Source organism: Loxodonta africana, chromosome 16, assembly GCF_030014295.1.
Source record: "Loxodonta africana isolate mLoxAfr1 chromosome 16, mLoxAfr1.hap2, whole genome shotgun sequence".
NCBI classification, from domain to species: domain Eukaryota; kingdom Metazoa; phylum Chordata; class Mammalia; order Proboscidea; family Elephantidae; genus Loxodonta; species Loxodonta africana.
The window spans coordinates 67,319,867-67,463,014 of NC_087357.1; the positions used below are offsets into that span (position 1 = coordinate 67,319,867).

Genomic DNA, 143,148 nt, shown 5'->3' on the forward strand with positions numbered 1-143,148 from the left:
TGCCCACAGAATCCTTCAGTATTGCAACTAGAGGTTTGAATTTTGTCTTCACTTCTTTCATCTTGAGAAACGCTGAGTGTTTTTCTCCCTTTTGGTTTTCCAACTCCAGATCTTTGCACATTTCATTGTAATACTTTATCTTCTCCAGCCACCCATTGAAATGTTCTGTTCAGCTCTTTTATTTCATCATTTCTTCCATTTGTTTTAGCTACTCTATGTTCAAGGGCAAGTTTCAGAGTCTCTTCTCACATGCGTTTTGGACTTTTCTTTCTTTCTTGTCTTTTGCTTTCTTTTTTTATTTACTGTGCTTTAACTGCCGACCTTTTGGTGCAGCCAGGCTCTTAACCAGTGCACCACCAGGGCTCCATAGCACTGATAAAACCATTGCCCAGGAGTCGATTCCGACTTATAGCAACCCTGGGGGAGTTCTGAAGGAGAAAGCCAGGCAGAAGTTTTCTATCTGAGGAGATGTATCTCCCTATTTTCTCCTGGAAACAGAACTCATCTTTCATACAGGTGAGGCTTCATACCTTACACATGGAGGGGCAGTAATTTTGGGAAAAAAAGGTAGGATCATATTAAACTCACCATTGGGTGTCCTGCTCTGTCCCCACACCTTCATCATATTATGAATTGGGACTCTGGTTCATATAGCACCCCCTTCTCCTGGAGCCAAGCACCCCCACAATGGCTGAACCTCTAGGCTGCCCCCCAACTTATGTTCCCATCCATCACCCCATGGTGTGCATTTGGAGTACAGCCTATCCACTCCAAAAAAGGCTTAAGGGGCACAGTAGGCAGAACCCTAATAGCTTCTGCCAGCCCCGACCCTATTCCCAGCCCTGGGATCCTAGCCTGGATTGACCATCCCCTGTTGGATCCCCCTACTTGCCAGATCTGGTGCTCTCCAGCTTCGTCCCCTGGGCTCTGTCTAAGGCCACTCTTCCCAGACTCCCCGTAGGCCCCTTTCTGGAGGTCAGAAACAGTTTCCCATAGGCTCCACCCACCTGTTGGCACCACCCCTTTGTTCCCCTCATTTCATCTCTAGGAATGGAGGCCCAGAACACCTTGCTGAGTCTCAGGATTAGGTGAACCTGGCCTATGCCCTGCCCTCACCTTCAAGAGACAGGCAGAGCTTCTGTGTATTAGAGCAGTTCCCATGTGAAGGGTGATGGATCTCTCTTGTGTGGCTTTTTCGTCATGGTCTTGTAACTCCTTCTCAAGCGATTATGTGGGACTGTACAAGTAAGGTAATTGTGGTCCACCAAGGAGATTGGTCAGTTTCGAATCCCAATAAACTTGAAAGAGCCAATTTCAGAGCAGAGAGATGATCTCACCACTGCCAAGGAAGAAGGGCCAAGAGCAAAGTGCTTCCTTTGGACCTGGACTCCGTGCATTGAGAAGTTCCTGGAACCAAGAGACCTGGGGCGGGTGGTGGTGGAGAGAGAAAGCTATAACACTGAAGACAATGAGAAGAGGTGGCAGAGAAATGGTGGCAGGAGATGGGCTTCCTGTCTCACGGAGCGACAAAGCTGAATACCTTCTGGCAGGAGACTTGCGGAGGAGTAGGGTGCTTTGGGCACTTGGTGGAGCTAGGTTCACTGATCCCTGGAGCTAGAGCTGAGCAGCTTCGGCCTGAGGCTTACTGGCAGAGTGAGATGCCTCGGGGCACTTATCAGCAGAGGTGAAAGAGCTTTGTAACACAGCAGAGGCAGAGGGGCCAGAGAGAGGCTTTCCTGCAGCACAGCTTGGAAGAAGCTGTCCTGATGAAAGAACTATTTCCTGAGCGGTCTTGAACCTCCATTGTAACCTGCTACTTCCCTAATAAACCCAATAATCGTGAGTATTGCTGGTGAGTTCTCTTTGGCCACTGCAATGACTTATCAAACCCAGCACAGAAGTAGAGATCGCTGTGGGAGGAACGGTTGGTGTCAAGATCGGTAATGATGGCGGAGACAGGAGGCATGTCTGACCTCTGCCTCATGGGAATCAGCCTTGGACTGTTGATCTTAGTTCTCCCTCCCTCTTGTGAAGTTAGAGGTCAGATGCCACCCCCATGCCATTTTTACACCATGACACTCAGTATTCCCCCATGCCACTTGCAATGGCTGCACGGGGTTCTATGGCGGCACTCTCCCAGGCTGTCCTGGAAGAGCTTTGCAGCTGGAACAGCAGGGGACAGGAGAAAGGAGGGCCTGGATTGACCCATGGGGGAGGAAGGCATTTGTACAACTGGCCCAGGATTGTGTCTCAAGAAGGAGGGGTGGGGAGGGGCAGAGCACAGTGGCTCTGCAGGACCAGTGAGAAAAGGAACTGGACAGCTGATGTGGTCCTGCCTGCTCAGAAGGAGGCAGGAAGTCCACTAATGCTTTGAAAGCCTCAGAAACAGTCCTGGGCTGGGGGATGCAAGGAGGGGAGTCGAACAGTGAAGTGCAGAAAGGAGGCCCTGGGATGTATGGAGAGGGGCCTGGGGTAGTCAGCCTTCCATGGGAGCAGAGAACTCAGGGCAGTGATGCAGAGTGAAGAGTTAGGAGCAAGAAGGAGGAAATCTTTTAGAGGCAGCTCTGCAGTGATTTACAAAATGGGGAACCCCTGGAGTGGCTCCAGCCCCCTCTGAGCACTGAGTAGTCTGTACTTCTTGGAGGCTCTTGTCTTGAATCCTCTTGTGTCCACAGTGACCAATGTGTGTCCCTCACCCCAGGCAAGGCCCTAGGAGGTGTGACCAGCTTTGTCTCAGAATCATAGCAAAGGAAGTTGTATTTGTGTAATTTTGCAAAGTAAACCACAAAACAGAAATAATCTCTGGGTCTTTAGTTTTCCTCTTGAATACAGGGCATATCGCTTTGAGGAGGTCCCATGTGACTCCAAAAGGATTAGGAACCAGTCCCACGGGGCAGCATTTCCCAAAATACATTCCCAGGGATGTAAGTTCCTTGAAACGTTCCTAGCTGATGTCTGAGGAAAACAATGGTTCTGTGGTTAATACAGTTGAGAAAGGCTGCATAGGGACACTTCTTTCCTCTTGCAGATAGATACACAATACCCATTCTCATGTTAAAGGTTATGAGAAGTCCTGCAGCCCTTCCCTGACTTAATTTGATGGATCCTTTTTGACAAAACACTTAAAATCTCATAGAACTACTGTTTTGCAGTAACTTACAATGAATGACTCCACGCAGTTTCCACTCTAACCAGTAGTGAACTCTCAATATTTGAGCTGAAGGTAGTGTTTCTATTTGTTTTTTTAAACCACAAAGTTAAGTAATTTCCTTCTAAAGTAGCTGGGGCCAGAGCTGCATTAGAGTAGAAAGCACATTGCTTGCTGGGTCAGAGAGCATGCAAACTTCCCAGTGGAGAAAAGGGATTTTACTTTTCTGAACTTTAGTTTCCTTGTTTATAAGGTGGGATTAATAAAATCAACTTCCATGAGTTGCTGTTATTAAGAATTAAGAAGTCATTATGTGAAAGTCCACAGCTCAGTGCCTAATAACTACATAAATAACTGTAGAGAATGAATGTCGACCCTTGAGAGTTGAAATGGTTTGAGAGGGAGAAGCGGCCTAGAATCTGAGCTGGGGAAGCTGCCAAAAGGAGTCAAGAAAATTTGAAAGACAACTGAAGTCCCTTCTCAAGAATAAATACATAGATTCAAAAAAATGTAGCACTCTGGGAAAAGTATTGGAGGATGATAAAAGAAGAAAGATATAGGTATTTGAGTTCATGTTTTTGAGACACTAAGACTGTATTAGAGCCCTGGTGGCACAGTGGTTAAGAGCTCAACTGGTAACCAGAAAGGTTGGCAGTTCAAATCTACCAGCTGTTCCATGGAAACCCTAGGGGCAGATCTACTCTGTCCTATAGGGTCACTATGAGTAATAATCTACTTGAAGGCAATGGTTTTGTTTTGTTTTGAAGAGCGTATTAATTAGTCTTTGCTGTATAACAAACCACCCCAAGACTTAGTGCCTTAAGAAAACAGTTACGTATTAGTTCATGATTCTGTGGGTTAGCAATTTGGGCTGAGCTCAGCTGGGTGATTCTGCTCGTCTTGTCTGGGCATGTTCATGAATCTGTAATCAGCTGGTGGGTTGACTGGGGCTAGATGGTCTAAGATGGCTTCACTTACATGCCTGGCAGTTGGTGGCTGTCAGCCAAGACACCTTGGGTCTACTTTATGTATTATCTCCAACAGACTAGCTCAGCCTTATTCTCATGACCAAGTATTCCAAGAGAGCCAAAACAGAAGCTGCAAGCCCTCATGAGACCTAGGTTTGGAACTCAAACATTACTTCCATCACATACTGTTGGTCAAAGGAAGTTACAAGGCCAGCATAAATTCAAGGGGGCGGGAAATAGATTTTACCTCCGGAGTATTGGTTCTGGGAGGCTGTTTGATGGATTGGAAAGAATTTCAATATGTAGTAGCATGTGAATGGTTTTGTACACATGCCTGTGAGTGTATTTCTCTGTTCCCTTCCCAGCAAAAGTCCTCAAAAGAGTTGTCTGTTCTTGCCTCCTCCATTTCTTCCCCTTCCTTTTTCTCCTTGATCCACTCTAATTACACTTTTGCCCTTTTGACTCTATTGAAATAGCTTTTATCAAGGCCACTAATGACCTACATCTTACAAAGCCAATGGTCAATTCTCTGTTCTGGCCCTACATGACCTCTCAGACAAGTTGAAGCCTCAGCATGTTAAGGAAAGTTCCCATCACACTAGGAGTCCCTGGGTGCTGAAAATAGTTAAGACCCTGGGCTGCTAAACAAAAAGTTGGAGGTTCAAGTCCACCCAGAGGTGGCTTGGAAGAAAGATCTGACAATCTGCTTCTAAAAATTATTGAAAATTCTATGGATCACAGTTCTACTTTGCACACATACGGTTGCCATGAATCAGAATCAACTCCACAGCAACTAGTTGGTTTCTCTCTCAGCAACCCTGTCACCACACTGGTCTCATGTTCCTCTTACTTCACTGCCAGCACCCTCTCTGTTTTCTTTGCCACCCTCTCTTCCTCTGTTGAAGGGCTCCAGGGTCAACCTTTTCCCCTTTTGCTACATTCTCTCCATAGGTGATCTCACATAGGGCCATGGTCTAAATGGATCTGATGACTTTCATATTTATACCATCCAACTGAGATCTTGCCTCAGAGCTCCCTAGACAACTCCATCTGGATTTCGTAAAGGCATTTCAAAAACTAAGATGACCAAAGTAATTGATTTCCTACCCATCCTTTCCCACCATTCTTCCTTATCTTCCTTACTTTTGTAAACGACAGCAATATCCACCCAGTTGCTTAAGGAAAAAACTTGGAATCTCCCTTGGTTTCTCTCTTTTCCTCATACTCACACCCAACCCAGTGCCGTCGAGTCGATTCCGACTCATAGCGACCCTATAGGACAGAGTAGAACTGCCCCGTAGAGTTTCCAAGGAGCCCCTGGCGGATTCAAACTGCTGACCTTTTGGTTAGCAGCTGTAGCACTTAACCACTACACCACCAGGGTTTCACTCACACCCAATCCATCCATAAACCCTGTTGGCTATAGATCCAATGTATATCCCAAATCCAACCACGAGTCACCATTTCCAATGCTGTACTCTTAGTCCAAGCCTACACCATCTTGCATTACCACAGTGGCCTCTTAGTTAGCTTTCCTCCCCACCAGTCTCAGCCCACTCCTGTCCATCCTCCACGCAGTGGCCAGAATGGGCTTTCTAAAGCATAAGTCAGATTCCCTACCACTTCCCTGCTTAAAACCTACCTGTGGCCCCCACTGACACCAGAAAGAAATCGCAACGATTTACCAAAGCTACAAAGCTTCTCCTCAAAGCTCCTACAGAAGCTCTGAACTCTCCTCCTTCCACTCCCCCCTGAGTCCCTTGTGGGAGCCACAGAGAACTTTCTGTTCCTGAAATTCTACAAGCTCTTTCCTTCTCAAAGCCTTTGCACTTGCTGTTTCTTCCATTTGGAAGCTCTCCTCTCAGAATTTTAGTATTTATCAGCACCTGAAATTACCCTTTTCATGTATTTGTTTTCATGCGTGTTGTATGTCCCCTCCTTCTCTACCTCTGACAGGACAGGTTAGAATAGACTAGATAGAATAGAATAGAATGGAGTGGAACGGAACAGAATAGAGTAGAAGCTCTTGTCTTTCTTGTTTATAGGTGTATCCCAGAGCCTGCGGTGGGACATGACTCAAAGTAGGAACTCAGTATACGTTTGTTGACTGATTTATTGACTGTAAAGGGTAGAGCTAAAAGTGATAGAGCTGGAAAGGATTTTAGAGAAACAGCCCAACCTCTTTGTTTCACAGATGGGAAAATAGAGGCTCAAGTAGAGTCACTTGCCCCGTGGCACTCTAATGCAAGCCAAGCTAGGCTCTTTTTCATAAGCAGTAGTAGCTGCTAAACTTGAGAGCTATTTCCCCTGCAATCTCCCTGACAGATTATCATGAAAGCAGATCTCAGACCAAATTCTGCTACCCATACAAATATCTACAAAACAAACAAAACAAAACCAGTTCATACAACCTGTTCTGTAAACTCAACAATGGCCCAGCTTTCTGTTCTTTTATGTGCTTTGCCCACAACCTTGCAAGAAGGGTCTGCTCAAGGCAGATTCAATATTCTAGAGGCAGATTCGGTTAGACCGATGGTCCCAGCAGGCAGTCGGAATACTTCAGGACAAAGGACCCCTCAAGGATTTGGCCTAGTAAATGGTACCTAAGAGTGCAGGCTCAGGCCTCCCTGGATTCCTTTACTCTGAATGAGGAATGGGTGGTGTAACTAACCTACTTTAGCCAATCTACATTTCTTGAATACTATTAATTTCACCAAGCTGATTTCTAATAACTGTTAAGCTAATGAAGGGGTGAATTCATTATAGCATCACTATGCTCATCAGTAAAGCCTCTGGGTAGGATTGAGGAGAGCTTCAGCACTGTGCTGGACCCAGCTTGCACTGCCTCACCAGAATCTATTGTGTGTGTCTCTTCTTAACTACATGGTCAGTGACTTTAAGTTGGTAAACTGAAATCAGACAAGATACAAGTATTTACACAATGGAAATTGGTAACAGGTCCACCCCCTCCTCAGATCCAGTTATTAAACATTTATAAGCCAAGTGACTTCTGGGGTGTGGCCAGTCATCTTAACCTCATCACTGCCTCTAGGCCAGCAATTCTCAATCCTGGCTGCACTTTAGAAATTTCCTGGGAAGCTTTAAAATAATATTTTTTAAAAATAATTTTTATCGTGCTTTAAGTGAAAGTTTACAAATCAAGTCAGCTTCTCACACAAAAACCCATATACACCTTGCTACACACTCCTAATTACTCTCCCCCTAATGAGACAGCCTGCTCTCTTCCTCCACTCTCTCTTTTCATGTCCTTTTCGCCAGCTTCTAACCCCCTCCACCCTCTCATCTCCCCTCCAGGCAGCAGATACCAACCTAGTCTCAAGTGTCCACATGATCCAAGAAGCTCACTCCTCACCAGCATCCCTCTCCAACCCATTGTCCAGTCCAACCCATGTCTGAAGAATTGGCTTCGGGAATGGTTCCTGTCCTGGGCCAACAGAAGGTCTGGGGGCCATGACCACCAAGGTCCTTCCAGTCTCAGTCAGGCCATTAAGTCTGGTCTTATGAGAATTTGGGGTCTGCATCCCACTGCTCTCCTGCTCCCTCAGGGGTTCTCTGTTGTGTTCCCTGTCAGGGCAGTCATCGGTTGTAGCCAGGGACCATCTAGTTCTTCTGGTCTCAGGATGATGTAGTCACTGGTTCATGTGGCCCTTTCTGTCTCTTGGGCTCGTAATCACCTTGTGTCCTTGGTGTTGTTCATTATCCTTCGATCCAGGTGGGTTGAGACCAATTGATGCATCTTAGATGGCTGCTTGTTAGCGTTTAAGACCCCAGATGCCACACTTCAAAGTGGGATGCAGAATGTTTTCTTAATAGATTTTATTATGCCAATTGACTTAGATGTCCCCTGAAACCATGGTCCCCAGACCCCTGCCCCTGCTACGCTGGCCTTCAAAGCATTCAGTTTATTCAGGAAACTTCTTTGCTTTTGGTTTAGTCCAATTGTGCTGACCTCCCCTGTATTGTGTGCTGTCTTTCCCTTCGCCTAAAGTAGTTCTTATCTACTATCTAATTAGTGAATACCCCTCTCCCACATTCCCTCCCTCCCCCCTCTCGTAACCACAAAAGAATGTGTTCTTCTCAGTTTAAACTATTTCTCAAGTTCTTATAGTAGTGATCTTATACAATATTTGTCCTTTTGCAACTGACTAATTTCACCCAGCATAATGCCTTCCAGGTTCCTCCATGTTATGAAATGTTTCACAGATTCCTCACTGTTCTTTATCGATGCGTAGTATTCCATTGTGTGAATATACCATAATTTATCCATTCGTCCATCGATGGGCACATTGGTTGCTTCCATGTTTTTGCTATTGTAAACAGTGCTGCAATAAACATGGGTGTGCATATATCTGTTCGTGTAAAGGCTCTTTTTTCTCTAGGATGTGTTCCAAGAAGTGGGATTCCTGGATCATATGGTAGTTCTATTTCTAACTTTTTAAGGAAGCGCAAAATCGATTTCCAAAGTGGTTGTACCATTTGACATTCCCACCAGCAGTGTAGAAGTGTTCCAATCTCTTCACAGCCTCTCCAACATTTATTATTTTGTGTTTTTTGGATTAATGCCAGCCTTGTTGGAGTGAGATGAAATCTCATTGTAGTTTTGATCTGCATTTCTCTAATGGCTAATGATCGTGAACATTTCCTCATATATCTGTTAGCTACCTGAATGTCTCCTTTAGTGAAGCGTCTATTCATATCTTTTGCCCATTTTTTAATTGGGTTATTTGTCTTTTTGCAGTTGAGTTCTTGGAGTATCATGTAGATTTTAGAGATCAGGCGCTGATCAGAAATGTCATAGCTAAAAACTTTTTCCCAGTCTCTAGGTAGTCTTTTCACTCTTTTGGTGAAGCCTTTGGATGAGCATAAGTGTTTGATTCTTAGGAGCTCCCAGTTACCTAGTTTTTCTTCTATGTTCTTTACAATATTTTCTATACTGTTTATGCCATGTATTAGGGCTCTTAACATTGTCCCTGTTTTTTCTTCCATGATCTTTATCGTTTTAGATTTTATATTTAGGTCTTTGATCCATTTTGAGTTAGTTTTTGTGCATGGAGTGAGGTATGGGTCTTGTTTCATTTTTTTGCCAATGGATATCCAGTTATGCCAGCACCATTTGTTAAAAAGACTGCTTTCCCCATTTAACTGTTTTGGGGCCTTTGTCAAATATCAACTGCGCATATGTGGATGGGTTTATGTCTGGATTCTCAATTCTGTACCATTGGTCTATGTATCTGTTGTTGTACCAGTACCAGGCAGTTTTGACTACTGTGGCAGTATAATAGGTTCTAAAATCAGGTAAAGTAAGGCCTCCCACTTTGTTCTTTTTCAGTAATGCCTTATTTATCTGGGGCCTCTTTCCCTTCCATATGAAATTGGTGATTTGTTTCTCCATCTCATTAAAGAATGTCCTTGGGATTTGGGTCGGAATTGCATTAAATGTATAGATCGCTTTTGGTAGAGTAGACATTTTTATAATGTTAAGCCTTCCTATCTTTAAAATAATATTAATTCCCAGGTGGCTGTTGGAAACCTGTTAACTGGACTGGGGTGGGGTTTGGATATCAGGATACCTTAAAAGCTCATCAGGTGATTCTAATCTGCAGCCAGGGTCACACTCACACCTGTATGTCACACTGTCTATGCCAGACATTCTAATGGTCCCACAAAAAATTAATGGCAAAACCAGAATTAGCACCAGACCAGCTGACCCCTCCACCCCCCAGGTCCAGAAGCCAAAAAACCCGTTGCAGTTGAGTTGATTCCGACTCACAGAGGCCCTCTAGGACAGAGTGGAACTGCCCCATTGGGTTTCCCAGGAGTGGCTGATGGATTCAAATTGCCAGCCTTTTGGTTATCAGGCAAGCTCTGAACCACTGAGCTACCAGGGCTCCCCACACCACCCCCTCCCTGGCCCAGAGCTCCTGGCAAAAAGAGAGAAAGCCGAAAACAGCTTGCCATTTCAGAGGTCTCAATGTTTGCAAATGTAGCTGAGGAGAGGCCCTTAGCTCCTCTGGTGGAAGCTGATCCCGTGAGGAAGGGGTGGGGTTGGGGAGAGGCAATGAAGTTGCTCAGGAGCCAAGCAAAGGCTGTTGCAGCCGCAAAGGGCAGCGAGCTTCCTTGGCAGGGGTGTGTCTCCTTCACCCTCAGGCATCTTATAGAGGAGGGGAGACTGAGGGGCTCAGGGAGACATGGGAGAAACTGTTCGGATGTGTGTGTGTCACTAGGCAATATTTGAAAGATGAGAGAATTTGCAGCTAGTTAGAGAGGCCAGAACTAAGGCCAGGGACACCTGGAAAGAAAATTTGAGTAGGGGAGGGGCTGTGAGTAGCTGGGGCTATATTTTAAATATAAGGAGTGGGGAAGGGGGCTAGTTCCACCCAGTGAGGAGAAGGAGGCTAATCCCTAGGGATAGTGTAAAATGCTAGCCCCTCAGAGAGCAAGATGCTAAGCTAGTCCTCCGGAGGATGGAGGGAGATGCTAGCTTCTCCAAGGTTGGAAACAGAGACTAATCCCTCAAAGAATGGGTTGTGTAAGGCCAGCTCTGCAGGGCTAGGTGAGGAGGCTAGTCCTCCGAGCAGGGCTAAGAAGGTATTCCTCCTCAAAGACAGAAAGGACAACTTTAACACAGTGGTAAGATGTTTTCTTAGCCCTCAGTTACTCATTTGAAGGTAACTTGCAGCAGTCCTGGTGGCGCAGTGGTTAAGCATTAGGCTGCTAACTAAAAGGAGGGCAGTTTGAATCTACCAGCTGCTCCTTGGAAACCCTATGGGGCAGTTCTGCTCTGTCCGATAGAGTCGCTATGAGTCAGAATCGACTGGATGGCAGTAGGTTTTGTTTTGGTTTGCAGCAGTCCCTGGTTCTATTCCTCTGCGACACCCACAAACACCCTTGCAATATGCACTCCTTTTGTACCAGGAAACTGACTTCCTTTTAACGTTCCAGTCAGGGCATGGCCTCCCTCCTCACCCCCAACCTTATTCTATTCCTCCTGGGGGCCAGTGTTAGAGGCTGGGGCTGCGTGGTCTCTCTGTCTGTCGTTGAGTGTGTGTAAACCGGAGCTTGTGAGCCCCGGGGCAGGAACTTGGACATGACTGCTATTCCTGGAGTCACCACCAGGGACCCCACCTAGCACTGGCTAACCGGTTTCCGTTGCCGAGAGCTCCTGAATTCCAGGCCACACATTTAATTACCAAATGCCACAACACGGGTTGTCTGGCTCCCAAGCCCCAGGCTGAGCTAAGTCGGGGAGGTGGGGAAATAGCGGCCACCTCTGAACTCAGTCATTGAAAAGGACAGGCCGGTAAAGGCCTGGTCTGACCCGGCTGAAATGTGCAAAGACTAGGGAGCCGCTGACCTGGCCTAGGGATGGGTGTGGGGGAGGGCTTCCCGGAGGAGGAGGCTTCTGGTGGCGGGGCTCGAAATCACCAGGCCCCAAAGAAGAGGATTCCACGAGACTGTTCAGGTGAAAGCCTGAAGCCAGGGATCTGTTACAAGAAAAAAATCCGGGCCCCAGCTGTGGGGACTCCTTACACCCACCTGATTTGCTGCTTCCAGGTGCGCACTTTGTGGCCGCTACTCCGCCTCATTCAGGCTGAGCAATTTATTTCATCCATGTCTTGCACGCTCATTTGCACACTTTGAACGCTTTGGCCGTTAATTCCTGCTCTTTGCCCCACATTCTTCCCCCTTGAAAAGAGTCCATAGGCCGCATTTAAGCAGCGCCTTCTATGTATCCCGAAATAAACGCATTGGCTCTCTCCCCAGCGCCTCCATCCACGCCACTAGCACTGGCGTTTCCAGAGTGGCACCCAAGGTCTTTTGCAGAGCCCTCTTCCCCTCCCCTCGGCTTGCCTCCTCCGGGGTCCCAAGGCGCAGCCCCGCCCCCGGCCCGCCCCCTCCCAGGGGCTGGGCCGTCGCCTCACTCCCATTGGCCGCTGGGGCTGGCGGCCTCACCGGTGGGGACAGTGATTGCGGGGCGCGAGTGTCAGTCAGAGAGCGCGTTGGTGGAGCCAGAGGCCGGACAGACGCAGGTGGGGACCCGCGCGGCGGAGGGACTGAGCCCGGACCCCGGGAGTCCCGGAGACCTGCGCCGGGAGCACCCAGGATGCCCCGTGGGGACTCGGAGAAAGTGCGCTATTGCGCTCGCGTCTCCTACCTCTGGCTCAAGTTCTCGCTCATCATCTACTCCACAGTGTTCTGGGTGAGTGACCCCAGCAGAGCCCGGGGACTCGGGGTGGGGGGTGGGGGGTGAGGCACACTCCCTCAACAACGTCCACGCCCTGCCTGGGCCCGAGGTTGGGTCAGAACTTGGCTCTTCAGGGTGGGCTCGGGGAACGCGCGCCTGGCCCTTCCTCACTCTTCTTTCGGAACCGAGAAATTCGGGGTCCCCGAGCCCAGCCAGACTTTCAGTCGCTCAGTAGGGAGCGTGAAAACCCATTGGCGACAGAGCGCCAGGTGGCTCACTTTTGTGCACCTGACCGGAGTTGTGGCCCGTCGCGCCCTCTGCTGGCGGGGCAGGCTGCAGTGCTCGCGTTGGGTTGGGCGGCGCCCATCACGCCTGACCGGTATCTCTTAAGTGTGCCTCCCGCATCAGCCTATGTGGAGCACGTGGTCGGGGTTAGTGGTACGGGTCGGGAGACCTGGATTCTGGCTCCTGTCCCCACTGTTTACTTGCCAGCTGCCCCTGAGCAAGACGTTTCTCCTGTTTGCGCCTTGGTTTCCTCATTGGTCAGAGGATGCGTGCGCCTTCTCCGCGGAGTGGTAGAGAGGATTCTACAAGGAGACGTCTAGGGAGGTAGGTCTCCAGCTGCTGCTAGGGTTCGGTAACTCTTCTCGCTGCCATCGGGCTCTACCTCCTCTTCCTGCATTGTTTGGGGCAGATGGTAGTAGTGGTTGGAGTATGAGTTGGGCCAGAGTTCGAATTCTGCCCCTGCCACTTCTAGCTTCGTGATCTTGGGAAAGTCACTTAATCTGTCTAAACCATAGTTTCCTCATCTGCAAAATGGAGGCAGTTAAGTATACTTAACTCGGGATGGTTGTGGGGGTTAATGAAATAATCCAGATACAGTGTTTAGGCGGACCAGTGAAGAGATTAAGAACTGTGAGCCATTATTATTATTGTGGGCCGAGAAGCTGAACCCTGAAGGTCTGTAAGTCCGAGGTGTAGGCTGCCCCGAGACACTGGTTTCTTTATAGGGATTTCAGACTCGGTTGAGTCCCTGCCTAGAAATGGGAACGTCTTTTCACAGACCAGCTCTAGCCCCGCCACTCTAGAATGGTTCCCTGCCTGCAGTCTGTCACAAGGCAGACTTGCCCAGTGACCCAGGCTGCCAGGGTCACTGACACCACTCCCCGTGCAGGCTGGTCTCCTCACACTCCCTCCTGCCCCCCTTATTCTGCCTATTCTGCTAGCAGGAGCTGCGGATCTCTCCTTAAGACTGGCTTTCCATGTGACTTCTCTGGTGGATGTGACCTCACCTGGTGGTCAGGAGGGCGGGGTTCTAGTCCTCTGCTACTGACTCACTGTGAGATCTTAGGCAAATCACATCCCTTCCTGTTCTGGGCCTCAGAGGACTTAATGGACTTGCCCAGGGCCACCCATCCAGAAGGCTGAGCCCAATTCTCTGACTCCAAGTAATGTGAAAGAGAGATGAGCAGTTATTTGGGGCACAAGGAGAGTTAGTGGAATTTCCAGGGAGGCAGAAGGTTGTATATGGGGTTGGGGTGGGGTGATTTGAGCTATAATTCGGTGATTCTCACCCCAAAGGTGGTCAGAATCAATTGGAAAGTCAACAAAACAAAACAAACAAGCCAACCCACAGATGCCTGGGCCCACGTCTAGAGGATCTGGTTTCAGCTGCCTTGTGGTTGGGGCCCTGGGATCTGTATTTATTTAAGCTCCCGGGTATAGCTAGGGCTGAGAACCACTGGGCTAGCTGGACACGGAGTTCTCTTGATTCTGATTCTGGGATTTTTTGCTTGTCCTTAGCATGTCTGGCCTCAGGAACTCGCCTTTCTGTAGATGAGTGTTGAAAGAGGCTAGACCAAGGTTGATGGGTGGGGAGGTGGGAAGATGAGGGGAGACCAGGAATCAGAAGGTGGAGGTTATGTTTCTGGCTTTACCCCCTCCCTCACTCTGTGATCACCATCCAGTCTCTTAACCTTCTAAACCTCTGTTTTCTCACCTGTAAAATTAATAACTTATACAGTGCCCCACCGACCTTATTGGATGTTTTAGGATTAGTGATATGGGGAGATAGTGATATGTGATCAAGCGGGAAAAAAAAAAAAAAAAAAAACCCAACCAAACCCGTTGCCATCAAATTGATTCAGACTCATGGACCCTATAGGACAGAGTAGAACTGCCCCATAGGGTTTCCAAGCAGCTGCTGGTGGATTCAAACTGCTGACCTTTTTGGTTAGCAGCTGAGCTCTAGAAAGTTCTGCAGTTAAAATAAAACTGGAGTTTTCAAAGCCTTGTTCTACCATTGTCCGCTTCAACCCCAGAAAAGCCCACTCTTTGGTCCTTGCTTTTCTTCTCTTGGGACTGACACGACTCAGAACTTGGACTTCTTCTCCACCCAACTGAATTGGTTTACCAAATCCCTGACTTCCCATCCCTGGAAGAATTTCTACTTAAAAGTCTCCCTACCCATGCCAAGAGCTCCGGCACCTGCTAACCCTGCCATGGCAGATCCAGGTGCCAGACAGAGTTTGACTGTGGGGTGGAGGCACAGTGTAAGTAAGTAATTTGTCCTGACCTGGGTTTGCTATCAATTGGAAACCATTTACAGGAAAGCCTATTATCTCTGGGGAGGAATGGAGCCAAGAGTTACGTGCTTTATAAGCCCAAAGTGTTATTTCTTCCCCCCAGCTTTTAAGTCCGGAGGGGTCCGTAAGTTTTTTCCGTAGCCATGATGAACCTTCTATAATATTTTTTTTTTAATAGTAATTTTATTGTGCTTTTGATGAAAGTTTATACAGCAGTTTAGGTGCCCACTCAAGAATTTCTACACAAATTGTTTGATGACATTGGTTATATTCTTTACAATGCTTGAACGTTCTCATTATTTGCATTGGTCTAGTTTTCCTGCTCCCTTTTGTTCTCATCTTTGTTTTAAATTAATTGACCATTTGGCCTCATATAGGTGATTTTTAAAGGAGCATAGTGCTTATGGGTGGTATCCATTATGTTTTGAGCCAATTTGTTATTTAGCTACAAGGTAACCTCAGAGGTTAGTTTTAGTTCAAGGTATAAAGAGTATCTCAGGGCACTAGTCTCAGGGAGTCCTCCACTCTCAACTAGCCCAGTAAGCCTGTTTTTTATTAAGAATTTGAGGTTCGTTCCACATTTTTCTTCCATTCTATCATGGCCTGTTTTGTGACTGTGATTAGAACTGTTGGTAGTGGTAGACGGGCACTGTCTAGTTCTTCTGGTCTCAGGGAAGATGAAGCCATGGTTTGGGTATTTGTCTCCCCTATTTTTTATAGACTAGTTTCTTCTTTGAGTCTTTTGTTTCCTTCCTTCTCTTTTGCTCCAGATGAGTAGCAACCAGTAGTTATATCTTAGATGACCCTCATACTCAGACACTCCTCCCCAAACTAGGATGTAGATCATAACTTTATAAACTATACTATGCCAATTGACTCAGATGTCTCAAGGGACTACGATGCTAATCCTTCAAACCCAGAAATCCAATCCTGCAAGGTGTTTGGTTATATCTAAGAATTATTTGTAACTGTGCCCCCTATGTGCTTGAGTATATATATGAATATATGTGCATACAGTCACATATATGCGTATACATATGCATACACCTATAGATACATACCTATACACATACATGGAAACACTGGTGGCACAGTGGCTAAGAGCTATGGCTACTAACCAAAAAGTTGGCAGTTCGAATCTACCATCTGCTCCTTGGAAACCCTATGGAGCAGTTCTACTCTGTCCTATAGAGTCCCTTATGAGTCAGAATTGACTCGACGGCAATGGGTTTGTTTTTTTGTTTTAATACAGATATATGCCTGTATACATACATATATATCCACAGACACCCCCGCCCCCATCTCTGGTAACCACTAATGAACATTAAAAAGTTTCTGTATATTTACTTGATCATGTCATTTCATAAAAGTGAGAACATATAGTATTTGCTTTTTTGTGATTGACTTGTTTCGCTCAACGTAATGTCCTCCAGGTTCGTCCATGTTCCACGATGTTTTGGAAACTCATTTTTCTTTATCGCTGAGTAGTATTCCATTGTGTGTATGTACCACAGTTTGTTTATCCATTCATCTGTTGATGGGCGCTTAGGTTGTTTTCATCTTTTTGCTATTGTGAATATTGCTGCAATGAATATGGGCATGCATATGTCTGTTCATGTCACTTCTGTTAGATCCCTATGGTGTATACCTAGGAGTGGAATTGCTGGGTCTTATGGCAGCCCTACCTCTAGTTTTTTGAGGACCCGCCAGACTGTTTTCTACAAGGCTGTATGTACCAATTTGCATGCCCACCAGCAATGGATGAGGGTTCCAATTTCTCCACAGTGGATGAAGGTTCTAATTTCTCCACATCTCCTCCAACACTTGTTATTTTCCATTTTATCTTGGCCATCCTAGTGGAAGTGCTTCCATAATACTTTTGTTTTAAAAATTATTATTGAATAGGAAATGCACGGACATGGTACAAAATCTAGAAGTACAAAAGGATAGTTTAGTCAACGGTCATCCCTCCCACCCCTCTCCCCTGGCCTCCCATGTCCAGAGGGAACCCTTTTTTAAAATCAATTTCTTGTGTCTCTTTTCTGAGGTCTCCTATGCATAGAATATCCTAGGCACAAACATGTGCAGATATTTTATCCACAAGGAGCCCTGGTGGTGCAATGGTTAAGCACTCGGCTGCTAACACAAAGGTCAGTGGTTCAGCCTCACGAGAGAAAAGACCTGGCAATCTGCTCCTGTAAAGAATACAGCCCAGGAAACCCGATGAGGCATTTCTCTGTCCTGTAGGCTTAGCATGAGTCACAATTGACTCAATGGCACGCAACAGTTTCCCGCACATAAGGTAGCACACTGTACGTAGTTCTGCGTGTTACCTTTTTACTTGCATTTAAATCTGTGTAAATTGTGGAGATCTGCTGAGGGCTGCCTCATTCTGTTAATAACCACATGGACTTCACTGTAGGCTATGCCACAATTTATTTAATCAGTCCCTAGCTGGTGAGCTCTTAGATCATTTCCACTCTTTTATTACTGCAAACAATACTGCAGTGAATATCTTTGAACGTGTCATTTGCACATATGTGTATGTTTACTGGGTAATTTCTAGAACTGGAGTTGCTTTAAAGGGTTAATTGGGTTAAAGGATATGTTAATGTATAACATACATACAGAAATGTGCATATCATGAGTGTACACAGCTTGATGACTCTTCACAAAGTGAACACACCAGTAAAATCACGCTCCAGATCAACCAACACAGTGGTTGGAAGAATCCAGAAGCCTCCCTCAGCCCCTCTAGCACCCCCTTCAGTCACTACCCCTTCCCTCCAGGAGTAATTGCTATTGTAACAAACACCTAACAATGCAGACTAACCTTGCCTGTTTTTATACACGCATTTGAAATTTTGATATGATGCTACATTGCTCTATATAGAGGTTGTACCAATTGTGATATTATTTTCTTAATACATTTCTTTAAACTGATTTTTAAACTTAATTTTATTTTTAAAAGGCAGCTTTATACTACTGCTGCCAATGTAGTGTTGACTAACCAATGTCCCTCCTCATCAATGGTGGGTAACAGTTAAAGTAAGTGTAAACACAGTAAAAGGACTAACACAAGAATGTTCTTAAATCCTAGCTAGCTCCTGGGCCTGCTGAAGGCTTTGAACCTGTGGTCCACCCGTCTTCATTAAAAAGGCAGGCTGGCAAGTGTCTGAGAGGCGTTAAGACAAACTGGCACCCAAACTACAATTCGCTCCTTGTTGTAATCAGAAGGCTTGAGAGGGCATTGAACAAGGAATACTTTTCTCGGTCTGTGAGTCCATATGACCTAGAACCACTTAAAATTATCTCCTGACCCACACTTGGGGACACTCCTCCCAGAGAGGATGTGTTTCAGGGTCAGTCAGCAGAGCTGGGCAGAGCTCCTGGGTCTCCTCATTCCCAGCCCAGTGCTCTTTCCACCATGTCAGTGAGGATGTCTGCATTATAAATGAGCTCACCCAGAGGCACTTGGTGCCTCCTTCCTCTTCCCACCACACAGCGTGAATCATTCTGACACATGTACCCTCAGCCCGCTGGGGACACACCTCTAATTTTAGCACTGACCACAGGGTATCCTAGAGATTTGGTTACATGTCTATGTTCCCTTGCTGGACTATGGGCTCCTGGAGATCAGGGGCATCTCCTCCGAGTGCTGGGCATGAGCTGGGCACACAGTAGATGCTTAGGGAAGGCTGGCTACATTTGGGTGGTTCGCCCCAGCGTGTGCCTTGTAGGTAGGGATTTGAGGTGGAAGCAACTGGGCAGAGACCGAAGTGGGTGTGTAGCCAGCAGTTGGTCAAGTTTGCCGAGGCCTTTACATTTGCAAACTGGTCTGGGGCTGAACATTGAGCCCTGCCTCTCTAGAAACCACCAAGCCTGTTGCCTTGACAATGGGTAGGGTTTCCTTTGCGGCCAAGGATATCAGGGCTGGGGGATGCTGACTAATCAGGAAGAAAAAATATTTGGGGGTGGGGGAAAGAAGTGGTGGAAGTCGTAAATGCCATAGGCAATAGTAGTTCCTCATTGCTTTACTTCTCCAGGGATGGACTGGTTTTCATATTTTGGCCTGTGATTCCTTATATTTCCGACCAGTGCCAATCCTAATGCTGGCACTTACAGGCTGTGTGACTTAAGCACTTAACTTCCATGTGCCTCAATTGCCTTATCTGTAACATGTGGCACATTTGTACCAAGATTTGCTGAGAAGGTGAAATGCGCATAGAATTTAGAAAGGGTTTAGAGCAGTAGCTGGCTCGTGGGGAGCACCGCCATCAGCACCTAAGGATTCGCCATTCTTTTTCTACTTTCCTTTCTATTCTTCTAGGTGTTGAAGAGCCATAGACTGAGGATTACAAGGGCCCTTAGGGGGACCTCTAGTGCAATCTTTTCGACAGGCCAAGACCAGAACCCAGATTGCCTGACTCCAGTCCCTCCATTGGGTTACTGTGACCTTCAGCCCCTTCAGCCCCGCCATGACGCTTCCCTGGTGTTGGTGGAAGGCAGCCTTTTCTGAAAGGAGCCAGGTATCCTGCCTCCCAGTTAAGCGTTAGATGAAGTCAGATGGAGAATCAAGTGAATTCAGCTTCCAGCAGGCCTTTTTTACTTTTGATAGAGCTTTATTGTTTTGTGAAAATAATATGTGTACATAGTTAAGAAAACGAAGTCAAGCAATTCAGGAAGGTACAGTGAGGACAATAAAAAACATCTTTGATTCCACCACTGGGAGAAAACCACTGGTACACGTAATGAACATTCATCTGGATATCTCCTTGTACCTATATATATATATATATATATATATATCTTTTTACTTCCTTAATTTTTTTTTTTAGTTTTGCCTGATTCATCGGGCAGGTCCCTTTTCTTCTTGTTCTAGAGAGTAGTGAAACCCAACTTGAAAGTGGAGCCGCGTTCATACTGGAAAACTGGCCAACCATGCCTAATGGGCTGTCAGAGCCGATCAGCACAGCAATTTGACATGCTGAGCCTAGGCACAGAGAGGTCCTCCCCTCTGCAGGCCCCTAGGGGCCTTTAAAATCCAGAGACTCAGGACATCAGCCCTCGAAGGGGACTGGAGAAACTTCCAACACCTTCATTTTCACAGATGAGCAAACTAAGGCCCCAAGAAAGTTTTTTGCCGGTAGTCTAGACTTCACTGCATCATCCCTTCCTGTAAGAGCAGGATTGTTTGAGTTGTAGGGCTGGATGGGACCTCATTGCCTTTGGCTGTTTTGTTCTGGAGAAGCAGGAATAACAACCTGCCCTCCTGCCACCTTCCCTGCCCCTTACCTCTTCTCTCTGTATGACTTACAGTGCCAACCTGGGGCGGGGCACAGAGTGAAGCAGATAAGGAAGGAGCTGGTTTCTGTACCAGCTGGCTCCAGACACAGGGGAAAGGTGTCTTCTAGAGACAGAGGGAGTTGAAAAGAAAAACCTTTCCCAGAGAGAACTTGACCTGCCATTCTCTCTGGGGAGAAGATGGTTCGTTCATTCAGCCAACAAGTAGTTATTTGATGACTACTGTATGCCAGGCACTATGATGGAAACAACTAAGAAGAAGGCGGACTTGGTATGGGCTTTGGGGAAGACAGACAAAGCAGGAAACAAATATAGCTTGTTGGTGCTAGGAGGAAATAAATTGTGTTGGGGAGTAGGTAGGGAGGGATAGAGAGCCTGTACTTTAGATAGTGTTGTCAAGGAAGCCCTTTCCAAGGAGCCCACTTTTCAATTGAAGCTCAAAGAGTGATAAGGATGCAGCTGTGGAAAAGACGTGTAGAGAGCTCATGGGGCAGAGGAACCAGTAAGTACAAAGGCCCTGAGGTGGGCAAGCATGACTGGAGCACAGTGAAGAAGCCTGAGAAGGCCAAGGAGGGGTGGTGGGGCCTGGTCACATGATGAGTTTGGGTCTGAGTGACTGAGAGGGGAAGTTTAATTGTCAGGACCTGGTGGCAGTGCCATCTGGAGACCCCCAATCCAGTGTTATGTGGCCCTCAGTAGATGGCCAGTTCTCTGAGCCCTCCAGCTCCCTGCCCTGTTTATGGATTACCCAAGGGCTGTGGAGAGGCTCCAGCAAGATGAAGATACACAGGCACCAGCATGTTTAGAGCCGTTGCTCATGGGAGGATGGAGAATGTTACCTGGGAGCTTCACATCGCGGAGGGCAAGCTGTCCAGGGGCTGGGGATAGGCTCTGTATCATAAGATGCAATTAGAACTCTGGACTGCATCTTGTCACAGGAGGTGACATTCTGCTGGGGAGTCTCCATCTGCCTAGAGCAGATGGCTGTGGCGGTACCCTTGGTCTGAGATGAGAGGCCTGTGCACATGGCCTCTTCTGGAGGGACTCAGCCCTTACCACCTTAGTCCCTGGGCTACAAGGGGCACCAGCAGAGGCTGTGGTTGGGTATGTGGGTCCAGGCAGGCTGTTCTGTGGGGCTGGAGAAGCACTTCTGGGACCCCGGGGAATGCTGGGAGTGTCAGTCAACATGGGAGCATTTGTTCAGCTCCAAGTTAGGGCCTTGGGCAAGGGGGAGGGGTAGACAGAGAGGCCTAAGTTGACAAGAGGGCTCAGCCCACAGGAGATGGAGGGTGAAACTGGGCTGCAGTGGCCTGTGGAGGAGCACTCAGGGGCCTGGCAGAGAGAGTGACCACAGGCAAGCCACATAACCTCTCTGTGCCTCAGTTTCCTTATCAAAGGGATAGATGTTGCACCTCCTACAGGGGTGAGGCTCAGATAGGGCAAAGCTCCAGGACTCACAGCCGAGTGTGTGGCACAAAGTAGATGCAGGAAAAATATTACCACAGACTCCAGGAGGAGTGGGGGTGACCAGGCAGGGCCTGGTGATCAGTGGTGGTGGCTGAGAGGAGGGATCCGAGGGTGTGGGGATCTTCCATGCCTCCCCATACTTTGCTTCTCCTTTTTAATCCTCAGAACACCCCTGTGAGAGGGGCAGGACAGAGGGTGGTGTCCCATTTTACAGATGAGAAGACTGAGGACCTGAGAGAGGAAGTGACTTGAGAACAGAAAGCAAGTAATAGCACAGCCCACTCTTTGCATCCATCCATAGATTAGAGTGAAAACAGTGCCTGTTTTGTGTGATTTAACTCTTTCCAAGGGACTTTCTCACCAAGAAAGGCATTTGTATGTCGGCCTGGGAGGAAGTAAATATTTGCTGGGAGGATAGAAGGAAAACAGGCCCATTGCTGCTTGTTTTTTCCGTGCTCAGAGCCCTCTCCCTTCCTGCCCAGAAATACAGGAACCACAGACTCCCAAGAGTGGCTGGAAGCCCCCCGCAGGATGCTGCGTGTGCCCTTGGACAAGTCACACAGCTTCCCTGGGCCTGTTTCCCATCGCCTGCTGGGGGTGGGCTGTGCTCGGCCTGCCCAGCTGTGCTGTGATGCAGTGTGGGGAGACCGAGGAGGTGGCTCAGGGTCAGGGTGGCCAGTTCCTGTGCACCCACTGTGGCCAGGTGCTGGGACAGGTGCTGGAGCCCAGAGATGAGCATGGTGTGGCTGGCAGTGAGCCGAGGACAAAGTCCCCTGGTTGGTGTGGGCTGTGTGCTGACTTCTGAGGCTGGCGCCAGGTCCTGGGAGACTGGGTCACTTCCTGGACTCAAAATGCAGGAACTTCTAGGCCAGTGGGCCTCGACTCTATAGCTTGAGGCCTCCCGCCCTGGGAGGTTTTTAAAACTACTCACATCCAGACCCCATCCTCAGATTAAGTTCCCCAGGTAATTCGGACGCTGAAACTGAAGCTCCTGGCTGTGTCTGTGAGGGAATTCCTATGGGACTGGCCCAGTTTCCAAGTAGACTTTCTCTGGAAAAAGTCTACTCTTTCTTTTCCCGACCTCCCTGACAATCCCAACCGTCTGCTTGGGCAGGGAGAAGTTAGCATACCGGTTTGGAAGAGGCTCACAGCCCGGAGGTCCCCAAAAGGGAGACAGCGCTCTAGCCAGGGCTGGGAGGGGTGCCGGACAGGAAGGGTGTCTTAAGGTCGGGGCTTAGACTGGGCGGGGAAGAGTGGGTGGAGGTCGGTGGGGACCACCAGCCTAGGCTGGGGTGACTGCGTGGAAGGCAGAGCTCCTTCTGGGAGGCATCCTTCACGTATTCTTAGGGGAGGGAGGGGAGTCCCTGAGTTCTGGGATTTTTTGCTTTGTGTTTGGTTATCTTTAAAACATTCTTTGGTCTACTCTAAAGGCAACACCTCTTCGCAGGTGACTTTGTAACTAGAAGATGTTACTATAGAATCAGACTCACCTTTCTTGAGTCAGGGATTCATAAACTTGGTGTGTGTGTTGGGGGGGAGGTGGTCTGTGGTAACCTCCACAAACCTTAAATTGTCTCAAGTTTGAGAAGTACTGATACGTGGGCACAGTGTTAGAAAGGTGGTTGTGATCTCACGAGTGTCAGCAACCTGCCGTTCTGATCATCCTGGGACATCTGTGGCAGGTGCTGGTCCATCCCTAGTTTTTGAATGGGGAAAGCAGAAGGCTGACTGGGTGAGATGAACTAGGTTGGGGTCATGCAATAGCTAATGGCCAGTTACTGGTAGGGTGGGAACTTGAACTCATGACTTCTGACCCTGATCGTTGATCTTTTTCTGTATCACCAGGCTGTTGCCATCAAGTCAATTCTGACTTACGGTGACCCCAGGTGTGTCAGAGTAAAGTTGTGCTCCATAGAGTTTTGAATTTTGGAAATAGATCATGAGGCCTTTCCTCCCAGATGCCCCTGGATGGACTCGAACCACCAACCTTTTAGTTAGCAGTGAGCGCATTAATTGTTTGTACCACGCAGAGACCCCTAAAAGGGGCTTGGAAATCCCTTTTCCCTCTGTGGGATGTGTGGAGAGCCAGGCAAAGAGAAGTTGAGGAGAGGGGCGGGTCCTAGGGCTGGAGCAAGGCTGGCAGGGGTGAGGCCTGGGAGCCACAGCCCCTCCAGCTCCCACAGCCTCGCCCTCCCCCACAGCCCCTTTTTGCCCACACCATTCAGGAGCTGGCCCTCCACCACTGGTTTCTTCTGGGCTGTCCCTCTGCAGGAAAAGCCTGTATGAAAAGAGGTTAAAATTACAGTATGGGCAGGGGAAGAGAATGTAAGTTAGCTCTCAGGTAGGACTTCCTGGTTCTGAAAGTAGTTAAATCGAAACTGCGTGCCAAATAGGGCTATAAAATATCTGGGATTCCTGGATAACCTTTCAGAAGGGAGCCTGTCACGTGCCCTAGACTTGATATGGGCTTGACTCCGAGTGGCATGAGAGGACATCTGGTGCTCCCCCTTCCTTTTGGAGAGGAGGAAGCCGAGACCAGGTCCCAGCAGGCCCCTCCGTTTCTAGAACCCTGTGGGCTGATGAGGTAGCTCCAGCATTCAGAGGAGGCAGCAGGCACTGCTCGGTGACGTCACCTCAGAAGTATCCCCTCCAGCTGGGGCCTGGGTGTCCGCACTGTAAACAGGGCTGCTCCTGCAGCCTGGGATGAGGCCTGACACGTGACTGAATCACTGACTGACCTTCTCTTAAGGGGGGACCGTGTTGCCCACAGGGCAGAGCCCAGGCAGCGGGAACCCCACTCGGCTCCTGCCTCTGGCTCGTTTCTGGCTCAACTTTACCCTCAGCCTCAGACCTGGGGACCGCTGTTTGCCTGGCCCTGTGCTGGGACTGGGCTGTGGGGACAGATGAGCAGCCCCTGTCCTCGAGAAGCCAGCACCACTGAGTCCCAGCAGTGTGCTCAGGACAGCTGTAGATGGTCTGTGATGGGGCAGTGGCAGCTGGGCAGGGCAGGCCAGGCCAGAGACTCCCAGGAGGCCATGGTAAGGGCATTTGGTCAGCAGTGGAGGGCTGGGCTTCGGGCATCATGCACCCACACAGCCCAGCACCCATAGGGGTGACGGCGGCCACTTGACTCTTGCCTCCCTGACTGTGCCCCTTGGGGATGGGGGGACTTATGTTCAGAAGCAAGATGAGGGCAGGAGTTGTTCAGGGACCCACAACTCTGAAACAGGAATAGGGCTGTCTTTGGCCTGTTGGTTTCTATCTTCCTCCTCCACTGTGTCTCCTCGGTGCCGGCCTCACGTGGAACTGGATTTTCCCCTTTGCAGTGGTGGTGGGGGGGCAGGGGGTGCGGGGGCTCACACAGCTCTTCAGAAGCTTCCTGCTTTGTCTTTTTAAGCTAACAATTGATCAGCACTTCCTTTGTGCCAGGTGCTTGGCTGAGTTGTTTTCTAGACATTGAATCCTCTAGCAACCCAATTTTATACCCAGGAAGCAAGGTTCAGAGAGATTAGCAATTTGCTAGAAGTATGAAACCCACCCCCCTCTTTTGGCAGACTTGCTCACTTCCCTCCTGTCCTGGGTATTCTTTCTTCTTTCCTTGGGAGAATGTTTCTCTCTTTAGAGAAATGGGCTCTTTTGGGATGGGTGTTTTGTTCCTTGGAGTCCCTGGGTGGTGCAAACGGCTAACGTTCTCGGCTGCTAACCAAAAGGTAGGAGATCCGAGTCTGCCCAGAGGCACCTTGGAAGCAAGGCCTGGCAACCAACTTCTGAAATATCAGCCCTTGGAAATCCAATGGAGCACAGGTCTATTCTGACACATCTGAAGTCGCCATGAGTCAGAATCAACTGGTTTTTTGTTCATTGGTTTGGTTACTCAGCCACTCATCACACATTTCCTAGACACATGGAGGGCCTCAGATTCCCCTGAGGCTCTGCTAACAGGAGCAAGGAGCCCTAGTGAGGAGCTGTTCCCGGGGCAGGGACTGTGGGTTCCCCTAGGCAGGTGGGCTGACTGCTACTCTGAGTGGGAAAGGAGGGAGCAGGCCTGACATGGGGCATGACACCTGGGCTCTGTTCCTGTTGGAAGGCAGAAATGGAGGCAGAATCACTGTGCTTCAGAAGCAGGGTCTTTATTTTTCTTTTCTGGACAGGGCATGAGGATTTCCCTCTTGTTCCTGATGAGGGAGGGCAGCTTGGGGTGGGAGACACAGGTCACAGCTGCTGATTGACAGCTAATTCACTGTGTGACCTTGGGAGAGTGATAGCCTGTCTCTGGGCCTCCGATTCCCTCTGCAAAGTATGGGGGTTGGGCCAGAACAGTGTCTATCTGCTCATTCCCCGTGGTCCTTGAGATGGTTTTAGGTGGTCCCTGGGCAAACACTAAACATTTTAATATGTATATATTAAATGTAATGTATATTTAGTACCATAATTTTGTGATTTACAGATATTGATTAGGTTAAGTTGGCACCATTCTATTTCATAACAAAAGTAAGTTGGTCTGAAGTCACATATCAAGTCAATGATAGTACAAGTCGTTCACCAGTACAACCCATGTTGCAACATGGTAAGAGAATGGTAGAGCTTGGAAACACGGGAACTTCTCTGTGGCTCCTTTTAACCCCAGAGTTCTGGGAAATTCGGTAGTTTAGCACTTCCTGGTCAGTGTAGGCTTGATTATACTCATTGTATTTGCTAAGTGTTAAAGAAAAATGGGATTCTTGTTATGCAGCACAGCACCTTACAGTTTATGAAGCGATTTTACCATCACATGGATCCTCTGAGCAACCATTAACCACACCAGTTGCCATCAAGTTGACTCCAACTCGTGGTCACCCCGTGTGTATCAGAGTAGAACTGTGCTCCACAGAGTTTCAGTGGCTGATTTTTTTAAAGTAAATTACCAGGCCTTTCTTCTGTGGTGCCTCTGCGTGGACTAGGACCTCCAACCTTTTGGTTAGCAGCCGAAGGCATTAACTGTTTGCACGACCCAGGGACTCCAAGTGACCATTGGGCAGGTGTTAGTTCCCTTTTTCATAGTGTAGGCAACCAACACTCAGAAGGGAAGTGATTTGCTCAGGGCCACACAGCTCAGAAGTGGCAGAGGGACCCCAAGCCCAGTGCGCGCTAGCCCCTGGGTCACCCAGCCCAGCCGCAGGAAGAGCCACTCTGTAGGGCTTTTCCTTCACTCATACCAGGCTTTGTTTTGATGCTGGCTTGTTGTTTGTATCTTCTCCTCATTTTTTTATAGCGGTGGAGGAGAGAATTTCAGGTGACTGGTATCCCTCTCTGTTTCCCTCCAGGCCCCTCTGTCATGCCGAGGGCCATCCTAGGTGAGGCAGGCAACAAGGCAAACACTAAAGCCCTCTGCGTCCTGCTTTCTAGAGGCTTGTTTAGATGGATAATAGGTGGGTGGGTTCCCGTTACAGTCTATATTTAGCCCCAGTTAGTGGTTAGTGAAACATCTGCTGTGGGCATTAATTCCAGGCCAGAGGAGGCCGCCTGCCCAGGCCTTTGGTGAGCTGGGCCCTGGCTGTCACCACTAGACTTCCCTACCAGTGGTGAGGCCGGCCTGGAGCACCAGGCTCAAAAGGGAAACTTGGACTTGTGGACAGACTTCCTCTTGGGAAATATGAACTTGGGTCTTGCTTACTTTCTCAGCTTTTATTGTAAAAACTTTGAAGTGTTCAGAAAAGGTGAAAGAACAGTATAGTGAACACCTATATGCCTACCGCTTGGATTCAACCATTTAGATATTTGGTGTGGATGTTGTGAAATTCACTCCAAATATCCCATGCCGGGTCACCTAAAAAGGAAACATCCTCAGATATAACCACAACGTCACTATCATGCCTAAGAAAATGAATGATAATTCCTTTGTCTCTAATACCACCGATTGCCCTCAAGTCAATTTTGACTCACAGCCACCCCATGTGTGTCAGAGTAGGACTGTGCTCCGTAGGGTTTTCAATGACCGATTTTTCAGAAGTCAATCACCATGCCCTTCTTCTGAGGTACCTGTGGCTGGACTCAAACCTCTAACGTTTTGGTTAGCAGCCAAGCACATTAACTGTTTACGCTATCTAAGGACTCCTTGTCTCTAATACCAAGTCCATATTCAAACTGTTCCAGCTGTCCCCAAATGTCTCACACGGCACTTTTTTTTTTTTAATTGTATTTTAGATGAAGGTTTATGGAACAAACTAGCTTTTCATTAAACAGTACACATATTGATTTGTGACATTGGTTAACAACCCCGTGACATGTCAACACTCTCCCTTCTTGGCCTTGGATTCCCTATTACCAGCTTTCCTGTCCCCTCCTGCCTTCTAGTCCTTGCCCCACTTTAAAAAAAAAAATCCAGGATCCAGCCCCCCGGTTCATGCATTGCATTGGGTTTCTTTTTGACAATAAAGGGCCTGGTGCATCTGAAAAATGACGGGCCTGCCATTGCTGACCATGTATGTTACGGGTTCTGGTGTCTTGGGAGGACGGTCGTGTGTCACTTGCCAGCATTGTGCCTGGCCTGTTGAGTTCTCACTGGTCCCTCTCCTCTCACTACTGAGGGGAAATGTGGAAGGCAGGTGGTAGGTTAAGACTTACCAGGCCTGGACAGTGGTAGAGAGCTGCTTGGTAGCTGGAAGCCCAGCCAGAGACTCCCTTCATGCCCAGCCTTAAATGGCTGGTGCTCACCTGGGCCTAGGGCCAGATGCGGGGAGATGCTCATAGTCTGTGTGGGGAGAGCCAAAATGCGCTGGTGTTGCCAGTTCGTGGATACACTGCTATGAAGAGCTGGTGCGTAGGAGCAACGGGCCCTCAGGAGGTCACTTCTCCCTCTCACGTTTGGAGAAACCCCAAATCAGGAGTTCCTAAATCGAGCTGTGATAGTGGAAGAACCTGGATAAGTTGACTTTTTTTTTTTTTTTTTAATTTAACCTTATAGAGAAGTTGAAAGAAGAGTTGAAAGATCACCTGTCCACGTTTGAGTTGCCAATTGTTAACATCCCTGTCTTTCTCTCTCGCTCCATCACTCTTTCTAAATATACCACTTTCCTTTTTGCCAAACCAGCTTCTAAGAAAACTGCAGTCATTTGTGCCACCTCACCCCTGATACCCCAGCACTCAGCTCTTTAAGTAGGGCATTCTCCCACCCAACACCACCATTCATCCGTCTAAAAAAATCGCCATTAACTAAAGACATCATCCAATATATAATCCATCTTCACATTTCCCCTTTTGTTCCCCAAAATGTCCATTGTGATATTTAATCCAACCCAGGTGGCACTCAAGGTTCACACATTGCTTTCGGCTATTCTAAGTTTCTTACCCATCACCCATCTGTCAATTCGTCCTACTGTGGTGGCTTGTGTGTTGCTGTGATGCTGAAGGCTATGTTGTTGGATTTCAAATAGCAGAAGGCTCACCCATGCTGGGCAGGTTTCAGTAGAGCTTCTAGTCTCAGACTAGGAGATAAGCCTGCCAATCTGTTTCCAAAAATTAGCCAAAGAAAACCCTATGGATCACAACAGAATGTTGTCTGATATGGTGCTGGAAGATGAGCCCGCTAGATTGGAAGGCGCCCAAAATACACAGTGGCTACAACAATGGACTCAAGCATACCAACAATTATGAAGGTGGCACAGGACAGGGCAACGCTGCCTTCTGTTATAGTAAGGTCGCCATGGCTAACAACAACAGAGTCTCTTTAATTTCCCCCAGGCTAGACTACTTGTCCTTCTTTTGACTCCTCTGAAGAGTTCAGGCCACTTGGTCTGCAGAACATCCTGCGTTCCAGATTTGCTCCGCTGTTTCCTCGTAATTAGGGGCAGGAGACACATTCCTGCAGAAGCGCTTTACTGGGGGTGTGGTGGCAGGTACATGACACCATTAGGAGGCACATGATGGCAGGCCACCCATTACAGGCCACGCCCAGCTTGGCCACCAGCTCTCCATTGTAAAGGCATGCTTCTCCATTATAATGAATACATAAGCTGTGGGGTGATATTGGGTCTGTGTGAAGATTCTGTTTGGTGAAAGAACTTTAGAAAACAAAGCAGAGAGTGCCACTCCTCAGCTTAATTTCTTCTTTTTTAAATAATGTTTTATTTCTTTTTGGTGGCAATGTTCACAACCAAACATATATCCATTCACAATTTCTTCGTGAACAGTTCAGTAACATTGGTATACTTCACATTGTGTCTCCATTCTATCTCTACCCATATTGTTTCATCACCATTAGTTTAGGCTCTCTGCCCCTTAAAGTTCTTATCTGTGCTTTAGATGAACTGTTGTCAGTGTACAATCATACAGATACTTCTTTATAAGAACGTTGTACTCCAGACAAACATTCTTTATTAATTGGGCTAACCTGTTATTTAGTTTAACAGTGACTTCATGGGATAGTTTCAGTTCAGAGTTTAAAGATTATTTCCAGGAGTTCTCCCAGTCTCAATGGATCCAGTAAGTCTGGTTTCCACATGAGTTTGAAGTTCTGTTCCACGATTTTCCTCCTTTTGATCAGGATCCGTCTATTGGGTCCTTGATCAAAACGTTCAGTAATGGCAGCCAGGGACCATCCATTTCTTCTGTCTCATGGTAATGGAGGTAATAGTTTATGGAGGCAATTAAACCTTTGGTCCATTTCCTTCTCTAATTCCGGACTCTCCTTCTTCCTGTGCTGTTCCAGGTGAATAGAGAGCAATCGCTGTATCTTGAGTGGCCTCTTACATATCCTGCTTAACTTCCTGTAGTGATTTCCCTATTTCAGCCTCAAGTCTGTGCTCTCACCGCCTTCACATCCCACCCTGGTCCAGGCCACCCTCCTCTCATATCTATTTACTGCCGTAGTTTCCTGACTGGCCTCCCTTGCCATCCCCCACTCTGCCCCTCTCCCCACTCTGCCCCTCTCCCCACTCCTCCCAGCCTATCCTCAGCCCAGCAGTCCAGAATCCTGATTAAAAATCACAGTTGGACCCCATCACTCCTGCACACTTCCCAGTGCCTCCCACCCACTCAGAGTGAAGTCAAAGTCTACTGGGTGGCTTAAAAGGCCCTACCTGATCTGCCCCTTCCCCCACCTTTGTGACGGCATCACTTCAGTCTCTTGCCTCCTCTCTGTCTTCTCTGTGATTCCCCTCCCTCTCTCTTTTTTGCCATTTAACATTTTTATATGTACAGTTCAGTGGCATTATATTCATCATGTTGTTCAGCCAGCACCATTGTCCATTTCCTGATTTTTCCATCACGCTGACAGAAGCTCAGTGTTCCCTAAGCCTGTGTCTCTATAAGGATATCCTAGCTGCCCTAGCCCCCTCCCTCCTTGCTGTTCCTTGACTGAATCCCAAGGCCTTGGGCACACACTGGACACATCCCAAGCCCTGTTCCTGCTGGAACGCTTATCCAGGTCTCCATGTGACTTAGCACCTCCCTACTTCAAGTCTTCTCTCAAATGTCTCCTTCCCTGGCCACGCTGTTTAAAATGACAACCCTTCCCCCAGCCTCCCTAGCTCCCTTTCCTGTTTTGTTTTTCTTCCTAGCACTTACAACCATGATCCACCAATGATAGCATATATTTTCCTTAATTATTTGTCTGCCTCTGTCCCACTGGAATGTAGCCTCCACCAAAGCGGGGATTTTTGTGGGTTTGGTTCACTGCTGCAGCTGCAGCCCCATTAGCTAGAGCAGTGGCTCTCAAAGTGTGGTCCCTGAGACCCTTTCGCCGGTCTGTGAGGGGAAAACCGTTTGCATCACAATACCAAGCGGTTGTTTGCCTTTCCCACTCTCATCCTCTCAGGAGTGTACGTGGAATATTCCAGAAGCAGGTGACGTGTGATGTGGCAACAGATTGAATGGAAAGTTGATCTGAGAATCCAGCTGTCTTCTCATCAGCCAGACAGTAAAATTCGTAAAACTGTGAAACCCACGCCACTCCTCTCACTCAGTTTTTTTTTTTTGGGGAGGGGGGGAAATTTTAAATAAAAATATGCCGTTCATATTAACATGCAGTGGATTTATTCTTATTTCTAAATGATTCAGTACATATTTAGAATGTCTCAGTTTTAAATTCTCATAAGGTAAATGTTTGATTTAACCCCCACACACAAAAAGCTCTTTGGGGTCCTCAAAACTTTTTAAGAGCAAAAGGAGTCCTGAGACCAAAATTCTGAGAACTACTGGCAGAAAACAATGCCCAGGGTGTAACAGCCACTCAGTAAATAGATGTTGAATGAACGAATGAGCTTTTCGGCTTGACTCGTGTAATGGGCTGAGTGGTGACCCCAAAAAAGCTATGCCTGTGTCCTAATCCTGGGAACCTGTGGATGTGACCTTATTTGGAAAACAGGTCTTTGTGTATGTAATCAAGTTAAGGAGATGAAAAGATCCATCCTGGATTATCCAGGCAGGCCCTAAAGCCAGTGACAAATGTCCCTATTAAAGAGACATAAGGAAAAGACCGACACAGAGAGAGGAAGAGGCAGTGTGATCTCAGAGACAGAGACTGGAGTGATGTGACTGCCATTAAGGAATGCCACTGACAGCCCCAGAAGCCGGAAGGGGCAAAGAAAGGATTTTCTCCTCAAGTCTCCAGATAGGGGGAGCATGGTCCCGCTGACACTTTGATTTTGGACTTCTGGCCTCCAAAATTGTGAGAGAATAAATTTCTGTTGTTTTAGGCCACCAGGTTTGTGATGGCTTGTTACAGCAGACCTGGCCTTGGTGGTCTGGCTTCTGCGAGCCTCCCTGGCTCCCTTCCGTTCCCTATCACCTCCTGGTCTTGGCTCCAGCTATGTTGACCTGCTGCCCCTGTGGTGCCTTAAACCCATTACCCCTCTTCTCCACCTCAGGAATTCCTGCTTGGCCATTAAATGGACTCAGTGCAAACATCACCTCTTCCAGAAAACCTTCCCTGATCTTCCATCTGATTTAGAGTCTCCCCTCTATGACCTCTCTGTACACACAGTTACCTCCACCCAGTGTTTACCTGACTCAGCTGTGTTTGTCGGTGTGCTGGTGTGTCTCTCACCAGACTGAGCTCCTTGAGAGGCAGGAACTAGGCCGTCTTTTTATTCCCAGTGCCTGGCACAGGGCAGTGCACGTGTGGAATCAGTGAGTGCTGCCTTGGAGTTCAAAATAGGAACTCTGTCCCTCCCCTGAGTTAACCTCAGACAAAAGTGCCTGTAAAGGAGAAGTGGTTTCTGGCACCTGATTTGGGTCTTGAAGTGTCAGCATTACAACAGCACTGCATTTTTATTGGGGGAGAAGAAGTCACATTTATTGAACACATGCTGGTACAGAAGGGGAAGAATGAACCAAGGGCCACTATATATAAAAAGCAATTTGATTCATTTTTTTCCTTATATATATAAAACTACATTTAACATTAAAAACAAGAAACCTGAAAGGTTTAGTAAGCCCCATCATTGCCAAAATTCTACAGACACAGCCCTTAATTTATATTTGCCCCACTCACCCAGGTGTCCCCTGGGAAACAGCAGTCCTGGCTGTGAGGCCTCCGGCCCTCTGCATCTGCTGTTGGGATTTCTTCGTCTCTGCCCACCGTCACCCCCTACTCCCTCTCTGTTGTGGCTTCTCCTCTCAGCAGCCCACAGAGGTCATGAAGAGCTGAGCTCACAGGGACTTCCGCTCCCACATCCTGTCCCTGAAATGTTTCTTGCCTTCACTTAGGTCCCACAGGGATAATGCCTAGGAAGACTATGGTAAAGACCCCAGGCCAGGGAAGAATGGGGGTGCCCAGCCCAGTTCTTGGTGGGGAGGAGTGGGCTCTGAAGGAAAAGAGCGGGCTACTGGGACCTGAACTGGAAGCTGCTGTGTAGGACAGAGGCCCCGCATCACCTCTGGGAGCCCGCGTCTCCTTCTAAATGGTCTGAGAAAAGCGGAGAGGTATGCCATCACACCTACTCCTGCTGGTGGCCTGTAGCTCTGAGAGGTGGAGCCTCAGTAGACCAGGTGCTGTGGGCTGTAGGAGGAAGTGCTTCTGTGCCAAAGGCAGGAAAATGGTGACCAACAGAAAGCACCCCCAGCTCCACATAGCTCTTCTCCCCTAAAGTCCCCAAGCCCATTCTCCTGAACCCCAGTCTCCATCCACCACTCCCATCCTCTCAGCTAGAGTTCCACCCTAGGCCTAGGGTACAGCCCACAATGGTCTGAGCTGGGGACTTCCTGTCCCTACTGCCAGGGCCAGATGTCCTAGACACATTCTGGAGACCACTGTCTTCTGTTCTAATCTGCCTCTGGCTAACAGTCAGCCTGGCTCAGGGGGAGGGTGGGGGCCTGGGGATCCCCCAATGCTGAGATCTGGGCAGCCTAATATCTGGGAGATTTTATTTGGACACCATTACCTGTGTACTTTGGGAACACAGCCTTGCCAGGTAGGTAGAGAGAGAGAGTCAGAAAGGTCTGGAGAGGAAGGGTATGCTGCCTACTGCATTAAAAAAATAATAAGTTCAGGCGGGGAAGCCTCAGCTTTGTGACTAACTGTGTGGTAAGTGTCACCATGAATGAATCCAATTCCCATCTGGAAATGGATCCAGGATTTACCTTCCCACATCTTCACGGTCCTTGCTGCCAGCCACTCCTGAGGCACTTTCTCACTAACCCTGCTGCCCAGAGTTAGGTCAGACTTCATCCCTGGTCACCCTGAGCTAGGTCAAAACATCCCTGGCCACCCAGAGCCAGGTCATCAGGTACCAGCTGTAGGCTCAAGTGCCTGCACAACTCCCTGCACTCCAGGCCTCTACCTCTCTCTCTAGCCCCTGGGGCTAGGTCACAAGCTGGAAGGACTCTACCCTTCTTCATTGACGAGGCAGGCTTTCTCTGTCACCCAGCCACCCAGAGCTAGGTCTTTGCAAATCAACTGCCTGTGCAGTTTTTCTCTGAATTAGCCACCTCAAACTAAACCAGAGTCTTATTGCCCCTTTGTGGATTTCTTAACTCTCTCTAACGGCTCACAAGATCCTTGGAGACCTACAGTTACCCACTTATTATAACCAGAAAGCATACAAGTGAAGAGACACATCAGGCAAAGCCTGGAAGAGGTCCCAGCACGAGACTTCCATTGTTCCCAGAGATGTGCCACATTGCCCCATGCATGGATGTTCTCCCCACTCCAGGAAGCCCCAAAAGAGGAAGCTCCAAGGTCCAGCATCCTCCAGTCACTGAGGCCTCAATGCATATACATGAATCATGAATATGCATGATTGACTGTATCACATCTCCCTCCCTTTCTAAGACCTTCCTAAGGCCAGCTGCCTGTGTAGCTCCTACTCATTTGTATCTGTTTAAGTGTTGCCTGGCTGGTTTTTGTTTTGATTTTTGTTGCTGTTGTTGATAGTATACGCAACAAAATATACACCAATTCAACAATATCTACATGTATAAGACAGTGAATTTACTACATTGAAAAACAAAGACACCTTGATTACTTGAGAAATTTCAAGGGCTAGTTACTTGACGGCACGGGGCTGGGTTTCTGGAAGGTGAAGTCCAAACTGAGTTCTTTATCCCACGGAGGGGAAGAGAAAACCAGGGAGAGGAGTGTTTTGGGTAGGGTAATGAAATTGCTCTTGACTGTCCTTCTTCCTTTGGCTGTTTCCATGGTTTCTGGATATCTTGAGTCACTCAGATCTTGGAAGGCTGTATTCCAGAATGGAATCACCACAGAGTTTCTTCTTCGGGCTTACAGGTAGCTGAAGCATTATCACTTCTCAGATTTGTTTCTTCATCAGATATATTGGGCCAGTCCCTGTCCTCATGGAAGGCCCAGCAGCATGAAATCAAACTCCTGTGCATCCTTCAAGGCTCAGCTCAAATGATCTTTCTCTTTTGCTTCCCCAGGAGGAAGTATTAATTGCTCTGCATCTTGTCTCCAGAATATCATAATCAGTTATTCATTGTGCCACCTCCCTGCCTGCCTGTCTCCAAGCTCTTTCCAAGGAGGGCCCACACTTGTTCAGCTCTTGTCCCCAGTGTTTGCGGTTGTTCTTGCTCAAAAATTCCACCTTCTGCCCTGGCTGGATTAAATTCCTGGGACTTGTAAACCTCACAGTTTAGTTCCTTTGCAGCCTGGAATGTACTGTATGTGTGAGAGTCTTTTAAATCAAGTTTCTGTAGCCATTGCTTACAGGAGGGGCAGCAAAACAGACTGGCATGTCCACTTTGCTTCCTAGAGACAGTTTGTTTTGCAAAGGCTGTGTTTTCCACTCCTGGCCCTAGCTGGAAAGACTTCCCAGGCAGGCTTAGAAAACACTTCTGGAAATCATGTCCCAGCCCTGCCCAGACAGTCACGGAAGATGGAAAGCACTGTTATTAAAGATGTCATGATAAAGAAAACATAAAGGAGGGGTAAACCATATTCATGGATAGGAAGACCTAATATATTAAAGATGTCAGTTGTCCCCAAAGGGATCTGTAGATCAAATCCAAAGTTTCAATAAAACCCCAGCAGGTTTTTTATGGAACTTGATAAAATGTTCTAAAATATATATGAAGGAGTCAAGGTCCAAGAAGAACCAGGCACTTCTGAATAAGATAGGAAGATGGGACTTGGCCTATTAGACATCAGGATGCGTTATAGTCATTATGATAGTGAGGTTTGTCTAGGGATAGACAGATTGATGAATGGAAGAGAATAGAGAGTCAGAAATAGACCCAGGCATATGTAGAAGCTTAGTGTTTGACAGTGGGATCATAACAGATCAATGGAGACAGGAGGACAGGTTAATAGAGCTGTAGAACATGGTTATTCATATGGAAAAATGAAGCTGGATCCAGATGGATTAAGAATGTGAATATAAAAAACAAGCAGGTTGATTTCATCTCAAGATTCTTGACTTAATTACAGTAGTCCTCCTTATCCGAGGGGGATACATTCCAAGACCTCCCATGGTTGCCTGCAACCACAGATAGTACCGAACCCTATATGTACTATGTTTTGTCCTATACATGCATATTTATGATAAAGTGTAATTTATAAAGTAGGCACAGGAAGAGATTAACAGCAATAACTAATAAAAATAGAACAATTATAACAAGGTACTGTAATAAAAATTATGTGAATGTGGTCCCCAGGTGGGATGAATTGGGATGGCGTGAGATTTCATCATGCTATTTATTTAATATTTTCAGACCACGGGTAACTGAAACCACCACGGATAAGGGGGGACTACTTGTACATCCACCAAGATCCCTTTTTCCAAAGAGGGTCACTTTCACAGGGGTTAGAACTTGAACGTAATTTGGGGGGCCACCATTCAACCACTACAGCACTGCAACACCAAGTACTGCAGAGGATGTGGCTCCACGGTGTCTCCTGTTCCTTGCTGGGGGAGGTACACTTTAATGTGATCACTTTGGAAAACACGTGGGCATTATTTCTCAAAGTGGATCCTTCACATATCTTATGACCTAGCCATTCCACTCCTAAGGGTAGACTGAAGGGGGAGACTCTTACGCATATACACAAGGAGACAGGTGCAGGACATATAAGTGGCAGCACTGTGTATAGTCAAAACCTTGAAGTGACAATAGAGGGTCCCAGACACAGCTGGAGAAAAATATAGTACAAAATTCTAACTTACCAAAAAAGACCAGACTTACTGACCTGACAGAGACTGGAGAAACCCAGTGAGTATGGCCCCCAGACACCCTTTTAGCTCAGTGATGAGACACTCCTGAGCTTCACCCTTCAGCCAAAGATTGGACAGACCCATAAAACAAAACAAGACTAAAGGGGCACACCAGCCCCGGGGCAAGGACGAGAAGGCAGGAGGGGACAGAAAAGCTGGTAACAGGGAACCCAAGATCGACAAGGGAGAGTGTTGGCATGTCATGGGGTTGGTAACCAATATCATAAAACAATATTGTACTAATTGTCTAATGAGAAGCAAGTTTGTTTTATAAACCTTCATCTAAAGTACAATAATGAAAAAAATAAAAATAAATGATTGTCTTAAAAAAAAAAAAAAAAAAACCTCGAAGTGACTAATGCCGGCTAATAGGTGATTGGGTAAATAAACTAGGCTATGTATTAAAAATGGATTATTATACAGCATTCAAAACAAATGGCCCACAGTGACACTACGGATGGTGCAGGCGTAGACATTTTCACCAACAGAGAGCCCCCAAACAGATGCCTGCATGACAGGGTCAGAACTGCAGGTGCGGGGGTAGCAGAAATGTTTAATATAACATCAGCCACGTACGATTAGGTGACAAAAGGAATTATAAGAGCAAACGTGGTTTCTTTTCATAAAATAAAAATTACTAAATAAAATATGTTTTTGGAATACATATAGATGCATTAAAACTGTAGAAAGCAAAAATCAAGGGAATCAGCACAGGATTCAGGATGGTGCTTACCTTAGGGGGATAGGAACCATAAAGTTAGGTGTAGATTGTTGTTTTGGGTGGGAGGTTTCTAAGTACCTGTCATTGTTGTTAGTTGCTGTCAAGTCGATTCCAATTCATGACAAGCCCGAGTGCTTAGTACATTAAAAATGAACAAAAGTGAGCTGTGCCAAAGAATGTGTTATGGACCGCAGATTGTAATTCACCAAGTTCTGTGTACCTGAGGTCCAGTTTTTTAAAAGGTGGGGGAGAAGCCCTGTCCAGGCTTAAGGCAGAGTTGTCAGGGGAAACTCGGGGAACAAGACGAGGGACTGGCTCCTCTGGTGCACATGGAGGCAGCCTCCGCTGCTTTCCCAAGAGCTGGGTTGGGGTTGAGGAGGAGATGCATTCTTCCAACACTGGCGGCCTGGAGTACGGCCAGGGTCAGATCAGTGGGTCTGGGGTCTCAGAGTTGCCCCTGGGGATGCCCCCAAACCTTACAGAGCTGCCCTATGGTCCTGGAGGTGGGTCTGGGGCACTCTGGGAGGACACAATGGGCCTTAGATCGGTTTGGGTTGATGGCAGTGCCAGGGCCCCCTGGATCTGGTCTGTCCTGTGTTCCTTAGGGGATGGGGAGTGGAACTGAGCTAGTTGTCTTGTGGATGAAGTCAGTGGATATTTATTTAGCATTCTCTACTAGTGGCAGGATGTTTGCAGCACATGGCTTATTTTTTGGTGAAAATATAAATAGCAAAGCGTACACCAACGCAACGATTTCTACATGTACAATTCAATAATGTTGGTTACATTCTTCAAGTTGTGCCACTATTCTCACTATCCTTTTTTCAATTGCTTTACCACCATTAACATAAACTCACTGCCCCAAGCTTCTTATTTAACTTTTTCAGTTGGTGGTGTCAGTTCGATCACATATAGATAATTCTTTATAAGAGCACAATGCTCAAGGCAAACATTCTTTACTCAGCGGGAACAGGTTTGGTTTCTTGGTTTTGTTTTATCGTTTGGTTTGCATTAGCGAAACAGTTGTTTGGCTTGCGTGTTGCTGTGATACTGGAAGCTATGCCACCGGTATTTCAAATACTAGCAGGGTCACCCATGGTGGACAGTTTTCAGTGGAGCTTCCAGACTAAGACAGACTAGAAAGAAGGACCTGTCAGTCAACTTCTGAAAAACTTGGCTGGTGAAAACCTTATGAATAGCAGCGGCACACTGCCTGATATAATGCCGGAAGATGAGCCCCTCAGGTTGGAAGGCACTGAAAATACGACTGGGAAAGAGCTGTCCCTTCAAAGTAGAGTCGATCTTAATGACATAGATGGAGTAAAGCTTTCGGGACCTTCATTTGCCCATGTGGCACAACTCAAAATGAGAAGAAACAACTGCAAACATCCACTAATAATCGGAATTTGGCATGTACGATGTATGAAGTGGAAGTCGTAAAAAATGAAACAGAACACATAGAGGTAGATATCCTAGGCATTAGTGAGCTGAAATGGACTGATGTTGGCCATTATGAGTCGGACAATCATATGGTCTATACGAAAAGAATGACATATTGAGAAATGGTGTCACGTTTATGTCAGAAAGAATATTTCAAGATCTATCCTGAGGTACAATGCTGTCGGTGATAGGATAATATCCATACACCTACAAGAAAGACCAGTTAATATGACTATTATCCAAAGCACTAAGGCCAAAGATGAAGAAATTGAAGATTTTTACCAACTTCTGCAGTCTGAAATTGGTCAAACATGCAATCAAGATGCATTGATAATTACTGGTGATTGGAATGTGACCCCTGTAAACAAAATAGAAGAATTGGGAGTTGGAAATGGCCTTGGTGATAGAAACCAGATTACAGGAGATCGCATGGTAGAATTTTGCAAGGCCAACGAATTGTGTGGATCATAACAAATTATGGATAACATTGCAAAGAATGGGAATTCCAGAACACTTAGTTGTGCTCATGAAGAACCTGTACATAGATCAAGAGGCAGTTGTTCGAACAGAACAACCAGATACTGTGTGGTTTAAAGTCAGGAAAGGTGTGCATCAGGGTTGTATTCATTCACCGTACTTATTTAATCTTTATGCTGTGCAAATGATCTGAGGATCTAGACTCTATAGAGAAAAAAGGGGCATCAGGATTGGAGGAAGACTCATTAACAACCTGCATTATGCAAATGACACAACCTTGCTTGCTGAAAGTGAAGAGGACTTGAAGCACTTACTGATGAAGATCACAGACCACAAACTTCAGTATGGATTATACCTCAACAAAAATCCTCACAACTGGACCAATAAACAACATCATGATAAATGGAGAAAAGATTGAAGTTGTCAAGTATTTCATTTTGCTTGGATCCACAATCAACACCATGGAAGCAGCAGTCAAGAAATCAAATGACACATTGAGTTGGGCAAATCTGCTGCAAAAAACCTCCCCTTCGACGTGTTAAAAAGCAAAGATGTCACCTTGAAAACTAAGGTGCACCTGACTCAAGCCAAGTTTTCAATGACCTCATATACATGCAAAAGCTGGATGATGAATAAGGATTACTGAAGAAGAATCGACACCTTTGAATTGTGTTGGCAAAGAATATTGACTATACCCTGGACTGCCAGAAGAACAAACAAACTTGTCTTGGAAGAAGTACAACCAGAATGCTCCTTAGAAGCAAGGATGGTGAGACTACATCTCACAAACTTTGGACGTGTTATCAGAAGGGATCAGTCCCTGGAGACGGACATCATGCTTGGTAAAGTAGAGCGTCAGAGAAAAAGGAGACCCTCAACGAGATGGATTGATACAGTGGCTGCAACAATGGGCTCAAGCATGACAACGATTGTGAGGATGGCGCAGGACCGGGCAGTGTTTTGTTCTATTGTACATGGGGTTGCTATGAGTCAGAACCAACTTGACAGCACCTAACAACAACAACAAAAAAGACTTCATTGGAAATACCTGTTTTCAACAACATAAATGGTGTAGTGGTTAAGAATTTGGCTGCTAACCAAAAGGTGGGCAGTTCAAATCCACCAGGCGCTCCTTGGAAACCCTGTGGGGCACTTTGACTCTGTCCTATACGGCCACTATGAGTCGGAATCGACTCAACGGTGAGTTTGGTTTTTTATACATGTGGACCTTACCAGATGGAGTATGCAGAAATCAAATCGACTATATCTGTAGAAAGCAACCATGGAAATGCTCAATATCATTAATCAGAACAAGGCCAGGGCTGACTGTGGAAGAGATCATCAGTTGCTCATATGCAAGTTCAAGTAGAAGCTGAATAAAATTAGAACAAGTCTCTGGGAGCCAAAGTAGGACCTTAAGTATATCCCGCCTGAATTTAGAGACCATCTCAAGAGTAGATTTGACTCACTGAATGCTAATGACCAAATTGAGTTGTGAAATGACATCAAGAACATCATACATGAAGAAAGCAAAAGGTCATTAAAAAGACAGAAGAGAAAGAAAAGACCAAAATGGATGTCAGAAGAGACTCTGAAACTTGCTCTTGAATGTAGAGTAGCTAAAGTGAATGGAAGAAATGATGAAGTAAAAGAGCTGAACAGAAGATTTCAAAGGGCAGCTTGAAAAGACAAAGTAAAGTATTATTAAGAAATGTGCAAAGACCTGGAGTTAGAAAACCAAAAGGGAAGAATATGCTTGGCATTTCTCAAGCTGAAAGAACTGAAGGGTCACCCATGGAAGACAGGTTCCAGCAGAAACATAAGGATTTTATCTTGCTTGGATCCACAATCAACCGCCAGGGAAGCAGCAGTCAAGACATCAAATGATGTACTGCACTGGGCCAATCTGATAAAAAGATCTCTTTAAAGTGTTAAAAAGTGAAGTTGTTACCTTGAGGACGAATGTGTGCCTGACCCAAGTCATGGTATTTTCAGTTGCCTCACATGCATGTGAAAGCTGGACAATGAATAGGGAAGACCAAAAAAGAATTGATGCCTTTGAATTATCGTGTTGTTGAAGAATATTGAATATACCATGGACTGCCAGAAGAACAAAGAAATCTGCCCTGGAAGAAGTACAGCCAAAATGCTCCTTAGAAGCAAGGATGGCGAGACTTTGTCTCATGTGCTTTGGACATGTTATCAGGAGGGACCAGACCCTGGAGAAGGACATCATGCTTGGTAACAAGTAGAGGGTCATTGAAAAAGAGGGAGATCCTTAATGAGATGAACTGATGCAGTGGCTGCAACAATAAGCTCAAATACAGCTTGTGTTTCACAGATTGTGAGGACTGGGAAGTGTTCCGTTCTGTTGTGTGCAGGGTTGCTATGAGTAGGAACCGACCTGATGGCCCTTAACAACAACAACAACAACAACAACAACAATATTGTTTGGCTTAAAGATAACTTCAGGGGCTAGTTTTGGGTTAAGGTTGAAATATGACCTCAGTGGCTCCAGGGGCACATGGCTTTTTGAAAAGGGTGGTCTCTGTCTTCAGAAAGGGGCAGTCTGAGAATGGCGAGAGATAACTTCCAATGAAAAGACACTCTAGAGCTCTCAAGTCCAATACAGTGACTGCTAGCCACATGTGTTTAAACTTAAATGAAGTAAATTAAAAGTTCAGTTCCTTAGTCACAAAGCTGTGTTTCAAACTATTGCTAATCAAACATGTCTAAAAAAAAAAAAGAAACCCAGTGCCATTGAGTCAATTCCGACTCATAGTGACCCGATAGGACAGAGCAGAACTGCCCCATAGAGTTTTGGCTACCCTATTGGACATTGCCATCATCACATTTGGATATCACTATCATCACAGAAACTATTATGGTCACCCTCGTATTTTGGGAAGTCATTTCATGCCAGTTATTTCCCAGGTCTTCAGGAAGTTCCATCTGGTAGGCTTAGTGGCTGGCCAGACAGATGGGTTTAACTGTTAAGAGCATAGGGCTTTGGCTGTGAATCCTGGCTCTACCTCTCCCTAACCTCGTCGATCCTCATCTGTAAAACGGGAGTGGTAGTCACTTGAGTGTGTGTGTGTATGTGTGTGTGTGTGTGTGTGTGTGTGTGTAGGGAAATAGGCATGTATAGCACTTTGCAGGATGCTGGCACAGGATCATTGGTTTATAAATGGTAGCAGCTTCACTATTTTACAGATGAAAAATGAGACCCAAAGAAGGATGTGACATGGCCAAGGGCATGAAGCTAAAAAAAGGCAAGCTGGGAATGCCAGCTGCTGTCTACTGTCTTGCCTGCACTGCTCCTCCCAGCGCCCTGATCTGTATGGGAGGAGCTGGTGCCCAGCGGGCTGAACAGGAGGCTGGCCGTCTGCAGGGTGGGCTTGGCCCAGGGCCAGGCAGGATCTGCTCCAGGAAGAAGAGCTGAGGGACTTGAAGTCCAAGGTTTCTTTGGGCTGGATGCAGAGACCCTTCTAGCTCCATTTTATTTAAAATCTTGGCTTTGGAGTTTAGCTACTTCCCACCTCTTTTCAAGCTAGAAACCTAGAAAAGTACTTTGCTTTGGCCCCACACAGAGCCAAAGGATGGGACCTTGAGCGCCCCATGATGAAATAGTTCTTAGGGCCTTCCAAGAAATGCTGACTCCTCCAGGAAGTCCATCCTGATTTTTCTGATACCTGCTATGGATGAAACTGTGTTCTCCCAAAATAGGTACTGAAGTCCTGGCCCCTGTACCTATGGATGTAATCCTGTTTGGAAATAGGGCTTTTCTTTTGTTATGTTAATGATGCCATACCAGGGTAGGGTGGGTCCTAAGCTTAATCACTTCTGAGTTTTAAAAAAGAGCAGAAAAGACACAGAGAGGGTGCGGAGGGAGGAACAGGACCCTGATTTGAACTTTTAGCCTCCAAAACTGTGAGAAAATATATATTTTTAAAAAGCCACCCACTTGTAATATTCTATTACAGCAGCTCTAGGTAACTAAGGGAGCCCCGGTGGCACAGTGGTTAAATGTTCAGCTGCTTACCAAAAGGTCGGCAGTTTGAATCCAGGAGCTGCTACTTGGAGACCCTAGGGGGCAGTTCTGTTCTATAGGGCCACTATGAGTCGGAATCAACTAGACAGCAATGGGTTTTTTTTTTTTTTTTTTTTTTGTAGGTAACTAAGACATACCCCTTCGCTCTTTTGTTCAAGTTCCAGAACACTCTGCACTTCTCCACGGCAGGAATTGCATCTTGCTTCCCACAGACCAGGGGAGCGTTATCGTTTTTGTGCCAAGGACCCCTTTGGCTCTCTGGGGAGGGAGTCTACGGACTCCTCCTTAGAGCAAGATATTTAAATGCATAAAATGAAATACGTAAAATTACAAAAGAAACCCCTCTTATTGAGATATATTACTAAAATAGTACAAAACCAAATTTGTGATAGAGTGATAAGATGCTTCTTTATCAGTGCATTAAATCACAAGATCTAGCAGTGGGTCTAATAGCTACTGTAATTTTAAAGTCATGATTAACATGAATGATATTTTAAGATATTTGCAATAACTGTGATGTCATTTCTTTGTGTGAGAAAGTCACAGGTGCTGTTAACATTGTGTGGTTTGTTGCCTACATTCAGAATGGAAGAAAAGGCTACATTTCAGTTAGAGACTAAAGAAAATAAAGGTGTGAATTTTTTCCCACATGCCAGTTCACAGGCCCCCTGAATCCCATCCATGGGGCTGTAGAGGTCATTTCCAGCCTCCCTTAATCTTCCCTCCCCCATATCTGGCCTATTGCTGTGACCCCATGGAGCCTGATTCTGGGCCTGGAACAAAGCAACAAAACCAAACCGAACCCATTGCTGTTGAGTTGATTCTGACTCATAGTGACCCTATAGGACAGAGTGGAACAGAGTAGAGCCCCTCATAGGGTTTCCGAGGCTGTAATCTTTACCAAAGCAGACTGCCACATCTTTCTCCGGATGAGTAGCTGGTAGGTTAAAACCGCCAACCTTTCGGTTAGTAGCTGAGCACTTAACTATTGTGTCTCCAGGTCTCCTATAGAACATAATAGGTGCCTGGTATGTGCCCTGGTGGCACAGTGGTTGAGAGCTATGGTGTGTTACAACTGTTAACCAAGAGTTGGCAGTTCAAATCCACCAGCTGCTTCTTGGAAACCCTGTGGGACAGTTCTACTCTGTCCTCTAGGGTCACTGTGAGTCGGAACCGACTCATCGGCAACGGGTTTATGTGCCTTTCAGGGTAAAAACGGTCCCTTTGCAGGTCCCCTAAATGCAGACTTGCCCCAGCTGCCAGGTGCTTCCTGAAGAAGGAGACCTAACTGCCGCTCCCAGGGCCTCCTGCTTCCCAGCTGAGCTTGGAGCTGGGCCTTGCCTTTGGAGGAGGAAGCTGGGTTCAAGGCTGCAGGGCTCGGAGGAGACCTTCAGGCCCATTCTACTGGGCCACAGGGCTCCTGCATAGTCTTGGTTGACGATGCCACATTGTTTGCGAAGCCCATGGGCTACTGGCAGCATGTTCTTTCCCTTTTTGGCCCCAAATGGGCACGACCCCTTGCCCCCAACCCTGCTTCTCAGAAGCTGTTCTGTTTGAGAGATGGACCATTTGCCTCCCAAGCTGGAGATGGAGTGGCTGGCCACCTGGTGAAGCCTATAAATGGCAGAGAGGAGCAGGCGGAATGCATCCTCACAATGACAGGTCATTTTATACTCAGATGGAAACATAAACTGACGTTATCGGAGGTGTAAATATCATTGGGAAAACGTGATGTTCCTGGGAAGGGCTATGCCAGCCTCTCCACATTCCCACTGCCCCTCAGAGTTTGAGGAACGCAATCGGCCATGTAGCGTGGGGACCCGCCTGGGGTGGGGGTTGCCTGCCAGGCCGCTCGGAGGGTGGGTGGTGGCACCTTCAGATGGGCCAGAAGGAATGGGCCTGTGACAGCTCCGCGGGGTGGGGTGGGAGGTCTGCATTTACCGTGGGAGTTTTTCCCATGACTTCAGTGGTCTGGAAATGTCGCAGGTACAACCAGCAAGGAAAAGGCAATGCTTTGCAGCAGGAGGGAGTGAGGTCAGATCAAAGGAAGTTTTGTTTCCTGAGGTAAGGCTGCTCTGGAGCAGTCCGGCACTCAGATGTCTTCCTCTGCGGAGCTCGTAAAAATAGAAGAAGCTGCTGCTGGGCTGGGCTAGGCTGGGATCAGTTCTGCTTGGAACCGGGGCTGCTGGCAGGGCTGGCGTTTTGGGAGTTTCCCAAGTATGGTGCCTTAATCCGGAAGTATAGCCTTAGGTAGGAAGGGGTGATGGGTGCAGGCTCTTGTGGGAAGAGGTCAGGGCCCGTGCCCCTCCTGCCAGACAACATAGGGCACATAGGACTCTCCAAAGAATACGGAATCACTTCAGGAAATAGTAAGATGTCATAGTTCTGTTGACCCCATGACAGGGTAAGAACTACACTTTTGATCAATACAGAAGGTAAAAAAAACATTTCTGCTGCCCTGAAATACGTCATGCCCTTCTCCAAATGTTTTGTTCACGCTCTGCCTGGGCTCTGAAGACTTCAGTTCTGTGGGGTTCTTGTTTACCCACAATCCTCAGCCCTGGGGTGGAGCGATTTCTGGGCCCTGTGTCTGCTTCAGGGTTAGGGTTTAGCGAGCAACTTGTTTTAGGTGGAGTAATTTGGGATGAGGGGGACTGGGTTTTTAAAGGCTGCTCATCCTTGTTCTCAGAAGACTCGAGGGCTGGCCTAATGGCTGACCTTGAATAACAATTTCACCATGTTCTGGGTTTTGGAGCATAGACAGTCCCTGGTTAATCTTTCTCTATCAAAGGTGGATTTTATTTCCTGTGGTGTTGCCATTTTCCTGAAGAGGTATGTGTGTACGTGTGTGTGTGTGTGTGTGTCTTGCCATATAAATTTTAAAATTTACCCAAGTGGATAATTTTGATGAAGTCTCCTCCCTCACGGTTTTCCTGATATGGCCAGCTCATTGACAAGTAGCAGAGTTTCTCAATGCCTTCAGCACCTCTGACCCATGTGTATTGGGATGGCATTCCTTTTAGATGGGAGCAACGTGTGCAGGTAATCCCAGGTTATCTTTTCAAACCAAGGGAAGGTTCTATAGATGTGAATACAACAGAGTCCTGGACCCAAGTGATGTGTTTTTGTTGTTAGGTGCCGTCCACTTGATTCCAACTCATAGCGACTCTGTGTACAAGAGAACGAAACACTGCCTGGTCCTGTGCCATGCCCACAGTCGCTGTTATGCTTGAGCCCATTATTGCAGCCACCCTGTCAATCCATCTCGTTGAGGGTCTTCCTCTTTTTCGTGGATGCTGTACTTTACCAAGCATGATGTCCTTCTCCAGGGACTGATCTCTCCTGACAACATGTCCAAAGTATGTAAGATGTAGTCTCGCCATCCTTGCTTCTAAGGAGCACTCTGGTTGTGCTTCTTCTAAGACAGATTTGTTCATTCTTTTGGCAGTCCGTGGTATATTCAATATTCTTCACCAGTACCACAATTCAAAGGCATCAATTCTTTTGTCTTCCTTATTCATTGTCCAGCTTTCGCATGCATATGATTCAATTGAAAAACCATGGCTTGTGTCAGGTGCACCTTAGTCTTCAAGGTGACATCTTTGCTTTTCAACACTTTAAAGAGGTCATTTGCATTGGATTTGCCCAGTGCAAAGTGTCTTTTGACTTCTTGACTGCTGCTTCCATGAGTGTTGATTGTGGATCCAAGTTAAATGAAATCCTTGACAACTTCAATCTGTTCTCCGTTTATCATGATGTTGCTTATTGGTCTAGTTGTGAGGATTTTTTTTTTTAACTGTACTTTAGATGAAGGTTTACAGAACAAACTAGTTTCTCATCAAACAGTTAGTACACACATTGCTGTATGACATTGGTTAACAACCCCACGACATGTCTACACTCTCCCTTCTCAACCCTGGGTTCCCTATTACCAGCATTTTTGTTTTCTTTATGTTGAGGTGCAATCCACACTGAAGGCTGTGGTCTTTGATCTTCATCAGTAAGTGCTTCAAGTCCTCTTCATTTTCAGCAAGCAAGGTTGTGTCATCTGCATAACGCAGGTTGTTAATGAGTCTTCCTCCAATCCTGATACCCCATTCTTCATATAGTCCAGCTTTTTGGATTATTTTCTCAGCATACAGATTGAATAGGTATGGTGAAAGGATACAACCGTGACTCACGCCTTTCCTGACTTTAAACCACTCAGTATCCCCTTGTTCTGTCCGAACAACAGCCTCTTGATCTATGTGCAGGTTCCTCATAAGCACAATTAAGTGTTCTGGAATTCCCATTCTTTGCAGTGTTACCCATAATTTGTTGTGATCCACATAGTCGATTGCCTTTGCATAGTCAAAAAACACAGGTAAACATCTTTCTGGTATTCTGTGCTTTCAGCAATGGTACCCCTGGTTCTTCATCCTTTTCCAAATCCAGCCTTAATTTCTAGCAGTCCCCTGTTGATATACTGCTGCATCTGCTTTTGAGTGGTCTTCAGCAAAATCTTGCTTGCACGTGATATTAATGATATTGTTCGATAATTTCCACATTCAGTGGGATCACCTTTCTTGGGAAAAGGCATAACTATGGGTCTCTTCCATAGAGATCCTTACCTGGTTGACCAGGTAGCTGTCTTCCAAATTTCTTGGCATAGGCGAGTGAGCACTTCCAGTGCTGTATCCATTTGTTGAAACATCTCAGATGATATTCTGTCAATTCCTGGAGACTTGTTTTTCAACAACGCCTTCAGCGCAGCTTAGGCTACTTCCTTCAGTACTGTAGGTTCCTGATCAGATGCCACTTCTTGAAATGGTTGAACGTCGATAATTCTTTTTGGTATAATGACTCTGTGTATTCTTTCCATCTTCTTTCAATGCTTCTGGCGTTGCTTAATATTTTCCCCAAAGAATCCTTCACTATTGCAACTTGAGGCTTGAATTTTTTCATCAGTTCTTCCAGTTTGAGAAACGCCGAGCGTGTTCTTTCCTTTTAGTTTTTTATCTCCAGGTCTTTTCACATGTCATTATAATACTTTACTTTGTCTTCTTGAGCTGCCCTTTGAAATCTTCTGTCCCTTTTTTCATCATTCCTTCCTTTTTCTTTAGCTACTCAACATTCAAGAGCAAGTTTCAGAGTCTCCTCTGACATCCGTCTTGGTCTTTCTTTCCTGTCTTTTCAGTGACCTCTTGCTTTCTTCATGTATGATGTGCTTGATGTCATTCCACAACTCGTCTGGTCTTCTGTCATTAGTGTTCAATGCATCAAAACTATTGTTGAAATGGTCTCTAAATTCAGGTGGGATATACTCAAGGTCACATTTTGGCTCTCGTTACTAGGATTTGGGCCTCTATTCTAGGCACGCAGAATCACAGGCTGCTCTGACTTAGGTTTAACTGGGTCACTCTGGCTATTGTGTGGGGAATAGGCTGAGGGGGCTGGTTGGGAGGCTATTATGGGATCCAGGGGAGATGTGGCAGTGTGGCCCAGCCTTGTCTGGGGGTTGGGGGGGGTGTCAGGTGACAAAGCTCCCCGAGGATTTAGTATAAGACTTTTCAGGCCAAGAGAGAAAAGAAGTCCTCCAAGTGCATGGTACTGCGGGTGGGGCTTTACCGCCTGGGTTTTCCCGATAGGGTGCTACATGGGTGAGCTTTCCATTATTAGAAAAGTTGATAATGAGAGGCTTTACTTAAAAATCCCCCCAAAATTCCTCCCAGCTCAACCTTGAGCCTCCAGTGGTAACCCTGAAAGTGAGCCCCGTTTTCTTGGTGCTGAGTGAAGTGCCGTTCCCCTGAGCAGTTCTGGGCTTCCCTGTATTCTCTGCTTGCTTGGTGCTTGCCCAGGGGTCCGTGCTTTCCATGTTTGCATTGTTTCAACTTTTGTGATCTCATTAAAACCTCACAAAAAACTGCGGGCAAGCAGGGCAGAAATGAGTGTCTTTGTACCCACTTTCTAGATGGAAACACAAACTCAGTGTGATCAAACGCCTGAGGCCCAGGGTCAGTAAGTGGCAGAGCTGAGACTGGAATCCAGGGTCCATGACTCTCTAGCCTGTGGCATTTCCTCTGACCCACCCTTAAGGGGGTGTCTCCAAATAAGGTCCACTCCTGTGTGGGCAGCTGATGGGGGTGGGGGGAACTGCTGACAGCAGACACAACAGCCCCAGATGAACTCTTTGGAGGGAAACTGAGTGACCGTCAGTCCTTCTCCTCTCTCACTTCCTGCTTTCTTTCTGCAGCTGATCGGGGCCCTGGTCCTGTCTGTGGGGATCTATGCAGAGGTCGAGCGGCAAAAATACAAAACCCTCGAGAGTGCCTTTCTAGCTCCGGCCATCATCCTCATCCTCCTGGGGGTTGTCATGTTCATCGTCTCCTTCATTGGTGTGCTGGCTTCCCTCCGGGACAACCTGTGCCTTCTCCAGTCGGTGAGTCTGCTCTACCCACCCTCAGCCAGGGCAGGGTGGGGGCTGTAGTCCCCAGGGAAGCTGGGTAGACTGCTTTGGCCCCAGGGGCAGCTCAGTTTCTTCAGGCCGAGTCTCAAACCAGCTCCTACAGAGCCTTTCCAGGGTAAGCCCGTCTGTTCATGTTGGCCCAGGAGTGCCCAGGCCACCTCCATTTTTTAAAATATTATTCTGCTCATTTACTTAAACCTTTTGTTCATCTGAACTCTCAGTTCCAAGAGGAAGAAATAAAATTCAAATGAGAACAAGCAAAAACAAAAAAGGAAGATGGTGGTGAGTTCACTGCTCACGTAACTAGCAAACCCACAGCAGGGTCCAGGGGTTCAGGCGCATTGGGTCTTTCTCTTGCCCTCCCACCTGGGACTGCTCCTGCCTGGCACCCAATGTCATCCTCTAGCCAACAGTCCTTATAGCTGTTGACCCCAGTAAATCTTTCCTGGTAATGCTGGCTAAAGACCCAGTCTCTGATGGGCCTGATGAGGGCCATGTGCTCACTCCGATGTCAGAGGGTGGAGTCAGCTCTACGCTCACCCCCTTACTGTGGAGTGAGGGATGGTTCCTCAAAGCAAGGATCTATTTACTCTACACAGATGTATCTGTCTTGGTTTCATGTCTCCCCTCAGACGGGAAGCCCCTATAATTCCCAGTAAGCAGGATCTTAGTGCTGCCTGAGCTGGAAGCTGCTAGAGTCAGTTTTTGGACAATGCTTATTCTCTGATAAAGGGTATGGGTGATGTGGTATCCTGGGAGCCTCAGGCACCCAGTACCTGCTCCCTCTCTGGGGGTCCCTACATGGCGAGCTGGCATTGCTATCTCAGGCTGCCCATCAAGCAGGCTCTGACATCTTGGCCTGGCTGGAGCGAGGTAATGCTCTTCCCCCGTGGACTTGCTGAGGACCCCTGGGATAAACGTTGACAACAATCTGGCTGAGACGTTGAGTCACTCTTCCTGACAACGGACTCCGCAGCCGGGCTTTTCCAGGGAATGCTTGTCTATGTCCTGTGTTCCCACAGGAGGAAGGGGGCAAAGGCCCAAGAGCTCAGACAGATGATTCTGCCCGTGACTAATTTGTGCTTAGACCTCAGAGCGGATGCCGCTTGCCCTCCGCCTCGCACGTGTCCTTCACATGAATCTCTGAATCTTGTTTTTCAGTTCATGTACATCCTTGGGATCTGTCTCATCATGGAGCTCATTGGTGGCGTGGTGGCCTTGATCTTCCGGAACCAGGTGGGCCTGGGGTTTCATTTATCAGCCATGTGCTTACTGGGCACACACTGTATGTGCCCTGGGTTGTAAACTGGGGGTGCCGCAGTGAGCAAGATAGGTAACCTCCCAGGGAACTTCCATTCTCTTGGGGGAGACAGGCACTGAACAAGCGAATCAGATGATAAGAACATGACACAGCTGTTATGAGAGTGCCTGGGGTGGAGATGGGTAGGGGCAACATTTAAGAGGGTGGTGACCTACCTGAGAAGGAGGTGGCCTCTTATTTGAGGCTTTAATAATGAAAAGGAGCCAGCCAGATGAGGCTCAGAAGAACACAGGTCCAGACTGAGAGAACAACGGGAGCAAAGGCCCTGGGGCAGCAAGGAGCCCAGCAAGTTTGCAGAACAGTGTGGAGGCCACTTGCCTGAAGCAAGTGAGTGATAGGGAGAGATGGGGAGAGGGCCAGCAGACCACCTAGGTCCTCAAGGGCCATGGTTTCAGAGCTTGGATATTTTTCAGAAGACAGTAGGAAGCCTTTGGAGAGTTTTATGCAGAGGAGCGATGTGACCTGATTTTCGTGTTTTTAAGGATGCCTCTGGTTGCTGAGCGGACAGAAGGCAGGCCAGGGAAGGAGCGGAGAGACCAATAGGAGGCTGCAGCGGTCATCCAGGGAAGGGGTGATGACAGCTTGGCCAGGGTGCAGGCAGTGGGCCTGGGCAGTAAGGGTTGGATATCCTGGATGTTTTAGAGGCAGTGCTGACAGGACTCCCTGCCGGATACGGGGTGAGGAAGAGACAGGGTGAGAGGGTCATACCTGGCATCCTGGCCCTGGAAGGGTTTGCAGACCCAAGGCCCCTGATTGCTGGGAAGGAGTCCCTGGGTGGTACAAACATTTAACACACTCCACTGCTAACTGAAAGGTTTCAGGTTCGAATCTACCCAGAGGCACCTCAGAAGAAAAGCGTCACCATGAGTTGGAATCAACTTGCTAGCAACTAAGTTTTTTTTTTTTTAAGAATCCAGGGGCTTTTCTTGTTTTACAAGCCCCAGGAGAAGGGAGGGGAGATTCCCATTGTATTGATGGAGCCACTGAGGCACAGAAAGGTTAAGACACCCTCCCAAGAGCACACACCAAGGCAGAAGCAGCACAGGGATGCTTCTCAATCCAGTCTTGCTACCACCTCCTCCCTTTCCCTCTTTTCTACTTTTCATACCATCCACTCTGAGCTGGCAGATCCGGGATACTGGTTCATTTTTCAGCAGCCTTGAGCCTTTTTTTCTGTGTGGCCAGGCAGAGCTCCCAATAGTTATGGGTTCGTGCTTTCCTGGCTAGAGCCCATATCCAGTTCAAGGTCAGCAGCATCAATGGCTTTGATAAACAGCCTCCTAAGTGAACAAGGCTTCTAGCTTCCAACGTATTTTGACAAAGGCGCTCTTATTCGTCATTTTCCAGTGCTCTGTAGGACAGCAAGGGCGGTGCACCACCTCTTTTTCAGTTGAGAGAGCTGAGACAAAGGCATTGGCCTTTGGAACCCACAGGGGCCCTTTGGTCCTCACATCTTAGGATGTCGTAGGCCTGGGGTCAGGGGTGAGAGTTCTCAGTTGTCCCCAAACCCTGGGGCTTCCTGGCCTGTGACGTGTCTTCCTTCCCCTTGGTCAGACCCCTCACTTGGGCCCTGCCACCCACTAAAGCCCCCGGGGTGAGTCTTGGGTGCAGCCTGACGTGAAGCCCTTCCTGCTAGGGCTGTGCACTGTTTGGAGGGTCAGGTTGGGCCGTGGTATCATATGCCCAGGATATATAACTTTAAACATTTAAAAACTGGATACAGAATTATAAATACAGTAAAATCTCCACAATGAAAAAATAGGTCTGTAGAAAAGATTGGAAGGAAGTAGAAATATTAACTCTTATTTCCTCTGAAGGGTGGGACTAGAGTGATTTTCATTCCCTCCTTTATATTTTCCCGTAGCTCCCAAATGTTCTTTTTTCTCTTTCTTTTTTATACTCAAGGGAAAAATACCATGTAGAGAAAAATAAGGCCCCTTTCAATTCTAAGGTAAGGTGATTTTGTAAAACAAGAGACAGGCCAGTGGTGAGAACAAGGAAAAAGGAGCAGCCTGGCTGATGGTGGGGGTGGCAGGAAGGGCAATATAAGGAGGAGAAAACGGTATAAAGCAATCAGGGCCAGCTGCTGAAAGAGGTGAGTTCCCAACTGCATTTTTTCCTCACCAAGCGAAGATCACAGATTTCTCTGAGCCACAATAAAGCAAGTTCAGTCTCCAGCCCCACAGGCTACCTGTTAACTACAAGAATCCACTTGGGCGACAGGTGAAAATGAATCGTCAGGCTAACGACTCCTCCCCCTGGTTCTCAGGAAGATGTGCAGGTCACAGCACGGGCAATAGGGCAGCCGCACCATGACAGGATAACCAGACTCCCAACACACTGCTTTCAATCACCTCTTGACTCCAAAGAGGTTTCTCCTGACAAGCATGACCCAACGGTCAGGCAGAAGCTGCTTCTCTGGCCATCCACCCAGACAGCCAGGCACAGAGGCAGGTGGCCCCAAAGGGCCGTGAACACCTAGACCCCAGCCAGAGGTAGGAGGAGGACCTGAATGACCCCTGTCTGCGTCTCATTCCTTATGACACCTGCTTTGTCCCGGCTTGTTCCAGAATCCTCTAGTGAGGGTGTCGGGGTATTAGAGGTGGGTAGCTCTGGGCCATAGGTGGTACATCTGTACCCCCATCCCAGGGCCTCATTCCCTCAACCACCAGGTGGGAGGGGGCAGTCGTCTCTCTCCCAGCCTTGATCAGAGGTGGTGTGGTCATACCCAACACCAGGCCAGGGGAAGGAGGGGAGCAACCAGCCTACTTACTTGATCATGGTGCTGGCTCTGGCTGGTTCTGGACCACTCTAAGGTCAGGGGCAGGGAGGAAGGAGGCCTGCACCTGGTCTGCACTGCTGAACACCTGAACATGGATCCTTCCCACCCAGAGCAAGGCTGCCAGTGGCTCCAGAAGTCAAGGAAGTTCAGCACTGATCTAGCCAGAGTCCTACTGATAGTGTGCCCCACCGAAGACAGCCTTTTGGGATCAGGGCTTGAGCCTAAAATACCTGGTGTTATAGATTGATTTTATTAAAGTAGATGTCGTAAATCCTAACCTCTCTGCCTGTGGTTATAATCCCATTTGGAACCGGGTTGTCTTTGTTATGTTAATGAGGCAGGATTAGTGTGTGGTGTATCTTGAGTCGATCTCTTTTTCGATCCTATAGGACAGAGTAGAACTGCCCCATAGAGTTTCCAAGGAGCGCCTGGTAGATTTCAACTGCCAACCTTTTGGTTAGCAGCCGTAGCTCTTAACCACTACACCACCAGGGTTTCCTTTGAGATATAAAAGAGATTAAATAAGTGAGCAGAGAGAGATGAGGTAAAATAGATGTCAAGACATCAAGTAACCAGGAAGCAGAAGCTGAAGAGACAAGAACCTTCCTCCAGAGCCAACAGAGAGAGGACTTCCCCTAGAGACAGTGCTCTGAATTCAGACTTCTAGCCTCCTAAACTGTGAGAAAATAAATTTCTGTTTGCTAACGCCATTCATTTGTGGTATTTGTTGTAGCAGCACTAGATAACTGAGACACCTGGAAAACTGAGACATAACTCCACACCCCAGTGGGGATCAGACATGTGACTTCAGGCCGGGTCTGAGGAAGGGTCTGGAAATTAGAAGACCCTCAGCATTCCACCCTTTTCTTTCTGACTTTCTGGGTTCTCTTCCACCCTTGGTTGCCAATGGGGCTCATCTCAGGGCCTGAGCAGAGGCTGGGGTTTGGGGCAAAGAGGATGCATCAGCCTCTGCAAGGGGCTGGGGGAGCCCAGATGATGGCTCAGCCCCAGACACAAAGGGAGGAAGCCCAATTCCCCCTACCCCACAGCTGAGGTTATGAGAACCTGGTCAGCAGGTGGATCAGGCTGGGCTGCCAGCAGCCACCCTCCCCAGGCCAGTCTTCTGTCTCAGAAGCTGATATGGGAGCGATAGATGTTGGGAGGGGCCCAAGACAGCTCCATCCCCTGAAGGAACTGGGAGGGGGGCCCTCTGGGCAAAGCCTGGAGGGAGGCTCCAGCTGCAACCCTTCCACCCCTGCCTCTTTTCCAACTCTTTGGGCCTCCCATCCTGTAGGGGGCTGCCTCCACATGTCACTCCCACCCCACCTTAGTTCCTCATTCATTTCAGAACACTCCAAGCACCTCTTCAGGGCACGATGTTGCCAAGCCTCTGGGTATATTTACACTAGATTTAAAAGAAAGCACTAGAGATGACAGCTCTTTGTAGCTTGAGTCTGGTGACTTCTTAAACAATGTGCCCTGAAATCCTGAGGGCTTTGCTGTTTATTTACTCTTTGCTTAATTTAGTCTGAGCCACGTGACCTCCAGGGTCGTGCCAGTGTTTCGCAAAAGGTGGTTTTCTAGACTTCGCTGGAGCTGCTCCTGCTGGCATGACCTGGTTTAGCGCCCAGTGGGGTGGCACCGGACGTGTTTGGCCTCTGTGGAAGCTGCGAGGAAGCCAGAATCCTATCGTCTTCGCTGTCTGCTCCGAGGGCCCGACCTCTGAGCGGCTCCTCACAGTCCCTCAGACGTTACAGGTGCCCAACTACATAGGCATGGCGCTTTACAGTTAGCAAACCACACAACTGGTGTTTCTCCCTGCCCCCTACTGCTCTTCCATGAAGTTTCAAGACCCTCTCCACCCCCCACCACAGCACAGGAACCACCTAATGTAGAGGACAAGTCTTCTGGTACACACTCTCAGACACAGGCACAATCACACACCCTCAGACACAGTCATACACATACAGTCACACATACACAGTCACACTCACACACACACAGTCACACACATACACCCTCACACACACACACACAGTCACACTCACACACACACTCACACCCTCACATATACAGTCACACACAGTCACACTCACACACATACAAGTCACACACACACTCACCCTCACAATACAGTCACACGCTCACACACATACACAGTCACAAACACCCATACTCGCACACTTACACACAACACAGTCACACTCACACACACGGTGCCAAACGTAAGGGACACTTTCAAGAGCCAATACAACCCAAAGAAGTCCCTGATGGGACGGAAGGCAGCTGCTGCCCCATGGAGCCCAACACTGGCGGCCTGGGTTCCTCCTGCCAATTCTGAGAGGCCTCCCACAGGGCCTCACTTCCCTGAAGGGCCTGGCTCAGCTTACCAAATGAAAGGCCTGCTGTTCACAAAAGAGACCTCTCTGGGAGTCAGTGTGTCTTTGCAAAGTGCTCAGAGACCAGATGATTTGGGGAGAGAGGTTGAGGCTGCTCACCAGAGGGTAGGGGAGCCTCTCCCCACTGAACACCCACGCACCCCCTCTGCTGCTTCTGTTCATCCCACCCATCTCTGCTCTGGGGGATTCTAAACATCCCAGTGGCCCAGTGTGGGCAGCTGGGGGACAGCAGAAGGACTGGAAGGATCAGAGAGGCAGAGGAGGGGAGGGAAGAGGAGGGACCTGTGGACCAGGTCTGTGTCTGCAGTGCCTGGAGAGTGGAAGGAAGCGCCGGACACACATCCCACACGCATGACCTAGGCATGTCCCTAGCCTTGCTATCACTCCTCTGCACCTCAGCTCAGCCAAAGGTCCCCTGCAGCCTACCGTTCAGTGGCATGAGCTCATTCCCCCACCCTACCCTGGTGGCAGACTGGCCCCATCCTGGTGACCTGTTTCTTAGGCACCCCTAACCACACCCCAGCCAGCTGGCCTGTCACTTAGTTAAGCAGGCCTCCAGGGTTGGAAAAGCATCACGACCTGGGGGGCCTCTGGGAAGGGTGGGCCCGAGGCCAGGTGGTCCTGCCTTGGGCCAGGTGGTGCGGGCAGCTCTCACACCCGCACATCCCCCCTCCCCCAAATCACTAGGCAGCAGGTTGGTGAGCTCAGCGCCTTTATGGTGCCTGCATGCTCTCCCCCCTCTGGGCTGACGTCTGATCCCGGGTCTCGAGAGGGAGCTGTGCAGAGGGTTTTTCTTCTGGCTGCAGAGACCAAGTTCACTGCTTGGGGGCCTTCATGACCTTGGTTTGAGCCGCATGACTCTCAGGAAGGAGGTGGCCATCGTATCCCTTTGTTGCTTTCTTCCTGATACTGGAGAGAGTTTGGAGAGAGGACCCCAAGCTGAGCTTTGGGTGTATATCTTGGCTTTTTAAAAGGGTGTTGGGTGGGAGCTTTGCCACTTTGGTTCTAGCTTCTCTCTGCCACTGACCAGCTGTGTGACCTTGGGCAAATCACATGCTTTCTGGGCTGTCAGGTGTTTGTATGAGTCCTGGGCCAGGTGCTGGCCTGTCCTGGATGCCTAGGGACTCTTGCCCTGGAGGCTGCCTCCTTTCAGATAGCTCTTCTGGACATGAATTGGGGCCTCAGTTTCCCTTGGGACCAGCCGTTTTCCACTGATGATGTGATGGATATGAAGTGGGGGCATAGGGTGTTGTTCTCCTGGAAAAAGAGATAAAGACCTATAATAATAATACCCGTACCTACTATGTGCCGGGCAGCCTAACCTACCACGTGCCGGCGTCCTGCTAAGTATTACCGTTCGTTGCTGTCGAATCAGCTATGACTCATGACAGCCTTGTGCTGCCCAGTCCTGAGCCATCCTCAAGCTCTTGGTATGTTTGACCCCATTGTGACAGCTATCGTGTCAGTCCATCTCATCGAGGGGTTCCCTCGTTTTCTCTGACTCTCGACTTTACCGAACGTGATGTCCTTTCTAGCTGTTGGTCTTTCCTGATGATGTGTCCGAAGTAAGCAAGTCAAAATCTCACCATCCTTGCTCCTGAGGAACGTTCTGATTGTATTTCTTTAGTAGCACGTTAGTAGTCTTAGTTTATTTAGTCTCACAACACCCTATGAGGTAGAGAGTATTTTCATCTACGTTTTGCAGGTAAGGAAACAGGGGCTCAGAAGTTAAATGAAGTGTCCGAGGGCTGGGCGGCTGTAGGGATTGTATTCTTGATGACGAGTCTTGACAGCTCTTCTCAGCTTAGTCTTTGAGCCTTGGAGCTAGAAGTTACACCTTAAAGACAGGCCTACTTGGAAATGGGTAGTGGTGGTGGTTGCCGAACATGGTGAATGTAATTGATGTCACTGGATTGTACACGTAAGTATTGAAATGGCAAATGTTTTATAATATATGTTTTTACCACAATACCAAAAAACCCACTCTCGTCAAGTCAATTCCGACTCATAGCGACCCTTTAGGACAGAGTGGAACTGCCCCATAGGGTTTCCCAGGCTGTAATCTTCACGGGCGCGACTGCCACATCTTTCTCCTGTGGAGCTGTTGGTGGGTTTGCGTCGCCAACCTTTCACTTAGCAGCCGAGCGCTTAACCACTGTACCAACAGGGCTCTTCCTTTACAATAAAAAAAATAAGATAGGCTTCAGCTTGAATTTATAAGTGGGAAAACTGAGGCCCAGAGAAGGGAAGTGAGCTGTGGAGGGTCGTCCAGCAGCAGGAGGGCCCAGAACTCAGGGCCCTGCTGCCCCATGGACCCCGTGGATCAGTCTGGCTCTCCTGCCCCGGCTCCAGAGCCGAGAATGCCCCCTTTGTGCCAGCATGGTCTCTGTGATATGCAGGCCTCAGTGTCTGAAAGCTCCGATTGTCACAGAGTGGAGCTGCAAGTCCACACCCCCACCCCCACCCCCACCCCCACCCCTTCCCGCTGTGGGGCCTTTGTGCTTCTAGATCTCAGCACAACAGCCAGGCTGTTGATGCAGAAAGCTCAGTGTGACTGGGAGAGGGTGGCCTGCCAGTGCCCTTCCCAGTGGGGAATTATTGTAGCCGAGCTGCCGGAGTGGGCAGAAGCACTGCAAAAACGTAGGAAGAGGCCCAGCCAGGGAGTTAAAGGCCTGAGTTCCAGGCCGTGCTGGGCCCTAACTGGCCTGCTCTGTTACCTGGGCCAGATCAGGCCCCCTCTCTGAGCCTCTGCTTCCTCATCTATAAAATAAGAGCTTGAATGATGGAGAAGGGTGGAGTGGGAACCTGGAGGGACAAAGGGAAGATTCCAGCTCAGGCCTGAGTCTGGGTGGTAGAACAAGCTCTAGACCAGGAATCGGTCCCTACCCAGCATTGCCGTTTCAGAGCTGTGTGCCCCTGGCAGGGTGCCTACCCCTTTGGGACCTGGGGAGGGGTCTGATCTGTAAGGAAATGGGGTTAACCACTTCTGCTGGGACATGGCCGAGGGATTCAGGCACCAGACGGGGATTGGTGTGGGTGTTCAGGGCTGGGAATGAAGGGGGCACACTGTGCAGGCAGGGATGGGGCTACCTGGCCCCTGTGGGCACTCTGTACTGATCAAACTTCTAGGAAAACACGCTGGACTCTGGGTGTGTGTGGTTCTTTTCCTTTGTGATTTCTCCTTCTCAATAGACCATTGACTTTCTGAACGATAACATTCGAAGAGGAATTGAGAATTACTATGATGACCTGGACTTCAAAAACATCATGGACTTTGTTCAGAAGCAGGTGAGCTTCCTGTGCCATTTGCCCCCCATTCAGGACCCTACTCAAGAGGGTGAGGGCGAGGGGTCAGGTGGCTTACCCATTCCAAATGCGGCCAGCTAGCCAAGTTGAGGGTTGAGGGCTGGCAGTGAGTGGATGGCCTACTGAGGGTGGAGAAACCAGGCCCCAACCTTCTTACCCACTCCTCCGCCCATGCACCTGGCCCAGGGTGTCCTCATCCTACCTGTCCCTCTTCAGTTACATGGACCCTCCTCTGTAAGAAAAAAGAAAAGAAAAAGAGCAAGGTTAGGTGTAGCTACAAACCACTTAGGGGTCCAGGAGCTCCCCTTCCAAAGACACAGAGCAGGAGAGGGCTCTAGTCTCCAGTGGCAAAGGTCACTGAGGTGGGAGTGACTTCCAAGCCACCCAGTCCAGAGACCCCTCTGCCAAGTCCCTTCAGTGACAGCAAGCTGACTCCCTGCTAATCAAGGACAGCCCAATGGGGAGAGAGGTCCTCACCAATCCCAGTTTCCCCATGAGGGGGAAGAGAGCAAATCTCCGCTATTTCCTCCGTGATACTTCTTTGAATGTGATGATGATCATGAGTTCCCTTGAGACATTGCCCCTTCCCCCATGTCTGCCCAAGTCTGTTGGTGCAATACTAATAGCAGTTATGATGGGCCAGCCACTGTTCCCCTTGGCTTCTATACATCGGTCTCACTTAGTCCTGAGCCGCGTCTGCATAAAGAGCATCATAGGGCTCCTTGCTTGTGGGGCTGTGTGAGGATTACCTTGACTTGGTTCAACAGAAGTGCTTGGGACCATGCCAGACACGGAGTAACGACCTCAGGAGGCGTCAGCTGTGGTGATCACATTGTTATGTTCTGGGTGAGGGCAGCAGAGTTGGGGGGCCACAGGCCCACCCAGCCCCAGCAGCTGCTTCCTAGGACATGACCCTGGGGCTTCAGCTGGCTCAGCCCCTCCAACCTCTCACTAGCCCAAGTCACACGCAGTGACCACTCCCTTGGCTCAACCCTGAGTTTCCTGGCTCTTCGCTGTGGCCACAACAGGTGCAGCCTCTGGAGGGCTTCTATGCCAGGGATGAGCCTGCCAGCTCTGGCTGGGAGAGCTGAGCCCTGCTCTGGGTGGTGCAAGATGTTTTCATTGGAACCAGCCATTCAGCTGTTCTGGGATTTCATTCTTCCTGGGGTGGCAGTGGAGGATGACTAATGCTCACTGGGCTCCTGCTTGGTGCCAGGCCCTGTGCCCAGTGCCTCGTCCATGCCCACCGCCCCCGGCAGCCCCCGCATTCTGGATGCTCTGACCTGGCAAAGCATGGCCTAATGTGCTGCCTTGGAGCCCTGGTGGCGCAGTGGTTAAGAGCTTGACTGCTAACCAAAAGCTTGGCAGTTCGAATCCACCAACCACTCCTTGGAAACTCTATAGGGCTGTTCTACTCTGTCCTGTAGGGTCGCTATGAGTCAGAATTGACTCGACGGCTATGGGTTTAATGTGCTCCTTCACAGCTCATCTTATAGTCACCACCACGATATCCCACCCTGGGGCTGCTCAGCCTTGCTTGCATGCCTCCAAGTGACAGGGTGCTGACCACCCTGGGCAACCCCTGCCATTCTGGATGGCTCTGATCTGACAAAATGTGGCCTAAAGTGCTTCCTCTAGCCCCTCCCTGCCCATCCGTCTCCTGGCAGGGCCCCCTCCTGCTGTCTGACTGGAGGCCTTGGCCATGATGACAGCCCCTCTTTCCTGCTTGCTTCCTTTCTCAGTTTAAGTGCTGTGGTGGGGAAGACTACCGAGATTGGAGCAAAAACCAGTACCATGACTGCAATGCCCCCGGGCCCCTGGCCTGTGGGGTACCCTATACCTGCTGCTTCAGAAACACGGTACCTGCCACTCCTGGGGGTGGGGGCGTGTTGGGGGCCACCCCAGCTGGTCAAGCACCTCTCTCGCTTTCTGCCCAAGTTGAGGACAGAGGTGCTGTGGGTGGGTGAGTGGGGGGTGAACAGGAGATGGTGGTTGGAACCCAGACTTTCCTGAGCCTCAGGGGTAGTGAAAGGGGAAAATCTGGGGGTGCCGTGCAGAGTCTTGTCTTGATGAGTAGTAGTAGTTAACATCTATTGAGCACTTATCATGTGCTCTTGGTAAGTGCTTTGGTTGTACTGACTCATTTAGTTCTCTCACAGTGAGGAGGTAGGCACTGTTATTTGACCCACTTTACAGATAAGGACAGTGAGGCCATGAAAGGCTAGGGGCCTTGCCTGAGGTTGACAGGCCTGGGATAAAACATAGGCAGCCGCACTCTGGACTACTGTACAGGCCAGGCTCAGAGCTTGAGAGGCCCCAGGCCAGGGAGCTGAGTGGGGTGGTTAGCTCTACAGTGCCACCTGGAGGGCCAGAGCAGGGCTTGCACTTTGGGGGTCTTTGGTGGCCTTTGGGCTTGAGGTCTTGGTACTTATCAGCAACAGGGGGCTTGGAAGGGGCTCTGGTGAGCCTGTCCTGTACAATCACAGATGAAAAGCCAGCGGCTTCCTAAGTCTAAAGGGTCCAGAAATTGTCTTGCATCTGCAGTAGAACGAGGCGGAGAGCTTGGCAATTACTCATGTCCTGAAGAGTTGTGGAAAATTTCTCTTCTGACGCGTCCATCGTTCTGTACCCACTGCCAATTCTGTAAACTGAGCAGCTGCTGGTGGGGGTGGTGCCCCGCCCACGCGTGCAGGAGCTAGTGCTGAGTGCACTGGCCCTAAAAAAGGCTGGGTGGAGGGGCTGTTTTGCAGATTTTAGCTGCCGTTTTAGGATGGATGGCTGAGCAGCAGGGAATGCTGGGGAGGAACCGAGCATTTTCAGAGGCCTCTGGAGGGTGATTCTGAACTTAGTCACCCAGGGCAGCGGCGCCTGAATGTCCAAGTTGAGATGCGGAAGTTGTATTCATTCATTCATTCATTCAGTCAGTCAGTCATTTGATCATTCAGTCAGTCAACAAATGTTCATTGAGGACCTACTATGTGCCAGACACAGTTCTAGTTTCTGGGGATACAGGAAACACACAGAAATCTCTGCCCACATGGAGCTGTCATTTCCCACATGGGGACAACTGGCAAACAAAATAACATATAGTATGTCAGAAGGTGATAAATGTTAAGGAGAACAATAAAACAGGTAGGTACTTGGAGGACTGTAATGTTAGATACTGCGAAGGTAACTTCTGGGTGAAAAGCTGAAGGAAGTGAGGGTGTGAGCCAGGCAAGCATCTGGGGGAGTGGCATTCCCGGCAGTGAGAACAGCGTGTGCAAAGGCCCTGAGGTGGGAATAGCCCCGACCTGGATGAGAAACAGCATGGAGACCCATGTGGCTGGAGCAGAGTGACCGTGAAAGAGAGTTGTAGCAGATAGGACCAGAGAAGCTCTGGGTGCCCTGAAGGCCACAGTAAGGGCTTTGGTGTTACTTTGAGTGACAGGGAGCCATGCAGGACTTCAGTGGAGGAATGATGGATCTGACCCAGGCTTTACCAGGATCCCCCAGGCTGCTGTGCTGAGAATAGACCGTGGGGGCAGGGGTGGACACAGGAAGTTCAGTCAGGAGGCTAATGCCAGGTGTCACAGGTCCCTTCAGGAAGCAGACTCTGAGATGCTGGTTAGTATCAGGAGGTATAGTAGTGGGCGCTCTTGGCATTAACATCCATGGAAGGCAGGAGACAGAAGCAGGGCTGGGCAGAGGGAGAAGTTCAGCAATGATGCAGCCTCAAGCTGGGCCTCACCAAATCTGTGAGGGTGGTCCGAGGTGGCTCTTCAGAGTGGTGCTGTGTTGGAGCGAGGAGGCCAGGCCTTTATACCTCATGTTGACTAGTCTTGTAGTGGCTGCCTGGGAAGGGGTTTCCCAGATCTGTTCAGCAGGAGCAATCACCACAGGGCACTGACAGCTAAGGGTCCCTGCTGGCAGCACCCCAGCAGCTGAAGGGGTCTTTGCATCTTTCACCACACTGGGCGGGAGAAAGTAGAGGCTGGGAGCTAGGTGGAGGTGGTGAAGGCTTTAAAATGTGGCCAGATTCTGGTTAAGTTTTGAAAGTAACCAGATTTGAAAGTAACCAACAGGATTTGCTGTTGGTCAGAAGTGGGAGGCGGGTGAGAGAGAAATCAAGAAAGAGGCGAGGCTTCCCACCTGAGTGGGAAAGACTCAGGGAAGGGGTTGGGGGTCAGGAGCTCCCTCATTGTTGGCTGCCCTTCAGGAGTCTGTCCCAGGAGGTCTTTCTCCCACTGCACTGGGTGCTCAGACCCTGGAGAACCCAGTGTAGCCATCCTGTGTCTCAGGGTGAGAGGAGGCAACATAAATAACCCTTGTGAGCTTTGGTGTGTCAATTTTTTGACCGCTCAAGAGTTCCCTTTCCGACATCCTGTCTTGTGGTCCTGAGCCAGATGGAGAGGCCACTGGGCAGCTGACCTCAGCTCCTGTGAGCCTTCGGCAGAGCCTTCTGTAGAATGTGACTCTGTGGTCAGAGCCAGGCAGGCTTTGTCTTTGGAAGGACGATGGATGCACGGTGCACCATGGTGAGAGGGGTTTCCTGGCAGGGGAAACAGTTCCTTGAGGGGGACAGAGGAGGGTTCTGGGCTCTCCGGTAAGGGAAGGCCTCTGCACCAGTTGTGGATTTGCAGGGAGACTGAGCGCTCCCTGAGGGCAGGGGCTGATTCAGCCTCCAGGGCTGGCACAGTGAAGTCACTATTTCTTGCCACCTTCTTACATACTATGTTGTTTCACTTATTTATTATGTTAATTGTTCATTTTCTGTTTCCCTTGCTAGAATGTAAGTTCCATGAAGACAGGGACTTTGTTTTATTCTCCTGTATTCCAAATGCCAAATATAGTACTCAATATTTATTGAATGAATGAATGAATAAATGAATGAGGTAGAAAGTGCCCACTGCTGTCATGCCCTCATGCACCCCTCAGGCCTGACTCCATGAGGGTCATGGTCACAGGCTGGGGAGTTTGGGAGGTCAGCGCCACCCTGACTACCAAGTGGCTGCTGGGAGTTGCTGGGTCTGATGGCACTTGGGTGGCAGTCCAGACCGAGGGAGATTATTTGCCCACACAGTGAGCCCTGACATTTAGCATGATCTGATGATCTGATGCTAAATGTCAGGGCTCGCTGTGTGGGAAAACAATCTCCCTTGGTCCCACTTTTCTGGGAAACCCTGGTGGCATAATGGTTAGGTGCTATGGCTGCTAACCAAAAGGTCAGCAGTTCAAATCTACCAAGTGCTTCTTGGAAACCTGATGGGGCAGTTCTACTCTGTCCTGTAGGGTTGCTATGAGTCAGAATTGACTCGATGGCAATGGGTTTGGTTTCGTTTTGATGATGTCTGAGGCCCAGCCCACTCTTGGAGGGAGAGTGGACGCCCTTCCTTGCCCTTCCTTGCCCTTCCTGGGGCTGGGATGGAGAACACGGTTGATGAGCTCGGCCTGGGGATGGTACACTATGCGTGCATGTCACAGAACAACCCCATGCGATGGGTTCACTGACCGGCACTCATTTGACAAATATTTATTGAGTTCCTCCCCTGTGCCCATCCCTTGGCAGCCCACCGGAGGTTGGTCACAGAGCTAGTAAGTGGCAGAACAGGATCTGGACCCAGGAAATTTGATGCCAGCGGCCACACTGGCCACTCTGCTGTTGCTCTCAAGGGCATCACTGGCACCCATGGCACCCTAACCCACAGCAGCTTTCCCTTAGATGTGTGTGTGAGCGGTGGGTTCTCATGTTATAGATAGGGAAGGAGCCCCACGGGGGACAGGGAGGGACAGGAAGGACCTGCCTGGGCAGGGATTTGACGGGGTTGGTTGGTGCTTTCCTGGGGCCTGACTGTGGCTTTTTCTGAGTATAGATTAACGAGCAGCTGGGAGTCCCAGAGAGCTCTCTTCCCAGGAAGGTACTCTCACTGCTCTCTGAGTGAGCGGCTGTCTGCGAAGCGTAGCCAGGGACTCTGTTCTCACCTTCAGGTGAACCACAGCTGGCTGGGTGCCCAGCTGTGGTCTGAGGTTTCCTTTCCAATGAACCACCCCAACCTCTGAGACGGTAGATGTCCTGTCAGAAAAGTAGCAGCTCAGGGTGGAGATGGCTGGGTCTGGTGCAGCACGCTCTTCTCTGGGCCCCTGGAGGCTGCTGGTGGAGCAGTGGCCCTCTCTCCCAAGCGCCAGGGACCCAGCCACCTCCTGCTTCCTCCCTGGGCATTTCTTGAAGGGGGAAAGTTAAGCTGCAGACTCTGGAACCAGACTGCCTGGGTCAGAATCTCAGCTTCACACTGGCTTTGTGACTTTGGACAGTGCCTCTCATTGTGCCTCAGTTCTTTCATCTGTAAAATGGGGAGAACGATATGTTAGCTATTTTACTATTTTTGTTTCAGACAGAAGTCGTCAATACCATGTGTGGCTACAAAACTATCAACGAGGAGGTAATGTCTCTGAATCCCTTTCCTCAGGAAGTGTTGCTCTTCCTGTCCGTCCCCCGCCCCATCGTGATCAGAAGGGCTCTAAGTGGTGGGGCTCCTGAGATTTCCCAACATTCCCAGTTGTAAACAGGAGCCAGGGACTGCTGGGGTTTTCTACCCCTACCCAGACCCAGAAGGGCTCAGGGAGCCAGGAGCCCCCCAGGCTGGGAAAGCCCATCTGCAATGGTCTGATGAGCACCTACCATAGGCTTATTTGTGGGAGGCTCACCGCAGCCCTTGCCGGTACCCCCGGAGCTCAGGAATGCCCGAGTGCCCCAGCCACGCTCAGCCCCAGCCACGCTCAGCGCCAGCCTGCTCTGCCCTTGAAGCCTCCAGTCTGCCTGCAGACGGTTCAGCTCAAAGTGGCTCCCTCAGCCTGGGACCCAGGAGCCCTTGGAGGACAGTGAGCCCTCTTGTAAGGCCCCCTAGGTCAGCCTCCTGGGTGACTCCCTTGGACAAGGAGAGATGCTGGGGGCGGTGCTGAGAAGGGAACTAAAAATAATAATGACTAGAGATGCCTCAGAGTCGTGGTTCTCAAAACGGGGTCTCCAGACCAGCAGCATCACCTGGGAACTTGTTAGAGATACTTTGCCCCAGACCTCCCAAGGTAGAACCTTTTGAGGTGGGGCCCAGCAGGTGATTCTGATGCAGGTTAAAGTCTAAGGACTGCAGACCAGCAGTGGTTTTCAACCTATCAGACTCAACAGCCATTTTTATAATAAATACAGTGAAACCTGTGAGAGTTGGAACTCAACGGGGCTGCCTTGTTTTTCCAGGTCTCGCAAGTTTTCTGCCTTTGATAGGGTGCAGTCTTACTACTTTTCTATCGCTCCTTTTAGTAGAAAATATTTGAGTTTTCCTTCTGTAATAGGTGTCTGCCTTACACGGGTTCTGGCTTTCGCAGGTTTTATTGTACTTGGTAATGCCCTGTTTGGAGTCACTGGGTGGTGTAAATGGTTAACATGCTCTGCTGCTAACAGAAAGGTTGGAGGTTTGCGTCCACTCAGAGGTGCCTTGGAGGAAAGGCCTGGGGATCTACTTCCAAAAAATCAGCTATTGAAACCCTGTAAAACAGTTCGATTCTGACACACTTGGTTGCTTTAAGTCAGAATCAACTCCATGGCAACTGTTTTTTTATTACCTACCTACATGCCTAATTTCCAAAGCAATCAACACAATGATAAAATAAGAAACAAAATAAAACAATTTCTGATTATAGAATATTTTTCAATATTTACGTGCTCAGGCACTAGACAGATACAGCAGGAGACACAGCGAAGTCATCGAATGTTTGCACCTATATGAATTCCTGAGTCCAGCGGTTGCAGGGGCAGCTGATGTGGAGGCTTGTGTTGGTAACTCGCATACATGGGCACCATTTTTGCTGATGAACAACTCTTCATAAAGTCCAAACGAAACAAAATACAATCATTCATTAATTTACATAGTACTTCTGGAAAATTCAGTGCATATTAAAACCATGAAGAAAATGGTTTTTATGGGTACCTGGAGTTAGGTAGGCTTTGGACTCAGATAATTATAAGCAGGTTTTCACTCAAGCGAATGTCTGGGGGCATCTGAGAGACATGCAGGCAGGGCTGTGGCTGGTGGAGCAGTATTGCCCTGAGCTCTGCAGTCCCTTAGCTCCCAGACCCAGCTATTGTGACAACCAAAAGCGCCATCACAAGTGTCCAGAATGCTCCCTCACGTTGCACATGAGGGAACTAGGCTCAGAGAGGCTCAGGGGCTTGCCTGACCTCCAGAGAGTGGCTGTCAGCACTAGGGCTGGGGCGGGGGTGCTCAGCTAGCCCCACCAGGCCCCCCACCCTGGCCCCTCTCTGTGCAGCGCCTCAGCGTGCAGAATGTCATCTACGTGCGGGGCTGCACCAACGCCGTGCTCATCTGGTTCATGGACAACTACGCCATCATGGCGGGCATCCTGCTGGGCATCTTGCTCCCTCAGGTGGGCTGGTGCCCTCTCCCTCCTACAGGGAGGGGAGCTAGAAGTGGGGGTGGGGGGCAGGCTGCGGATTCAGAGAAAGCGCGACCTGCTGATGGTGAGAGAAGTGCAGAGAAGGTACAGAGGGGCAGGGTGAGGAAGGTTCTCCTACCAGCTGCCTGGGTTCATCCTGGGAGGGCTGGAGGGTTTGAAGGAGAGGGTGAATGGCAATAGCATTGCTTAGTGAGTGATGCCTCACAGGCACTGTCTCCTCAGTTCTCTCTCTGAGGTAGGTGCTGTTATCATGCCCATTTTACAGAGGAGGAAACTGAGGCTTAGCAAGGTCCCCCCCCCCACCCCCCGACAGTGAGTGGCAGAGGAATCCCTGAATGGAGGGGCCTACCAGGATGGACAGAGAAACTCTGTGGGATTTCCCCGGAGGGGTAGAAGAGGGTCCGGCCTGGGGCTACTTGGGCACGGGGGTGCTGGGGAGAAGTCTGCCCTGTGGGGTTCCCGGTCACCTAGTGCCATGAAGCTCCTGCCGGGCTGCAGATCCTTAGCAGGCCCTCACCAGCCCTGCCCCTTCTCCTCAGTTCCTGGGGGTGCTGCTGACGCTCCTGTACATCACCCGGGTGGAGGACGCCATCGAGGAATACTCCGTCACCGACGGGCTCCTGGGGCCCCGCGCCAATCCCCGCTCGGAGGCAGCGGGCACCGGGTGCTGCATGTGCTACCCCGTTTAGCACCCCAGCTGGACCTCCGGAGTCCCACGGGACCGTGCCTCGGCCGCCCCTCTCAGTCCCCAGTGACGGCTGATCAGGACCGTGGCTTTTCTCTCCATGTTGACCAAAGTCCGACTGTGTTTGCCGGGTGCCTGCGGGGCCCACCCACGGCTACAGCGTCGCCAGGGCCGGGGCCTGCGTCCCCTCCCCCGGAGCCTCAGCTGCCCCACCGGATTCCGCCCTGGGACACGGGGGTGGGGGGTGGGGGGTGGGGTGGGGTGGAGGGGGGGACAAAGAGGGGCTGGGGAAGGGGGAGCTCAGGGTTCTGCTCAGGGCTAATTTCCGGCAGTGCCTTGCCCGGGCGCGGGTATTTATGCCCCGTTGAGGGCAGTTCCCTAGTGATTTGTAAACAGGGTGAAAGAAGGGTGTATGTGTGACCCACTGCGTAGGAGGGGGCTCAGCAGGGGACCCACCAGCCCCTCGGCCACGCCCAGGGGCGGATTATCCAATAGGCAAGGTAAGCACAGTGCTTGTCTTGCTTACTAGATCAACTGTGGTCAAGTTGTTCACTATAGATTAGTAAGTAAGCACAAGTAAGCCCGTGTTTACCTTGTTTACTGGGTCATCCGCCTCTGTCAGGGATTGTAAATTTGAAAAGAGACGATTCTGTAGGAAGGTGCTGTGGAGTTGGGAGACAGAGATGCCAGCCATACTTAGAACCAGAGCCATTGATGTGGCGAAAATCTGTGAAATTGTTCACTACAGTTGAGTTGGTAAAGCAGGTGGGCACCGTGTTTGCCTTACCTACTGGATAATCTGCCCCCGGGCCTCTCCCCAGAGGCGGGGCTGGCCTTTCTCTGCCTGCCAGGTGCCTTGAGCCTCCCAAAGGGCTGCCGCTTGGCTGACCCTGTTTTTTACGTGATTTTTTTTTTTTTTTAACACTCATGTTTTTACACAGTTAACAGGAGTTTCTGACTAATCGAAGCTGGTTATTTCCTTCCCTGTATGTCCCATTCTTGCCCCTTCAAACCAGCTCATTAATCGAGCAATAAAGACTTGAGGTTTTTTTTTTTTTTTGGTCTGTCTTTTTTTTTCTTCTGTGCTTTTTTGGGTGGGGATGGGGTGAGGAAGGTCTCAACTTTCGCTTGGAAACTCCTCATTGGTGCAGAGGCAGTAGGGTGGGCACACTGAGGTGAACAGTCTTGTCAGACTGGGAGAGTGAGGCCCTGAAGGTTAGCAATCCGAGGATGCGAGGATGCCTGCTCCCGGTTTGGGAGGCCTTCTTCCATTCTTTGGTGTTGCTACTTAAGGCTTTTCCTAGCCATGTTTGTGGCCAGCCCAGAGCTGCGCACGCACAGCCCTTCCCCCTAGGAATTCCCTTGTGGGAAACCTCAGGGGAGGAGGACCAGTAAGGCATGGAGTGAAAGTTCCTCATCTGGAAAGTGGGGCAGATGGATCCTGAAAGGAGCCCAAAACCAGAAAATCAAACCCATTGTCGTGCAGTCAATTTCAACTCATAACGACCCTATAGGAGCAGTGCTCACAAATCTACCTCTGGCTTTAGGACCACTAACTCTCTCTCTAGTAAGCAGTTTAGGTACCCAGGAGCTGGGGCTGGCCGTAACCACACTCAATGCCAAGCAAAGCTTAGCGCTGACAGCCCCCTGCTGGAGATGGTAGGACTTGCATGCTGCAGCCATCCTGGCAGGGCTGGGGAGCTGGAATGAGGGTGAACATAGCACAGCTTAATGAGCTCATACATGTACCTGAGAGGCACTGTCTCCTCAGTTCTCTCTATGAGGTAGGTGCTATTATCACGCCCTTGGAAGCTTCTTAGTAGCCAGATCAATAGAAATAAAATATCAAGAGCCCCAAACTTGAAGAGCCCAATATAAAGGCAGAAATTGGCTGTCACCCTTAGACATTAAGTGTGGGCTGCTTGGTCTGCCATGTGTACAGGCCTGAGCTGTCTCGTGTGAGGTGAGGAAGGGCAGGAGAGGAATTGTAAAAAGGAGAGAATAATGCAACAATAGTAAACACACCAAGGGTGTACTTTGTGCCAGGAACTCATCAAAGCTTTTTATAAATATTAACTTCTTTAACCCTCATGGCTCTATGTGAAAACTCTTGTCATCTCAATTTCATTGATGGAAAAACAGGCACAGAGCAGTTAAGTAGCTTGCCTGAGGTGCACAGCTGGTAAGTGGCAAAGCCATGACTTGAACCCAGGTGGAATCTCACTGGGCACCTGGCCCCTCCACTTGACATGTGTCCACACGGTGCAGGCACTGGGCATGCAAAACCAGGGACGGTTGCAGCTGCTTCTGCAGGTCTCCCAGTGGGACACCCACTGCAGCCACTGCCTGGTCCACATTTGACTTTATGGGCTCAGAGCAGAGCCTAGTCAACCTCTGTGTCTGACTGGCCACCTCGTGGTCCTCTGGCCCTGGCTGTTCTCTGAGGATCCTCTCTGTGCCCAAAGGGAAAAGGGCAGCTACCTTTCGGGTAGCAAGGTGCCAGAGGTGCTGAGGGGGATTTGGGACTTCACTGAGTCTGCTTATCCAAAGTCACATTCCCCTGGAGCAGGAAACCTCTGAGTGGTTCCTCACACACTGCCCCGGTGGCTGCTTATGGGGACCAGGGCTTATGGGTTGATGCTTTCTGACACTGAGTTCCAGCGGATAATAGCTTGTCTTTTGCTTCCAAACCTCAGTCACTCACCTCTCCAGAAAGCAAGACAGAACACGTGGAGGGGACTTTTCCAGCCCTGTACTTGGGGACTTCCCTGCTATCGCACGCTTTTGTGCTTCAAAGCCAACGACATCATCTTGACACCTGCTATCACAGAAACAGAGAATGACCCTCAAAACTAGTGTTTTTTTCCACACCACGACACACATAGCAAGTGATGATGCGTGTGTGGCTCACTGCGGGAAACTAGAGGGGATTTGTGGGCTTTGATCTTGGACTTTTCTTGTTATATAATTATAATAAAACAAAACAACAGAATGCATTAGGGAAGATACGCTTTGTATAGAAGTCCCAAATATATAGCAGTGACAGTGTGGTGAACGTGATTAATGTCACTGAACTGTACACTTAAGAGTGAAAGCAAATTTTTTGTGGTATGTATTTTACCACAATAAATCCAAGTATAATATTCAAAAATTTTATTTTTTTGTTGAGTAGTGTCTAGGGTCTTAAAAGCTTGTGAGCAGCCATCTAAGGTACTCCACTGGTCCCATCCCATCTGGAGCAAGGGAGAATGAAGAAAACCAAAGACACAAGGGAAAGATTAGTCCAAAGGACTAATGGACCACAGGTACCATAGCCTCCGCCCGACTGAGTCGAGCATAACTGGATAGTACCCGGGTACCACCACCAACTGCTCTGATGGGGATCAGAATAGAGAGTCCCAGACAGAGCTGGAGAAAAATGTAGAACAAAATTCTAACTCACAAAAAAAGGTGAGACTTACTGGTGTGACAGGAACTGGAGAAACTGGGAGTATGGCCCCCAGACACCCTTTTAACTCAGTACTGAAGTCACTCCTGAGGTTCACCCTTCAGCCAAAGATTAGACAGGCCCATAAAACAAAATGAGATGAAATGGGCACACCAGCCCAGGGGCAAGGACAAGAAGTCAGGAGGGGACAGGAAAGCTGGAAATGGGGATCCCAAGGTCGAGAAGGGGAGAGCGTTGACACATCTGGGGTTGGCAACTAATGCCACAAAACAATATGTGTATTAATGGTTTAATGAGAAACTAATGTGCCCTATAAACCTTCATCTAAAGCATGATAAAATAAGTAAATACATAAAATTTTATTTTTAATGATACACCTGACATACAGCACACTGCACATATTTAAAGTGAAAAATATGGGCACCTTATCACAGTCAAGCTAGCGAACGCATCCGTCATCAAGTTTCCTTGTGCCCCTCCCAAGTCCTTCCCCACCCCTCCATCACTCATCTAGCCCGTCTCCAGGCAACTGCTCATCTTTCTGTCACATTTTCTTAAAATTTACAAAAGTGGACTCATACAGTATGTACGCTTTTATTTTTTGTCTAGTTCCTTTTTTTAACCTAATTATTTTGACATTCATTCATGTTGTAGCTTATATCAATAGTTCATTCCTTAAAAAAAAAAAAAATAAAGTGCATAGTTTATTCAGATTTCCTTTGTTTTCACCGAATACCTTTTTCTGTTCCAGACCCCATCTAGAATCCCACTTTACATTTATTTGTCGTCTCTTCTTAGACTCCTCTTGGTTTTAGCAGTTTCTCTGGCTTCACTTGTTTTTCATGAACTTGACAGTTTTGAGAAATATTGGTCAAGTATTTTGTGGGATATACCAATGGTCATAAAGATGGCCCAGGACCAGGCAATGTTTCATTCTGTTATACATAAAGCCGCCATGAGCCAGAGCCAACTGGATGGCAACTAACAACAAGTCCTGATGTTGGTCTTTTGTCTTCTTTTTCTTTTCCCTAATCGGTCTGGCTAGATGTTTTTCAGTTTTACTCGTCTGCCAAAGAACCCGCTGATCATTCTCAGGAAGGTATGAACAAGCTGTTACTACTCCTACTTTTTGTGATTAATATTTTATTTTTGGTGAAAATCTACACAGCCACACCTGCTCCCATCCCACGGCTTCTAGATATAATGATCAGTGACATTGGTTACACCCTTCACATTGTGTCAACATTCTCATAATTTCTGTTCTAGTTGTTTCATTTGCATAAACTTAAACTCCCTGCCCCCCAGGTTTCTTCTCATCTATACTCTAAAATAGCAGTTTACTACTCCTGTCATCAACAAAACACCAAGCAAACCTCTCTTGACTGACTCCCTCCTCTACCCATCAACCTCTTTCTCTCTTTCCCTTCACAGCGACCACTTTCAAAGACTGTCTACACTCTGTCTCTGATTTCTCTCCCCTCATTTCGCTCTTGAACCTCACTAATTAGATTCTCGTCCCCATCTCGCCACCCAAACTGCTGCTGTAAAGGTGACCAGTGACCTCCACGCTGCTAAATCCAATATTCCAGTGTCACTCATCTTACTGACTTGTCTGCAACACTTGACCACTCCCCCCTCCTTGAAGACTTCCAACACCTAAAATGTTCTGTGTAATTCTTGATATTCCTCTCCCAAAACCGGTCCTACAGCATCTTCCCCATCTTAGGAAATACCTCCTTCATCCTTCCAGGTTGCTTAGACCAAAAACCGAGGAGTCATTCCGGACTCATCTATCTCTCCTGAGCTTCACCCCATCCACTAGCAAATCCTGTCAGCTCCCCCTTCAGGACACATCCAGAACTTTCTCTCCTCCAAACCACCCTCATCTCCCACCTGGATCAAACTCGTGGCCTCCCAGCTGGCCTTGCTGGGGTCTGTTCTCTACCCAGCCACCAGAGTGACCTTGTTACAACATTCTGTCAGATCTGCCCCCCCCCTTTTTTTAAATAATTTTTATTTTGCTTTAAGTGAAAGTTTACAAATCAATTCGGTCTCTCACATATAAACTTATATACACCTTACTACATACTCCCACTTACTCTCCCCCTAATGGGTCAGCCCACCCCCTCCTTCCAGTCTCTCCTTTCGTGACCATTTTGCCAGTTTCTAACCGCCTCTACCTCCCATCTGCCCTCCAGACAGAAGATGCCAACATAGTCTCAAGCATCCACCTGATGCAAGTAGCTCACTTCTCATCAGCATCTCTCTCTAACCCATTGTCCAGTCCAATCCATGTCTGATGAGTTGTCTTTGGAAATGGTTCCTGTCCTGGGCCAACAGAAGGTTTGGGGACCATGCTGCCAGGATTCTTCTAGTCTTAGTCAGACCATTAAGTCTGGTCTTTTTATGAGAATTTGGGGTCTGCATCCCACTGTTCTCCTGCTCCTTAAGGGGTTCTCTGTTGTGCTCCCTGTCAGGGCAGTCATCAATTGTGGCTGGGCACCATCTAGTTCTTCTGGTCTCAGGATGATATAGTCTCTAGTTCATGTGGCCCTTTCTGTCTCTTGGGCCCATAATTACCTTGTGACCTTGGTGTTCTTCATTCTCCTTTGATCCAGGTGGGTTGAGACTCATTGATACATCTTAGATGGCCGCTTGCTAGCGTTTAAGACCCCAAATGCCACACTTCAAAGTGGAATGCAGAATGTTTTCTTAATAGAATTTATTTTGCCAGTTGACTTAGATTCCCCTGAAGCCATAGTCCCCAAACCCCCGCCCTTGCTCTGCTGACCTTCGAAGTATTCAGTTTATTCAGGAAACTTCTTTGCTTTTGGTCCAGTCCAGTTGAGCTGACCTCCCCTATATTGAGTGTTGTCCTTCCCTTCACCTTAAGTAGTTCTTATCTACTATCTCATCAGTAAATAACCCTCTCTCACCCTCCCTCCCTGCCCTGCTCCTAACCACAAAAGAATGTGTTCTTCTCAGTTTAAACTATTTCTCAAGACCTTATAATAGTGGTCTTATACAGTATTTGTCCTTTTGGAACTGACTAATTTCACTCAGCATAATGCCTTCCAGGTTCCTCCATGTTATGAAATGTTTCACAGATTCATTATTGTTCTTTATCGATGCATATTATTCCATTGTGTGAATATACCATAATTTATCCATTCGTCCGTTGATGGACACCTTGGTCGCTTCCAGCTTTTTGCTATTGTAAACAGTGCTGCAGTAAACATGGGTGTGCATAAATCTGTTCGTGTAAAGGCTCTTATTTCTCTAGGGTGTATTACGAGGAGTGGGATTTCTGGGTCGTATGGTAGTTCTATTTCTAGCTTTTTAAGGAAATGTCAGATCGATTTCCAAAGTGGTTGTACCATTTTATATTCCCATCAGCAGTGTGTAAGTGTTCCAATCTCTCCACAGCCTCTCCACCATTTATTACTTTGTGTTTTTTGATTAACGCCAGCCTTGTTGGAGTTAGATGGAATCTCATTGCATTTCTCCAATGGCTAATGATCGAAAGCATTTCCTCATGTATCTGTTAGCCGCCTGAATATCTTCTTTAGTGAAGTGCGTGTTCATATCCTTTGCCCAATTTTTAATTGCGTTGTTTGTCTTTTTGTGGTTGAGTTTTAATAGAATCATATAGATTTTAGACATCAGGCGCTGGTCGGAGATGTCACAGCTGAAAAATTTTTCCCAGTCTGTAGGTGGTCTTTTTACTCTTTTGGTGAAGTCTTTAGATAAGCTTAAAAAAAAGCATAGGCGTTTGATTTTTAGGAGCTCTCAGTCATCTGGTTTCTCTTCATCATTTTTAGTAATGTTTTGTATTCTGTTTATGATCAGGCCCCTTTTTTGCTCAAAGCCCTCCAGTGGCTTCTGTCAAGCCAGGGTCCAAGGTCACAAAACAAAAAGACATGAATCACACACGGGCGGTACATGGGACAAGGCTTTACCTGCATACAGAAGAGACAGAACAAGCTCAGCTTTGCCAGCAGGTACTGGTCCACCATGGGCAACAAGTCACTTCCACCGCCAGTGCAGGACAGGTGTCACGCACGTACGCTTCTTGCACTGCAGGTGAAGGACCCCGTTCTCTCCCCCTGTCGGGAACAGATATAGAAGTGGGGTTGGCCAGGCGCCATATGGTGCTCATACCTGAGCAGGTCAGAGAAGGTTACTGTGTGCCCAGAATGGGGAGGGAGGCTTCCTGGATAAGGAGAAGAAACTGGGAAATAGAAACCCAGTTCTCAGCCTCTGCTCTCAGAGAATGTTCTGGGTTCAAGGCCTCTAATTAGGTGGCAGAAATGAGAGGTCTAGGGGTCAAAACAGACTGGCTTCCCAACAGCTTCTCATCTCAGAGTAAAAGCTGAAGGCCTTTACATGACTTGTGAGGCCCCACTTGGCTCCAACTTGCTTTCTCACTTCCCACCTGCTCTCTTACTCTGTTCCAGCGACACTGGCCTCCTTGATGTGCCTTGAATGGGCAGGGCCTTTGCACGTGTTGTTTCCTCTGCCGGAAGTGCTCTGTCCTCAGATTTCAGCGTGACTGGCTCTCAGTTTCATCTGGTCCTGACTCAGATGTCACCTCCTCCATGAGACCGTCATTGGCCACCCTCAATAAAACTGCAGTCTCCTTTCTTAATGCCCTTGCTCTCTTACCGGCCTGATTTATTATTTTTTCCTTAGCACCTATCACTATCTATCATGCTATGTATTTTACTTATTTATCTTGTTTATTTTCTGTCCTCACAGCCGGAATAAAAGCACCATGAAAGTGGGAATTTTGAGGAATTTTGTTCTCTGCTTGTCTTAGCCTCCTGAAAGCTGATCCTGAGACAAATGCTTCACACAGGGAATTTATTTGGGAAGTGATCTCAGGGAGCAGTGGTGAGGGACCAGGGGGCATGCAACAAGGAAGGAGGGAAAGCCGATACAAAAATGTGTTACTGCACCAGCCACCGTGATGGGGTTGCCCACTTTCTGGAACTCCCTGAGGAGGCTTGGGAAATGGAAACCCAAGGGATGAAAGGGGGGGCCGTTTCTCCATCAGCTCCCACCCCCATTAGTCAAGAGTGGCCCCACAGGCGTTAATGCCCCTGCAGTTTCGGCTGCCCATACTCGAGTGCTGAGCAGTTTTCTGTGACATTTCAAACCACCGCCTCAGAGGATCCTGGGGCTGGAAGAGAGAGGTATGGGTGTGGCCGGAGGTAGCACTGCCCCACTGCATGCTCAAAGCTGGTCAAAGCCTGAAAGAATTGGATTCTGCAGCCTTGGCTTGGACACCGGGTGGTGCTGGGCAGTGCTGGGCCATGCTGGGACAGGCATGCGCTCTGGTCCCCAGTATTTGCGAGGATAACCCCTTCTTTGTGTGACCTCTCCCCACCATACCACAGAGTGAGGCAACAGCTGCCTCTCTTAACGTGCTTGCTGTGTGCGGACTCTATGCGCGTCCCTGTTCATGCGTAATGCCGGTGATCGCTGAAGGTCAGGAGGGTTAAAGAACGTGCCTGGGGTCGCCCTGCGGGGAAGTGGGGCATCCGGGATTGAACACATGTCTGACTCCGTGGTCCTTCCTCCACTACGCTGTGCCAGCCTGGACTTTGAGGCCCTCCCTGCCCACCAGACTTGTCCCGTGCTCCAGCCGACAGGTCCTGGACTGACCCAGTCCTTTTTCAGCTCGCATTTTTTTTTTATGGTTCTACCCATCACTCCACCAGAAAGGTCCAACTCTCAGTTCTACCACATCACCCCATCTCTGAGCCTCACTTCAGTTCTGTGTATACCCATTAACCCTTCCTTCCTGGAACTCCTAGGCCCCTCCTTTGGCCAGGGAAGCAACCAGCAACATTATTAGGACTCCGGCTCTGGCACTGGGAGCTTGCTCTCCAGGCCTGCGAGCCCTTAGAGGGAATCTGACCTGCAGTCCCCAAAGACAGAGAGGCAAAAAGGCACGTTCTTCTGGCGAGAAAACGAGCAAAGCTGAGGTGGCTGCATATGACCACTAGGTGGCGCTACCAACCCGTTGCCCTGGACCCCTCCTCCCCTCAGCAACTGCAACTTTCTTGCTTCTTGGGAATGCATCCCGGAAACCCTGGTGGTGTAGTGTTTAAGAGCTTGGCTGCTAACCAAGAGGTTGGTCGTTCGAGTTCACCAGGCGCTTCTTCCAAAGCCACTGTGTCCTGTAGGGTCACTATGAGTTGGAATCAACTGAATGGCAGTGGGTATTTTGGGGGGGTGGGGTGGGGTGCGGGAATGCAGCCAGAGTGCCACCCTACCCCCTCATTCCCACCCAAAGGAGGCAACCACAAGGTGAGGGAACCTAAAATACTGTAACCAGCTGCCATTAAGTCAAGTCCGACTCACGGCGACCTCATGTGTTTCTGAGTAGGACTGTACTCCTTAGGATTTTCAACGACTGATTTTTTAGAAGTAGATCACCAGGCGTTTCTTCCAAGGCATCTCTGGGTGGACACCAGCCTTTAGGTTAGCAGCTGAGCACGCTGTTTGTACCACCCAGGGACTCCCTGAAACACTACGTTGCTGTTGTTAGGTGCCATCGGGGGATTCTGACTCATAGCGACCCCACGTGACAGGGTAGAACTACCGCATAGGATTTTCTAGGCTGTAAACTTTACCAAAGTAATTTTTACCAGGCCTTTCTCCTGCAGAACAACTGGATGGCTTTGAACCGCCAAACTTTTGGTTAGCAGCTGAGCCCTTACCCACTGTGCCAGCAGGGCACCTGGGTACCTGTATACAGTAAAAAAAATAACCTTTGAATGAGCGACTATTCTGTGAAGTCGGTGTTGGTGTCGATGAGACTTTTCCGTTGCCTTTTATAGACTAGGAAACTGAGGCCAGGTAATAGCAATAGTAATATTAACCAAAGGAGCCCTGGTGATGTAATGGTTAAGCACATGGCTGCTAACTGAAAGGTCAGAGGTTTGAATCCACCAGCCCCTCTGTGGAAGAAAAGACCTGGCAATCTGCTTCCCTAAAGATTACCACTAGGTGGCAGTTTTACTCTTTCATGTAGGGTCTCTATGAGTTCGGACCAACCCAACAGCACACAACAACAGCAAAGATACCAAAGGACACTACTACTATTGGCTATCACTAGGCTCCTACATGCTAGGCACAGTGTTTAGCACATTTTGTTCTTCATCCTGTTTAGTCATAGCAGGAATGAGGCAGGTGCTTTATTATTCCATTTTGCTGGTGAGGATGTTGGGGCTTAGAGAGACCAGGTGACTTGTTTAAGTCATAGTTAGTGGGATAAACAGGAGAACTAGGATTTGAACCGCTCTGCCTACACCTGAGCAGCCTGCTTGGTCCAGAGTCCCCCATTCCAGTCCCCCCAGACAAACAGGGTGATAGGTGACAGCACAGCCTCAGCCCTGGGATCATGTCATCATATCACCACCAGAGGAAAGCCTTGGCCTTTAGACACCCCACAGAAGGGCATGGGCTGAAGCTGGGTAGGGTGGCAGGGACTTCAGTGCCAGAAAGGGGCAGTGTGGGCTCCTGGGCTCTGGAGCTCAGGAGCTCGGCTTGCTGGCTGAGCGACTATAGGCAGTTTCCTCTCCTGTACAAGGAGGATGACCAGCCCTACCTCCTGGAAACCCTGAGGATGAAAGGAGATCCTGCATGGAAAGTCCTCAGCCCACAGGAGGGTCAGCACCAACCCTCCCCAGGTCCTTGCCCCTTACACTGAGCAGGCAGTACTAACAAATGAGGTAATAGCATGGTGACCGTCTAACATATAATGTATTTTACTGATGTGTTTTGTGTACTTTCGTTCCCCCCCACTAGAAGGTAAGCCCCATGTGGGCAGGATTTTGATCAGTTCTGTGCACTGCTGTCCCTGTGCTTAGACAGTGGTGCCAGAGTATTGTGGGCACTCAACAAACACTGTGGAATGAGCAGATGTGGCCTGGAGCACTGGCCCTACTCTGGGTGGGCCTCTGGAACTCGGTGGGCCCATTGTATCTCACATCTGTAATTATGGAGGGCTGCCTTCCTGGCTATGAGCCTGGTCAAATCTTGGTCCTTCACAGGCACCCACCTCCTCCTCTGTAGACAGAGCATCACAGGGGTTCTAGGTGTGAGAGCTGACAGAGTAGCTATGCCAGGTCTAAGGATGCCCTTTAATGCCACACGTCACCCCAGCAATGGCTAAAAGAAAAAAAAAACAAACCAAACCTGTTGCCATCGAGTCAATCCTGACACATAGTGTCCCTATAGGACAGAGTAAAACTGCCCCGTAGAGTTTCCAAAGGGCATCTGGTGGACTCTAACTGCCAGCCTTTTGATTAGCAGCTGCAGTTCGTAACCACTACGCTACCAGGGTTTCCAGCAATGGCTGCACCTCCTAATTATCTCCCCAGTTCCTCTCCTCTTCTCTTCAATCTGCCAAAAAAATCATGACGTGGCTGCCCCTCCCCCTCAATACCCAGGGAATGACCCAGTGAGGTCACACAAACAGAAAATCATCTGCATCAGCTAAGAAAGTAAGTCCGTTCTTGAGGCAACTCCTGTAGCAGCTTCTAGCAAGGATCTGGACAGAGAAGTTTAGTGAGGGGCTGATGGGGGCTCGTCCTCCTGAATGGGGATTTTAGGACTGGCCTTAGTTGTCCTCCTGTGTTGACTTGGGCTACTTTGGGAAAACTCTAGAGAAAGTGGAGGCCCCTTCACTATCATTTGGATTCTGCTGGCAGCAAAACTGGGTCTCAGACACCAACTCCAAGAGGAGGTGCCCAATCAGAGAGTGGGTGGTGGAGTGTCTTCGTTACCTAGTGCTGCTGTAACAGAAATACCACAAGTGGATGGTTTCAACAAAGAGAAATTTATTCTCTCACAGTCTATTAGGCTATAAGTCCAACTCAGGGCATCATCTCCAGGGGAAGGCTTTCTCTCTCTGTCGGCTCTAGAGGAAGGTCCTTGTCATCAGTCTTCCCCTGGACTAGGAGATTCTCTGCACAGGGTCCTCAGGTCCAAAGAACATGCTATGCTCATGACACTTCTTTCTTGGTGGTATGAGGTCCCCCTGTCTCTTTGCTTGCTTCTCTTTTATATCTCAAAGAGATTGGCTTAAAACACTATCTAATCTTGTAGATCTAATCAATATAACTGCCACTAAGCCATCTCATTACATCACAGTGGTAGGATTTACAACACATAGGGAAATCATATCAGATGACAAAATGGTGGACAATCATACAATACTGGGGACAATCATACAATACTGGGGAATCATGACCTACCCTAGTTGACAGATATTTTTAGGGGGCACAATTCAATCCATGACACGGGGGCAGGAGGTAGGTCCCACCTCAGGCCAACAGAGTCACCCAAGGGCTCCCTGCCCACGTTGTCTGGAGGATTAGAAGGGAGTCTCACACCCAGAAAGGAACCAGTGTGTGGAGGATGTCTGACAGTGCGAAGACTTAGCTGGGTACCTCATACCCCAACACCTCCCACCTCGGATCTGTGAGCGGGAGTCTGCCAGAGTCTGAGGGGCTCATGTGCGAGCCAGGGCAATCCATGTATCCCATCAAGACCCGAATAATAACTCTTCAAAAGAAGAAAAAAAGTGGACTTATGAAAAAGACGGAAGAAGAGCAAGACTCTGTAAGCAAAGAGGACAAGGGTTGTGTCTTACAATCGCTGGAACTCTAGTACCTCCAAGACATATAGTAGGTGCTCAATAAATAGTCAGATGAAAACATGACTCAGAGTATAACCTTCTTCAACAATAGATTTTATTGGCAATTAGAATATTCGTACTAATTTGAATAGGTCCATAATTATAGGCAAGATTAAAATGTGATTACTTTATAACTTAGAAATGTACCAGGTCTAGATGAGTTTTACAGTTGATGTATTAATGAGGTGATATTAACTGCTGTAACACCCCTTCTTAAATTTCAGGGGCTTAGCATGATAGAAGCTTACTTCTTACTCGAATAAAGAGCAAAACAGGTATTCCCCATTGGTGGGTGGCTATCTCCCAATGATAATTCAAGAATCCAGGTTCCTTCCGTCTTGTATCTCTGCCATCTGCAACAGGCAGCTCCCAGGTCATTGCAAAAGAGAGAAGTGCAGGGAGGACAGACTGTTGGAGGTTTTTATGGCCCAGGTGTGGAAGGGGTCTACCTTTGCCCCATTCTACTGGCTGGAAATCAGAGACATGGTATCTTAACAAGTGAGGCTGGGAAATGTAGTTTAGCGAGGGCTCCAGAGGAAGAGGAAATGTTGAGTTCTAGCCAAATTTTAAAGAACCGATACTTCCTATGTCATTCAGACTATTTCAGATGATTGTAAAAGACTGAAAGCCCAGCAATCTGACTTGAAAAGCAAGGATGGCCTTAATACAAAAATTTCATGAGTATGGTACCAATAAATAAATAAACTACAGAGCAATTTGATTTAAGAATGTTGCTGTTGTGAGCTGCCATTGAGTCGAACCGACTCAAGGCGACCCCACGCACAGCAGAACAAAACACTGCCCGGTCCTATGCCATCCCTGGGTTGGATTGTTGTGATCCATAGGTTTTCACTGGCTGATTTTCAGAAGTAGGTCATCAGGCCTTTCTTCCTTGTCCATCTTGGTCTAGAAAGCTCTGCCGAAACCTGTTCAGCATAATAGCAAGAAGGAAGCCATACAAGTGGTAACTGTGCTTAAGGTGTACTGGCCAGGAATTGAGCCTGTGTCTCTGACATGAAAGGAGAGAAATCTGCCACCGAACCACCGCTGCCTCTGAATAAATGATGAGACATACTCCATGGGGCCCAGAAAGGGATGCTCTGGAAAGCTTTACCTAGGAGGACGCTAGACCACTGAGCAGCCATTTTTCAGGAGAACAGGCGAGGCATTGGTGGAGGAGGAGCCTCCCAGTGTTGCAAACACTGAAGTGTAAAAAGCAGCACAGTACATTCAAGACTTCGCTGGTGGCTGAGGCATAGGATATCAGGCAGGAGAGAGCAGCGGATGCAGCTGAGGCAATAAGCAGAGGCTAACTTATGCTAGGGAATTGGGATTTGAGGATGGTGGGAGCCACCAATGAGATTTTAAGCAGGAGAGTGGCATGGTCAGACATATGCTCTCGTCCATCCCTCTGGAAGGTATGAGGAGGATGGGTCAGAGAGGAGCAAGGCAGAAGGCAAGGACTGGTTAGGAAGCTCTGACAATAAAGCTATAGTCCCGGTAATAGTCTATTGCAGTAGTTTAACAATAAACCAGATGCTATCAAGTTGATTCCAACTTATGGCGACTTCGTGTGTGTCATGGTAGAACTGTATGAACTTCACAGGATTTTCACTGGCTGATTTTCCAAAAGTAGCTCACCTAGTCTTTCTTCTAAGGTGCCTCCGAGTGGTCTCAAACCTCCAGCCATTTGGTCAGCAGCCGAGCGCATTAACCATTTACACCACGCAGAAACTCCAGTCTGGCAATAGTCCTGGCGTAATCTGATGGGGTTCCGCCAAGATAAGTAGTGTAGGTGGGCTGGATCCTAGGGGTGGGAGAAAGGGGGTGGATTTGGAATATACTGACAGGGTGGGCTCGACAGCCTTTGACGGTGGCTGGATGTGGGGTGGGAGGAGGAGGTGAGAGGCAAGGATGGCTTCCAGGACCCTGGCTTCTCTGAGGGGATTAATGGTGGCACTAGAGATAGCTGAAAGGCTGACAGAGGAGCAAGAAATTTGTTTTGAAGATGTCAAGTGGTTTTGGGCACAGGCCCTGGAGCTAGGCTGCGTGGCTGTGAGTCCCAACACCACCACTTAACCAACGTAGTGAGCTTGGCTGGGTCGCTTACCTTCTCTACACCTTGGGGAATTACCAGTACCTTCACCACAGGGTGGTGAGAATCCATGGTGATAATCCATGTAAAGTGCTTTGGGCAGCCTGGCAGGTGGTGAGCACTCAGTAGGGTTAGTCAGTCAGCTGGCATCATTCTTATTATCATTATGCAGCTCAAGAGGCTGAGCAGGCAGCTGGGGTGAAAGGCGGCCTGGCTCAGAAGACAGTGATCAGCCTGAGAGCTAAAGACTCACAGCAGATGAACTCCCTGGGGTGAGTAGGCAGTGTGAGGAAAAGAGAAGCAAGCTACAGGGAGAAACTTCAGCATCAGTGTTTGAGAGCAGGCTACTCAGAGACAGTAGGAGGAGGACCAGGAAGAGAGAGAGAGAGACTGCACATGAAGGGTGTGGTTAACAATGCTCAACATGGAAGAGACCTCAAATAAACCAGAACTGAAAAGTGTCCCCTGAGACTTACAGAGGTCCTCAGAATGAGACAGATCTAGTTTTGGAACTCTTCCTGGCCACTTATCAGCTGTGCGGTTTTGAGCAAGTACTCAGCCTTGGTAAGGTAGTGAGGAGGTGTGAGCAAGGAAGTCTCGTGGCGGTGGGTTGAGGGAGGCATGGGAGAGAGACGGCAAAGGGAGTGCCGAGAGCCCTTTGGATGTCCCAGTGGAAGGAAGGGACAGAGGGCAGCTGTCCGTAGAGTGATACACAGGCTTGAGCGCCTGAAGGCCTTCGCAAAGTGGATGAGATGTGAGCATCTGTTTCCAGGAAATACTGGGTGAGAGTTGAAGACACAGAAGGGAGAGGAATTGAGTGGCAGGACAATACCCTAAGGAGGAAAATGCCCCAGACCACATTGATGTGACAAAGAGGAAAGGCACAGTTTCTGTGCAGGACCACGTCATCGAAAATCCGTAGCAATAGGGTTTAAATCTGAGTTTTTTCTTGTGCTGAAGAAGGCTTCAGGAATCCATTTGGAACTGATTCTATGGAGTCAGAGGCCCAGGTTCCTTCTACTTTGTTGCTTCAGCATGAGTGACCTATGTCCTCAAGTTTACCTCACATCCAATATGGCTGCTCCTGTTCCAGCCAGCATGTCCACGTTCCAGCCAGCAACGGAAAGGGAGAAGGGTACAACTCCTCCCTTTGAAGAAAAACACTCAGAAATACACAGATCACTTTCACTTATATCCCATTGGTCAGAACTTAGCAAACGGGCACATCTGGCTGCAAGGGAGACTGGGAAATGCAGTCTTTATTCTAGTGGCTATTTACCAGTTGCCATTGAGTTGACTCCAACTCATAGTGACTCCAAGTGTGTCAGAGGAGAATCGCGCTCCTCAGGGTTTTCAACGGCTGATTTTTTGGAAGTAGATCACCAGGTCTTTCTTCCAACGTGCCTCTGGGTAAACTCGAACTTCCAACCTTTTGGTTAGCAGCTGAGCACATTGACTGTTTGCACCACCCAGGGTCTCTAGTAGCTATTTACATATTTGGGGGCCCTGGGTGGTGCAAATGATTAAGTGCTCAATTACTAGCTGAAAGGTTGGCGATTCAAACCCATCCAGAGTCACCTCGGAAGACAGACCTGGTGATCTGCTTTCAAAAGGTCACAACCTTGAAAATACTGTGGAGCACAGTTCAACTCTGCACACATGGGGTCGCCATGAGTCGGAATCAACTCTACTGCAACTAGTGACAACTTATCAGTGGTTATAGGCATGGTTAGAGGCGTGGGAGCATGAAAGACAGGGAATCCAATCAGATAGCTTATATATACATATATATTTTCCCCTCTGTGAATTACAATATGGGGCCCCTAGCTATGTGATGTGGTGGAAGGATTGAGCTATTTGGGATTTATGGTTTTTAATTCTTGCTAGGAGGAAAGGGAAACAGGGCTGTCCCGAGAACATGAAAGACTTGTTGAATGGCCCTGACTGAGATTTCAGCCTATGTATAGACAGGACCTCCTCCCACAGTGTTCTCACCTGCTGGAGGCAGGGCTGGCCCACGGTGGAGCTCTCCAAGGTGGGCTGAGGTTGGGGAGCTAAGGATCTGGGCACCTGGTGTGAGCTGTTCAGGTGATAGACTCTGGGGTCTGGGCTCTGCAGGGAAAGCAGTGTGACCACGAGGGAGGAGGCGGGGTTTGGAGACAGTGAGAGCAGATCCATCACGATGTGTCCTGAGCAGGAGAGAGCACTGGGAGGTCAGGGAGCTACAGCTTGGTGAGGAGGACTGTGGGGTCTCCAACTGCAGAGGTGGGATGGTGCTGGGTGATGCCAAGCCTCAGGGTGTGGGTAGCCAAAGTGAAGTGTAGGTGAAGGTCCCAGGGGTTAAGGTGCCAGGTGAGCTTTCCAAAGGATGCTGAAGTTCCCCCAGAATGATGGCTGACCTTGAAGGGGGGAGCAGCAGTGTAATCTGGGTACCAACGGCTTTGTAAACATAGGGTCATCAGAATGTTTGGTGATGGCCATGACTGATAACTTCCTCAAAAGAAGGCAACGTTTTATACAAAGGTGGAAGAAAGGAGGCTTAAGGAGCAGTCTGAGAAGCCAATGTCTTCATCCCACCCCGAGGAGGACGTGGCTAGGAGAGCAGGGGCCTCTGGCGGTGGGGGTGGCAGGAGGGGAGTGTTGACAATGGACAGGGTATCCAGCAAGGTTTTGGGGAATCAGTGGTGGGAAGGTAAACTAGAAGGCTGGGGAGGGAGATAAAGAGGGAGACAGGTGGCTGGAAAAGCTTCCAGTTGCAGTCTACCGATGAGAGAAAGAGGAGATGGAAATAGCTGGCTCCAGAGTTCCAAATGACACTTTCGAGTAAGATGGCTTTGATGTCCCCCCTCCCCGTTGTATCCCAGCCTCCACTCACAGCCCCTACTCCCAACTCTAATAGGCCATCCCATCTTTTCTCTGGAAGTTCTTCCTCTGACTCCTGGTAATTTCCTGTTCTGTGCCTGAGGCCCTGGGGGACTGAACTTCTCCATCTGTCCTGGGGTGGCCCCCAGCTGTCCACGAAGGGAATGGGAGTTCCCTAGAGTCCTTAACTCTGCAGAGGACATGGTTTTGTGCCCTGGCTCTTCAGCTGTGCTGTGAGCAGAGCAAAAGAGATATGGGACTATTCCTGCCCTTGTTTTGAATGCTAAAAACAAACCCATTGCCATGGAGTTGATTCCTACTCAGAGTGATGCTACAGGACAGAGTAGAACTTTGAATGCTGAAGCCATCCAAAATTGCATTTACTTTTTAAACAGTAGCCTAGCAATTAAAATACACAGGCTTTGGAATAAGACGGAGCTGGGGTTAAAACCCTTCTCCACCACTATCAGCTGTGCGATTTAAGCAAGTGCTCAACCTATTGGGACCTCAGCTTCTACACTTGAATGGTAGGGATAGTGGTGGGGGTTTACTTACCTCTCTCCCTTTGGAGGAAGTCTTTCAAGTTTAGAAATCCACACCATTGCCTTTCCATCCATTTTCCCCCATTGTTTCTCGTTGCCCACAAGGTCACGGTGAAGGACTTCGGCAGATGTCTGAATGACTACATGGTGAGCCATGTTCCCCCTCCCCGCCCCCTATCTCCCTAGCTAGAAGCCCTGAGGGCACTTGCCCATGGTTCAAGGCAAGGTTGGGTAGCCCCAAGAGGGCTTCTGATGTGGTAGTTTCCAGCCCACTGCAGTGATCCCAAAGGGGCAGGCCAGTTTCTATCCTTATGCCAGCACCTGCCCTTTGTCAGCCTCAGTCTGCTTTTCCAGTGCCCCTCTGGTCTTGGAACTTCCCCCCATTGTGGGAAGCCTCCCTCTCCTTTCCCTCCTACTCCCCCCACCCCATGTGCCCACACTTGATTGGTGGGTGCTGGGGGTGGGTAGTGGTGATGATGATAGCAGTCCTAGGGGGTGGGTGCTAGCCTCAGGATCCAGCCACCCAGCTCCAGCCACCCTGTCAGGACCACTCCCAGGCTGGGCACCCTGGTAGGGGCAGGGAAGGGAAGGGGCATTGTCATGGAGGCCTGGCCACAGCTGCTCGACTGGGAGGCTAGAAGGCCTGAATAGCTTCACAGCTCTGTGCTGAGCTTGCTGAATGGGGGCTTGGCCCCTCCCTGACGGTGACCCGGAATAGATGACATTTCATTGCAAACTAACAAGGGGAGAAATCCAATTACCTCACAAAGGGGCTCCCATAGGGGCCTCACAGCCTGAAGAGAAAAGGGGAGGGGAAGAGCAGAGGTGAGGGGGGCTGTGTGTGTGTGTGTGTCTATGTGTGCATGCTGCATATGTGTGTGCAAATGTGTGTATGTGTGTGTGCGTGTGGGGGGGCGGGTAGGGAGGTTTCCACCAAGGCCAGCAGAGGAATAAAGCCCTCAGCCCATGGGGGCAGGAGGAGAGTCGCTCAGAAGAATAAGTGGAGCTGAGGATTTTAAATTCATTCTCAATGGCTAGAGGAAACCCTGGTGCTATGGCTGCTAACCAAAAGGTCCTCAGTTCAAATGCACCTGGTGCTCCTTGGAAATGCTGTGGGGCAGTTTTAGTCTGTCCTGTAGGTGGCTATGAGTCAGTATTGGCTCAACAGGTTTCGTTTTTTAGTTTAGAGGGTCTGCCTAGGATCCCTGGAGGCACAGGGCTGGTCCCTGGGGGCACAGGGCAGGACAGCCTTACCCCAGGGAGCCACCTGTTGGTGCAGGAAAGGCCTGAGCTCCCTGTGGGCAAGCCCGGTCTCTCTGAACCATGCTCTGCACCCCCAGATGACCAAGCCACATCAGACCAGGGTCCCCCTGACTTGAGTCATCCAGTCACTCACTTTCGCCTTTGCTACATCCACCTAAACAACTAATCATTTTTTTTGAACTTATTTACTTTAAATAAATATTAGATTAAATAAATAAATATTAATTTATATATAATATATAATGTATAATTTATATATAAAAGATTAAAAACTATTAAATCATATCATGTTTTAAAAAAAGTTTATACCCTAACTGCAAATAGAAGAGTAGAAGTTAATTCTAAAAAGAAACATAATTCAAATAACTCAGTGTTGTTAAACTTCAGCAAGGTATTGGGCTGGCCAAGGGCTTCCCAGCTGAGGCCTTGCTTTCCAAGAGATCTGAGCAAGTGTTGGCAGCAAATCGAGGTTTCGAATCACCCTAATTCAGAAGGATTAAAAAGGCACTAAAAAGGGAACACATCTCTCTCCAGCAGTTTAAACAACTGCTTGGGCCAAGGCTGTGCCTCCAGGCCCTCCTGCCAGGCCCCCAGGGCCTTGGGTGTGGTGGTTCACCGCCTGCCTGCCTGGCTGGCCCTTAACCTTCGTTGCCCAAATGCTTAGTCCTCAGCTCCACTTCAGGAAAATGGGGGCAAAGTGGGGATCTTCTGCCGTTACTGAACTGACCTCTTCCCTGAGCAGAGTGAAAACCACCTGCCTTCTGGGCTCTGTGGGGGATCATTGGGGTCCCAGAAAGTGTGAAGAGGAGGAGGATGGTGGTCTTGGACAATGGACAGGAAAGCCCAGCCTCTCGCCCTCTCTCGGCCTTCGGACCTGAGAGGGAGGGCTGCAGACTCCCCTTGGGGGGAAATTAGCATTCGCTTCCTCCAGCCCAGCCAGAGCAAATCGGCCTTCAAAAGCCAGCCTGCCTGGAGGCCACACAGCTCGTCCCTTGGTGGCTCCCTCCCACTCCCCTGTCCACGCCCCCTCCTTTTCCCAGGCTAATTGAACTCACCTGTCCAGAGTGGTGCGAACTGTTAAAGTGCTTGGCTGTTAACTGAAAGGTTGAGGTTCAAGGCCACCTAGAGGAGCCTCTGAAGAAAAGCCTCGCTATCTACTTGCAAAAAAATCAGCCATTCAAAACCCTATGGGGCACAGTTCTACTCTGATCCACATGGGGTCGCCACGTGTCAGAATCCACTGACAGGTAACTGGCCACAACTGGCTTAGATGGAGAAGAATGGGAGTTTCAGGCCGCCCAAAGACATGGGGACCTTAGGGACATAGTGATTTTAGAGAGGCCCGGCCAATGCCCTCTTCAAATGGGGGACATCGTCGGCTCCTCTTTTCCCATGGAGCATTTTTGGGGAACTTTGGCCTCATCGGAGTTTCGGCCCGAGGATGAGACAGCAATGACAGGCCCCCCTCCCCTCCGGAAATGCAGGCAAACCGGAAGACTGATAGATGGGCAGCGTTGGCTAGGGGGCGGGGTCCAGAGTTGGCCCCGCCCACACATCACAAGCCAATCCAGGACCACTCTGAGCTTTGGCAGCTTTCCTCCCCCTCAGGCCATCCCTGCTTTCCTGGGACTCAACAGAAGGGAGGAGAGGAGATTCTGAAGCCTGATCCTGAGACCTAAGGGCACCCCCCAGTCCTCAGCGAGGTGGCTCAGCCAGTCAGGTGCTTTGGAAGGAAGGCAGAAGGGGTGGTGTGATGTGGTCTACACAAGATGGAGGTGGTCTCCACAGGCTGAATTAGTCAAGGAAACAGAGAGAAGAAAAGAGAATAATAATAACTATTAAAAGTAGGCACCAGCATTTCCTAAGCATTTACTCCCTTGGCACGTTGCTAGACACCCAGAGAGATTAACTCCTTTAACCTTCTCAACTACTCTAGGAGGTAGTTGAGGTTGGCTAACTTGCTTAAGGACACCAGCTAGTCAGCGGTGCACTCACCCTCTATTTCCTATGCATTTTCAGCCCCTATCCTTCTTCACTTCCTTGTGGCATTTGACCCTATTGAAACTTCTGCCTTCTGGAAACTGTCTTTCTTGGCTTCCTGGGACACCATCCTCTCCCTGGCCTCCTCTGTCTCTCTGAGCATTCTATGTGAGTCTTCCTATGGGCCCTAACTAGAGCCTCTGCTATTAAGGGTGTGCATATAAATTGACTCCAGGTAGTCTGTAGACTATAGGTGGCCTCTGCAGTCTTCGTCCAACCCTTCTGAATGTGCCTAGGTTTATTCCTTGGGCTTCCTATCTATAACCAATCTCATTGTTCTAATAGTGTCCTTTTCCTGGTGACTCCTAAATTTGTATCTCCATCCCTGACAAATCCCATGGCCTATGTGATATCTCCATTTGGATGTCTGAACTCAAAAGTGTAAGAGCTCATCAGCCGAACACATGTATCCTCCAAATTGTCACTTTACCTTGAAATTTTCAATCCCAGGCTCCCAAAATGGAAACTCTTGGGTCACCATTGACCCTCCTCTAGTCTCACACATCTCATTTCCTTCTCTGACAAAAACCTGTCCCACCCTATTGTCACACTGCCCTAACATCCAGTTGCCAAAGCAATTTTGCCTCTTAAATCTCTCTGTGTCATCACCCTACTTCAACCCACAAGTCTACATCACCCTGTATTTTACTACTGCAGTAAATTCCTAACAAGTGTCACCACTCATAGTCTTTCATCTGCAATCAAAGGGAGCCCTCTAAACCCAAGTCTTAGCATAGACATCTCCTATAGGGTCACTGCAGCAGATTTTGAATGATCTTCAGGATAATTTTGCTTGCCTCTGATTAGTTGGATCACCTTTCTTGGCAATAGGGATAAATATGGATCTCTTCCAGTGAGTTGGCCAGGTAGCTGTGTTCCAAATTTCTTGGCATAGACGAGTGAGCACCTCCAGCGCTGCATCCATTTGTTGAAACATCTCAGCTGATATTTGGTCAATTCCTGGAGCCTTGTTTTTCACCAATGCCTTCAGTGCAGCTTGGACTTCTGCCTTCAGTATCACTGGTTCCTGATCATATGCTACTTCTTGAAATGGTTGAACATCGACCAATTCTTTTTGGTATAATGACTCTGTATATTCCTTCCATCTTCTTTTGATGCTTTCTGCATCATTTAGTATTTTTCCCTTAGAATCTTTCACTATTGCAACTTGTGGTTTGAATTTTTTCTTCAATTCTTTCAGCTTGAGAAATGCCAAGTGTGTTCTTCCCTTTTTGACAGGCAACTGCCAAAAATTCAAGCTGTATTCAGAAGAGGAAGTGGAACCAGGGATATCATTGCTGATGTCAGATGAATCCTGGCTGAAAGCAGAGAATACCAAAAGGATGTTGTGTGGATCATAAGAAACTATGGATAACATTGTGAAGAATGGGAATTCCAGAATACTTAATTGTGCTCATGAGGAACCTGTACATAGATCAAAAGCCAGTTGTTCAGACAGAACAAGGGGATACTGATTGGTTTAAAGTCAGGAAAGGTGTGTGTCTGGGTTGTATTCTTTCACCATACCTATTCAATCTGTATGCTGAGCAAATAATTCGAGAAGCTGGACTATATGAAGAAAAAAGGGGCATCAGGATTGGAGGAAGGCTTACTAACAACTTGCATTGTGCAGATGACACAACCTTGCTTGCTGAAAGTGAAGGGGACTTGAAGCACTTACTAACGAAGATCAAAGACCACAGCCTTCACTATGGATTACACCTCAACATAAAGAAAACAAAAATCCTCACAACTGGACCAATAAACAACATCATGATAAATGGAGAAAAGATTGAAGTTGTCAAGGATTTCATTTTACTTGAATCCACCACAATCAACAGGCATGGAAGCAGCAGTCGAGAACTCAAAAGACAGATTGCACTGGGCAAGTCTGCAGCAAAGAACATCTTTAAAGTGTTGAAAAGCAAAGTTGTCACCTTGAAGATTAAGGTGCACCTGACCCAAGCTGTGGTATTTTTGATTGCCTTATATGCATGCAAAAGCTGGACAGTGAATAAGGAAGACTGAAGAAGAACTGAGGCCTTTGAATTGTGGTGTTGGAGAAGAATATTGACTATACCATGGACTGCCAAAAGAACGAACAAATTTGTCTTGGAAGAAGTACAACCAGAGTGCTCCTTAGAGGCAAGGATGGTGAGACTGTGTCTTACACAGTTTAGGCATGTTGTCAGGAGGGATCAGTCCCTGGAGAAGGACATCATGCTTGGTAAAGTACAGGGTCAGCAGAAAAGAGGAAGACCCTTAACGAGATGGACTGACACAGTGCCAGAAACAATGGGCTCAAGCATAATGATAATGAGGATGGCACAAGACCGGGTAGTGTTTTGTTCTGTGGTACATAGGGTCGCTATGAGTCAGAACTGACTCAATGGCACCTAACAACAACAACAACATAGGGTCACTATGAGTCAGAATCAACTCAACAGCAATGGGTTTGGTTTTGGCTTGGTCCCTCAGTAAAACTCATTATCACTCACTCCTTGTATTCCACTTCCACATACCTATGCACCTTACACCCCAACATAAACACTTAAGTAAACATTCCCTGTCTTTTTATATCTGTTCATTCTTTTATCCAACAAATATTTATTGGGTGCCAACTATGAGTCAGGCCCTGTGCTCTGTGCTAGGATAGGTAAAAGTGAGATAGTTCCTAGCCCTGCCCTCATGAAGGACAGAGTCTAGTCTTCATACTCTTGCACATGCTATTCTGCCATTCTGGAAAATGTGTATTCATATATAGATTTTGTATTTTCTTCCTACAGAGCAGTATGTCATCATGGAGTATACACAGTGCACTTTGAAGACATCTGGACTAAGACCCAGAAATATAAAGCAAATAGTCAGATTTTTTGTTTGCTTCAAAGTGACAGACCTCCAACACAAATCAGCAGAAAGGGGGAATTTATTGCTTTACATAAACAGGAAGGGTAGAGGTGAACCTGGCCTCAGGGACTCCAGGGACATCACTCATGTTTTCAGGGCTTCCTCTGCTCCTTTTGGCTCAGGTCTTCTGCCCTAACCTCTTCTACTGCAGAGGTGGGTCAAGGAGTGGAATGTGGCTGCAGAAATCTGTAGACTTACATCAGTCCAGCCTAATGATGCCCTAGGGAAAAGCTTTTCTTGCATCCATGTACAAAATCTTAGGGAAGGGTTCTGATTGGCCCATTTTAGATCATGTACTCATCCCTGAAACACTAATTGGAGTAGGGAGTTGGAGAACTCTAATTGGCTAGGCATGGGTCACACACTTATCTATACCTGTGGCCTGGATGGCAGGGCACTGCAGTTGGTGAAACTATAAAGACACAGATCAAAGAAGCCCAATGAACCCCAAGCAGGATAAACACAAATAAAATCATACAAAGGAACATTACAATCAAATTACTGAAAGCCGGAGATAAAGACTGTGGTGCAGAGAATTATTTAATATGACTCTTCTAGCATTTAGCCATAGTCTTTGAGACTCTCGCACAATGACCAAGTGGAACTCTACAGGTAAGGTGCTTATGGCCCATCAAGGGGATTTGACAGTGTCATGGATTAATTTATGTCTCCTCAAAATATGTGTCAACTTGGTTAGGCCATGATTCCCAGTATTGTGTGGTTGTCCTCCATTTTGTGATTTTCCTATGTGTTGTAAATCATAATCTCTGCCTATGGTTAAAGAGGGTTAGAGTGAGATGTAACACCCTTGCTCAAGTCACATCCCTGATTCAATGTAAAGGAACTTCCCTGGGGTGTGGTCTGCACCACCTTTTATTTTACAAGAGATAAAGGAAAAAGAAGCAAGCAGAGATTCAGGGGCCTCATACCACCAAGAAAGCAGTGCCAGGAGCAGAGTGAATCCTTTGGACTTGGGATTTCTGCGTGGAGAAGCTTCCAGACCCTGGGGAAGATTAATGACAAAGACCTTCCTCCAGAGCCAACAGAGAGAGAAAAAGTTCCCCTGGAGCTGACGCCCTGAATTTGGACTTCCAGCCTACTAGACTATGAGAAAATGAACTTCTCTTTGTTAAAGCCATCCACTTATGGTATTTCTGTTATAGCAGCATTAGATGACTAAGACAGACACCTTGCTGCTAAAGCAAAAAAGCGTATGAAACCCTATCAAGGGGATTGGTCAGTTTTGCCATCCCACTAGGCTTAAAGGGAGACACACAGAGAGAGGAAGGAGCTGTAACATGAAAGACAGCACGAGATGATGGTGCAGTAGTAGTAAGAGCAATAATGACTCGAGACATCAGGAACCAGGAGTCCAGTGCAAGATGGCTACAGTGGGGCTTGCCAACTCATAGAACTAAGAGCTGTAACACTTGCCCAAGCAGGGCAGGGGCCAGGCTGAGGGCTGAGAGATGAGGGGCCAGAGGCTGAGGGACCAAAAGGCATAGGGCTGGAGAGCAGCCTGCCTGTGTGTACAGCTGAGAAGAGGCTGTCCTGATCAAAAAATTGTATCCTGGGTGGTTCCTGATCCTGAATTGTAACCTGTTACTTCCCTAATAAACCCCAAAACTATTAGTATGGTCTGTGAGTTCTCTGTGGCCATTGCAAGGCATTATCAAACTCAGCATAGAAATAGAGAGTGCTGTGGGAGGGATGTTTGGTGTCAGAACTGGTAAAAAGTTTGGAGAGAGGACGTATGTCTGACAACCACCTCATAGGGATCAGCCTTGGGCTGATGTTAATTCTACTCTCTCCCTCTTGTGAAGTTAGATGAGATTTGACCATGCCGCCATTTTTACAAAGACAATATCTTGAAAGCAGCCAGGAAAAAAGACATTATGTACCAAGGAGCAAAGATAACAATGACAGCAGACTCCTCAGCAGAAACTATGCAAGCCAGAAGACAATGAAACATCTTTAAAGTGCTGAAAGAAAAAAATATATGTATTAACCTAGAATTCTATTTCCAGTGAAAACGTCTTTCACAAAATGAAGAATAAATGATTTTTTTTCTTACAAACTGTAGCTGATAGAATTTGTTGCCAGAGAATCTGCTTGACAAGAAATGTTACAGGAAACTCTTTAGTCAAAAGGAAAATAATACCAGATGGAAACTTTTATCTAAACAAAGAAATGAAGAGACAAGAAATGGTAAATATATAGGTAAATATGCAACTTTTTAAAAATATATAATTAATTGTATGAAGTAGAAATAATAACAATATATTTGAAGGTTTATAAGATATGTAGAAGTAAAATGCATGACAATAATAGTACAAAGGATGGAATTTGAAAATGGAAATACACTGTTGTAAAGTTCTTACATTATACATGAAGTGGTATAATATTATTGGATAGTGGACAGCGATAACTTAGGCAAGCATATTGTAAGCCCTAGGATAACCACTAAAAGAATGACAAAGAGCTATAGCTACTCAGGAGCCCTGGTTTCTCAGTGGTTAAGAATTTGGCTGCTAACCCAAGGGTCAGCAGTTCGAATCCACCAGCCACTCCTTGGAAGGTCTGTGGGGCAGTTCTACTCTCCAATAAGGTTGCTATGAGTTGGAATTGACTTGATGATAACGGGTTTGTCGGAATTGACTTGACGGCACTGGGTTTTTTTCTAAGCCAGTGTTGTTGTTATTAGGTGCTATCAAGTCAGTTCTGACTCATGTACAACAAAATGAAACACTGCCTGGTCCTTCACCATACTACTCATAGTTGTTGTTATGCTTGAGCCCATTGTTGCAGCCACTGAGTCAATTCATCCTGTCTTGGGTCTCTATTTTTTGCTGTCTGCTTTACCAAGGATGATGTCTTTCAGGGACTGGTCCCTCCTGATAACATGTCCAAAGTATGTGAGACCAAGTCTGGCCATCCTTACTTCTAAGGAGCATTCCGGCCATACCTCTTTCATTACAGATTTGTTCATTCTTCTGGCAGTCCGTGGTATATTCAATATTCTTTGTCAACACCACAATTCAAAGGCATCAATTCTTCTTCACTCTTCCTTATTCATTGTCCTGCTTTCGCATGCGTATGAGGTGATTTAAAACACCATAGCTTGGATCAGGCTCACCTTAGTCCTTAACCTGACATCTTTGCTTTTGAACACTTTAAAGAAGTCTTTTGCAGCAGATTTGCCCAATGCAATGTGTCTTTTGATTTCCTGACTACTGCTTCCATGGGTGTTGATTGTGGATCCAAGTAAAATGAAATCCTTGACAACTTCAATCTTTTCTCCATTTATCATGATGTTGTTTATTGGTCCATTTGTGAGGATTTATGTTTTCTTTATGTAGAGGTGCAATCTATACGGAAGGCAGTAGTCTTTGATCTTCATCAGTAAGTGCTTCTAGTCTTCTTCACGTTCAGCAAGCAAAGTTGTTCATCTGCGTAAAGCAGGTTTTTAATGAGTCTTCCCCCAGTCCTAAGCCAATAAACCAAAAAAAAAGAAAGAAAAGCAACCAAACCCTTTCTGTCTAGCCGACTCTGACTCATGGTGACCCTATAAGATAGAGAAGAACTGCCCCATAGGTTTCTGAAGAGCAGTTGGTGGATTCCAACTGCCAGCCTTTTGGTTAGCAGCCAAGTTCTTAACCCCTGCACCACTAGGGCTCCACTAAGCCAATTTAAAAAACAAAAACTTGTTGCTGTGGAGTTGATTCGGACTCATAGCGACCTTATATGACTAAGCCAATAAAAAAAAGTGGAGATCAAATGGAATCTGATGTTTTCTGCTGTTTGTAGAGAGCCCCATTAGCATAACACACCTAGCCTCTTTCTTCTCTCTCCATTTTTCTGCTCCAGGGAGTATTGGATGAGTTTCCTGATTAGTGCATTTGGCAGTAGCAATACAGTTGAAATCGGCTCGAGGGCAATGGGTTTTTTTGGTAATCAAACTTGGGTAACCAAGTCTCCTTCTCTGAGTGCAAGCTGCCTGCAGGGAACACATTTCTGCTCTGCCCTTGTGAGTAGGGGAAACTCGTGGTGGTGCGGTGTTGCCTGTGACTTTGTGGTAAGTTTGACTAATTCTAGGTTTCCATATTAGGAAGACCAGTTGCCAACAGCTATGAGCCATGTTCTTCAAAGTCAATGTCATTGATAGTAAATGTGATATTTGGTTTCTATCTGCCTTGCTCCTTGGACTAATTTCTTGATTGGTTTAGATATCAGAATTATCTGTTGAAATACACCCACGACCACCACAATGGGTGGCTTGTCAATCACCTCCTCGATAGAACAAGGACGCTAGAGCATACCCCCTCCTTACCTGCCATGTGTAATAGGCTGGCGTCCTGGGATCGGGAGAGAGCAGTGGTGAGGAAGGATGAGGAGGAGCACACAGATCTGTGCGTAGAAATGTGCTGCACCCTGGGCCCACAGAAGACTGAGGTGCCTCAGGTGAGCCTGGCCAGAAGGAAGGCCCTCAGCTTTCCTCCCTTCACTCCCCTGCTCAGAATCTTCTATGTATCTTCTCTGGCCAGGTAAGTTATGATAAAGGTACAGGGGACGGGAGACCTAGACTCCTTGCCCAGCTGGGCCACTAACTCTCTATGTGACCTTAACTAAATTATGCCCCTTCCTCCCCAATCTGGCCTCAGTTTCCCATCTAAAACAAAGGAGTTATGGCCTTTATGGTTTCTATGTCTAGATCAGAGGCTCCAGCCTGAGGCTATATCCAGATCACAGACTTTTTTTTTTTAATTGTACTTTAGATGAAGGTTTACAGAACAAACTAGCTTCTCATCAAACAATTAGTACACATATTGTTTTGTGACGTTGGTTGCCAGTCTCATGATGTGTCAACACTCTCCCCTTCTCGACCTTGAGTTCCTTATTACTGGTCTTCCTGTCCCCTCCTGCCTTCTTGTCCTTGCACCTGGGCTGGTGTGCCCATTTAGTCTCATTTTGTTTTATGGGCCTGCCTAATCTTTGACTGAAGATTGAACCGCAGGAGTGACTCCATTACTGAGCTAAAAGGGTGTCTGGGGCCATACTCTCAGGGTTTCTCCAGACTCTATCAGACCAGTAAGTCTGGCTTTTTTTTTTTTTTTATTGTGAGTTAGAATTTTGTTCTAATTTTTTCTCTGTCCAGGACCCTCTATTGTGATCCCTGTCAGAGCAGTCACAGACTTATTTTGTTTGACCTAAACTGTGTTTGAGTTTTTTTCAGTTAGTTGCTAACATTGAGAAGATTTCACATACAAATCTGAATTTCCAGCTTCTCTTGAAAAACTGAAGTTGTACCAACCTGAATCCACATTACTGCATAGAAACAATGGGCTGGACCTAAGTAGCACCTGAGCCTCATAAGGGGATGTGGCCTCGCGAGGTGACAACAGCCCCCACCTGGCCACTCCCATTCATCCTTGTTGCCTGCTGGTCCCCTGCTGGCACCTGTACTGGGGTCTACACAGATGATAGAGGAGCTGGGATATGAACTCAGGTCTCTGGATTTCCTGACCAGTGTGATTTCTGCTAGATTCTGTGGCTAGCAGGGCTCTGCCCAGATGTGGCAGGAGAGACAAATGACAATATTTCAGAACAGTCTGAGTTTTCACCAAGGGAAGCTGGACTTACACAGGGTTGGGGAAGAGACACAGAGCTTCCTGGGCTCAGTGGGTCCCTGGTGCTCCATGGTGGGACCCAGTGCAAGAAACATAAGGTCCCTGGCCTTTCTCTGCATCCTCTTCCTCTCACGCCAACTAGTGGCAGAGCCAAAAGACTGGAGCTAAAGCCCCTCCCCACTGACAGCTTTACAGACTGCCCCCCCTCCAGTGGTTAAATCATTGTCAGAGGCACAAGGTCGGGTCACCAGCTGGTTGCCCCATGCAGAGGAGGCCAGGGGAGTGTTAAGAGGGTGGGGAGCTTTCCAGAGGGAGTCCCCGCCTTCCGTTTCTACAGCCTGAGATCCCACAAGCCCAGCCCTGGGGACATCTCCCATGTTGCAACTAATTGTCTCCAAAGGGGTCCTATCCCACATGATGCTAAGAAGTAATCTCAGCTTTGGTGACAACCTGGCCCAGGGAAGGTTCAAGGACCATAGGGTCAGACAGCCTGGGAGTTGATTTCTGTGCCAACCAAGGTAAATTACTGAACACTCGAAGCCTCAGTTTCCTCACCTGTCAAATGGAGCAAAAAATAGCTCCTTCCCCACAGGGATCTTGTAGGGCTGCAACAAGAGTAGGAGTATGGAGTGCCAGCACTTGATAGGCCTTTCTTTCTCTCTCGCTGGTCCCCAAGGGGCTGGACCTGGGAGTTCTTCACTAAGGCTGCTGAGCCACTCAGGGTCTCAGTGTCCTATTGGCAAACAAGATGAGCCAAAATGAGAGCACAGAGATACGATATATGTTAGCATCTAGAACAAAACATCAGTAACTCTTACTTTGTAATGATAAATTCCTTAGACAAATTACAATTTACAAAGGTCCACTCCCTGCATCTCCCTCAGTCCTTACAGCAATTGTGTGAGATCAATGTAATTTTTGACCCCTTTTTCAGATGGGAAACTGAGGGGCAAAGTGGTTCCATGAGTTGCTCAAGGTCACGAAGCTAGCAAATGTGGGAAGCTGCCTCTGGGTCAGTTTAGGTTTGGCCATGGGACAATGCATTGAAGTTGAGTCTTGAAGATTCATATAACACGAGTGGGGAAGGCAGAGGTTTGCTATGGCCAAGGGTAGTCTCTGGCTGCCTTCTCCTCCCCACTCCCCCAAAAATGTGGGACACTTCTTCCCAGCCCTTTGCCTCACCTGAAATACTCATGTAGAATAGCCACATCCATCTCACATTTCAGGACTGGCAGAAATTTCACCCCTTCTGGTAAGCCTTCCCTGACTTCATCTCCCCTGGAGGTTTTCCTTCTCCGCCTTGATTTCCATGCTGCTCCCGGGGTGCTCGGGTCCCAAGCCCATGGATTTCTTCCCTGCCTGTTCAGCAACTTCTCTCCCTGGCTGGAAGACTGAATGCCAACCCCCTGGAGGGTGGGATCCATGCTAGACTGGCCTCAACTCCAACCTCCATCCACAGGCACCCCCCTCTTACTATTCCTTCTTGTTTCAGCCCTGGATGAGCAATCTGTTGTTGTTGCTGTTGTTAGGTGCCGTCAAGTTGGTTCCGACTCATAGTGACCCTATGCACAACAGAACAAAACACTGCCCAGTCCTGCACCATCCTTACAATCATTGTTATGCTTGAGCTCATTGTTGCAGCCACTATGTCAATCCACCTCGTTGAGGGTCTTCTTCTTTTCCACTGACCCTGTACTTTGCCAAGCATGATGTCCTTCTCCAGGGACAGATCCCTCCTGACAACATGTCCAAAGCATGTAAGACGCAGTCTCGCCATCCTTGCTTCTAAGGAGCATTCTGGTTGCACTTCTTCCAGGACAGATTGGTTCTTTCTTTTGGCGGTCCAAAAGACTGTGGATGGGCAGTCTACAGGTGCCAATAAACACAGGCGTAACCCTGAACAGGTTTCAGTGAAGCTTCCAGTCTAAGATGGACTAGGAAGACAGGCCTGGCAATCTATTTCCAAAAGCCAGCGAATGGATAACAAGGATCTGATCTACAACCAATCATGGGGATAACGCAGGGCTGAGCAGTGTTTCGTTCTGCTGTGCGTGGGGCTGCCCTGAGTCAGGGCTGACTCGATGGCAGCTAAAAACAACAAATAACCCTTTAGCAGTATGCATGAAAAGCCTCAGAAAGCACATACCCTCTGACCCAGCAGTTCTACTTCTGGAACATTTTACTAAAGAAATAATGAAAAAATGTATGTATAAAATGCTCATCTCAGTGCTGTTTGTAAGGGAAAATAATTGGGCACAAACTAAATATCTAACAATGGGATTTTTGGTTAAATGAATTATGATACTGTACCTCAAAACACAGAATATAGGTAGCCATTAAAGCGATGAAGTAAAGCTACGTTTCATTGACACTGAAAGTTGTTCATTATATCTGAAGTGAAAAAAGACTACGAGACAGCGGACATAGAGTGATTTCTCCTATTCTCTGTCTTTGCAAAGGTCTGGAACAATGTCCGCCACATGTTAACAGTGGTAATCTCTGGGTGGGAAATTTAACAAGTGAGTTAAAATATTTTGCTAATTTATACTTTTCTGAGGGAGCCCTGGTAGAGCAACGGTTAAACCCCCAGCTGCTAACCAAAAGTTGGTGGTTTGAACCCGTCCAGTGGCTCTGCAGGAGAAAGGCCTGGCAATCTGCCCCCATAAATCTTAAACCAAAACCCATTGCTGTCAAGTAGATTCCAAATCATGACAGCCCTCAAGGACGCAGTAGAACTGCCCCATAGGGTTTCCAAGGAGTGGCTGGTGGATTTGAACTGCCAACTTTTGGTTAGCAGCCATAGCTCTTAACCACTGCACCACCAGAGCTCCCCTATAAAGATTACAGCCTAGAAAAACCCTATGGGGCAGTTCTGCTCCTTCACATGGGGTTGCTATGAATCTAAAATTGATTTGACGGCACCTAGCAACAACATCAAGGAGACCTGGTGATGCAGTGGTTAAAATGCTAAGCTGCTAACCAAAAGGTCCTAGGTTTGAACTCACCAGCCACTCTGCAGGAGAAAAATGTGGCACTCTGCTTCCGTAAAGGTTACAGCCTTGGAAACCCTGTGGGGCAGTTGTACCGTGCACTTATAGAGTTGCCGTGGGTTGGAATCAACTCAATGGCAAAGGGGTTTAACAATACCAACATACTTTTCTGTAATGAGTTACTTGGGAAATTGGAAAAACAACGAAAAAACACCATTTTAAAGCTGTGTGCCACAGGCTGGGCTCCAGGGGCATCTCTGTAGGCCCTTCTGTGTGGTGGGGCCAAGCGAGCCTGGGGAATGGTGGGCCGCCGAGGCAGTCCCACTGGCTCCAGCCATGTCTGAACCCTGGCCGGTTCTTACATGAGGCTTGGTTCTTGGCCTGGGTCAGGCCCTCAATCTCCAGGAGGGACCTTGTCAGGCCAGGTGATTATCCCCCTCCCCCAGCCTGCACCTGCTCCATTAATCTTCTTGGTCCCAGCAGGCCGACACAGCCCCGCTCTGTCTGTTGACCTAGGAGGAGGGTGCCAAGGGCCGCAGGAGGGGCTCCTGCTCTGTGCCTGCCGTTGCTCAGCAGCTGGGGCTGGAGTCTCACAGGGGGCCAGGTTTATCAGCGCTGATGGATGGGGAGCCCAGGAAGGCTGCTTTCTCCTGCCATCATCTCCCCCTCCCTGGACCAGTCTGCTCCTCGGAGCAAGCTAACTCCTTTCTGGAAATGTCCATGAACCATACGCAGACCCATCCCTGCAACACACATCTAGGCTACTGCAAGCTTCCTCACTTAAACCTCCCCAAAGTTCAAGAAGGAGTCTCTGGGTGGTGCAAATGCTTAAGCTCTGGGCTACTAACTGAAATGTTAGTGGCTCAAACGCACCCAAAGGAGACTCAGGAGAAAAGCTACACATACAGGGTCTCCATGAGTTGGAATCAACTCTAGAACAATGAATTTTCTTTCTTTGGTTTAAAAAACTACCAAGCTAGAGAATATTGTTCAATACAGTGCTGGAAGATGAGCCCTTCAGGTTGGAAGGCTCTACACAATAGCCGCAACAATAGACTCAAACATATCAAATGATCGTGAAGATAGCTCAGGACCGGGCAACATTTCGTTCTGTCATACATAAGGTCACCATGAATCGGGGACTACTCAATGATAACTAACAACAAGCCCAGGAATGTAGGCAATTCAGATATTCATGTTTTTACAGATGAGAAAATGGAAGCAATTAATGTAACAATTAAAAGACAAGGTGTCAGCCTAAGTGTCCATCAACAGGTGACGGATAAACAAACTATAGTACAATACACACAACGGAATACTACGCAACAATAAAGAACAATGATGAATCCTGAAACATCTCACAACATGGATGAATCTGGAGGGCATTATGCTGAGTGAAATAAGTCAATCACAAAAGAACAAATACTATATGAGACTACTATTATAAAAACTCATGGAAAAGTTTATACACAGAAACAATATTCGATAGTTATGAGGGAGGGGAGGAATGGGGAGGAAAAAACACTAACTAAACAGTAGATAAGTGGTAACTTCGATGAAGGTTAAGACAGTGCACGATATCGGGAAATTCAGCATGATGTGACCAAGGCAAAGTCCTAGAAGATTAATAGACGCATCCAAACTCCCTTAGGGACTGAATTACTGGGCTGAGGGGTGAGGACCGGGGACTCGGGGGACATCTAGCTCAACTGGCATAACATAGTTTATAAAGAAAATGTTCTACATCTTACTTTGGTGAGTAGCGTCTGGGGTCTTAAAAGCTTGTGAGCAGCTGTCTAAGATATATCTACTGGTCCCATCCCATCTGGAGCAAGGGAGAATGAAGAAAACCAAAGACACGAGGGAAAGATTAGTCCAAAGGACTAATGGACCACAATGACCACAGCCTTCACCAGATTGAGTCTAGCACAACTAGATGGTACCCAGCTACCACCACCGACTACTTCTGGCAGGGATCACAATAGAGGGTCCCGGACAGAGCTGAAGGAAAATGTAGAACAAAATTCTAACTCACAAAAGAAGGCCAGACTTACCGATCTGACAGAGATCGGAGAAATCCTGAGAACAGGGCCCCCAGACACCTTTTTAACTCAGTACTGAAGTCACTCCTGAGGTCTACTCTTCAGCCAAAGATTAGAATGCAGTAACACCCATAGCTTAACCGTGTATATGACAGTAAATGGACACACCTGTCCAGGGGCAACGCTGAGACGGCAGGAGGGACAGGAAAGCTGGATGAATGGAAATGGGGAACCCAAGGTCGAGAAAGAGAGAGTGTTGACATGTCTTGGGGTTGGGAACCAATGTCACAAAACAATATGTGTATGAATTGTTTAATGAGAAACTAATTTGCTCTGTAAACCTTCATCTAAAAAAGCCCAATTAAAAAAAAAAAGGTGGAACTATCTTTCATTGACACTGAAAGATGTTCATAATATATTAAGTGAAATAAGCATAGCATGACAAAAAGTATAGTATGACTTTTGTTCTTTAAATGTATGTAAATATCTGAAAGAATGTCTACCAAATGTTAACAGTGACAGGGCTAGGATTCGCACCAGATTTGGGGGTTCAAATCCCGTGTTCACTTTACTATCTGTCATTGCTTCTTTGTCCTGAGGCTTTTCCCCTCCTTCTAAGTTCTACCTCTTCAGGTTGGCTCCTGGAATGCTTCCTTTTGCCTGGCTTCGGTGACCTCAGTCATTCTAGAAACGCTCACCTCTCACAAGCCCTTAGACTGGGTGCTCTGCCTGTTGCAGCAAATTTGGGTCCATCCTGATAGCTGTAGTCCTGAGAGTCCCCGAGCTAGTACTATGGGCACTCTGCCTCCACCCCACAAGACAAGGCCTTCCTCCTTCCCAGCCTGTGATGGCACCAAGTCCAAGACCCAATGCTCGCATAGGAAAGGACATGGGTTCTCACTTAGATTCCATTTACTCTTCCTTTGCACACAGTTCGCCTGAGCATGGCTAACTGGCTCTCCAGGTCATAGGCACCAAACTAGAAAGCAGGTGGCTAGCTGCCAGAGACAGGCAAGCTAGAGTAGCTGAGGGACAGGACAAGAGAGAGAAGATCTCCGTTCCCACAGCAGTCCTGGCCATTTGATGGAAGGGTGAGTCCCTTTCAGGAGCCCAGTGGTACACAGGATGGACAAGACAATAACTGACATTTGTGGTGACTCTCTGATCAGCAAGCCACGTGGGGATAGGCAGCCACACACTTGGCATAATGGGCAGTTCTACCCTGTCCTGTAGGATCGCTACAAGTCAGAATCGACTTGACAGCAATGAGTTTTGGTTTGGCATACGACATGGGCTCTTTTTAAGGAGAAGATGTGATATTTTTAAGAAAGACTTTAATCTAAAATGTTTACCTTAATGTTTACCAAATTAAGCCCCTCCCCCCCAAACCATACCAGTTGCCATGGAGTGGATTCCTACTCATGGCGACCCCATGTGTTTCACAGTAGAACTGCCCTCCATGGGGTTTTCAGGGTCTGGTAAATGCCTTTACAGAGAAGAGCTCATTCCCCGAGCAGACCTTGTCCTGGAGACTTGGGTCTACCTTGAATTCCCAGAGTCTCTGTCATGGATTGAATTATGTCCCCCCAAAATATGTGTATCATTTTGGCTGGGCCATGATTCCCAGTATTGTGTGCTTGTCCTCCATTTTGTGATTGTAATTTTATGTTAAAGAGGATTAGAGTGGGATTGTAACACCCTTACTAAGGTCACATCCCTGATTCAATGTAAAGAGAGTTTCCCTGGGGTGTGGCCTGAACCACCTTTTATCTCTCATGAGATAAAAGGAAAGGGAAGCCAGCAGAGAGGGGGGACCTTAAACCACTAAGAAAGCAGTGCCAGGAGCAGAGGGCATCCTTTGGACCCGCAATCCCTGTGCAGAGAAGCTTCTAGCCGGGGGAAGATTGATGAGAAGGCCGACAGAGAGAGAAAGCCTTCCCCTGGAGCTGATGCCCTGATTTTGGACTTTTAGCCTACTTTACTATGAAGAAATAAATTTCTCTCTTTTTTTTTTTTGTTAAAGCCATCCACTTGTAGTATTTCTGTTATAGCAGCACTAGATGACTAAGACAGTCCCCTTCACAGGTCAGGGCACATAGAGGGACTTTACAAATCCCAAAGTGACAGGCTGGTTAAATTACTTCTACATCCGTCCCTCCAGCCCCACGTAGTGAGGAAGATGGAGAGGAAGGCCGGGAACTCATTAGCCTTTGAGCTGGGAGGCAGGAATTCCAATTCCCCTTCTGCTCTTTGTTCACTGACATCTTAGCCTTGGAGTGCCTGTACCAAGCCCTTCTGATCCACACCTTGGCCAAGCTTTCTGAGCCAGCTCCGCCATTTCACGTCAAAGAAGCCAGTCCTACCACCCCACCAAAGGTTTTTTTTTTTTAAATTTGAATTGCCACTATACTCATTAATTGAAATTTTGAGATAATAACATCTCCCTCTAATTAGAAAGAAACAGAAACTCTGTGAAAAGAAAAATTAAAAAATGAAAGAATATTCTGCAATTCCATTGCCTACTTGATAAGTCCGTGGAAGTCTTCCCAGATTATTTTCTAAGCATGAACATACATCCATTTTTTATACAAGCAGTTCCATACTACGCTCCTAAAAGAATGTTTATCATCTTTTATTCAGAATGTTTAGGTGCTTTGCAGTATGCTGTTTGCCAGTCTCCTTCTCTGCCATCTTGCTTAAAATCGAGTTTGTTTTCCACTCAGCCATACATTGTGAACATTTCCCATGCCAACATGCATGACTTTAAAACATCATTTCCAGTGGTGCCTAGTAGCTCATTGTGTGAATATGTGTAATAATAATAATCTAACCTGCCCTCCATGGTTGAATGTTTTCTTCGCATCCAATTTTTTCCATTATAAAAGACGATAGTCTGAGTATTTTTTTGACACATTTTTATTCACTTTCTGATGAGTTCCTCAGGAGGAATTTCTAGGTCAACCAGAGTGGGTATTTTAAAGCTTTTGATAATATTATGGTCCAAGAAAAGATGGGTCAATTTTTTAAATAATGAAAATAATGCATGAACGTGATAAAAATTTTAAAAGTACAGAAGGATAATAATCATAACAACAACAGCTGCTAAATTCACCGACGGCCTTATGCGGTCTCCTCAGCGCTGTTATATATTGTGTACTTATTGCATATTGTACAATTTCGTACAGTACGAGCCCTGGTGGTGCAGTGGTTAAGAGCTTGGCTGCTAACCAAAAGGCTGGCAGTTTGAATCCACCAGCCACTCCTTGGAAAGCCTATGGGGCAGTTCTACCCTCTTCTATAGGATCGCTATGAGTCAATGGCAGTGGGTTTGGCTTTTTGTTTGGTGCTATATTGTAGACTGCACATGTAATCTTTATAACTATCCTATGAGATAGGTACTGCAGTTAACCCTGCTTCACAGATGGTATTTGAGGACATTTGAGGCTTAAAGAAGTTGTCCAAGGTCACCAAACTGGTAGGCGACAGGCCTGTAATTTGAACTCAGGAACCTGTCTCCAAGGCCCACACTCTTGACCACAATAATTCACAGAACAGTGAGCAGCTCTCTCCCTGCTTGGAAAGCTTTGTGCAGAGGAGAGACATGAGCTGACTGCCCTGGGAAGATTAGGATGTGGTATGTGGGCTGGACCCAAGGGAGAGGTAGCTGGGGGGCTCCGGCAGGGGTCTCTGTGTGGCTGGGGCAACGGTCCAGTTAACAGTCCAGGATGGAGAGAAAGATGGGACCTACAGACACTGCAGAGCTAGAACCACAGGGCAGAGTTAAGGATGGCAGTAGCGTTTCTAGCTTGGGCAGGTGGGTGGTTAGTGATGCCATTCACCGAGGTAGAGCTTCAAGGAGGAGGCGTGGGCCAGGGCCAGGTAGCAGGGGGGAGGCCAAGCTTTGCCTGTGATGTGCTGTTGAATCTGACCTGTGGCCCCTTCTGAGGCCATCGTGGCTCCACCACCAGCAGCTTCCTCTCCACGTCCATCACTTGCACGGGGCCTGGCTCATAGGAGACATGCAGTGAGGACTGTTCCACCATGTCCTCCCATGAATCTCCTCCCGTGAATCTTCCAGCTTCTCCTACTCCCTCCTGTTTCGTGTTACCACAGATGAGGCCTCCATTGCCACCTCTTCAGCAATCAGGGCCCTTGTAGGACCTGAGGGTTCCTGATGTTGGCCTGCCTCCTGGAGAAGGGCAAGAGCACCTGTCTCTTTCCTCCAGCGTTGATCGTTCTCAAAGGAATGTGCCTGGTAAAAGGTCTACTAAACACATGACTATCTCTTACCTACCCTCCCCTCCTACCTGGACCCAGAGTCTCAGACATTATTCCTTGGGCCTGCCCACAAAGCCATGGCTCAAAAGGTGGCTGCTGAGAGGCCCAAAGGAAAGGGGGCAGCCTGCCTCCCCAAGTTTCTTCAGTTCAATTTTACTAAAAACATCACCTCCACCACCATGGTTGATCACCTACCATATGCTAAGCATTAAGGGACATGGGGTGAACGGGGCAGGCCTCCTGCCTTCAAGCTATAATCCTCAGATCAGAGAGCTAAAGGGTCATAAAAGGGGATGGATTCTGGGCCCTGGGGACAGACACATGGCCAACAATGGGGGGTCTAGGCTGAGGAGCTGGTACATGTGGCCCTGGACCCTGCTCTAGACTAACTCTACGTGTGCCCTTGGGCAAGTCTCTTCCCCTCTCTGGGTTTTGGTTTCCACATCCATGAGGTCAACGAGCCCAACTTAGTGGCCCCTGAGGCCACTTCCAGCCAGGGCAGGAGATAGTTTTGTTCCAGGATCCTGAGCCCTTTTTAGCTGCGGCTGGCTTTTTGCTACCACCTTTTAAAAGCAGTGAGTGAGAAGAGGCTGGGGGGTGGGGTATCGACATGGAGGCCTGTACAGGAATTCCCAGACTGGTCTGCTGCTTTCTGTGTGTGGACAGAGGGACTGGGAGTGCTGGGGGTGGGCCAAGGAGAAGGACCAGGATGGAGGGAGGGGGGAGAGGAGGGCGTGAGGAGTAGACAGAAGAATGAAATAAAGAAGAATCCAACAAAAGGAAGTGAAAAGTGAGTGACAAGTTTGGGGCTGCCGGCCCAAGGCTGGCCCAGCCCTTAAGGCAAAGAATGGAGACAAACGAGCAGGATTTTCATGCTTGGTGGCCGGTGAATGGAAAAGCGTCTTTTAAAACCCTATCAGGAACTCTTTGGATTGTCATTAGATCTGGAGAAGGAAAAAGACAGAGGGAGGAGACTGCTGAATTTGGTCCCCTGGAAGTGAAAAGATCTTGATTCTCGGCTGGCGGCTGGGGGGCCTTGGGCTCTTTCCTCCCCACAGCCAGCACGCCAGGGCCCCTCAAAGGTTTCAGTAAATTATGTGTTATTTCAAGTGGCAGGCCCTCCCAGCTCTTGGTGGGTGACTCCACATTGGAGCTGGGGGTGGGGAGGGCTGGTGTGGGCTCCGGGCTTCCGGCTCCTTGTAGGGTGGCCATCATCCGGGTTTGCCCCAGACAGGGCACGTTTAGTGCTAAAAATGGGACAGTCTCCAGGCAAACCAGGGTGGTTGGTTATCTTATTTTGTCCTGGGGCTGCTGGGGCCGGGGGCGGGGGGAGGGCAGGGGTGCATAGGAGGTGATTTGCCCGAGGTCAGCCCACAGTGCCATAGAGTCAGCCTGGCACTGGGAAACTTGGTCCTGGCCACCAGCCAGCCACCCTGGTTCACCTCCTGGCGCTGGGAGAGAAGAGAATTCAAGATGAGAGCTTCTCTGTTTGCTTTTAAGTCTTTGTAAAAGACCAAAAAAGCCCCATGGGTTTCCAAGGCTGCAATGCCTTTCAGAAGCAGACTGGCTGCTGGTGGGTTCGAACTGCCGACCTTTTGATTAGCAGCCAAGAGCTTATAATTCATAGCTGTTCATTTTGTTAGATGTGAAAACACCTTGGTGGTTGTGTATTTCAAAATGTCTTTTTCATTTAGAAATGAACACGGAAGTATTTATCAGTGGGATGAAAGATGTCTTGGATTTGCTTTAAAATGCTCCATCAAAAAAAAAAAGTGAGTGTGTGGAGTTGGGGTAGGTGGAAACTAGGGGGAACAGATGAGGCAAAACAAGGTTGGCCCTGAGTTGATGGTTGCAGAAGCTGAGGGGCAGTGCATGAGCACACACTAGTCTATTCCCTCTGCTTTTGTGTGTGTATGAAAATGTTCCAAAAAAGGCAAAGGCAAGTGTGTTAGTAGTGCAACGGAGCAGTGGGTGAAAGCATAGGCTTTGGAGCCAGAGAGCCTGGGTCCAAAATCCAGCTCCACCGCTTACTAACTTGCAACAACAGTTCCTTAACTATTCTCAATCTCAATTTTGTTGTTCATAAAATGGGGATAAGAATTCTGATCTCACAGAATATCAACAAGAAAACACTAGGACTGTGCTTAGACGTAGTAAAAAAAACTCCACAAAACTTGGTTGCCGTCAAAAAAAAACCCAAAAAACAGATGGGAGATTTTGGGTGCAAGGGTTAATGTGCTTGCCTTCTAACTAAAAGGTTGAAGGTTTAAATCCACCCAGAGGCACCTTGGAAGAAAGGCCTGGCAATCTACTTGAAAACCTTAAGGAGTGTAGTTCTACTTTGACACACATGGGGTCGCCATGAGTCAAAGCCAACAGCAACTGATTTTGTGTTTTTTATACCGTTTTAGCCCACGAGCATTTTCAGAGCTTTGAACCTGGGGGTGTGGGTGGTTTTTGGAATAAATCTGGAGAAATCAGCAGTGGGGACTCAGTCCTCACCTGCAAAACGAACACCGGCGGACGCCTCCCTTCCCTTGCTCTCCATCTCCTCGGAACTCTCTGGCCACCCCTCCTCTGTTCTGAATCACACTTGTTTGCAGAGCTCAGTTTCCTCTCCTCCTCCTCCAGGAAGTCTCAGTGCTTCATCAGCGCCTTCACTCCTTCATTCCACCAGTTTTCTTCTGGTCTCTCAGTTAACCATGAACTCCAAGAGGGCAGGTCTTAGTCTCCTACCGGGGTTTCCCTCACAGGCTGAGCACACAGAAGCAGAAGAATGTGGTGGTCACACCCAAGGACAGCACGCACACAGGCACACACACGGAAATGTGTGCACATGTCCCTGCACACACATGTGCAGCCTTCAAGCCGTCACCGCAGTACCTGCTCACAGATGAGGTCAGCAGAAGGCCGGCCTGGTTTTTCTCCTAGGGGGTTCATGGGGAGGGACTGAGTAGGACCATGGCCAGCACCTGGAGCCAGCTCCCCACTGAAGTCTTTGTCCTCGGAATCAGAGGCATTTGCTTCCATGCCAGGGGGCTACACCAAGAGACCTGAAAGCTGGAGGCCACACACTGACCTCCTGCCAAGGCAGACTACAGTGCTGCCGGCGGCAAAGTGGTAATAAGAATGGATGTTGTGAAAGCACCATTTACTGAGGGCTTACTCCGCCCTGGTCGCACAGTGGTTAAGTGCTTGGCTGCTAACTGAAATTTCAGTGGTTCGAACCCACTCAGCCGCTTTGCGGGAGAAAGATGTCGCAGTCTGCTTCCATAAAGATATACAACCTTGGAACCCCATGGGGCATTTCTACTCTGTCCTCTAGGGTCACTATTAGTTGGAATCAACCCGAAGGCAATGGGTTTTTTTTGGAGGTAGGGGGTTATTCTGCCTCTGGCCCCAATGCTGAGCACTTGCTACTCCCTATTTAATTTAATCCTGATGATTCCCCAAGGAGAGAGGTAATGTCGTATCCTTTTATTGTTGAGGAAACTGAGGCTCAGAGACATTAGGGCACTGGCTGGAAGTCACACAGCTGGGAAGGGGCAGAGCTCGATTTTGAACCCTGGTTGCTGTCCTCTGACATTGCTCTTAGCTGCCACACCCTATTGCCCATCTTATGCTGAGCAAAAAGGACCCTGGGGAGGTATCCATAGCTGATACTGTGTGACGTCTGGGGTTTGCTCCCAGATCATCCATGGATGTCGTGCCGGGGGAAGAGGGTCGGGATGTGGGTGAAACGTGACTGGCTCTGAGCTGGTAATTGTTGAATCTGGTGATGCATATGTGAGCGTTCATTATGCTCTTCTCTCTATTTAAAAAAATTTCCCTAATAAAATAAAATCTGTCCTGGGAGACTGGCTCTACCCCAGGTCTACCATCACTGTGTGACCTTGAACATGTTGCTAAACCTCTGTGTGTCTCAGTTTCCCCTCTGGGCCTTCCCGCAACTGTCTCCAACTCCTTGCAAGACTGCAGTACTGCTTAGTTCATGCCCAGGGTGTAAACAGCGTAACAACACCTGGATCTGCCAAGACATGGGTCTCCCACATCTAAGGGCAGCCACAGCCCCCTTCTAACTGAAAACCATTCTTTTGCCTCCCACTCCACAGAAAGAAAGAGTCTGGCAGAGCTGCCTGTGTGTTTGGTCTATATGTCCGGAACCCTGAGGTGGAGCATATAAGTGTGTGTGTGAGTGTATGTGTGTGTGTGAGTATGTGAGTGTGTGTTCACTGCTCACTCCACCTGTGTGGGTCCCCTCTTCTAAGTCGCCACCTGTTCATTCCTCGTTCAAAAGGGGCCTAGGGGCCCCAAGCAGAAGGGTGGTGTCCAGACCCCGGGGGAGGCAAATGAGGCTCTGGGCCTCCCAAAGACTGAGGATGATAAATGGGGTCCGAGTCTTTCAGGCTTCATTATAGAGTCACCATGGGTTTGCCCAAACCATGGCAACCAATTCAAGCAATGATTAACCTAATAAAGCAAAGGCAAAGGGGAAAAAGATGCATTCAAGACCCCAAGTCAGTCTCTGGTTCTCTAGAGGCAGTAAATTTCCCTTCAGTGAGTACGGTGTCCAGGCCCCAGACGTCCTAAATCTCTGCTTTTGGGAGTGGGGGTGGGGAGGCTTGTGAAAGCAGTCAATGGATGTCAGGGATCAGCTGGGGTGGCTCAAATGCTCACTTAGCAGTCCCCCTCCCTGGCCTTTCTTGGAAGCCAACCCAGCAACGGGGGAAGAGTAGGGAATGGGGGGTGGGGAGGACATCTGCTCCAGCCCCAGGAGTCAAATTACCTGGGCTTTCTTCCTTTGTACCCTGGTATGTTTCGCCTTGGAGGGGTGTGTGTGTGTGTGTGTGTGTGTGTGTGTGTCTGTTTGTCTGTCTGTCTGTCGTTGAGGGTGGGGTGGGGGATGGGAAGCAAGTAGCAAATGAGATGTTGTTAGGTACCATCAAGTCAATTTTTCAACTCATAGTGACCCAATGTAACAGAGTGGAACTGCCCCATAGGTTTTCCTAGGCTGTAATCTTTACTGAACAGATTGCCAGGTCTTTTCTCACGCAGAGCTTTTAGGTAAGTTACAACTGCCAACCTTTTAGTTAGCAGCCAGCACCTAACCCACTGCAACTCCAAGGCTCCTTTGTAGCCATTAAGATGGCACCCAGTAATTTCTGCCTCCTGGTACTTGTGCAGTTGTGTAATTCCTGTACCTTGACTATGGTCTGGGTTTAGTGATGTCCATCTAGCAAATTGAATATGGTATAGGTAATAGAATGTCATTGTTGACATTAGATTACAAAGAGACTGACTTCCATCCTCTGTCTTGCTTGCTTGCACTGAGGAAAGGTAACTGCCACGTTGTGAGCTGTCCCACGGGGAGACCCACATGGCAAGGAACTGAGGATGGCCTCTGGACAAAAGCTAGTGAAGAACTGAGACCCTCAGTCCAACAGCCCTCAAGGAAATGAATTCTGCCAACAGGCACATGAGTGATCTTGGAAGCTGATCCTCTCCCAGGCAAGCCTTCAGATGAGGCTACATTGCCAACCGACACACTGACCACAATCTCATAAGAGACATTGAGCCGGAGGCACCCAGCTAAATTGTGCCATGATTTCTGACCCACAGAAACAGATAATAAATGCTTCTTGTTTTAAGTAGCTATGTTTGGGATAATTTGTTATGCAGCAATATATAACTAGTACAACAGAGGTTACATAGCTGGTGATGATGCTAGAATAGTGGGACCCTCAGTTTGTCTCCATAATTAATGTAATTGTTTGGACAGGTTGTACCACCCTTCCCCGGTTAACCTGGGAACATCAGTCCTGGTGTCTGCTTTTTTTGCTAGTCATCTGTAAGTCAGATGGAGATGGAGGTGGGCTCATGAATTCAGCCTCAAATTCTGGCAGGCTCGTCTACTGCATGGACTTATCTGTCATCTCATTTGCATTGTCTAAAGCCCTATGAGGCAGGTGTGGTTTTCTCCATTTTTATAGATGGAGAAACTGATGCTTGGAGAGACTAAGTAACTTGCCAAAGATCATAGAATCAGGAAGTGCTGGAGTTGAGATAGATGTCAAGTCCATCCTTTTTCCATTGTCTCACTTGGGTAGTCTCAAGAGGGGTCACCCACACTTGACTATTGGCATTGTTATAAGTGGTCTCAGAAACAATGATACTGTTGAGATATCCCACTTTACCTAGTCAGATGGGGCACCTCCTAAAATAGACCCACAGACAGTCAAAGACAGGCTATTTTTGTGCTGAAGAGGGTAGGAGGCAAGAAGGGGAATGTATCTCTACATAAATCATTCATTCATTCATTTATTCAACAAATATTCAATTGGCCCTTATGTGCTAGGCAGTCAGAGGAGAAATAGAAATTTCTAAATAAATGATTAGAGTGTCTTTCATTCACTTATTCAACTGAGTCACTCATTCATTCTAAAAACATGTGACATCTGGTCCAGAAGGGGTACTCAGTGTCCTGCTCATTGGAGACATGAAGGACACAGTCCCTCACTGCCTTTAAAGAGTAACAGGCTAGAGGACGGCACAGGTGAACAAACAGACAATTACAATATCACCTAGAAAGTGTGAGAATATTTGCATGCACAGGATGTTATGGAAGCATGGAGGAGGGAGAAGTAGTTCAGAGAAAGCTTCTGAGAAAAGGTGATGTCTGTGTTGGAGGCAGCGGGATAAAAAAAACTAGCGGGATAGATGTGGGAAAAGGGGTTAGTGAGTTCGGGCAGAGAGAACAATGTGGCAAAAAGGGTGAAAGGGGCACATGAGTGTCTATGAGGGGAAAACCCCCAGCAGGTCAATATTTCTGGCGGGTAAAGCAAGGGTAAAGGTGCGAGACATTGTGAAAACAGGCTGTCGCAGCAGGGCCCTAGTCAGAAGCATATGTAATTCATGATGATAAAAACATATAATAATAGCATGTGTTGTCTAATTTAATCCTGACAATACTTCTGTAGCGGAGACTGTTCATTACCCAGATGAATCCATTCTCCATTTCTTCCAAGGCATGTGGCTCCCCTTTCCAGTTAGGTGAGGCCATGTGACCACGTTCTGCCTATGGAATGCGAGCAAAAGTAGAATGTGCTACTTCTAAGCTTTGAGACTGTGGCTGAGCCTCTTCTATGCTGTGTTTCCCCTTTCACTGACTGGGACTCCTGACAATGCAGCCTCAGCCATGCAGATCACAGGGACCTAGGAGCTGGTGGGAGAAGAATTTTGAAGGAACTTGGGTCCCTGAATGATGCCATGGAGCAGACCTACTTACCCACCTGGATTCCTCACCTCAGACTGAATTATTGATGCCTGTTACAGTGGCCTGTTTTTACCCTAACCTAAACTCTAAAAGATAATAGCTCCACTTTAGAGGTGAGGAAATTGAGAGAAAAGTTACAGAACTTGCTCAAGATAATATGGATAGTGAGTAAACCAGCTGGAAATTGAAACGGGATTCATATCACTTCGCAGCTCACACTACACCATCCTTCCCTATTGGAACATGGGCTTTATCCCGTGGATGGTTGGGAGCTACTTGAAGATTTTAAACAAGAGAGTGGTAGTGTTATATTTGCATATTAGATGGGAACTCTGGCCGCAGTATGGAGGGTGTCAAGATGAAAGGTAGGGAGATCAGCTAGCAGATCTCTCCATGTGAAAAATGAGAGCCTGAACTATGGCAGTGGTCAAAAGGAAGTAAAGGAGGGGTCAGATTAAAAAAAAAAAAAAAAAACACTGTGAGAAGGATTAGCTAGCTGTGAGCAGTGAGACAGAGAGAAGAGTCAGGTGAATTCCAGTGCTGTGGATTAAATTGTCCCTCCTCCTCCCATTATTGTTTAAGTCCTAACCCCTATACTTGTGAATATAATCCTATTTGGAAATAGAGTTTTCGCTATGCTAATGAGTGGGAAGAGTCCTAAACCTAATCCCTTCTGAGTAGTCTTCTAAAGGGGGGTACAGATGCAGAGAGACAGACACACAGGGGGAGATGCCACGTGACGATGGAGGCAGGTGCATCTCTAGCAGCAGAGGGATACCAATGATTGGTGGCTGTCACCAGAAACTGAGAGAGAGGCCCACAGAGGAACTGACATGGAGGAGACACTGATTTGGGCTTTTACCCTCCAGACTGTGAGACAATGAATTTCCATTCTTTAAAGCCACTCATTTTGTGGTATTTGTTATGGCTGCCCCAGGAAACTCAGACACTCAGATTTCCAGTGTGGATGACTGAGTGATGCCATTTAGTGAGATCAGGAACAGAAGACAGTATTGTTTTGGGTAAGAGAGAGGAGTTCCATTTTGGATATTTCTCATTTGAGGTGCTTAAGGGACACCCGGACATAGAATCCTGGAGCTCAGGAAGGATAGACCTAAGCTAGGGAAGGTCACCAGTAAGGGGTGGGTAGCTCTTGGTCTTTGCACCAGTTTGCACTGAGCAGTGGCACAGAGGAAACTCAAATTCATACAAAAGCCCCCTCACCCGCAACCTGGGAGAATGAGAGAAGAATTTGAGACAAATGAAGATGCTAATAATAGCTTCCATTTACTGAGGCTTAGCCTGTGCTAAACAGCTGCATTGAATCAGTACAACATTTCATTGCCATAGCTACTATCTACTGTCCCAACTACACAGATGAGGAAACCCTGGTGGCCTGGTGGTTAAGAGCTAGGCTGCTAACCAAAAGGTCGGCAGGTTGAATCCACCAGGTGCTCCTTGGAAACCCTATGGAACAGCTCTACTCTGTCCTATAGGGTCACTATGAGTCAGAGTCAAGTCGATGGTAACGGGTTTGTTTGTTTAACAGATGAGGAAAATGGGCCTTAGAGAAGCAAAAGGATTTAATGAAAAATCACTATTAGTGGCAGTATCGGAATTTGAACCCATGTCAGTGTGATTCTAAAATAACCGCTCTTAACCACTCGGCTATCCTGTGTATGCGTTTGGAAGACTTCTTTTTGCCCTTGTTCTTAGAATAACTAAAACTTAATTGTAACCCAAAGAATGAGGCCCCTTCTGAGGGCAAAGTTCCAAACAAGTTCTCCCAAGCCAGAGCTGCCCCAGCATAAGCTTCTAACCTTGTTCCCCCTCGGGCCTCTCAGACACTGTCCTAAAATTCCTAAACCGGTCACTTTAACTCACCCCCATCGTTTACAAGGGAGGGCCCTGAAGCCCAGGGAGAAAACAGGGCTTTGGTATGGTAACATAAGATCTCAGAGTTCCTGTTTTCTCCCACTACGCAAGGGAAGCCTGACCATCTTCTGGGTCTGCATGTCCACAGGGACCTCCCTAGAGGATCTGTCCAGGAAACCTGGGCAGAGGGGGTTGATAGGTGGTCTTCCGAGTTGAAAGCGCCACGTTCCCAGACGCGTTTGTTGCGCTGAAGCAGCGTTGTCGTTTCAGCACCATGGTCAGAGACGCGCCCTCGCCCAATACCGCAGAGGCACTGGGGTGGGTTAGCCAGGCAGTTGCCGGCTCCGGTCCGCCTGGCCCGTGGGTTCTGGAAGCGGAGGGGGCGGAGAGGAGCCCGGAACCTCGACGGGGGCCGGGGGAACAGCCAAAGTGTAGGTGAGCTCCTGGCCTTAAAAGACCCCAAGGATAGGACTGGAGCCAATGCACGCACAACTGCAGACTCCCTACCCCCCCAAAAAAACCCCAAACACTCCTATATATTAGCACAGAAAAAAGGGTTCCAAACTACTAGCCTAGAGCTGGGGCCTCAGTTCTAGCTTGTTCCAATAACACCGGGTCATTGAGGGCCTTGGGCAAGGCATCCAGGGTTTTGGGTCTCTGCCTGCGTGCAATCACCCCTGCCTTGCCGATCTCCCCAGCTCTTTAAGGGTACGTCAGATAAGAGGAGCCCAGCTGCAAGCCTCTTACTGTCTGTGTACTTGTTCCTATGAAGGCGGGGCAGGCAGGTAAGCTTAGCAAGTGACTCCCACCTCTTTTCTTGGGCACCACGGGCAAGAACTTAAAAAGGGGGTGGGGAACACAACCAAAAATGTTACATAATGTAAAAATGTAATTGAGATCTACCCAGCGCTCACGCTGCGCCACATTTTCAGCCGAATTCCTCAGACGGCCTTGCACACTGCCCCAGTGCCAAGGACTGAAGGGCCCTTTGCACCACTTCCGGTCGTGGGGGGCAGTAACTCAGTACACCTGAAACACGACTTCCCTTCGCGCCCAGAAATCCAGTGACAAGGTATTAGGGGCTCCTTTCAACCTCTTCCTGTGGATAAACTCAAGCACGGAGACTTGTCCAAGGTCGCACAGCCGGTCGAGTGCCAGACCGGGGAGAGAGGGGGCAGGTTGCGCCTGTGGGGTCGCGTGCGCCCCCGGCCCCGCCTGCCTTTGTGCAGCCCAGAGGCCTGGCTCCCAGACATTAGCATTCCAATGGCTCCGGGACGCTTTGTCCTCCCACTTGGCCGGCTGGGGACTGGGGTGGGATGGGGGCAGGGCGCCATAAATCTACCTGCTTGTGTGTGTGTGCAGACCGGGGCAGGGGTGGTGGTGCAAGATTCATGTGCTGCTTTTCTGGAAGCAAGGCTTGGCCTCAGACAAAGGCTGAAGAAGGGAAGAGTCGTTCGACCCGAGGGTCTTTCCTGCCCCTGCTTGGAACCCTGCCCCAGTTTCAGGAACCTGGGACGCAGGAGGCGACCTCAGACCTCTGGGACTCCGAAACCAAAAGAGCGCAGGCGTATAGGGCAGGAGGCGGCCTTCCCGCGGAGACAGCCTAAGGCCTGACTGGTTTTAAAAGCGCTGAACGCAAAATGCTGGCAGGGAGCGGGAGAAGGGAGGCGAGGTGATGGTGACGTTGGGCTAGTTGGATGCGCCACTCACAGAAATGTTTCCGAGCACTTCTTGCTGAAGTGATCTTTGGAAAGATGCGTGGACTAGGTTTTCCACCTCAACGCGATTCCACACACACGGATAGAGCTCCTCCGGCACTGAAGCCCCAAATTTTGCAGCGATTCCACCAAGCCCTAGGCCTTCTTCCGGCTCCTTCTCACTTGGAGAGCAGGGTCGACAGTTTCGGGTCAAATACACTAGCCTCCCCCCCTCACCGTGGCAGTCCGGCAGCTAAGTTGGTTATACTGTATGCAGATTGTTGTTGTTGTTTTAATCTTTTTTAATTCTTGGACGGAGGACCATCTGTGTGTGTTAGGTGACTAATGGCTCCTTAATGAGCGTCCTGCAAAGCAGGACAGGGACTGGACAGTGGGTGCAGCCGCAGCTCCCTGGCCTCGCCGTACCCTGCTCCAGTTTCAAGGGGTGGCTTGCCTTGCCCCTTAGATGAACACTACCTCCCACTGCCTTTCACAGGAAAAATGATCTCACTTGAGAAATTCTTCTCCAAACCTTAAATCCTGGCTCAAACACCATTTCCTCCAGTAAGCCTCTCCCCAGTCCAGATTGCAGAGCGGCTTGCTGGAAGGAGATGGCGTTTGTGGCAGGACTTAAGGTTTAAGGTTCGAACCCACCCAGAGGTACCGCAGAAGAAAAGGCCTGGCAAACTGCTTCCACTAAGATTACAGCCAAGAAAACCCTATGGAGCTGTTCTACTCTTGTAACACATGGGGTCGCCTTGAGTGGGAATCAACGCAAGGCAACTAACTATGGGTCAGCATCGATTGGACTGCAACGGATTTTTTTTTTTTTTGGCTATATATACGTATATATAGCAACTCCAAGCTGCTGACACCTGCCCCCGGGCGGTGCCCCAGGTGGAAAGTTGGCTGCAGTAGAGGCTACCAATAGCCCATTAATCTCCTCTTCCCAGATTAAAGCCCATGAAACAAAACAAAGCCTCTGTTCATTCGTTTGTTTGCAGCGTCCCCCTTCCCGCCCCTAAATCCGGCCCCTGATAACTAAGACGTATCTCTTCCAAGCTACCTTTAGCGACCTGGGAGCAGAGGAGAGAGAGGAAAAATTCATTTTGAAGCGGGGAGGGCTCTGAAGAGAGACTCAAGAGGCACTAACCCCTGCGAAACCTCCACATTTGAGCTCTAACGCGCTGGAGAACAACCTACCCACCTGCTCCGGGCCCCAGGCGGTGCCGCAACCCACTAGGGTCGGCAGCTTTTTCCAAGGGTACTCTCCGTCGACCCAAGGAATCCTCTGGGGTTCAACTCCCAGGGTAGAATGCCCGCTTTCTATTTTCCTGTTCCTGAGCCGCAGGCTGAGTCCGAAGATTCGTAAGGTTCTTTCTCGAGGCCCTGGGGGTCCCTGAAGCCATGCAGGGACGCTCCACCAGCACCTCTGAGGGGAACTTCAGACCCCGAGGTGGACCACCTCGGGAGTAAGAGAGAACCTGTGGCTGGAAACCTGGAGTTTTTGATAATCAAGGTTGTTCGGTGCCCAGGGGCGCCAGAGATTCTAGCCGAACCCACCACCTTCTCTGCTCTCGGTCGCTCTGCTCCAGCAAATCAAGACGCTGCCACCACAGCGCCCGGTGCGTAAAATGCGCTCAGGGGATGCTCTCGGCCTCTAAGAACTTGAGGGGAAATCCCTTGAATGCCCAGCCCGGGGCGGGGGGGAGGGTGGTGTTTCCAAGGGCTCTGACACTGAGGCCGGATTATTACTTTCTCCCTTCCCCAAATGTAACTAACTGTCGCTCCATAGCCAGGCTGGCTGCAGCACGTATGAGGAGCCCTAGTTCGAGGCTTGTCTTTCTTCTAAAGAGCTGTTTGAATTAAGACAAGTCTCTGCCCCATAAATAAAACATGGAGGATGGACCAAAGATTTCTAAGGAGCAGCCCAGCTTTGACCTTGTAGGTGTATATGTCTGACTTGCCCCCAAAATGGGCAACCCGCCTGGCATCCAGCCCAGGGGCCAGAGAGGTTCGCTAAACCCCCAGAAAGAGTCGTGTCCCCTTTCTTAGGACTGAGGCGCCCCTTCTCGCCCTAGTGGCGGTGGTTGCTGCCTACCTCTTCCTGCCACAAGATTGAGTCATCTTGCTCACGCTTCTAAAGGGTCCTTTTTTTTTTTATTGGCTCAAGATCTAATTCACCAGTCCCTAAATAATATTATTACAAAAGATAGACTTTTCCCCTGGTGAAATCTCATCAATAAATACAAACGGGTAAAATAGGGGACGTGTAAAATAGGAGAAGGGTCTATATAATTTACCGTACCAAAATTCATTTCAAAACACATCATATAATTCTCAAAGTGATTTTTCAAAAAGATGCGCAGTGCTACGAGTCCGGGTGGCGCAGCTCACGTTTCGGGCGCAGGACGCACGGGCGTGGCGGAGGAGCTCCCCTCGCCGGAATCCCGAATTCCGAGTTCACAGCCTTGCCCCGGCTTGGAAGGGCTATGGCTTGGAAAAGTGCACTAGAAGGCAGAGGGTCGCCTTCATGGATTAAGGCAGAGTGGAGTGGCCCGAAACCCGGGACTCAATGGGGGGAGGAGGGAAGGGCAGCGGCGTCTTTGGAGAAGAGACGCTGGGCTAGGGGAGCCAGCGCTGAGACCATTGGATTAAATCCTGTTGGGGGAGGTGTGGGAAAAGACAGACGGACAGGCAGACAGACAGACAGACACCGACTGGAGTGCCGGTAGGGCTTCTGAAGACGGTAGACGTCTCCCGCTGTGTAGTGCTACCATCCCTCTTTGCACGAGATTCTGGGGTGGCCCCAGAAAGGGGCCTAGAACGCGTGGAGCCTGCAGTGCCCTCTTCGCGCAGGGAGAGGTATAGGGTTGCTGGAGTTGGCTTGGCGGGGAGGGCTGGGTGTTGAACCCGGTCTGCCACCCCCGCGGGCGTGGGGGCTGCTAGGGGTCGGCAGGCGAGAGACGGGAGGAACACTTGTGCTCGAGAGCCACAGCCTCCGCCCACCCCTGACAGTCCCCTCCCTCTCTCCTAGCACCCCACCTCCGGACCGCCGACGGGCCTTTTCACAGAAAGTCTGAAAAGGCCAGGGCGCCTGGGCGCAGGCAGGCTGGGGAGACTGGCGCCAGTAGCCCCGGCAGCTCCTCCAGCGAGGCAGCTGGACTCAGGCTGCCCGCCTGAGAGACTGGGGAGTAGAGGGAGCCCCAATCCCCGGGGGAGCCGCGGTCTGGGCTGCCTAGCTCTGCGCAAGGCGGCGCCGGCGGCTCCAGCCCTTCGAAGAGACTGTGGTCTGCTAGGCGCAGCGTTTGCGTCAGCGCCCAGATGTAGTTGTGCGCGAAGCGCAGCGTCTCGATCTTAGTGAGCTTCGCGTCGTCCGGGAAGGTGGGCAGGACGCCGCGAAGAGCGTCCAGCGCCGAGTTGAGGTTGTGCATCCGATTGCGCTCGCGGTCGTTGGCTTTCTTGCGCCGGCTCCGTCGCTGCCTGCTCAGCGCCAACTCGCTCTTGGGCCGGCTGCGTCCCCCGTGCCGCGCCCGGAGCTTCCTCGCTGCCCCCCGACAGCCGCTGGCTTGGGCCTCGGTGCAGCCCGGGGGTAAATGAGTGGGGCTGGGCGGGGCGGACGCGGAGCAGGTCACTTCGTCGTCCGAGGCGCTCGGGAAGGGCTGCTCAGTCTGGCGGGTCACTTGGATAGCAGGCGCACCCGAGGGATGAGGCGCCATCCTGCGGTGGTGTAAGAGCGACCGACCGGTAAGCGTCTATCGATCACATCCGCTCAGCCCTCGACCCCCGGACCAGATGGTGAAACAAACAACCAAAACCGAGGAAGAGCCACCCCGCCGGGTCAGAGGACACCCTGCCACCCGTCCCTTCGCACCCTCCAAGTGCCAAAAGAGGGTTACCTAGTTTGCTGGGCGCAAAACGGCACAGAAGGGTGAGCAACCAGGGCTGAGCTGGCCTTCCCGCCCGCGGGCTGAGCTGAGCTGCAGGCGCCGCCGCCTGGGAGTTTCCCCAGCCCCGGGAGCGGAGAAGCGTGAAGCCTGCGTGGTCCTGGGCCCTGTCTGTGGCTCTGTCTCGGCACGGCTGTGAGACCGCAGGGATTTCCTGAGCTGCAAGTCGTGTGCCCCTTGGCACGCTTTATCTGCTCGGCCCGGGCCAGGAGCGTGCCTGCCCGGCTGCTGCCTCAGCCGCGGACCAATCAGCGCCTGGGCCCCGGGGCCGCGCCACGCGAGCCCCCTCCTCCCCCGCGGGGCACAGCTGGATTCCGGACAAAGGCCCAGGTCGGGGGAGGGGAGCGCGCTCTGTTTGCTCTCTCCCCACGGGCTCTGTCCCAGCAACTCTCAGTTCCTCAAAGAACCTCGCCCATGCGCAAAACCGCGTCTGGCTCGCATCTGGCCGCCTAGAGAGCTTCGCTCGTGTTCTGTCTTTTGCTTCTGCTCAGATTATCTCTTGGTACCTTTGGGACGCCTGTAGGAGAGGCCAATCCCCACGTGTCATGCACGTGAAAATTTAGACTCTGAGGGAGAAGGCTTGCCTCAAATCGCACTGTGAGGTCGTGGGAGAAATGGAACAAGGAGCCAGAGGTCCTGACTACCAGCTTGCCGGCTGCCACCCTGCACTCCAGCGCAATGGGTTAGGTTAAGAAACACACGTGGAGTGGTGTTTCACTAGCCAGCTGCTCCTGGGAAACAGGCCGACGGCTTGGAGAGGAATCCTGCCTATGTCCGTGGGGCTCAGAAACCTTCGCCTGGGGGGTGTCTGAGTCCCAGCCGCGTCCTGAGATGCCGCCCCAAACTCTCCCAGATAGGGGCACTTGGAACCCCGCCCCGCCCACCCCACCCGAGACGTTCTGATCCTTCCCCAGAGGTGGAAAGTGGCTGTGGTGGGACCTTCAAGGGGCCATTACACCGCCACTAGGCGTGGACAGTACCCTAGCGTGCTGGCCAGGGCCTGCAGGGGGAGTGGTCGGGGAGGTGCGAGGGGGCCAGGATAGGGCCAGGAGTGCACCGCGAACCAGAGGAGAGTTGGAGACCGCCGCCTGGGCTGTGCTTTTTGAACCCCCACGATGCGGTGGTACTGAGGGAGTCAGATCCACCCTTTCTCCCCTTAGCCCTCCTGTCCAACCACAGGCGGGCAGGGGCCGCGGCGGTCACCTGGCCTGGTCCCTGCCTCGTCATGAGCGCCCACGAAGCACTGGGCCCTCGGTTTGCCCCATTAGCTTTAACCATAGTGATTCTGAACCTATCATCCCTCCTTTCTTCCCCGCCCCTCCCTCTTGTTCCCGCCTCGAACACCCAGTGGTCTTCTGCTTCCGGTCACTCAGGGTGAGGGGTCGCTGCTTCCGCTCGTCCTTATTCACCGCGAAGTACGGGGGCGGGGGGAGGGAGGAAGCAGAGGCCGAAACGACTGGCGCCTGGGCTAAGCCTCCCGTGGCAGGGAAGGCTTCGTTTTCTAACGAGCCCAGAAACCCTAAGCTTCCCAGAACCCGGTGGAGGTGTCAGGCCCAAATGGGAGGTTGAGGGGATGGAATGAGCAGACGAGGTAGGTCAGCATGTCCGCGCTGGTGACGGCTCATTGCCCAGGCTGCTGAAGGGGTGGGGGGAGGGACGAAATTAACTCCAAGGCAGAGAGTGGATGTGCTTGGGAGCCAGAGAGATCTAGAACTGGGGTGGGGGCGCAGAGAGTGGAGGGAACCGAAGCCCTACGTCAGGGTCAAGACTAAAAAAGAGACTGCACCAGGATTCTTGGGACCTCATCTTTGCTGTGTCTTCTCCCTTGGGTCATTATTAGCTCCAGATCTATCTTCTAGTCATAAAAATGGGAACCTGAGGCCCATTTTACAGATGGAACAGTCAAGGCCCAGAGAGGAAAAATGACAAACCAAAGTTACATAGCAAGTTCTATCAGACCACATAGGACTCAGGTATCAAGACTTTTAGTGTAGATTCTCTCCTGTACCTTCTCCTTGATTACACGGAAAATATTTTCTCAAGGCAAAGACCAAAGACCCCTAAATACAGAAAACAGGAGAAGCCTGGGGTCTGTGAAGGATATCTGGACCATGTAAGAAAAGGCATAGTGACTCCATACCGCAGCGCCAAGGGGAGCCATTCCAGCCCCATCTCTCGACTTTCCTGCCCCATGCTCCAGTATTGCTTAACTTACACCCCTGTGAATTGGGAACTGGGAGAGGAATTCCAAAGCGTGCTTCCCTAGGGCTGATGGACCCAGGTAGGCTCCATGTGGGGAGCCTTGGTTATGAGGGATGCCATCGCCTCCCTGTGGTTCCCTGGTAGCCTGAAGAGCAGCCCGTACCCGGGACACTCGACCTGCGGTGAACCTAGATGGAGAGGAAGGGCAAAGCTCTCTCTGGCTGGAGCCTTCCCTGAGCTGCTAATGGGTGGTGGCGGGAGCTGCAGCCAGAGCTTCCTGTGACAGAGAACATTCTGGGGGATTCTTGGAAACTTCTTGGAGGGGAGAGAACCCTGGGATCTGCTTGGAATTATTCTCTAGCCTCCCTAGAGCACCTCCATCTCAGGACCCTCCGGGGCTTGCAGGCTACCACCACTCCTGCTGTGCGCAAAAAGCAACTAGGGCGAGGAGCGCACAGCGGCAGGGAGCAGCCGCCTGGTCACTGAACGCCAGAACTCCCGGTGCTTCTGGCCAGGAGGGCGGGGTTGGAGGTCGAAGATCCCAGGGAGGTTAGAGATCGAGGATCTGTGCCCTCCCTCTCCGCTGCATGGGACGCCCAGACCCCTCTCCAAATTTTATCCCTGTGCTTTTGGCGGCGGAGGCGCAGGTGTTGACAACACGGTGCGCTCTAATTGGTGTTTGTGAAACGGATCTTCCTTCCGGGAGCAGACCCTGTTCTTGCTGCCCCGGGCCAGCCATCGCCTCCGGGGCCTCTGGAACCCCCTCATCCTGCGACTCTCTGGGATCTAAGCTTGTCTAGAGGCTGCGGGGGCCCAGGGGAGAGGCGACAGTCAGACGCCTGGAGACCGCGGACAGAATGGAAAAGAAGGAAGGCAGCGGCCGGCATTACCGCCTTCCTGTCGGCGGGGGGAATCATAGCCGTGCTTGGGGGCTCTTTGAGAATTGAGCTGGGAGGAAGGGGGCTATGGGAAGCTGAATAGCTAATGGTTTGCCAGAGGAGGGGGCTTCTTTCTCTCGCCTTCGCCTCGGTACTGAAAGAGGGGAAGACAAAAATCTGGCGAGCGAGCTGCCCAGGCCGAGACTGGCCACTTCAAACAGCCCTTCAAACAAAAGGAGACGACGAAAAGAAAGCCCCACCTGTCTCCAGTGTTTGCTAAAATAATAATAAATAGATTTCGTTTAATAAATAATTACAAGAGATTGTAAAGTGGAGTGCTTTGGAAAACATCTACCGCGGGAGTCAGCGCAGCCAGCCATCACCTGCTCCTAAGGCGGGCAACTTTATTGTTAAGCCACCCCCCAACTAGTTCGCCTCTGATAAACTCTCCCTCATTTTCACAATGACTGTTTACTCATAGTTAGCACAATATTACCTTTGCCGTGATAAACCCGGAGGGGGGAGACCTGGCCCCTGGCCCCTGGGCACACCTGTCCCAGAAGCTGACACATGGATTTGGCACCGAGCAGGCCTCCCCCCGGGGGCTCTGCTCCAGTGTACATTGGCCCAATTGCCACCCATTTATAACAGGTTGGCTGCAAGGCCTATCTCGGTCCTATTTGTCTTCTTTTATTGAAAGCATATGGTCTCCAAGGGCTCACCAGCCCCATATTTCATCTGCCAGGAGCTGGGGCGCTTCCGCAGGCTGGTGCTGCCCCGCGCTCTGCTCCCCACCCAACGGCTGCTGCGCCAGCTGAGGAGGTGGCGGGGGTGGGGTGAGGAGAGATAAGGCGGGCTTCTCATCCGCTTTGGGAGAGAAGCCATTCCCTCAGAGACTCCCCCTCCCCGGGCCCAGAGACCTTGTGCGCTCTTGAATGGGTGGCTGGCTCTTTTTCTTGGGTAGGTGAGAGGGCGCCATATGCCACCCCCCAGGGCGCACGAGGGAGCTCCGGCCCAGGGAGTCTGCGAACAAAGGGAGGAGAGGGCTAGGGCCCTCAGGAGCGTCCGAAGTCTTTATTTACAGATTCCCCCTCCCTGTCCAGGGTGGCCTCCCCCCGGCGTCCGCAGCTCGCGCGCAGCGCTTGGAAACAAAGTGTCCGCATTATTCGCGTCGCCGCCGGAGATGGTGAATGCGTGAAAAGGTGCATTGCTCTCGGAGACACCTGTTGAAGCGGCGCCTCTTCTCATCGCCTCTCTGTTCTGCCCTCGGTGAGGAGCTGCACCAGGAGAGGGGGTGGGAGGAGGGAGAGATACTGTGATTTGTGGCGACATATGTTGAACAGATCGGTGTGTACTCTTCACAGGGACACACGCACCCTCGCTCCCATACACACCCCGCGAGAAGGAGCAGCTGCTCTCCTCACCTTCCCCCGACATAATACCTGGGCCAGGCGCTTTGACGTCCTCTTTTGAGACTCCAGCTCTCCCCTAACCCCTCTGCCTACCGCCCCCACGCACCACCTCAATCTTAGCAGTTTCACTGTAAGACTTTATTGTCAAATTTAACAGATGTACGTTTGTTCTCAGCACCTGGCCCCAAATACACACACAGATTCACACACAGGCAGACATCCACAGAAAACGCGACGGAGGACACAGATGCGGAGCGCAAGATGCCCATATGCCCGGCTCCGCACCGGCAAGGGCTGGGGAAACAAACAGGTTGTGTGATTTTCCCTTCCCAGAAAGAAACAATGGAAGGTGGTGGGGGCGGACGGGTCACCTCCAGGCGCCTCCAACTTCGCTCTCGTCCTTTGGCACCGTGGCGCATGGCGCCGCGCTGGGAGCCAAGAGAGCGCACTGTTGCAGACTCAAAGCGCAGACCAAAAGGCTGCAGGGAAAGAGGTCTCTCGGCAGAGGGATGAGATCTAGGAATTCTGGAGATGCCCGCTGGGCACTACCTGACCTCTAGCCCTCGCTTGGCCTCTGGACTTCTGAAGTCTTGAGTGAAGACTCCTCGGCCCTCCCCAGGAATTGGAGCCCACCTGGGGGCACTAAGTGCCTGCCCTTGGGCAGGAGGAGCCCGTTTGGCACACTTCTCCTTTCCACTGTTTCCTTGGCGAGACGAATGCAAGTTTCTGGAGCTGAGCTGGGTAACAGAATGTGCTGGGAAGAGCACTGGATGGGGGGCAGGAGTCCCGGCTGTGCCATTATCCCTGTGTGACCGTCAGCAAATTACATCACCTATCTGGGCCTCTGTTCCCCATCTATTAGATGAGAAAGCTTTAGCAGAAATACTTTGTAGCTTTGTTTTCAAGTTTGCAAAATTTGGAGGTCTTCAACAACAGTGGTGGGCCTTAGAATGTGAACGGAGGAAACCCAGAGAATGCGCATGCCCACCCCTCTTTATTTCTCAGATCTGCTTTCAGGCAATGGGTCTTTCACCAAACAGCTGAAGGGCTGGGGCAGTGATGATAGTGGGGAAAGACAGGTTTGGCACTTAGGGGTTTCAGAAACCATCCTCTGCCCCATCCATCTTTCAACTCTTGGTGTACAGCCACTCTTGGGTCACTGTGACACTTAGTGACAAGGTGAGGAATGCCTGATGATACAAGCTTCGAGACCTTGATTTCTTCCAGTGCTGGGCACTGGGAGGCTTGGTGGCCAGCGGGTGACTGTTGAGCCCCTTCCTCCTTCCTGGCCTATTTCTGGAGAAAGGCCCTGTTCACCCTCAGTGAGTGCTTGGGTAAACTCTTCACATGCTGAAAGCTGAGGGAAGTCTTCCTCAGCCTTACCCAGCATTGTCTATTTTCTGTGGGTTTTTGACTGAATGTGGTCCGTAAACTTCTGGGAGCCTTTGGCCCAGGGCAGGGACCGTTCTTCTTTGGGAATGACCCTGTAGAAGGAAGAGATTGTGCTGGCAGGTGAACCCTCCGCTTGGCGGTCCCTCTGTTCCCAGTCCTGGCGACCCTACCTCCGTGGATTCTCCCTAAGTAACAGCTGTAAGAACCAAGGGCCTCAGAGCTGCTATGAGTTTGGAGGGAGAGTGGGAGACATCTATCAATCTCATTTCTTTAGGTCCCTGTGGATGAGATACTCCCCCCACTTCCAATTGTCAGGTTGGGAAGACAGGAAGGGGATGGGGTGAGGGGGCGTCGAGAATGAATTACAGATGAACTCAGTGGAGACCCAACAGAATGTAATGCAAGGATGGTCTCCATGCAGTGCTCAGTAACACTAACAGTCATGCAGACCTTTGAAGGTGGCACATCACCCTCTTACACACTCACACACCTGTGGAGGAGACAGGAAGGATTTTCCTTATCCTCATTTTACATGACAGCAGCCTGAGGCCCAAGGTCGTAGAGCTGAGACTGGAACTCAGCTTCCCTGTGTCCACTCTGGCTAGTTGGCAGGCTAGCTAGCTTCATTTTCCCACCCCTGGTTAATGCCTTCGGATGCTAACTGAAAGGTTGGAGGTTTGAATCTCTCCAGAGGGGCCTTGGAAGAAGGCCTGGTGATCTATGTCCAAAAAATCAGCCATCGAAAACTGCATGGAGCATGTTCTACTCTGACACACGTGGGGTGGCTATTGCAGGGTCACTGTGATGGCCCTGGTGGTGCAGAGGTTAAGTGCTTGGCTGCTAATCAAAAGGTCAGTGGTTCTAACCCACCAGCTGCTCCACAGAAGAAAGATATGGCAGTCTGCTTCTGTAAAGATCTATAGCCTTGGAAACCCTACAGGGCAGTTCTGTTCTGTCCTATAGGGTCGTTATGAGTGGAAATCAACTCAGTGACAACGGGTTTGACTTCGGTACTCGCTGCCCTGGTGGCATGGTGGTTAAGAGCTATGGCTCCTTACCAAAAGGTCAACAGTTAGAATCCACCAGCTGTGCTTGGAAACCCTATGGGACAGTTCTGTTTAGTCCTATAGGGTCTCTACGAGTCGGAATCTACTCGACGGCAGCAATGGGTTTGGGACTTTGGGGACACAGAAGTTGAAGTGTTGGGACCAAAAATAATGGAGACTTTCCCTTCCTCCCCTGGCTATCTCTTCCTGTGGTGCCATGAGCTCCCTTAGCTCCCCATCAATGCAGTGGGGGCAGAGCCAGGCTTGCAAGGCCTTGAAAGTGAGTGTCTCCTTAAATTTCGTGCCCTAAGCAGCTCACTTGCCTCACCCTAATTTTTTTAAGCAGCTCACTTGCCTCACCCTAGACCGTTGCCTAGCTCTGCTTTGGGGGTAATAAGCTTCATATCTTCAATTTCTTAGACCTGAAGAAGATGGGTCCCAATTTTTAAATTATGCACCCTATCAGAAAATGATTTTAGGCACACCCTTCAAAGTATGTTAGCTATTTATTATTCTTAATGCATTAAGAATATGATATAAAATATTTATATTTTCTATCATAATATTAATATTTATGTAATATAATGCATTAAGATTGTAACATAAACCATACGCATTAGTTATAGATATACTTCTGTACCAGGCAGCATGAAGTAGTGGAAAAGACAATGAGTTTCTGAGCCAGACAGCCTGAGTTCCAACTCTGACTTCTCCACTTAGCAGCTGTTCTACCTTGGCCTATTGTCTCAACCTCTCTGAAGTGCCTCTATTTCCTCACTTATAAAATGAGGATAATAATAGAGGCCCTATCTCATGGGACTTAAAAGATTTAATGCATGAACAATGCTTAAATCAACATCAGCAGGTAGTGAGTGCTCGATCATTTATGATTGCAATTGATATGTACATTAAAAACAAACAAGTATCAGTTGCCATGAGTTGATTCCAGCTCTTGGCAATCCCATGTATGTGGTGAAAACAGCTAAGCACTTGGCTATTAACCTAAAGATTAGTGGTTTGAATCCACCTAGAAGTGCCTCAGACATTATAAAACATACCCCAAAGGAAGTTTTCACTAAGGAAATTAAAATAAATATAACTAGGAGTTCTAATATGTGGACCCTCTTGTGCTTACCCTGCTGTGAAACCCACTTTGGAGCCTGCTGTCACAAGCAAATTCTATAACAGCATCACCAACAGTTATGACACCGGCTTATACATGGTCAGCGCTTTCTCACTCATTATTTCCTGTCAGACCAGTGAGGCAGCGGGGCCGGAGATCAATACCCCATTTTACATATGAAGAAACTGAGGCTTTGGAGAGGTAATGTGGCTTATTGAAGGGCACTTGCTTTGTCTCATGATGTGCGACTAAGAATCCAGGTTTTCTGACCCCAAGGTCATGCCCTGTTAACCCTGGCTCTCTGCTACACTGTGGGTCCAACTTGTGAGCTGGCTGTAAAACCAACTGTCATGGATTGAATTGTGTCTCCCCAAAATGTGTGTGAACTCAGCTAGGCCATGATTCCTAGTACTGTCTACCATTTTGTCATCTGATGGGATTTTCCTATGTGTTATAAATCCTACTTATATGATGTTAATGAGACAGGATTAGAGGCAGTTATGTTAATGAGGCAGAACACAATCTACAAGATTAGGTTGTATTTTGAGTCAATCTATTTTGAGATATAAAAGAGAGAAGTGAGCAGAGAGACAGGGGAACATCATACCACCAGGAATGAAGATCCAGGAGGGAAGCATGTCCTTTGGACTTGCGGTCCCTGCATTGAGAAACTCCTAGACCAGGGGAAGATTGATGACAAGAACCTTCCTCCAGAGCCAACAGAGAGAGAAAGCCTCCCCCTGGAGCTGGCACCCTGAATTTGGACTTTTAACCTCCTAGAATGTGAGAGAATAAATTTCTCTTTGTTAAAGCCATCCACTTGTGATATTTCTGTTATACCAGCACTAGATGACTAAGACACTAATCCACTTAGGCTCTCATTGCACAGCTACCAAAGGAGGAGGTGCGGGCTCTTCAGTGAGGCCAGTTGGTGCTGTGTGCATATGGGCCATTCATTCCGTACCACCAGAAAACCCTAGCAGGCTTGGAGCCTTCCTGGCATGTGACCCTGTTGGGTGGGTGGGGTACACTTTGCAGATACAAGTGTGGAGGGGAGCACTTTCGTGCAGAGCTTCTAATCTGCACAGGAAGCTACAAATCAAATTTCTGTCAATGCAATCGCCCAGACACCAAGATGGCCTGGATCAATTGGGCACACCTTACCTCTGTCCCATAAATGTTTATGAAGGGCCATTAGGAGAGAATGGTGGCCAGCTGTTCCTCATAGTCACAAAGGTTAGATCTGGGGAAGTGATTTGAATTGGAAAAGAAGGGATTTAGGCTACTTATGACTCCATCTTTCCTGATAGATAAACATGGTGCAAGTCCTCTTCAGATGAGGCAGAATCTTTTTTATAAAGACCTCCAAGCTGACTTGAAACAGTTGTACATCCTGCTTGGGGGTAGGGGGATAGGCAAGATGACCCTGGAAGGCCTTGTCCACCTCCATGACTTCACCACCGTGAATAGTTAGGGTGGTTCTTCAGTTGTATAGAACATACCTTGGGGAGTCATCTTCTGTGGAGGAGACAGCTCATCTACCTGCCACAAAAGCCCTTCAAGATCATGGGTGGGATTCACGACTTGTCACAGTTCCCAAACCTGAGTGAATTAGAATTAGCAACAGCCTCTTCTTTAAGAATTGCAGACCAATAGCACAAACCCATGATGTGTTCAGTGTTGTGAGAAATAGCAAGAACCAGAGGGTTAGGGCTCAGGAAGACCTTTACTAGCATGCAGTCCTAAACCCCAAGTTGACAAATGAGGGAACTGAGGCTCAGAAGGGAAATGTGAATGGTTCCAGGTCACACAGTGATAGCAGGCAAGTTGAAACCCAAATCCCTTTCCACTAGTTTACGATCAAGTTCCAAAGCCCTTGCTCTATGTTGCTGTCATTTGACACGGCCCATGTCCTGCCTTGTGTGTGGGTGGAGGTCCCTTTTCATGAGCGTGTATGAGTTCTCCCTCAGCGGAAGATGAGCTCCTTGAGGTCAGGAGCTGTGTCTTATTGAGAATTTAGCAAGGACATTGTAAATGCTGGGTCTCCAATAGAGACGGGATTGATGGATCCAGGCAGGTGAAGGGTATGTGAGATCCAGGCATCTGGGTAGCCAGCAAGAGGTGGACAGGACATGGCATGAGTGGAAGGGCTTATCAGTCCCATATGGCTACTCTAAAGACTGACACAGGTGAACGAACCGAGGCTGGGGGAGTTCTGAATGTTGATTCCTTTATGGCCTTATACAGAGCACCCATGGAGTCCCTGGGACGTACAAATGGTTAAAGTGCTTGGCTGCTAACTGAAAGGCTGGAGGCTCAAGTCCACCCAGAGGTGCCTTGGAAGACAGGTCTGTTGATCTACTTCTGAAAAATCAGCCACCGCAACTCAATAGAGCCCAGTTCTACTCTGACACACATGGGGGTGCTATGAGTTGGAGCCAACTTGATGGCAACTCGTACAGAGCATCAGGGACTGGTCCACAAACTTCTCCACCTGACCCATGCTTCCTGGGATCACCTCCCAAGTAAAGGACTTGCACTTGAGTCCTTGTCTTAGGGTCTGCTTTTGCCTACAAAGGTCAGGTAATGTAAAAGAGGGAAGTAACCAACACAGTAATAGGAATACAGTATGGGGAGTATATGCCACATCAAATATGGGTAATGTCACCTATCTAGGGCTAATTGCTGCTGTGTGGGAATGTGGCCAAAGTTTGCCAGATCTTATGATTAAAAACCAAAACAAGCAAACAAAAAACAGAACCCAGCCATTTGGATTCAATCTGATAATTGAATGGATCAAACAAAGCCCATCTGTGAGAGGAATCCAGCTCATGAGCTCAGTTGCCAGTTTTGTCACTGTGGAGTAAACTTATTATAGTGATCAGTTGAGGCTATGTTTTGCTGTGGTAACAAACAACCACAGAAGTTCAGTGGCTTACAAATCAAAGTTTATTTCCTGCTCTTGCCATATGTTGACACAGGATCACAGGTGAGCTCAGAGGTACCCAGGGAGAGGCAGATGAAGTCTCCATACTGACATCTGCCCCAGAGTCACAGGAAGAAAGAACTGTGGTAAACTGCACCAAAAACAAAACCCATTGCTGTTGAGTTGATTCCAACTCATAGCAACGCTATAGGACAGAGTAGAACTGCCCCATATGGTTTCAAAGGAGCGCTTGGTGGATTTGAACTGCCGACCTTCTGATTAGCAGCCACAGCTCTTAACCGCTATGCTACCAGGGTTTCTGGTAAACTGCACAAGGGCCCTTAAAGCCCAGGTGTGATGGGTGGAACTTTTGCTTGTATTTCATTGGCTAAAGCCAGTCACGTGGCCATGTCTAATTTCAAAAAGTTGTGGAAGTGCAACCTATCATGTGTCCAGAAGGAAAGTTGGGCGTCAGTGCCCAACTGTATCCCTCTACACACCAAAGGCTTCTACTGATGGTCACCTGCAGTTCTCTGCCTGAGGGTGTTTTCTGACCAGGGACTCATGCTGGAAGAACCGAAGGGTTAATGCCCCGAAAGTAGCCCTCAACCAATGATGGAGGGGACTTGGAGGATCAATACCCCAGTTGCCTTCCAGTCAGTTGGGATGACTTTGAGATGCTTTTCCTGCTGGTCTGAGCTCCAGTTGCCTACAGTGGTAACTGGCATTGTGATGAATCCCTTATTGCCTTTCTTTCCTTCCTTACCTCACTTCCCACTCCCCCACTTGTGTTTCCTGGGATTGCCTACCAGGTAAACTACCTGCCCTCAAATCTTTGTCTCAGGGTCTGCTTCTGGAGTTATCCAAGCCAAGGTGGAGAGGAAAACAAGAATCTTGGTGAACACTCTAATGACTATCACACTTATTAACTGAGTAGACAGTTGGCCTGGCATTTGTGGAATCTAACTATGCTGGAGATGATGGGATAATTTAATGACTTCCACTGGGCAATAATTCTCTGATTTGTTCACCTAGGTAAAAAAAAAAAAAAGGTAACAAAGAGAGCACAAAATCAGGGCGTGCTTCAACCCACGACACTTTTATCAAACACCTTCGCTTGTTGTTCTTCTGCTGTTCCTAGGGCATTTGCTTTGTTCTCATTACCGGGATAGTCACCTCCATGTCCACATTCCAGCCAGAGAGACGATGGAAAGGAGAAGGGGAGGCACATCTTTCCCCTTTAAGGGCACAACCTAGAATTCATATATATTACTTCTGTTCATGTTTCCGTGGGCTTGCACTTAGTCACAAGGCTTCATTTAGCTGCAAGGGAGGCTGGGAAATGTAACCTACAGCCTGGATGGCCATATGCCTATCTCTGTATCAGGAAATCTCTTACTACCAGTCTGCCAAACTTAGTTATTAGAAGATACGAACCTTTCCTCCTTAGACTTAGGTAGAAATTCTTAATATAGTGACCATACTCTCCACTCCCCCACCCTATCCTAAGAGCTTCCAAGGACTGTGGAACCCACAATATTATAGCCAATAATCTGTGGGTATGTGTATTTTTCTGAGAAGATGATGCAGTGTTTCATTAGATCATCTAAGGGCTCCATGATCCCCTACCCCCAAATGTTAAGAGCTATTGGTCTGAAGGTTAGTGAACAATTTCAGGTAAACCACACAACCTCTCTGATTTTTATTTTGTTTCTTTGAGAATTCTTTTCTGTTGAGATGTGATAAGGCTTTGTATGAATGAAGAGCTTTGGATAAAAGTTGTGACAGAACAAAATGAAGGCCTTTCAATGATTTAGCACATAGTTAATGAGGTTTGCAATGGGCCAGGCACTGTGGTCAGCCCAGTCCTTGCCTCAAGTGCAGTGGTGAGACAGGCATCTTTGGGTGCCTGCTACCTCAGTGTAGATCTTCTGATAGCCCAAAACAAAAACCCATTGCTGTTGAGTTGCTTGGATATAATCTTTACAAAAGCAGATTGCCAGGCCTTTCTTCGGCAGTATCACTGGGAGGGTTGGAACCACCAAACTTTCAATTAGTAGTTGAGTGCAAACTATTTGCACCACCTAGGGAACTTTCCTGGTAGCCCAGGAATCTGTAAATATTCCCACCTGCTTGATGATTCTGATACAAAGCCACAGTTGGGACCAACCATAGATGCCCACGTCATAAGTTTTGGATAAGTCACTAGGCGACAGTGCAGGAACCAAGCAGACAGGAAGAGTCCTAGGGTCTAGGTCCTACTCCAGCTCTGTGGAATTGTAGATGGCCATCTGTGAAGTGGAAATTAACATCTGTTCATCCGTGAAGAGGCACTTCTGAGAGCACAGATTCCAGAAGTAGCAGGTAGAGTTGAATCCAGGCTGTGTATGGATCCTCCCATCTATGTGACATTGGACAGATTAACACCTTTTGTCTCAGTTTTCTTATCTGTAAAATGGAAGCAGTAATAGTACTTCTTGGGTTGTTCTGAGGATTAAATTAGCTAATATATGTAGAGTGCTTAGCATAGTGCTCAGCTCATAGGAAGGGTAGTACTTTATTGAGTAAAACATCCAGTCTCTCATGGGCTGACAGGCTAGTTAGGAAAAAAAGGCAGACGTTAACAAAACAATAAATAGTGACAAACCCTGGTGAGAACTCTGAGAGACAAGCTTTAGGACACAATGACAGCTTATAGCAGAGGGGTCCAGGGGTTGGGAAAGTTGTTTTAGGGAGGGAACCAACATGAGTAAAGGCCTGAAGCAGGGAGGAGCAGGGCACCTTTGATAAAGTGAAGGGCCTTGTGGTGGAAGCTCAGAGAGGAGGAAGAAAGCTCATATTTGTAAACCTATGCTGTCTTAGGAAACCCTGGTGGCGTAGTGGTTCAGCACTATGGCTGCAGACCAAAAGGTTGGCAGTTCGAATCCACCAGGTGCTCCTTAGAAACTCTATGGGGGCAGTTCTACTCTGTCCTTTAGGGTTGCTATGAGTTGGAATCGACTCCATAGCAGTGGGTGGATGCTGTCTTATAGGAGTCCTTGGCTGGGGCAAGCAGTTCAGCACTTGACTACTAGACAAAAGGTTGACGGTTCGCACCCACCTAGAGGGGTCTTGGAAGAGACGCCTCAGAAGGCATGGGATCACCATAAGTCAGAAATGACTTGATGACAGCTAACAACAAAGACGTTATATTCTTCCATACTGATCATTACTTATTGACTGTTTCCTTTTGGCACTTGTCTTTAGTTTTAGTCACTTTCCTCATTATCATTCTTCTCTTTTTGCAATATTTCCCTGTTGATTTGTCATTTTAGAATTTCATTTTGGCCTCACAGTCTACTTAATTTCCTCTTTAATGCGCCATGAGCATGTCATTCATGGTTTCTAAGTGTTCTGTCATGCAATTCAGTCTTTTTTGCACTTGTTAAACTTTTAATAAGTTAATGCATAAGCTTTAGAAAAATAGAAAGTTCTTCAATTAAGTATGTTAGCCTTAGCAATGGCGATGTTGTTAATTGCCACTGAGTTGCTTCTGACTCATGACGACCCCATGGGTTACAGAGTAGAACTGCCCCATAGGGTTTTTAAGACTATGACCTTCCAGAAGCCAGTGGCCAGGCCTGTCTTCCGAGGTGCCTCTGGGTGGATTCTAACTACTAACTTTGGGCTAGTAGTTGAGTGCTTAATTGTTTGTGCCCCCAGGGACTTCGATAGCTCCTTTAATTTAATTTTAACATATGTACTTGTTCAAAACGTCAAAAAGTTGTATACATCGGGTAATATAAAATAGCACCTTGTTCCAATCTCCTCCCTCACAAATTCTCCTTCCCCAAAAGCAATAGCTTTCATCTCTTTTTATGATTTTGCTTTTATTTACCTTCATATTTCATGCCTCTAATACTAGTTCTTAATTTTTCAGTTTAGTTCTGATTGGCTGCCTTCCTACCATAGAAGATGACGAGTTGGCTGTCTCACAATCAGGCACATATCCCCTTCTCCCATCTTCCTAATCTGGTTAGATCATATTTTTTGATTATATCTATTTCAGTATTTATTTCATCAGCGTAAGTATTATTCACAGATGAGCTTGTAGTGTATTTAGGGTCATATCTCCGTTCTTATAGTCCTTTTTGCTTTCTCTCGGCTATGTCTTATCTTGATGTTTGTTTGTTTAGTTTTCCATGACTTTATCACTAATCCATTCCTCCAAATTCTCGCAGATATATCCAAATATATATCCAAATGAAACTATCCAGTTTTCTTTTTTTTTTCTTTTTTCCTGGAGGCCACGGCCACCTTATGACCTTTGTAGGCACTTTTGCCTTTGTGGACCCATTCCTCCATAAAAAATATAAAAAATTATATTTTATAACTGGATTGATATAAAGATGGATATAATCCAGACTGGATTATTTATTATATATTCATTGTTATTATGTTCATTTTTCTTCTAATTTTAAAGAAATTAAAATTAAATCGTTTTTGTGGGTCCTTGAAAGTATCATGGACCTTAGATATTGTGGCTACTGAGCCCAATGAATACGTTGGACCTGCTGGAAGCATCCATTTCTCCCAGGGCCCCTCTTTCTCTTGCTGCAATCTGGACTGCTTATTTTCTGGCTCTCAGATCTCCTTTTACCATCATCCTGAATATTCCATTTGTTTCTTTTATATATTGATCCCCTATTTTGGAGAGCCCATGTCTTCTATTTTGTATTATTCTCTGATTTTGTTGGAGTACACTTTTCAGAACACTCCTGAGATAGAGTGTCTGAGAGGTAAATTTAAGGCCTTGCATGTCAGATAAATGCTTCAATCTACCCTCATAATTGACTGATAGTTTGGCTGGGTATAGAATTACAGGTTGGAAATAATTTACCCCCTGGATTTTGTTTAACTACATAAACAACACATGCACATTGTAAAGAATTCAAAACACATAAATATAAATACAAAGAAGAAACTGAAGGCAACCTGAAAGCTGCACCCTAACCAAAAAGCCAGACCCATTGCCGTCAAGTTGATTCCAACTCATAGAGACCCTATAGGGCAGAGTACAACTGCCCCATACAGTTGCTGCACCCTAAGTTAACCACTAATATACTGGAAGTCTAGTGGAGAGAGGGTCCTGAGAGTCTCACTGTTTGGTATGGAGATTTTCACTTGTCCGCTTGTTTTCAGTACAGCCTTACTCCCTAGTGACTAGTATCCTTAAGCTAGAGCTACACTGAATCAACATCTCCAGAGAGTAAACCTTCAGTCTTCTGCCTGCGGGGAGGGGATATGGGCTTCTATCCAAAGGAATTTAGAATTCATATGAGCAGACTGAATAAATTACATGTACTCTTATATGCTGATTATCCACATTCATGAAGAACATATAGGGGCTTTTGGAAGAAGAAAACATTTTTTATTTTTACTAAGTTTATATGAATTCTTTTCACAACAAACATAAATGCTAATTAAGCCAATTTTTGTCATGACTGGTGAAATTGGACACGATAAGAAAGTAACTGATGTCAAAAAACTTTGGAAACTATGGAGTTCGGTAAAAGTGTAGGGCATTATTTATTCTGAAATGCACTTATGCATTGCTTCTTTTTCCAAAAGGCATTGAAGCAATGTACAAGTACATCTCAAAATAAATAATTGCATTTGGTTGTTCCTGTTGTCTCTGGCTTAGTGACATTAGTCATGGAGCAGTGAGACTAGCATTTTGAGCTATTTGTCATTTGTGTGGCTGTGAAAACAAGCCTACAGCAAATTAAAATAACTATTAGTTAGCTGTTTGTCTGACACACCCTGGGTGTTAATCTGACTTGTATAATCTAGACTGACTGTCATGGATTGAATTGTGTCCTCCAAAAATATGCGTCAACTTGGCTAGGCCACGTTTCCCAGTACTGTGTGATTGTCCACCATTTTGTCATCTGATGTGATTTTCCTATGTGTTATAAATCCTACCTCTATGATGTTGCAAGATTATGTTAATGAGGTAGGACTCAGTCTACAAGATTAGGTTGAATCATGAGTCAGTCTCTTTTGAGATATAAAAGAGAGAAGCAAACAGAGAGAATGGGCACCTCGTATAACCAAGAAACAAAAGCCAGGAGAATAGTGTGTCCTTTGAATGGGGAGAAGCTCCTTGACTGGGGAAGACTATGATAAGGACCTTTCCCCAGAGTCAACAGAGAGAGAAAGCTTTCCCTTGGAGCTGGCACCCTGAATTTGGACTTCTAGCCTCCTAGACTGTGAGAGAATAAATTTATCTTTGTTAAAGCCATCCACTTGTGGTATTTCTGTTATAGCTGCACTAAATAACTAAGACACTGTGTATGTAACTGGGAGTCCCACATGGTTAACATGCTTGGCTGATAATGGAAAGGTTGGAGGTTTGAGTTCACCCAGGGGTGCCTTGGAAGAAAGGCCTGGCAACCTACTTCTGAAAAATCAGCCTTAAAAAACCCTGTGGAGTACAGTTCTACTCAGACACGTGGGATCACCCTGAGTCACAAATGACTGGACAGCAACAGTTATTTTTTTTGGTGTATGTAACCAACTTCTTACTCTGTGCCTTCCAAATGACATTCACCTCACAGGTCAGATAATTTCCACCTTGTGAAAAGCAATCAATCAGCTGGTGGTAGAAAAATCTTAATGCTATTTTCTCAGCAAACATTAGGTATATACTCACCATGAGCCAAGTGTCAGTGCCTTCCAGCCTAAGACCACAAGGAACACACTTATGGTTGAACAAGTTGGATTTATTACTGATTGCAGTGCGGGAGAATGTACATCAAGGACAACTGGGGACATCTCAACACCAAGGGTGTTGGGAAAGAACCTCTTATAGAATTTGCACTTGTGTTAGGCGAATTCGTGAATGGTCTAAAGAAGCAGGGGTTTGCTTTGGACTGGATTTTGTCAGGAAGCGGTGGTGATTCTATGGTCAGACATCTCAATAAATCTCCTCTGTGGAGGAGCCAGACTAGACTGAGGGGCCTAAACCTGTAATTGGTAGAGAAGCAACAGGCAGTCATGTAGCAGGGAGAGGGTGGTGATTGGTATTTTGTGACTTGGACAACATCCATGTTTTGCTTGTGTTCAGCCATTATTAAGGAGTGATTTGTTTTTGTCTTAGTCCACCATGGTCACAGAGTGGCTTTGTCTGATGTTGACGCTCTGTGAGATTGTTTATGTTCAGCAAAAACAATCTAGTTACCAGGCTAGTTTGTAACAACACCAAGACCTAGCTGATAGTACCAAGTCAGTCCCTTCTCACAGGAATGGATTGGGTGCTATGAGGATGCAGTGTAATTTACAGTCTAGTTGGGGAGAAAGATTGGTTCATGAAACGGAACATCGCAGTGCCAGTGTTGGTGGGAATTAGGAATGAGTTTTTAAGAGTTACAGGAATTGGTAGGAAGGGACAAACTCTGGGCTAGGTTCATTAGGCCAGGTTTCTGGGACAATGGAACTTGGGAGCACCGAATGATCACACATTAGAGCTGAGTGCGTCTCTTAGAGAGCTTTCCAACCAATCTTCTGTCAACAGGATCTGATGCTCAGATGGGACATGACTTACCTAAGGTCACACAGACCTAAGTTGGGCTTTAAATAAGTATGGGTCTTAGGACAGCAGAGGGGAGAGAGGACCCTAGGGGTAGCAGAGGTGGTGGAATAGCTGTGGGAGAAGGTGAATAAAATTTGAGAAGCAAAGGGTATGTCTTGCGCATTAGCGGGGTAGGAAGGGCAAAGAGAAGGTCATTTGTCTGGGGTGGGTGGTTTGTGCAGTGAAGTTAGTTGTGGGGAGAAAGGGCTAAGCAAGAGGCTGTGGCCAGATCATGGAAGGCCTTGAATGTCAGGCCAAGGAGGTTGAACTTAACCCTGTAGGAAATTGGGAGTCATTGAAAGGTTTTTTTTTTAAATAATATTTTATTTTGTTTTAGGTGAAAGTTTACACAGCAAATTAAGTTCTCATTTAACAATTTTTATACAAAAACGTTCTGTGACATTGGTTACATTTTCCACAATGTGTCAGCGTTCTCATTATTTCCATCCTGTTTGTTATGTTTCCATCAAGCTAGCTTCCCTGCCCCTCCTTAGCGTCTCATCTTTGCTTTAGGGTAAATGTTGACCATTTGGTCTCATATATAGTTGATTATTTAAGGGAG

At 48.3% G+C, this 143,148-nt stretch overlaps 2 protein-coding genes across 5 annotated transcripts; one reads left to right on the forward strand and one right to left on the reverse strand.

Moving 5' to 3' along the window:
* Positions 1 to 12,144: 12,144 nt before the first annotated feature.
* Positions 12,145 to 69,628, forward strand: TSPAN15 (tetraspanin 15). Of its 4 annotated transcripts, XM_064269653.1 has the most exons (8): positions 12,145 to 12,337; positions 50,244 to 50,429; positions 51,618 to 51,692; positions 60,151 to 60,246; positions 62,007 to 62,123; positions 66,636 to 66,683; positions 68,566 to 68,682; positions 69,252 to 69,628. In XM_064269653.1, the coding sequence occupies exons 1-8, from the start codon at positions 12,242 to 12,244 to the stop codon at positions 69,399 to 69,401; spliced, it is 885 nt and encodes a 294-aa protein (XP_064125723.1). In that variant the 5' UTR covers positions 12,145 to 12,241; the 3' UTR covers positions 69,402 to 69,628. The 4 variants fall into 4 exon arrangements, with proteins under 4 accessions (XP_064125723.1, XP_010587492.1, XP_064125724.1 ...); XM_010589190.3 differs by lacking the exon at positions 68,566 to 68,682; XM_064269654.1 differs by lacking the exon at positions 62,007 to 62,123.
* A 53,488-nt stretch (positions 69,629 to 123,116) lies between these two features.
* On the reverse strand, positions 123,117 to 123,767 carry NEUROG3 (neurogenin 3). Its single transcript, XM_003409307.1, has one exon. The coding sequence runs from the start codon at positions 123,765 to 123,767 to the stop codon at positions 123,117 to 123,119; it is 651 nt and encodes a 216-aa protein (XP_003409355.1).
* Positions 123,768 to 143,148: the final 19,381 nt, after the last annotated feature.

Excerpts from the sequence above, each read along its gene's own strand:
- TSPAN15 (XM_064269653.1), top strand. The coding sequence starts at position 12,242 with ATGCCCCGTGGGGACTCGGAGAAAGTGCGCTATTGCGCTCGCGTCTCC. Across the intron at positions 50,430-51,617 it reads ACCTGTGCCTTCTCCAGTCG|TTCATGTACATCCTTGGGAT; the intron begins GTGAGTCTGCTC and ends CTTGTTTTTCAG. Across the intron at positions 66,684-68,565 it reads ACAAAACTATCAACGAGGAG|CGCCTCAGCGTGCAGAATGT; the intron begins GTAATGTCTCTG and ends CTCTCTGTGCAG.
- NEUROG3 (XM_003409307.1), bottom strand. The coding sequence starts at position 123,767 with ATGGCGCCTCATCCCTCGGGTGCGCCTGCTATCCAAGTGACCCGCCAG.